This window comes from Thunnus thynnus, chromosome 7, assembly GCF_963924715.1.
Source record: "Thunnus thynnus chromosome 7, fThuThy2.1, whole genome shotgun sequence".
NCBI classification, from domain to species: Eukaryota; Metazoa; Chordata; class Actinopteri; order Scombriformes; family Scombridae; genus Thunnus; species Thunnus thynnus.
This window is the reverse complement of record NC_089523.1, coordinates 27,558,053-27,668,259: the sequence shown is the minus strand read 5'-3', so window position 1 is coordinate 27,668,259 and position 110,207 is coordinate 27,558,053. Positions and strand designations below refer to the sequence as shown.

At 38.7% G+C, this 110,207-nt stretch overlaps 4 protein-coding genes across 5 annotated transcripts; 2 read left to right on the top strand and 2 right to left on the bottom strand.

The window, feature by feature from the left end:
• Positions 1 to 18,702: 18,702 nt before the first annotated feature.
• Positions 18,703 to 80,112, top strand: LOC137186384 (rho GTPase-activating protein 42). Of its 2 annotated transcripts, XM_067595274.1 has the most exons (25): positions 18,703 to 19,146; positions 35,763 to 35,858; positions 38,801 to 38,862; positions 56,481 to 56,552; positions 64,112 to 64,213; positions 64,440 to 64,550; positions 65,925 to 66,029; positions 66,805 to 66,934; positions 67,307 to 67,407; positions 68,348 to 68,457; positions 69,233 to 69,289; positions 71,014 to 71,092; positions 71,442 to 71,481; positions 71,824 to 71,886; positions 72,064 to 72,138; positions 72,824 to 72,908; positions 73,104 to 73,162; positions 73,944 to 74,049; positions 74,301 to 74,460; positions 75,103 to 75,253; positions 75,565 to 75,954; positions 76,256 to 76,412; positions 77,632 to 77,694; positions 77,799 to 77,878; positions 78,688 to 80,112. In XM_067595274.1, the coding sequence occupies exons 1-25, from the start codon at positions 18,993 to 18,995 to the stop codon at positions 78,774 to 78,776; spliced, it is 2,697 nt and encodes an 898-aa protein (XP_067451375.1). In that variant the 5' UTR covers positions 18,703 to 18,992; the 3' UTR covers positions 78,777 to 80,112. The 2 variants fall into 2 exon arrangements, with proteins under 2 accessions (XP_067451375.1, XP_067451376.1); XM_067595275.1 differs by lacking the exon at positions 69,233 to 69,289 and having other exon boundaries at positions 18,704 to 19,146.
• Positions 79,120 to 86,945, bottom strand: pgr (progesterone receptor). The gene is made up of 8 exons (XM_067595277.1): positions 85,597 to 86,945; positions 84,781 to 84,890; positions 83,522 to 83,638; positions 82,932 to 83,237; positions 82,448 to 82,592; positions 82,144 to 82,274; positions 81,604 to 81,761; positions 79,120 to 81,492 (listed from the first exon to the last, which is right to left on the bottom strand). The coding sequence occupies exons 1-8, from the start codon at positions 86,493 to 86,495 to the stop codon at positions 81,337 to 81,339; spliced, it is 2,022 nt and encodes a 673-aa protein (XP_067451378.1). The 5' UTR covers positions 86,496 to 86,945; the 3' UTR covers positions 79,120 to 81,336.
• A 1,167-nt stretch (positions 86,946 to 88,112) lies between these two features.
• On the bottom strand, positions 88,113 to 97,092 carry trpc6b (transient receptor potential cation channel, subfamily C, member 6b). The gene is made up of 12 exons (XM_067595276.1): positions 96,889 to 97,092; positions 94,598 to 95,366; positions 94,227 to 94,412; positions 93,867 to 94,031; positions 92,475 to 92,691; positions 91,687 to 91,914; positions 91,149 to 91,413; positions 90,776 to 90,971; positions 90,114 to 90,320; positions 89,795 to 89,851; positions 89,382 to 89,457; positions 88,113 to 89,284 (listed from the first exon to the last, which is right to left on the bottom strand). Exons 2-12 carry the CDS (start codon positions 95,342 to 95,344, stop codon positions 89,145 to 89,147), a joined length of 2,484 nt encoding a protein of 827 aa, XP_067451377.1. The 5' UTR covers positions 95,345 to 95,366; positions 96,889 to 97,092; the 3' UTR covers positions 88,113 to 89,144.
• A 980-nt stretch (positions 97,093 to 98,072) lies between these two features.
• On the top strand, positions 98,073 to 107,837 carry cep126 (centrosomal protein 126). The gene is made up of 11 exons (XM_067595273.1): positions 98,073 to 98,456; positions 98,708 to 98,827; positions 100,262 to 100,407; positions 100,527 to 100,638; positions 100,890 to 101,058; positions 102,917 to 104,891; positions 105,874 to 105,992; positions 106,338 to 106,407; positions 106,749 to 106,955; positions 107,062 to 107,114; positions 107,213 to 107,837. Exons 1-11 carry the CDS (start codon positions 98,422 to 98,424, stop codon positions 107,294 to 107,296), a joined length of 3,090 nt encoding a protein of 1,029 aa, XP_067451374.1. The 5' UTR covers positions 98,073 to 98,421; the 3' UTR covers positions 107,297 to 107,837.
• The last annotated feature ends 2,370 nt before the right edge of the window (positions 107,838 to 110,207 follow it).

Here is a 110,207-nt window from a genome sequence, read left to right as displayed (position 1 = left end):
TAATTGTATAATTAAAAGCTTATGGGTGATGTGAAACCTTCTGTGGTAATGAAAGATTTACCAGATAAGATCATTTCTCAGCTGCTGTTATTTCCTGTCTCTGCTGCAGTATAAGACATTCTGTATTTCTATATAAATATGTTTTGTATAAATGTAAAACTATAACTGTTGGGACTTCAGATGCAACTAGCTAATTTGCGTTTGCTGTTGGAGGCTTGTGATGTTTGGATTTTTGGCCTTTTCGTCCCCCCTGGCAGTGGCACGGATGGCAGAGAATGAGAATTAGGGAAGTGTGCCATGTTCTGTAGAAGACTGTGAACAAAAGGATTAAAGGAGCAGCTTTGCACAGCGAGTCAACATCCAGCATTGTATCGCACCAGTCCAGTAATTATTGAAGTTATAATTGAAGTTGTCTTCTGACCTCTAAAACCAGCTGTACTAGAGAGGTACTGTGAGGAAACCACAGTGCTCAGTGTATTGTGCTGTTGAAGTTTGCGGGACATAAAAAAATCAGACTTTTTTTTTTTTCTTTTTTATGTTGTTTCATCAGACTGTTATTACTGTTAAGTTATCTTCCTTATTTCCCTGCAAGCTCTACATTTTTAGCTGAACTTGTGAGACTGTATATGCAGCAAATCTTTCAGTATATTACTTGTTACAACAAAACATTTGTGTTGTGGGTTCAGCATGATGGTTTGTTGTGGGACTAGTGTTGGTTTTATATTTCTATTGTTGTCTTTGCAGTAGAGATATTTGGAGGAAAAGAAAAAAAATACATTATTTAGACCCGATAATGCACTAAAATCTATTGTGAAAAAGTACATTTGCATGTAAGGAAGGTTTTATTAGAACCGGGAAGTCAAAACACTCCATCAAACAAACAGTATTTAAAGCTAAACCAAAGATCCACTATTTGCAGAACTGTGCTCTTGCCTTTGTGATGGCAGATGGTGTGCTATTAGAGCAAAACTTCTTGAAAAACACCAGCTAATTTGATATACTGTGAACCCTCCTTCATAAGAAATTAAAGCAAAAGTGCCCTGCTGAGAGGCCTCATTAGGGAAGCACATTTAAGAGTGAATCTGCAAAGGAAAAAAAAGACAAATCCTGTTGATTAAACTTTCCACCCCTTGTAGTTCAGTCTTTGTGTTTTTTCACTCACAAACTGAAACTGAATCAACTGTCCTTCAACATAGTTTCAACAAAAACTCAAGCCTCAGAAAGCTAACAGTTATTGCATTGCAATTATAGTATCATGCTATTAACGTGTTCCTGGAATTTGTCTCATATACCAAACTACCCGTTATACCAAAATGTTCATTCCTTGCTGAACCACATGATGTCTGATTGCAGATATTTCCAAAATGGTTTATGAAACTACTCAAAAGAAATCAACATCCCCAGGAATTACCCCTGAAGGTCTAAGTCCTTTCAGGAGGTAAAAGTCACCCGGGAATGGTGATTTGTTTATCACGGAATCTTGGAATTCAGCCAAATCCTTGCTGATTCAATTTGAGGATCCAAAGCTACTTTTCTCCAGACCCATTGTGTGAGGAAATATAATGGGATGGATTTGTAAATCTGTGGATAATCTGGGTGCAATGTATATGGGAGGAAGTGGGCTGCATAGGGAGATTTAAAGGTCAAGCAAGAAAGCAGTCAGCTGAGTGCAGACCTCTGCCAAGCCCTTCTAATCTCCCCAGTTAGCTGTTACTTTCACAGTCAATACTGTACCATGTAGATAACTTAATATGAAGATGGCCAAAGTTTGACCTGATGGTGGCACAAGAGAAAAAGGCAAGGCAGTCACTAAAATCTAAAGTTTTCCTCCTGATGAAAGCACAAATGTGCAAAGTACATTTTCTGTGTAAGTAAGGCCTCAGTAGATACAGTTTGAACCTGATGGTGGTGCTGGTCCATGAGGCAGTAATATACATGGCAACATTTATGCCAGTCTATATATTAGTTTTGAGATAAACAGACAGATGGTGTTTATTCTGGGCTCCTGTGTGAAGTTAAATTTAAAAGAAATGTGCAAAACAACAAATTCAACACCACTGTTTTTCTTATATTTGTCAAATCTGATTAATATTCTGCATAATTACAGGTGTAACAAAGTCAATACAAGACCAAAAGTCTAAAATGTACACAACAGAAAGATAAAATAAAGCTAAAAATGAAAGAACACACATTGCAGATGCTTACATCTAGTGGGACAAAACATTTGGCTTGAAGGTTTGTGTGTTAGCATGATAACATGCCTAATCATAGAGTTTAGCTTTTAGCTTGTTAGGTTACCAGCATCCACCAGTTCAAGTATTTTTTACAAATAAAAAAATACAAAAAAGAAAAAACATACTAATAAAACACTAATAACAGTCTAACACTGTGCATCCAGTAAGCATTAGGGGACATATTACTGCTCCTACCTCCCCTGGACCTCCAGTTAATCTGTTATTATGTGAGACATTTAGTCATCCAGTTAGCTTGACTATCAGTGGCAAAGTGCCAAAAGTCTTCACATCCTACAGACTTGAATATATGCAGTCAGGGCTCCCAGACTTTGGAACAACTCGCCTGAGGAGATCAGGGGCTGCAAACTCTGTCTCATCTTTTAAATCACTGTTAAAAACCCACTTGTTTAAAAATTGCTTTTCAGTGATTTCATTACATTTCATGGCATGTTATTTCATTTTACTCTATTTGTGTTTTTACAATGTGATTAGTTTTCATGGCTTGGTTTGTTTTATTCTCTTTGCATTTTAAATGTGTTCTGTTTTTATTATAAAGCACTTTGCAACTGCGTTTTGAGAGGTGCTGTATAAATAAAGTTATTATTATTAATTAAGTTAATATATCACCATGTCAACAACAAACCACTATCAAACAGGGAGATGTCCAGAACATCCATCACATGGAGCCGACTATAATGCAACTACTGGCTACATAAGGCATAACTAATCCAGAAATACAAATAATTTAACACAGCTGGTTAAATTAAAATGTGACAGTAAAATGTTTACTTCAGTCTCAGAGCACAGCTGAGGCTGACAGGAATTCAGTCAATCATTTTAGAGAACTCTTGTCTTGAACTGAAATACTGGAAATTGTGACCTGTTGGTGACCCGAGAGTAGGAAAAAAGTGTTGCACATTCTGGCTCCATATGCATTTCTCTTTTATTCAGCCCTGAGGCCGTCTTCAAGATCAACAATCATAGTAGGAAACAGGCATCAGTATGTTATATAGGCCACATCTGATGGTTATTAGACATTCCAATTTTTTTTAGTTAAGTATATACAAATATGTTAGAAATACATTTATTTTGAATAGATTTCTTATAGATATAAAGAGAAGAAAAATCAGATCTGGATGGACATCATAAACAACTTAATTTAAATATCCAATAAACAGAGACACATTACAGAAAACACTTCAAGTCATAATCTATATTTAATCCATGAGGTGTCAGAGTTCTCAGACGGTGGATCCGATAGCGGTCCGTCCTGGAAAGAAAACATCCAAGTTACCTCCTCTTGGAGGGAGTGATACTTTCTCAATACCAATATATCTTAGCGAGGAAAAGGGATGATTAAATTCTAACAAAATGTGCTGCTACTGGATAATTCATGTTTTTGCATATCATAGTGCTTTTATGTTCAGCGATATGAGTTCTCAGTGCTCTACTTGTCTTTCCAGCATATGACTTACCACAGGGGCAAGCGATAGGATAAATTATCAACTTAGTGTGACTTGAGATGACTCCTTTTACCTGTGTGAGGATGTTTAAAACTGTTATAATGGTAAGTATAATTACACTGACTACAACAACCACAGTGGCGGTCACCCTCAGGGATACTGTAGGTGTTAAAGTAGCTTGGGCTTGTGTTAATTGAAGAGGAGGTAAATATGAGTGTAACAGATGGTCTCTCCAGGTTTTTACCTCTTTTATATACCATGAGAGGTCATTCTTTGAATGTATCATTGAGTTGACAATGAGATTCAAGTATATTATTCTCTTTATCTGTTCTGCACTATTAGAATACTCTCTTGTAAATATTATACAGTCATTTGATTTCACTGTAGGTTAATTTTTTAAGAGATCTCTATATGTGGTATGAAACATAGAGAACTGACTGGCTGTAGTTCCTGTCATTGTTAAAAGTTTTGATTCGCCTCTCGATTGCTTTTTCTGACCCTTATAGTGGAACATGATTATCTAATCACCATTAGATGTGTTATGAGATTGTGGCCTATATAACATATCAGTGCCTGTTTACTACTATGATTGATGATCTTGAAGAAAGCCTGAGGGCCGAAACGTCATCCGAATCAAAGATAAATGCATATAGAGCCAATGTGCAACACTTTTTTCCTACTCTCAGGTCTACTTTCAGTGATCAGCACCTCACTACAACCCCTTGGTGTGCGTTACTTTTCTATTATCTACCTGTTGGTGACCTAACATGAAAAGTAATTAGGATTCATCCACTCGACCATCTTCTTGTAATGATGTTTACATTTTTCTACAAGAAGGGGTAACAATTATTTTGAAGTTTGGAGTTTGTTTTTCTGAAGAGCCCAAATCTTTTAATTCATTGCTCAGATATCATTAAAATTATTTCTTAAATGGGAAGGAAAGAGAAGCATAAACAGTTTTTTAACATGGAGAAAGTAAGGAAGTTCACCATCTGTAAAAAAAAAAAAAAAAAAAAAAACAAACAAACTGTAAAAACAGTAAATCACCAAAATGTCATACTGCATGCATGAGTTTTTGACAATTGTCATCAATCTGGATGGCAGGAAATGCAGGGTGCCTGCAGATGGTCACATACTGTATAATTGTGTCTAGGTTGCCTGGTGGATTTACCTGTCTCAAAACAGAAAAAGTAGCTGCTGTAGCCGTTCTCCTTTTTTTTTTTTTTTTTTAAGTTGACCGTTTTCCTCCTGAAAATAACACTTAGTACACCTGTGATCTGGATATGTGGTATGCTACAAGAATTTCTCAGAGGTTTCCTGTTGTCTCCTGGATCAGTCCACCTTCACCGTTCCTTTGTCTTTGATATATTCAGTTTTTTAAGACCTTAATAACAAGTGGATCTGAGAGTAATACCCAATGTTTTATTCATTGCTTTTAGATTCAGATGAATCAAAGTCTCATCAGTTCCTTTAATGCACTGACTTCTTCATGGATTGAACTGTCCTGACCTGTCACTAAGACCTTGCTGCAGCCCCCACCTTCCAATTTCCATGGAGGAGGGAGAGAAAGGTAAAAGCTGGGTTTATCCTTAGGTCTGGAGCCCGGCTGTGCAAGGGAGCATCCAGTTCATCGCTTGGCCTTTTACAGCTTCATTGCCTACTTTACAGTAAAGCCAGGTGCAGCGAACCTTTCATGGGGCTGACATATTGCCTGATTTAAAGATTCCCTGGGTGGCAGGCCACAGTAAAACCTGGATCAGTTGAGGCAATCTGAGGGTTCCTTCAAAGTGAAACTAAGTAATAAAACAGTAAAGAGGCCACACTCTCCTCGTCTACCAGCTCCTCTTTGCTGTTCCTCTCTAAGTTTAAATTGGCTGGATTATCAGAAAGCCCCATATTTGCCCATTTCAGACTCCGCAGTAGGAGAGATCTGAGAATTTCCATGGCTGATAGAATAAAGTTGAATCCCTTTCACACTGGCAAACTAATAGCTTTGCTCTTATTTTAGCTTGACTGAAATACGCCTGATTTTTCAAATCTAAAATGTGCAAAGTAACAACAGCTCATTTACCCACATAGCAACTGTCTAACTGTCATTCTGACGCTGAATACTTAAGTGTTTTTTGTAAGGATATTGCTAAAAGAGCATTTCATATAATTCAGTGAAGCACTCCTCTTTGTTTCATGAGGCATGAAATCAAAATATATTATCTGACAAACTGCATGGAATATATAGAGTATAAACCACTCATTAAATCTGATCACAGTTGAAAAAAAAACAGAAAGAACAACAACAGCGTCTATTAAATCTATTCACAGTGATTTCAATTAGCTCCTAAGATTCCTTGGAGCTAGGATGTATTGTAAAAAAGATGAATGAGCTTATTGTATTGTGTTATTCAAAAGGTCTTTAAATGATAAATTGGAGACTGTGGCCATGAGGATGAAAGAAAGGAGTATATGCATGTACATTAAGTTTTACGTACAGACCTTCAACAAGCAAAAGACAGATAAAAGTATTTCTTTTAGCAAGGCTACTCAATATTATGTAATAAACATGCTATTATGCAAGTTTGAAGTTTGTACCATAGAGCGGACTACGGTTAAAATACATATTGAAAAGTGTTATAAGATGTTTTTTTCACAGCTACAACATGAAATATCCAAGTTATGAACTGATTGTGTTGCTTGAGTGTGAACATTTGTTTTCTAAGGATGAATTCACACAAATTACAAAAACATGTTAACTGTTTGTTTATAATTAACAGACCCTCATTCTGCTAATGCAGTTGCATGTCTTCCCGGTTCCATGAATACTTACATGGATCACAAATCTGCACATTAACAGTTAAAAAAATGTTTTTTTGTAATTTGGGTGAACCAACTCTTGATAAGTCTATAATTCTGAATCCAAACTTCATTCTCTTTGGCCAGAAGAATACTTCACAGTATAAAATAGCTAGCTACAGCAGGTCATGTCGGTATACACCTCAATAGCCCTGCAGGCAACCAACATCTAAAGGGTGGATACAACAATGATACTTGTAGAATCAATGCCAGCATCGATACCGTACAGACTGCCAATACGCTCAAGGCTTAAATCATTCACCTCTGATGTCTTACACAAGGTGCTGTCAGTACGTTTTCCCTGTATGACAATTGCACAACATCAAAGCTCAACAGCGACCAGGGGTATAGTCCCAGTCGAGCTACAATGTCCTCCTAGACTCTTGAGTGAAAGCAGGTATACACCCGTGCTGCAGAATCAATATACAAGGAGATTGCAGCTGTAAGTAAGACCATGATGAATGAGACGGACTTGGAGGTGATTGAGCATGTCTGCTCTGACGGTGGCGCATTTAAATTGGGCTGTGCATGTAAATGTTTTCCCTTAATTGGTAGCCAGAAGAGGTTTATCACCCGAGGTGAATACAGATCTGCAACACAGGCAACTAAAAAGAAATTCAATTCAGATTTAATGAGCTGTAGGCTGGAAATCTAGGTTTACGCTCACAGGTTGAGCAAAGAGCCACTTCTCTTTGTACTGAGATGTAGAGATCTTCTCTTTTTTCTTAACTCCAGTGATTAATGTCCTATGTTTGACCTTATTGACTTAGAGCTCAAATGAGGAAATTGCTCTCGAGAGCAGTGCACTTTACCCTTCGTACAGACCAGTATGTCACATGTGCTGATTGTGTTTCCTTGGTTGGTAGATTAGTCAGATGGATTTTCCTGTACAGAGCAAAACAGAAGCCAAATTAATTTTGAAAATGCACTACAAACAGCTGGGATGGGCCACAGATGGCAGTACTGTCTGTTCAGGTGGACTGGACATCAAGGTCTTTACTGTTGAGAGGGCTTCTTGATTATCATTGTCTTTGAGACAAATCAGCGTGTCAGACAGCTTCTTTATGGTTGTGACAAAGCATAGGCAAAAATACACGACAGGGTAGAGCCACGGGGAGCTGGAAATTAAAGATCTGAAAACAAAGCAGATGCCCATACTGAGAGAATTACAATAAATCATCAAATAATGGTGGGAGCTGTCGAGCTATCCTCTTCACACATCACAGCGTGCAAACTCCTCACCGTAAATGAGATGCCTCTCATTTTAAAATGGCCATACGCACACGTTTGATGCTGCACATGAGGAGATAAGCGTATTGTTGAGACCATTTATCCATTTTAACAACAGAGAATTCTTATCAGGGTTAGAAAAAAACAATCCGAACAAAGAAAAATGATTTATGGATACCCTATTTACGTTAGTAAAATCTAAACGATCTGATACTCTGGTGAAATTGAAATTATTGTAAAGGCACTGCATGGAAGCACCAACATCAACCACAAGTACTGATAGATGACTGCAATAAAGTGCAGCTCCAACGTGACATTTCTCAACCTATGTTGAGGAGTCTGGAGGTTATGAATAAAATGGCGATTTTGCATGAACGTACTTGACATCAAGCCAGCCATTTATCCTACAGAACAGAACCACTGAAATCAATAGAGCCACTGATAAGTTTACTGTATTGTACACTGGCACAAAATCAATGTAATATGGGTCTCAGAATATTCTGCTGGATGTCTTAACTTGTGCAATTGGTGGATAATCTTCAGAGATTTCCTTTGGGTTTCTTTTGGAGCAGCTGTACAGTTTGTTTTAAGGGGTCCCCTTACAGGGCTTTCCACGCGGTCAGAGCAACTGTGTGATTACTGCGCAACTCTTCTGATGCTCCGTGTAGCCTGCGTGACTGCTGGAGCTAATCTCAGTTTAGCATTTCCACACAAAAGCTGTCTTTGTGGTTACTCAAACAATGGCAGACCACTAGAATCCTCAGATCAAGCCGTTTGTGAAAACAATGAGATGCAGCCCTCAGTTTCAATCTTTCTGAAATGCCAGTTTGTACATGTAAGCTGCAGCTCAATTGGTCTCCCACCAGACTGTCCCTGAGGCCTTGATCCTTTGGCATGAACACTGCCATGTTTATGAGCCATTTTGCACAGACAGCAGTGGCAGATAAATCTCTGCATATAGTTAGTTAAAAAGCTTTGTCAAACAGTTATGCTCTAGAAGTCAAAATATAAAAATAATTTGAAAAAAAGTGTAGCAGGAAGATGAGAGCAACATGGAGGTCATGATGAAACTTCAGGGAGCTGAGACTGAATGTAGCCTTGGACCTTTCTACATCATCCTCCTTGTTTCAGCTTTCATGTTGCTCACTACTGTCAGCTCTCTAATGAATGCAGAGGCAGGTGGATCCACCAAAAAAATGTGTCTCAAAATCAACATGGTAATGATTTAGCAATATCAAAATGCTACATACATATAACGGCTGTACCTCCTGAACCATAGTGACTATATGCAGAAAGTTTCAGAAACACTCGAGATGATACAGAAACAGAGCAGAAGTCAGTAAACTAAAGAAGAGAATTATTTTTGACATGGCATGTTTAGGCGTATGAGTGCTTTTAAATGGATGCTATTTTTGTAAACACAAGGTCTTCCTAATTACAGCAATACCAGCACATGTGTCCTTGTTTACGAAAGGGGTGGGATGTAGCGAGGCAAGAGAGGGAGAGTCGGCCAACATAGCAGACGCTGTCTTCCCAGTGGAATTAATGAGTTTCAATAAAAAGGTGTTATGGAAAATGTCAACCTTAAAATATGTAACGACTGTAGGCACACACACTGCATGTTTGCAATCAATATAGAAGTCTTGTAAGACTTGGACTTTTCAAGTCAATTATACTTACACTGTGATTTTTATGCTAAAAGCGTGATTTTTCCATCACTTGAGATCCACTGTCAGAGAAAATATGCAGCATCATGCATTTTCCTAGAATATATAAATGAAATATAACTTATTTATAATTTATTTATCAGCCTCCCAACCTAAATAAACAAATCCTTACCCAAAGCAAAACAGATGTTGGACAACATCCGTGGATATTAACCTGTATTATGATGTCCAGAAGAGGTGAGGAATAATTTAGAATCACATTTCTTGATTGTTTCGTATCATTCAGCCGCATCACATCCCTCACCGAGCAGCCTGTTTATAATCTGCAGCTGTTTTATGACACATTCGCAGAGGGATTTGTCACACCTGAGCATCAGAATATCAGGTGTCACTTCTCCTCTTCTCCTTCTTATAGTATCTCAGATTTAACAGTGAGAGATGTTTGGCAAAGCTGCACATCAAATCACATGACACGTGACAGCTAAGGGTAGAAAGTGCTTTCAAGTAAAGGATAAATCAGAACAAACATGAGTTGAAAGCGAGGTATACAGTTGTGTGGTTGCTGTGATACCTTGTTTGTACACAGTATTTCGTATATAAATAGAAAAAAAATGTTGAAGACAGATGTTATATTTTCCCAGTTATAATGAAGATACATCCAGTGAATTATCAGGAAGATTGTCTTAATTGTTTTGGGCATCTTTTCTCCTGACAGGCTCATAAAGTCCGATAATGTAACAACATCTGACTTGGCGAGCTCAACACAATGTTTTAGATTAGCATAAATCTTTAAAGTGGAAGCTGTCACTCATTTGGTTTGACTGGCATTACTGGTGATGTGAGGTAAAAGAAAAGTGTTTAGATAAGCCTTTTGTCTTTGTCTGTTAAATGCCCTGACCTTGGATTATTGAGCTTCTGTCAACTGCAGTCTCCACTCCCCGTTGCTTATTTACCAGCTTTGTGCTGGTGTAAGGACACTCCGGTGAGGAGATGGATGACAGTTTTGAAGCTGTCTTTACACACACTCAAGACAGTCATTAGTCCTGAACTCACCTGGCCGGGAAGGCTCGTTTTACAATGTTTAGTATTATGTTTGTGAGAGCGAATATGATAACTTGACATTTTGTGCACAACATCTGCTGCAGAATGAGGACTGTGATGAGAAATGTGGAATGCAGTCTGGTTGGTCCATTTTGTGAAAATATTATGAACAGCATTTAGAAATGGCTGGGCCCATATGTCTACTATGCCTAGTTTACTAAAGTTATGCCTGCTTGGATATCAAACTTGGATACTAAAGCTATGTGGTTATAAATTCAAGTTGTTGTAGATGTCTGTTTCTTTGTAGGGCTTTGAAGTCCTTAATCTCCAGATATTACAGTGGATTGTCTTCATGTTATTAATAGTCTCACATGATCTTACAGTATGTTATCAAATATAAGTAACCGACATGGGAATTTTATAACATCTTGGGATTGCTTTTTAAATGATCTCATATTTGGAATTGCAATCTTTTTTTTTTTTTACCTTTCGCCTTTTCCTTGTTGATTTCAGTCTGTTTCAGTCCAGACTGAAATATCTCAACAACTATTTAATGGACTGCCAATGGACTCATTTGTCATCTAGCAGCACACACAGAAATACAAAATTCCTATTTGTCCAGCACTTCGGTTTATAACCTCTGAAACTTTAGCTTCAGCTCTACTTTTATATTATTTTAATGTTTTGCCATCGTCTATATATATATAATCCATTTTAACAATTTTATTTTGAGGCCTTTAATGTGGCTATAGATATAGTCTTGTTTTGGTAAGTACACTTGAAAATGTGAAGAAAAATATGGTTATTTAATTTTGTATCTTTGACAATTGTTTTTTGTTACTATCAATAGTAGTCGTTGTTGTGGTTTTTATATTACAATTAGCCGCTTGGAAGGGGGCGACTACCTGCCATTAAATTCCTTCTTTCTGGGTCTAATTACAAAACAATCAAAGAAGCTTGATTGAAAGGCACAGCTGTGATGCAGTACGGCACAATGAATGTAGTCTGTGGGGCATCAGTCTATTGTTCCCATCCAGAATTATGTAACTGCTGATGAGGCTGGTAGTGTTATGGATTTATTGTTTCTCATCTGTGCCATATCAGGATTTTAGCCTTTCTTTCTAGTCTGCGGCTGTATTTAACCTGTCAGATGATATTCTATAAACCACATGGACAGACTGTTAAAATTTTAAGTTAATTTTAAATGCATTTTAAGCGTGGAATCATAGGCTATATTAATATCTGTGTAGAGCAGAAAAACAGCAGTGACTGGTGTTCCTTTCAGCCACATACTGCTTTTAGTTGTGTGGGCTTTTTTTTTTCAGGTATGACCCACACAAAGACTTTTTTTTTCTTTTCAATTACCTGGCTCAGAGCTGTGGGATCCCGGAGAGAGCAAACAAAGCTTCTATCAGTCAATCACCAGCAGTGGAGGCATGTACTTGTGTGTCTTCAGAATTGAAAGCTACGTAGTTATTAAGCCTTTCCTTCAAAGCACATTCCTCTGTAAGAAAAAACTGATCTCTTTTGAGGGAGCTTTGCTCAACTCTCTGATATTTTTTCAAACATGAAATAGACCCAATAACAGTTATTCAGCCTGAGCTCCAATGCACTTTTTGTTTCGTTGCCAATGGCTAAAGATTGCCTTTGTGTCAGTAACTGAAAGTGACATATACCTACAATATGCAGCTCACATCTATACAGAGAATGTCTGGAAACCTGAAAATCTCAAGTGTTGCTTATTTACAGTGGAAGTTTATTCTTTGCCTTTTCTCATAGTTTCAGCAGGTCACCAACACTCAGTCACTTACTGCATGTAGTTATAGGGCATCACTGAGAAACATAATAATACCTCTTCTTTGCCTCTGGGAACTTGCAGTATCACAGTGATGAAATTTTGAATTTGGGGAAAATTGTTTGCTTGATTTCTTCTTTAGCATGCTCTGTGGAAGTTAATCTCTTTGGTCCCTTTTTCTCTGTCTGCAGAAGAAATATATTGGATAGAGAAACTTCAGGTGACATAAAACTGATGGGCTTTAAATTTAACCATGAAAAGGGAGGATGATTGGAACACTTTTTGAAGAAAGAAAAATTATAATTCAGCCTCCGTGAGGAAGAGTCTGAAGCATCAGAGGACCTGTGTAATTCTTTCTCTGATAAAAACCCTTAATACTGATTTATCTGATCAAGAGCGTCTCAACAGCTTCCTCAGGTCTGTTTGAAGAATACTAATAAACCAGTCAACGAAGTCACATTCAGCAAAGAACCTAACAGGACACAGACCTCACAAACAACATAATTTGAAACTGTGACATTTGATCACCCATAACTTATAACTTGTGACCACTCTGTTGGATTTTTTTGTTTGTTTCTGCTAAAAATACACTAATTTCATGGTCACAGTCAGCCAACTCTGTTGTTTTTAATAAAAATGCACACTCTGCAAAAATTAAATAAAAACCTTTGTTGAAAAATGGTATCAGAAAAAACAGACAAATATGTTGCAGGAGGCTCTCGTCATGATGAAAGCAGTCTTAAAACATATTTGAAAAAGCAGCAAATGAAAGTGTAAGTACATATGGAAATAAAGAAGAACAGTTTACTGTATTGCTAACTCGTGCTCATATTTTCCATGTCTAAGTTAAAAATAAAGTTTATTCCTAAACTTTACCAGACTTCTCTCAGTATCAAATAATTCCACAAAAGCTACTAAAGCCCAGTATTTGATGAGGAAAAAAATAACAGCCATGGCATCATTTCCAACCAAAATGGCACTCAAAAAGGATGTCTGGTCAAAAGCATGCTGTCCAGATGGAATAAGCTACAAGAGAGAGAATGATCCAGTTACACAGTACGTGCAATCTGCTGTTTTCTGTTGGGATTAGGCTATCAACTGGATCCTGTGCTATCAAGTCCCAGATGGTTAAAATGAACTGTCTGATAAATTACTCCAGTTATTGCATGTTACTGGTTTTTTTAGCCATGGGTCTTTTTATAAACTAATAAAACATCATGTTTCGGGGTTGAACACCAACAGAAATGGCTCAGCAGGGATATGATGTGTTTTTCTAAGTGTGAAGAGGTAAGAAGAAAAAAAACCTCAGGAAATTAAAGAAAAAATCTCTTCTGACTATTAAGGAAAACTGGCAAAAAAAGAGTCACATTTTCTCATCATATTTTGTACACAAAGTCTAAAAATTCAGTCTCAGTTCAGTTTTGCTTTTCTCTTTCTTCCAAACCAAACTCGGTTATTTATGGTCAAAGGACAAGGTGGAAAGAATCTGTTTTCTGGGCCATAAAGAGAAGTGAATCATTCATTTTTCAATGATGTATTAGATGTGAAATATTCTACTTTGAGCTAAAATGGAATCAAAGTCTTCCCAGAGATTCAGAGGAAAACAAAAGCAGCTGCCAGCACTTGAAGTGGTAACCTGGATCCCAAATCTGGTTTTAAAAATAAGAACAAAGGCTTCTCTCTAGTGTAGTAACTCTAAAATCTCTTAAGCGCTGTTCTCTACTCCACTGTTCCAGATTTTCACATTCAGTTCAATGATTGGTGATGTACCAAAACATCCTCACAGTATGGAGCCAATAGATGAAGGTACCTAAGAGTAGTTTATTTGGCTTGACAGGGACGCAGAGTGTGTGAGTATTATTTCTGCAGCTCCAAATTAAAGCCAAAGTCCCAGTAAAGCACACAAACTGTTTGCTTACAAAGCCGGTGGAACAGCTCTTGTAATTTATCACCCAGACTTAAATTTGTGCCTGGGGTCTGCCTGGACAGGTATCACCTTATGAAGGTCAATGAGGCAAAAAATAAAACCGCTTTGCTCCCGAGGACAACCTTTCTTATGTGCACTGAGAAGATTTGTAAGTCAAAAGCTACAGATGCAGAGACATAGACGAAGCTTTCATGTGTGCTGGATTGCATTTACTCTCTAGCTCTAGCGTTTTCCAGAGGATGTGTCCTTTACCTGACTCCAGACTCTACTCATATGCAGCCGTGGCATTTCAAGCTAAAAAAAGCTTACCACCCCAATTTTCACTGTGCCGTGAAAAGCAATAAATGGAATCCCTGTGGACACTCACATGCTTTAGAGATGCCTCTTTGTGTAAAGAAGAGGTAATCACGCATAACAGCTCAAACGTCATCTGGACATGGGAGTCATAAACGAGAGCCCAGCACTTGCCACTTTGGCAGATTGCACTGTCAGGAGGTAAACAACGGAAAGAATGAGGAAGGACTCATCTGATAGGAAATGTCAGAGCATGATTGGATTTAAAAAAAAAAACCTTGTAAATTAGGGTCATTAATCATGAGCTGGAAAAACAGTGACAGGTCTTGTTCTCAAAAGCTCTCCTCTGGAACTAAGCTGAGTGCCACCCGGAAATTGTGCAATTACCTTAATACCTGATTTAAATCAAGAGCATGCATGGCAGTGTCAATTGCTAATTGGGGAAAACAGATCATATTATTTAGACGTAATTGCTATCACAAGAAGTCTAGTTATCTAATCCTGTCTTTTTTTATGAAACATCCGTTTAGTCTCAAATGCATAATTAACACAACAATATTGCCTTAAATTTGCTTATATATGCTGCTGCCCTGCACTGTGCAGCTATGGTTAACACTGAATGTGATATGAAATGTCTTCCTCTTAGAACTGTTAGCAGCATCCCAGCCAGTAATACATATGTCAAGTGTGACATCTTAAACTCTATCATCTCTGCACTTTCAGATGGAAAATTGAGAGCTGTGCATTGAGCAGAAACTTTTTTTTTTTTTCGTAGTCCATCTCACAGTCATCATATTTCACCCAATAACCCAGTTCACTGCTGCAGAGTGCACACAGCAATTAACTCGGAGCAACAGGGTTTCCACTAATGTATCACGTTTCTCTGCTCACTGTGTCGATGTAACAAACTGCGCCCCTGAGGACTGCTGCTGCAGAATGATGGCACGAGAGCTGGAATTGACTGGGGCATGTTAGGAACCAACAACCCCCCCCCCACCTCTACCGCCACAAGGAGACCAGACATCCTCTCACACACACACAGTGACTGCCCCAATGTGTGATGCAGCGATGTCAGAAGATATCGAATCAGAAGTTGCCTGAATTGCACATAACTCATCGCGGAGCTAATCAATGCTTATTGTGCATGGATTATTGATATCTGTGGTGATATACAAGCCTTTTTTTTCCATTTGAGCTGCTGATTCTCCATCAGGAAAGGCCACAGTGGCCCGGTTTAACTAAACCGAGGACATGGAAAGATGTGTGTCTCATATCTACTCCCCCTCCCCACTCCCCCCTCGCCCCCATGTACGATATGTGAAAGATGTCTCACCCACTTAGCGTGTGCAAAAAGCCTGTGTGGTTCTAGCAAGTGTGTGTTTTGTGTGTGCAGTGTGCGTGCATGCTCCCAAGCAGTCATGTTATGGTTCTTGGTTGGTCTCCATAGGTGCAGTCACAGAGAAAGACATGTGCACTGTTTCTCAGTAGACTCATGTTTGCATGACTAATATGAATGTGCGAATGCCTTTATGAGGGAGGAGTACAGGGACACAGTTTTCTATTGAGTATCATCTTAATTAAACCAAATTTCCCTCAAAGACTCTACAGGCAGCTATTTTAGATTGCAATTAGCCATGCTTCGTACAGCAAACCACTTGTCCACAAGTCTCTACCGGTGTGTTGTTAAGGCAATATTTTAGACTACTTTCAGCATAATTCTTCCAAAAGCAGCACATAGCTGGAATGCACTGCATATTTAGCTTTATTTTCAGAGAATTACCTGATCACTGAACCATAGCTTTTCCTATGGTCATATCCCACCAAATGGATAATGCTTGCAAGGACATTATTGCGGCAGCAATGAACACATATCCCCAGGCCAACTGGGCACCCCAGCCAGCTTTGTCACATGCAAGTTTAATATGATTTTAGCAGTGACCACGAGGAGTGTTACACATCTTCCAATGAATCACTCAAGGATTCTATTTGGTTTCATTGCCAGACTTGAAATTTCATCACTGCAAATGCATATGTGTAGGGAAAGAGATGCAGACACTGTTGCTTATTCCTCAGGTGCAGCCAGAGGCCAGTCTTCGTTCCAGATCCATGTCCTCACAGCTGTCTGACTGTAGCTCACTCTTGCCAGAGGCAATTTGAGTGCGTGTGTCGCAAGTCAGAAATAGGCTTAACACTGTGTCACACCTATAGCAAGCTACTGAAATCAGATCGTTTTGAAATCGTTTACCACTTCAGAGGTGATAGAAGATAATGATGAGTTCTTTCATCAGAGAATACAGATACAATTACCAAGAACCAGCATGACTTTATATTGGGAACATTATTCTGTTTCCATTTGTATTACCCATTATTTTTGTTATATATATATTGTTATTAGGGCATCATGATTGATGGCCCTGTCTCAAACAATAAATGTACCATTTCTTTAAGCTGAACATCAAAATGTTATACAACACAAAGGAAGCAACCTTTTAAGGCCCCCTGTTTTTGGCAGATTCATTATGTCAGTGTGGTCCTGAAGCAAGACATGCTTGTCAAAGCTTTGACAAAATATTCCTGGTATGCTGCTGAAATTATTTTTACTTGATCGGCTGAAGCATCCAGGCAAGACTTATATAGTTCATAAGTACAATATTATAGCCATACTGATAAAAAGAACATAATTTATTGTAATATTTTTTTAAGATGCAGTTTGACCAAGCGCCTACTGGCTGTTGCTGAAATATGACGTTAACACACACTAACAACTGCAGTGTAGCCACAAGACGCTGCCCAGGAAGGTTAACTGTCTCCGATGATTTATCTCTCTGCTACCTAAAGCCAAACCAGCTATCTTATTAGGAAAGGCTGCTAGTTAGTTATCAAGGAAGTAGGGAACAAGGCTGCCTTCCAAATGACACTGAGCAAAAGCCTCCCCTCACTGAGCTCATAGTCTGGCCTTGATTGCAAAGCATTCAATTATTAATGTATTTTCATTTGTCTGTGTTGGTTCCGGTCAATACTGCAACATCCGCCTCTCTGCGGAGATCGTTTTTACACTTTGTCTTAAAGATACAGCCTCTTCCTCGGCCCCCTGATGTTGTAAAGCACCATTAGTAGAAAGAGTCATCCAAAAGACCCAGTGCTACTGGTGACAAAACCTCTGCCTCATGCCTAGCAAAATACTGTGATCATCATTATTATCCTCCCCTGTTGCATGAGGAAAATGTGACAAATTCCTCTGACTCCAATTAGGCTCTGGTATAATTACTTCCATTTACCAAGGTATTAATTCAGATCCTTCTCCTAAAACCTTCACTAATTCCAGTATGATGTATTGTTAGCCATAATTTCTACAAAGTATACAGTTCGTGACTTTGCAAAGTAAGCCCCCTGGTATCCGTTAACTTAAAACTTCAGAATAATAAGATAAAAATCAAATTTTACCAAGTGTAACATTGCAAAAATGATTGTGAAAGTGTTTAACTGGAGCCCTCCCTGGGTAATGATTAGCAGAGTTAAATATTTGGTGAATTTCTGAAGAGGCCTACTACAGAATCCAGCTGTTTGTATTTTTGAGTTTCGCTATGAAGCAAAAGCAAAATTTACCACAAAATTAAGCCAAAAACATACAGTAAGTCTTAAAATATTTTTTTTTAAAAGCTTTGTCAAATTAGTGTATAAATAGAAACCTACATACTGATGCTAAGAAGCTAATTGTCTTGACTCAAAGCTGACCCAAGGCAAACAGTGTTTAAAGCCACGATTTAGTCATAAAGTTACCATTTGCTTATATTATCTCATGATTTTATAGTATTTTTGTATTTGCACAGAACCTACATTCATATTAAACTTCACCATGTTTATGCATTTTCTTTTTTTTTATGTGATTTGTGGTTAAAAGCCATGTGGAGTAGGGCTGGAGGCAAATTCTGCATTGGGACCCTAAAACTCTTCCACCGGCTCTTCTTTAACCCATCATGCTTTGAATTATGAAAATGTGTAACTAATGGGACTACATATATGCCTATACATTTTATTTATTATTCTGTTTTCATTCTAGGGTGCATTAAACAGTAATGAACGTGTAGAGACCCTATATTGTCATGTGTTTTGTGTGTAATGCATCTTTTAGTATTTTTCAACTTTGAACGAGGCAGGGCGACGTAAAAAAAAAAAAAAAAAAAAAAAAAACTAGTCCCTGAACAGACTGTTGGGAGTCACAGATGGGCAGGGTCCCTGTGTAGAAAAAACTATTGTAAAGTATCTGAAAGTTACCAGCAGGAGTCACACGACCACTGTTTTTTATGATAGGTAGAAGAAAAGAAAGCGGAGAAAGTCGAAGCGGAAGTGAGCGGCTACGCGGAGCGAGAATACTTTTTTTTTGGAGAAACTTGGAAACGAGGGGCATTAGATGGCACTGCGTGATGACGAGTAAAGACTTTTCTGTGCACAGTTACAAAGTTTGAAAGGCAACTTTTTTGTCGTTGAGGTACAATGGGACTCCCCACTTTGGAGTTCAGTGACTCTTTTCTGGACAGTCCGGATTTCAGAGAGCGTCTCAAATGCCATGAAATAGAGCTGGAGCGGACGAATAAATTCATCAAAGAGCTCATCAAGGATGGGAATATGCTAATCACTGCGCTGAAGAGTAAGTAGCCCAACATGGCCTTTTAACCCCTACGTGTCTAGAAATAATCTTCTATAACTGTTACTACCTGAAAGCCACAGGCGACATGTAATTAGACGATACATTCATTGAGGATTATTTAAGTCTCTCTCAGTCATTCTTTGAACTCAAGCCACCAGGAGCTGAATAAACCCGTGGTCTCCCATTGGGAAACATTTATATTGCTGGTGAAAAGCCTTAAATCTACACACAAAAAAAACCCCACACACACATAATTCATTATTCGAGGTTGTAATTCCAGGAGATTTTTTTTTGCTATTTTAGTGTGCGGCTGCGCTGCATGCATGCATAGGCTTGCTCAGCAGAGCTCAGACAGAAGTAAAGACCATGCAGAGTCTAAACAGCTCCTGCGATATGAATGAGTTCACTCTGCACACAGCCAGACATACGGAGATCATAAATGCAGAGCTCCACTCTATTAATGAACGATGCTTTCACTCTACAGGGCTTCATCAGAAGTGAGTGAAAAACATAGACTAGTCTATATAATGACTGCATGAATGAGGGCTGTGTGACTGTTTGGATGAGGATGCCAGCACTTTTGTCAGGAGTCATTGTCCTCTGAAATTCCAAGTCCAGTATCAAATTCCACTGCACTGATAAAGTGGACTTCCTGTTCTGCTAAATCCCAGTAGGGATGGTAGTTTGGTCTGTTAACGTCAGAAGTTTGTCTCTGAAATGGGGAAAGATTAGAAATATACCACCGGTCTAATAAAAATGAAAAATAGCTAGCCTGGAATAGGATGGGAAAGCTACAGTTCAACCTTGCATGGTCCTGTCAATGTTTACTGTGAGAAAGCCTCATTCTTCTCATACTTCCACTCTTTTCATCACCGTCTCTACACAGTACATGTACTGTACATGCTTTATGCTGCTCTTGTCAAGGCGGTCACTAAAAGTCGTTGTGCTGCAAGTTGGAATGTTAACATTCACAATAAAACAAACTTACACAAACATGTATTATTCTTAATACAAAATGTTACCTGTATGTGTTTATGACTGTATAATGCATGTCTTACTTGCTTTTGTGTTAAGAATGTTCTTGCATCATGGAGCTTACAGTAAGCTATGATTTGCCCATTTTTTGTTATATCGGCTATTGTGTGGTAAACAGAGCTGATTTGTAGCAAAACATAGTAAATTTGTAAAGAAGTTATAAAACAGCATTTAAGTGTGTGTAACGGCAACTGTCCATCAACGAATCAGAATCATTTAAAAATGACATTGATGGGTCTGTTATCCCGCTCGTCAAAATCCAGTCTGTCAAATCTCTGATTTTGAGCATAATGGAAGGATGGATGGTCAAATGAACACAAACCAAGCAATGGAATTTGAAATGAATGATTGATATTACAAGATCCATTCAAAAACACGAGTGGACTTTTTTTGTCGGTGTGCTTGTGCTTCTATTCTTTATCTACTCCTACAGTTTCTACCTCTGTTAGAGCCAATTTGGTTAAACAAAGTGACATTCTGGATATCTATAGCTTGTTATAATGAGATACAATATTTATGCTATGGGGGACATCTGATGTAAGGCTGGGCGATATGGACAAAATGAAATATCACGATATCGATATTGCGACAGTATTGTAGGGATGACTATTGGTGCTCTCACAAAACATTTACACAATTCACATCACTTAACTGTAATGTAGCCTTTAAATCCAGGAAAAGACACTTATGCCATATTATGACGTTATGATATCCAAAATCTAAGATAGCTAGTCTCATATCACAATATTGATATAATAATATACTGCCCAGCCCTAATTTGATATAAAGAAAAAACTGTGAGCAGCACTTAGCATTTCAATCATCATGTCTTCGAACTGAATGTACTATTTCTCAGAGCATCTAAAGGCCAGACCTGTTTCATACCAATTTTGCTGGAAACCGTTCTGTCAGTGAGTACCACAGGTGGACAGAAATACTCTGCTGAATGGTTTATTCATAGCAGTGAGGATACTCAGCAGCAGTATGTCAGAGGTCCATGCAAACGGTTTAATACTAAATCAGATCTGGAGTTTGGCTATGCATGTAAGACAGTGGCAAGAGAATAGAGAATTTGATTGCGTTATTGTTGCAGGAAAACTACATAGCTCTACTGGATCCCACCATTCATGTCCCTTCAGGGCTCTGCCTTGTGCAAAACCAAAGTTTAAAAAAAGAGGATTGGAAATATAGCCTACTGGTTAACCTAAACCATTAAAAAAACCCTGAAATCTGGTCCTAACACAAACAGCTGGTCGGTAGATCTTTCAGGTTGGATTTTTATCTTCATTATAATGATGAGTGGGAAAGTCCTAAAGGAAATTCCAGTTTCAGTCAGGGGTGGAGGGAGAGAGCTAGCGAGTAGACGGAAGTAAATAATTGATGGTCTTAACTTAGGATGCCACAGAGGTTTATGACCCTTTATGACCCACCATCAGTGGTGACATTACTGGAAGACCTTTAATGGACCTTTTTTTTTTAATAGTAATCATCTCATGTTTCAAAATTGGAATAGTATACTATAATTCATTTGCTTTTCACACATGCTGTCTGGATGAAGCCAGTTGAGCCAAGGTTGTCTTTCATGTCGATACATTACCTGTAAAATGGCTCTACACACTGCTGAAACTGTACTTGGTAGTTTTGAGTATGTGAGTAACTGCAAAATGCGTGTGTAGTACATGTGTGTGACTCATCCTGCAAATTTCCTCTGTGTTCTGGTACGGATGTATTCCTTTAGTCAACAATTTTGATAATGTGTTTTCAAAAAGTCCACTCCCATAGTTAACAAAAAATTAGGTGTGGTAGGAAATGTTAAATTGGTCCAAAAGACTAGACTGGCAGGGCTGACTCTTGGTTAATATGTGCCTAAATAGAGAATTTCAAAAAATGAGACCACATTTGAATGACCATGTAATAATCATAATGGAAATTATATTTTTGCCTCTTTACATTTAACATAAAAGACAAAATGTTGCACTCTAAGTAAACCAGCTTTCTATGCTTGTATTGCTATTATAATGCATGTACTAATGCTCATAATAAGGATTGTGGCCAAAACATTCTCAGATACCACTGCACCTTGAATGCAATTTATTGGCATGGATATGCATGGTTAGTTCCAGGTGCAAGTGAGATCTGTCTGCAGATGCTGTGACTAGCGTTTCCTTACTATCTGCTGGGTACTTAGTCTTCACACCTGGTGTAAATAACAACTGCTGACTTTTATTAATCCCCCCGCTTGACTGCAGTAATTGAATACACTAAAGGCACTAATTATCCCTCTGCGAGTAGGGTGGGAGAAACCGCAGATACGAGGCAAATAGTGATAGATTTTCGATGTGGACGGTAAGTTTGTCAGACATCAGTGGAGGCTGTATACTTGAAATCTATCTGGTAACATTAAAATGGTGTTAGTGATAACCATAAAGCCAGTTAGTTGGACATGTGTTCAGTAACACATTAGTGTACCCTGTTCAATACTGTGGCAGCAATATTGGCTAAATAAAGCCAATGTAAAAGTGCCCTAAGCTGCAGCTGAGACGTGGCTCCCAAAATTTAAAAAGTTCCCAACTTCTCTGTAGAAATTCACATTTTAAAATGTTCCTCTCAGTACATACTGCTCTAATACTGTTGTTCTTTTCTTCTCAATTTTAGTTTCATTACATTGTAGGACTGCAACTAATGATTATACTAGTGACTATAAAATTGTGAAAAATGCCTTACAATTTCCTGAGGGAAACATAATCACTTGTTTTGTCCAATGAACAAAATAAGATACTCAGTTTAGTACCACATTTGAAAAGTAGTTATTTCGAACCAAAGAATGGTTATTTGATTTTCAAAATAGTTAACATGTTAGCAAAGACTTATATTTATGTCATTGCTACAGAAAATGCTTGTTTCTGATTGGCTGGCAAAAGTCTCTTAAAATAGTGCAACAGGACACAATAATTAAAGCTACCCTCCAGATATGTATTAAGACATAAAAATACTCTGCTTTGAAACAATAAGGAGTGTCTGATATAGTTTACCACAAAAATTCCAAAATTTTTGATATGCAAATATTATATAACATTTCAGAAATTTAAATGCTGGAGACAGTATGTCCCCTACTTCACTGAAAAGTCCATTCTGAATGTAGGTATGTTCATTGGAGGCTTTAAGTTTCCACATCATACTTGTGTAAAATGATCCTTGGACCAGGATTGTCCTCCACACTAGCTGTGATGTCACAAATCCTGTTCATAGGCCTGCCCCTAAAAAATCAGATTTTCAATGAGCTTAGAGAAACTTTCCACTCTGAGCACATGAATGTGAGAACAACCTTCTAGTGTCAAAGTCTGCACATACATCATTCTGCTCAGTGAAGCTCAAACATCCAACTGTGGGAACAAGAAGAGATACATATTTTTGAGAGGAGGGGGGGACTTTAAGCTATGTGTTGGTGGTTTACTCCAAGTGGTGAGACGGACAATACATAAACATGGATTAAACTGTAAAGGTTTAAAAGATGATCATTTGAACACTCATTAGATTTTACTAGATATACAAAATAACATTGCAGACCTCCCCTGTACCGCATCCATAATTTTTGTACATCAGTAACACCTCATTATTGTTGCTTACATCAAACAGACTCAGAGAACTATGAGCACCCCATTTGCAGTCCTCTTTCTCACCACCTGTCATGTAAGTCCAATATTCATCAGCCTTTTAGCCGTGGATTGGCTGGCCAGCTCCCAAGAAAAATATTTGATATTGTTTGGCTCGGTAGATGTTTGCAGTTTTTTACCAACCACTTGTCACTGAGCCCGTAGCATACAGTTGGCCCGTGGATGAGCTTTTGTGCTGAGTGTGGCCTCTGTATTGTAATTATATGTCATTTGATTCAGTGGTTATGTTTACAGTGTCCTTTCAGAAGGCAAAGGGATATATTTTCTACAGACTATGGCTTAAACTGAGTTTCTGTATCACATTACTGTGACAGAACATTACACAATGTGGTTCACAATTAAACTGAAGAACATGTTAAAACACTGTGCACTGAAGGGCCAGAGCTGGTCCCAGCGCGGTAATCAGGAATCCTCAGAGAACCGCTCACATTTGGGTAGCCTTTGGATGATGGTTTGTGTCCTTCACACACAATTTGTAAAAATTGGTCACAACACTAAGCCAACTGCTTGTTCCTCACTCATTGTGGTAGCAGGTAGGACATGTGATTTAGCAAAATGTGCATCACTGATGTTCCTTCCTTCTCATGTTTAGAACCAGAGCTTAATTTTTCTGCCAAACTCACATTTAAGGTTTATTGTGTATTTTAAAGTTGTTTTTTTTCTCTTCACAGTTAATATTAAAAACCGTCTTTAAAAATTCATGTACCAGAGTAAGCATTTAATTTCCATAAGCTTTAATAAATGAAGCCAAATTATCTCAGTCTAAACTGGAAGTCAGCCCATTATTATGTTAGCTGACTGTATTTCTCTGCCACCACCCCATGCCCACGCCTGTTCACCAGCTAAAGAGCAAAGCATCCTCCCTGGGATACATGCAGTAATGACTGGTTGACACAGGGGTTGTTATTATAAAAACTACAGTATTTAGCAAGACTGTAAACAGCATCTTTTCTTGTTCCAACTGTGACGGCATAATTTTGAGGTATTTATGAAACTTAATATAGCTGTAATTGGTGACTGTTATTTTATTAAATGAAGGCATGACGTGTGTGCTTTTCGTCAAAAGTGATTTCACAATTGCTTTCAGCTTTGGGAACTCAGAGTGTTTGTTTGTCTGAGGATAGATGATGCTCCCAAGGCTCAGCCACAGGAAATGTCCTGTAAACATGCTTGTATAACCATCCCCCATCCTCCCTCAGATAGCATTTGGCCTGACATCATTCCGCTTCGGTGTGTGTGGGTGTGTGTATGTATTATCTGTGTGTGTGTCTACCGGACTGTGACTGTAAAGCAGGCTGTGTGTTTCAGGATTAATACCATTTATAATGTATTGCTGCCGCTTTGACGACTTTGATGAATTTGAACTCGTGTAATGGAAATAAAATACAGGAGTAGATTATGTGACTTGTTTAGCAATAAAGCCGAGTGAAGCTGTAAGCGTAGCTCGTGTAAGCACTGCAAGGGATTGGGGTGTTTTTTTGTGGGAAGATTTCGATAAAAGAATTAGACGTCGTATTCCCTAAAAAGCTGCTTCCCCTCAGACTGTGCAGGGAAATGTGTTAGACTCCAGATTGAGGTCTGTTCTGAAATACTCTATTGTTGCTCTGTCAGTCAAAGTGATTGTCACACCGAGCACACCATTCTTATGCTTACTGTCGCTTGGCACGGCACCCTGTTGCTTTTGAAGCTTCGTCAGACTGAAAAGGAGAAGGTGGCGAATTTGTGTTTCTCCCCCGCAACATTAAATATGAACTTATTCTCTTCAGCCGGACATGTTTATTGTTGTATTATTTACTGGATGTGCGTTTTTGTCTCTTTTTTTTCTCAATGTAAATGAAGTGCTGTGTTGTTCTGTCTATTGAAGTTGTTGGGTTGTACTCAAAAAGCAGGGCTTGTGTTTATGTATTTATAGTCGTTCCAAACGGCTACTCTCGGAGGCGGACTGAAAAGCTGACCATCATAGAGAGGGGAAGGATGCAATATCGGTTCAAATGGAGAGAATAACAGCATACATTTTCAGACAGTCTCTCCTGAAAGGCATTCATAGTGTTGCACTCTGTTATGCACATGAAAAATCACAGAAATAGTTGTGTCAAGAAGGGAAAAAAGACAGCTTGAGAGACAAGTTGAAGCCCTGGCTCCTTTCTCACCTTCGCATTCCTAGCCAATCATGGCTTGAATGTCAGATTGTTGGTTTCGGAAAATTACAGAAATTGTCAGACACGGCTACCTCAATTCAATATCGGAAAGGTGAGGGGGGGAGGGGGGGCATTTCCAGAGCTATTCAGTCATCCATCAAGCAGTTGTGACGGTGTATAAATCAGGCTGAAAGTCACCAGATGGTTTAATATTAAGGGTTGGTTGCTGTTCGATCAGAAAAGTTTGTATGACATGTGTTCAACTACATCAGAAGTATTGACCTGTTCCGGGGGAGGGGGTTTCCGAAGGTATTCAACCAATAGTGTCCCTTTCACTTGAGCTAAATGCTGTCATGCATTGGTTTCCTGTTAAAAACAACTGTAGCAGACTTATGATTATGCTTTACATTCTTGTGATGAACCAAAAGATTGTGTGGACATGAATTTGCATGTCGACTTCAGATATGCACATTAGATCGTCTCCGGCGCTTTGCCCCATGGGTCGCTGAGATTTATCATAAAGTGTTTAGACAATGGGGGTTTAAATTAGTTTTGCACACCTGTGTTTTTCAATGTCTTTAAATACTTAGTTCAGGCAGATTATACTTGCCTTGATAACAGCAGGAAGGCCTCTTACAAAATAGACGTTTTGTTAAGTCTTATTTATGAAAATCCCCATGCCAATTACTACAACTGTGAAATTATGCTTATTTTTTCTGAGTGCTTTTTTTCTTTCAGAGGCAAGTTCATCACGGTCAGAAGTTGTGTGAGATGTGTTGTCTGTGTGTCTTCTCAAAGAAAATCTCTCAACTCAGTCTAAAGGCTGTAGACTTTTTGATAAATGGTGGAGGCTGGCCTGCCTGACTTTTTTCATTCCAGCAGAATTGCAGGGCTAATAACTCTGATCTTTTCCTTTAGAGCTTAAGAATAGGCTGTAGCATTGCATCAGCCTCATATCAAAGACCTTGTGTCGGTCTCTTCCATCCCTTCAATTGTTCTCAACAATTTAGATTTAGATTGCGGAAAACAGCAGCAGTCCATCCTGCAGTGACAGGTGGCTATTACAGGTAAATTAGAAGTCGACCAAAATAAAACAAGGAGAAAGATTGGAAGTTAAAAAAAAAAAGTTTAGGTTTAATGAAATGAACAAAAGTAATGCAGATTGGATAAAGAAATCTCATTTATGTTTCCCTGTCATATTCTGTTCATTAGTAACCTGTGCATTGTTACAATGTATTGAGATTATGTGATTGACTTGCCCATATACAGACAGCAGATTGCTGTAAAAAGCTCATTATAGATTACTGTATGTTCATTCTCTCAAAATACCAGAGACACTGTTTGCTTGATGACTCTTAAGCAACCTCTAAAAAGTACAAGTCAGAATCCCTGACCACTCAAACGTCATGGAAATGTGTGGGAAACAAACGGAAAGCCGTGTGCAAAATCATTACAAGACATCACCAATAGGCATTATAATTGGAAAGTATGCTGTATATAGGCTGCATCACCAGAGACTATGTTGTGTAGTCTCTTCCTTTCATGATTTATTCAGCTCTATTAAGACGTTTCTGTCACTTAGTTATTAGTTTGCGGGTTGACCAAGTGCCGCTTAAAGTTACTGCCTGCTACCACAGCAGAGAGTATGAATTTTAGATTAGATAAGGCTTTCTTCCAGGCATCGCTTGGCGGTGGGAAAAGTTCGGTATGCTCCAAGAGTGCGAAGGCCCATCTGGTTGGCTCTCCTCACACTGCGATGCTCTCTCCCCTGCTGCGCGACTGACAGGCGAATGTAATAGTAAGCAGGTGGAAGAGGCCTTACCTGAACGGCCGCTCCCCCGTTACAATCCCTCCAAATGGAATCAAAGTGGCACAATGCACCCTACTGTTGCATCAAAGAGATCCCCCCCGTCTCTCGTTAAGCTGGGTGCATAGAAGCGTTCCCCTTTGAAGACCTTCTCATCTCAAATCAGCAGTGTCTCACTGACAAGATAAAGTAGCTATGGTGGGTTTTTTTACTACAGTGCTCATGTACAGGCAGACATTACACTGTCTCTACATAAGAGCTGCATTGTTACAAGATGCTTTTATTTTCGGTTGCCTTAATAAACGACATAGATGTGTAGTAAAATCTGCAAATGTGCCTTTTAAATGTTATTCATTGAGTGCATTCTGAGTCATTTCAGGGGATGTGTAAATGTTTACCTATTTAGCAAAAGCTGAAGATAAATTCTTTATTGTCGCTTTTTAATGGAACACATTAATGGCTGCGATTGGAGGTTTTAAAAGCTTTTGTGCACTAATTTGTGTTAACGCACTTCATTAAAAACCCCTAAGAATATTTGGAAGTGTGAAAGCACAACAAGGATGCTGCTTTGTAATTAGTGTTGTGATTAGTATGTCAGTCACACAACACAGAATGCTGGAAATGCAGTGCACTGATTTTCTAGCATGCCTCAACATGTGCAAGGACATTTTTAAAATACTTGCATTATATATTTTATGAGCTTGCAGCTAATAACTTTCTGTCTGCAGGGGGAAGACAAGATAACATGAAAGGTTTGCAAAAAAAGGACTTAAAGTTTGGAGCTACTGTTGCTGTTTACCACTATATTTGTCATGTTTATGGGTTAATTTTAAGCTTTATGCCTGTTATTTGTTTGTGCTGTTTGTCTCTCTTTGGCTGTGTGATTTTTGTGACTATTTGAATTATTTAATTTAGCAATTTAGCCTTTTGTTATGACCAATGCCTCGGTAATTTAGTCCAAACAGCTTTGGTATCCTTGAAACACGAAGCAATAAACACACAAATGCTGTTAATTAGAATTCAACTTAGTATAAGCCACCTTTGTATTTGGAGTGCATTTCTGAGATATTGAAATTGCTATATTTGATGTCGTACTGGGCCAAAACATGTATTTTCTCTCTGTAAATATTTAAACCTTCAAGGTGTCATTTTAAGCAGATGAATAAATATCACACAAGCATAAAATAACACACGGTATTATGAATGTGGTTCAGTCAGTTTAGGGCTGAGCAATGTTCCCTGATACAAGGTGATATAATGATATTTTGCAGCACCAAATTTAATAATATAGATGTATTCATTTATCATACGATTGCACATTCACAGAAGAATAAAGAAATAAAGACAAATACCAAGAATATTCATACAATGGTAGAAAAAAGGGGATTTTTTTTTGTATGATACATATATACACATTACACAAATGTTAGCTCAGAACCTCATTTTGATGGTTTATAGGAGTCATGGCTTCAAAACTGAAAACCTACATTGCTGTTGCAGAATTTATGCATGCTCTTAAATAATAATTTATGTCCTAATAGCTACTGAAGTAAGCATTACACTTAACACTTAAACACTCAAGCTGTTCACATGAAAACTGCAGACTTTCCTGCAGTGTTGTTTGTGTTTTGTCAGGGGTTGTAGGCAGATGGAATTCGGTAGTATGTGGTTGCCCTGGAGACGAGATAAAGGGTCTACCCAGGGGGCTCTGCACTGTGGTGACTGACAGTCATAGTCCTCTTTCACATCTCACACTCTGGGCACTAACTGGGCTAGCTGCTCCATCCAGTTATGTCTTGGCTGGGTGGTCAGAGCTCTACTCTTTGATTAAAACCTGCACAGAAGGATGGTACGCCATCACTATTGTTCTTTCTGTTACCCCTTCGTGCATGCCCGCTGTGTGAAGAATCATTTCAGCAGGTCGGATGATGTGCTAGGAAAAGTGCATACAGGGTGAGATGAAATGTTTGCTGAGTGTAATAATATGAGACGGCACTATTTTAAGGTGTTGGTATAAATAGTGTATTAATGATTCAAAATTTCAAAAATAGGTCATTTTCTTTTTTTCTTTTTTGTTTTTGTTTTGTTACCCGTGCTGCAATAGCTCTTCTGTGTTACACTTCATGTGGTAAATAACATCTAACATCTTCAGATTCAGAGTTTATCAAAGTTACATTTCTTTTCCTTTTATTACCCCCTTGAACAGCACAACTCTTTTTCACACACTCAAAGTGCAATGCACCAAATTCCTGCTTCTGTCAGAGGAGATATAGAAGAGTAAGATGAAATATCTAGGGAACCATGAAGTCTCTACTTCATATACACCCAATGAAGGGCCCTATTTCTTTCTTTTATTCCTTATTTCCTTCCTTTCTTCGAGAATTGAAGCCAATCCGGTCTCATCTGGTTACTGCTGTACATCCCTGTATCACGTCAGTATAATTTGTGAGGTATTTCCTCTTATCATTGTGATGTGGTGAGTAATGACATGACCACAGACTGTAAAAATTTGTCACCCACTTGTTTATGAACTCCCATTTTGAGTTTCAAGTTTGCATTTTGACCATCACCATCTTGAAGTTTTGAGGCCAGAAGTGACCATATTTGACAAGAGGGTGGATCTGACCTTAATGCTAGCTGCTAGCTTGGTCAGCATGGTGCATTTACAGTTTATGGTTTACTCTGATGGTTCCAAAGCTTATGCTAATTTTTGCCAGCGAAAAACAGGTTTAAAACCATTAAAACAAAATGTACTTACCAGAAAAAACTAAACATCCGAATCTTTTGAGGGTCTTTTAGTACAACCGAACACAAACAAGACTTTTTTAGGTGACCAAAATGTTACAATTAACTTTCATGTACTGAAAACACACTGATAATAGCAAAGGATTTGGCAATACTATACTCTGTGAATCGGGGGTTTCACCATTGTTACGTTACCTAACCAATGTTGTTGCTGTGGTAGGGACCCACCTGCCACTCAAGTTATATAAAAATCCCCCCATCCACATTTTTTGACAAGCCTGTACAGACTTGCCCTAGTACTTTGTCATTAGCTAAATCTCTAAAGCTCCTGGCCTGCTAAAAAATTAACTTTCAGCCTTGGAAGCGGCTAGACACAATTGCTTAGTTAATAAGCTGATAAACAAAAATCTAAATTATCAGTAGACTTAGATATTTGGATGCAGAATACCAACAGTAAGCATTGACTTATTAACTGATGAAACACCCTGAAAACAGTGGCTCTGTCCCTGCATTCTTTCCACTAAAACTTTTGAATCCACAACTTGGAATATGCTACACTGCTTGCCTAAGGTTAAAAAATTTTAAGCTGTTCATTTATCTTCCTTTATACTGATTCTCTTTCCATTTATCTTTGCTATTTGGTCTTGTGATCATTTTCAGTGACGTGGTTTCTTTGTATTCACTTGTGCAATACTTTATTCAGTATTGAGCAAAGGGCTAAAATAATTTGTGGTGATTCCCAAACTTAGTAAATAATGTATGTAAATAGAAAATAAACAAAAAAAAATGTTGTGCAAGGTCTTTCTTGAGCATTCTCTTAATTAAAATATGGTAAATATTTATACATGCATATGTTCACTTCAAGGTAGAGCAGCAACGGGATGTTGCTGATGAGCAAGCCATCATATAGGCAACCTATTTCCTTAAACCCTTCTATGATAGTGTAGGTGTTCAGAAAATAATTGCATTGAAAAGTACATTACCATTTAGAATAGTAAGTAATTCTGGAGGCAATTAGCTCCTTAATCTTTTCTGCTGGTGGTGAAGTAGCATTTAGCTACATGCAAGTTAACATAAAGTTATTAAACTGTTACTATAGCAAACATGTCTTCAAGTTTATTACAACTTATGCCAGAGTGTATATTTTTAACAAAATGCACAGGTTCAGGAGGTACATTACCTAGTTATTCCTCCCACTGATAAATACAAATAATTTTATGTTTTGAAATGAAACAATCCACCAGATTAATCATCAATAAAAACTGATATAAATAATCTGTCCCATCAGTCACATCACTTATGATTAGGATCTTATTGAAAATAAACATAAATGTAGACTTACAGACGGGTGACAAATTAAAAGAAAAACTGGTACAGGTCTGAATATTTGACCTCTACAGTGAGGGGATCAAGTGGCTCTGATATCCTGTGGGGGGGCATTTTGCTGGCATGTTTTGGGTCCACTTGTCCCCTTAGAGGGAAGGGTCACTGCACTTCATACATATTTAAGTCGGTACCTGAGGTTTGATACCCAGCCTTAGTTGGAATATTCTGGTGTATTGACGGCATGGGTGGAAGGCGTAGGTTTATTTTTTGAGGTTTAGGCCTGTCTGAATGTTAGAGCTAAAAGATCATCCATTATTGATGGCCCCGTGAGCCCATCCAGACAACTGCAACTAAGTATTGATCTCAAATCAGCAGCTTTAGAGTCAAAGCAAGAATGATAGGAGCGCATCACTGGCACAATACATCTTCTGGAAAAGTTCCACTCAGTAGTGCTGAGGGCAGCTTCAGCAACATTTACAAGTGGTCAGATGTACTCATTCACATAGTGTGCTGTATGCCTTTCAATCTGTGGTCTCATTGAGCAAAAAATCTTGCGCTTTTGTTCCTGTGATGACTATACTGAAATATGATATAACAGTGCTTGCTGTTAGGTATAGAAAAATATACTCACTGACAAATATCACATGATTCTTTTTTTTTTTTTATCAAGCTTTCCAACCAATTATGTTCCTGTGGAGATGAGAGCATTGATTTTTGTGGGCTTTTAAGGCTGGTGTGTACTTGCCTGTTAGATAAACTATTCTCACAGTAGGAGCTGTATAAGTTACAACACAACATCTATTATAGACTGTTAAACATTCCTCAAATGGACAATTTCTAGCAAACAGTGGAAAATCACAAGTTAGCAGTAGTCTCAGCAGCTTCTAACGTTCAGTTATTATCAATTATCGCCTTTTTTAATTATTAAAGAATGAGATGTATTGGATACCACCAATTAAATTACTGTATTCAGTTTGATAGTATGTCACATGTTATACTATCCATTCTGTTGTTGCTGTACAGTTAATGAGGTTATCTATGGGATCCTTCTTAAAGAGCTTAAGTGTAGGCACTTAAATGTATGATACCAGAATATGAATTACATACAGTATAAATAGCATGTGTAACTGTATATATCCAGACACAGTTACAAGCCTTTAAACTGAGTTACTGAAATTTTATGACTCAGACTTGCAAAGTATGATTTTAAAACAACCTTTATACAGTGTACGGCAACCACTGAGTCCTCTATCGCACCAACACATAAGTTCTACAGCATGTACTGTATATTATCTGGCTGTGTGCCTTTTTCTTTCTTCCGAGCAAGATTCTTTTAAGTTCAGATTTCTGAGAAGTAAAGGCATCACTGTCGATGAAAGAAGAAAGAAAGAGAGAAGCAATTAGTGAGTCATTGTCAACAATGGATATGAGAAAAATGTGTACATTTCAAACTGTGTGGGCTGAAAACTAAAATGTCAGAGTATTTAAGTATCTCCATCTTGTTTCGCCTTTAATTATAAATTCGGAGGGGAATTATGACATGCTAAAAGCTTCCATTATGTACTGAAGTTTCATTTCAGTATTTCTAAACATAGCTTACTTTCAATTCAGTAAGAATACACTCACACGGCAGACCCACACTCTAACCTTTGTGTAACTGAGGTATGAAACAAATTGAAATCAGTTACATAATAAAAAATAAAATTGAATTACGAGTTCTTCATGCACTCGGTCAACTATGCGCAGGTCAGCCTTGCAGTTACTTTGCCCTTTGCATTGAAAAGCTGCTTAATTGCTTTTCCACCCAACATATTTGATTTCCTTGTGAATTTGACTACAGTCAGATCCTCTTCCTACTCATGTGCCTGATCTTTAGCACGCAGTACTATCTATGTCTATGTTTTTATACATTTATGACTCATGATTAAGATACGTAGAGGTTTTATTTTACCCTCTAATCGAGTAGTATATGTTTTTGTCTTGTACATGTAGTTGTTAGAACTCATTTCCCAACCTTAAGTTAAGATCTATGTCATCACACAAATATGTTCGATAATTTAAAAAGGATTAGTCTTTTACTTCCTCAAAATACAAAGAGATTTTTTTGTCAAGTTTATACATGTTATCCAATCTGTTCTTGAGCAGTTCAGCAGACATGGGAGGTTTCCTAATTGGGGAGTTTAAGCTTTTGATACTATATTCTACTCCACACTATATATAAAAAGTAAAAGCACATTAATAAACTGGTTGGCCCTATTATTGCTCATGAAGTTGTTGGGTTTTTTTTTTATCACAATGATGGTTTTTCAGCTGCCAGAAAAGGTAAACTTGTAAGTACAGGTCATGGTGAGGTAGCTTATATTTCTGGGCCCATTCTGTTGTTTGGTGATGTGTTTGTCTTTTTTTCCATGGATTATAAAAAGAGTGGGAGGGTTTACATTGAGCAATAAAAGAGTTTTAGTATCAGATGAGAGGCTGTCGGAGCGCCTCTAATTCTTGAATGGACATGTAACGCTCTGATTGACTCATCACTACAAACATTGGCCAGTTGGTTCTTGGTGATTCTAGCACATTGCATAAGTAGAAAGTATAAGACTGTGTACATAAAAACTTTACGAGAGAATCAACTCCCAAGCTTTGTGCTACACAGAAAGCTACAGCTTGAAATTCCGCTGCCTGCGGCTCTAATAACAGGGTGAATGGAGAGGCTGTGCTTTGTAAAACTTGTTAAATACATTCAACCGCTTGAATAGATTTACTTTCAGATTATCGACCATTTTTGATTCAATTCGGCAGCTGTAGTGCAGTGATTTGTTCCTGATTGCCACGTCAAAGAGTTGAATATGCTTGGACTGATTTGAATCTTTATCTGTCTCCTTTAGCCTGCTACAAGAAATTAGTGCTGAGGCTCATGGGTACAGTAGCATAGTAGTATTTTGAGCCATTCAGCATATCAAACTGATGGGAAAAAAATCATTATCTCTCTCTCTCTCTCTCTCTCTCTCTCCATATATATATATATATATATATATATATATATATATATATGTGTGTGTGTGTGTGTGTGTGTGTGTGTGTCATTAACAGTGAATTGTCAAGTGTAAATTATTTTCACTTGGAAAAATACATCTGAGATCTGATACTATTTTTTTTTTTCCACGTCACCAGTCACCAATGAATATTTTGAATAAGATGCAGGACTCACTTTTTCTCAACTTGAAAGTTTACTGAGTATAAAAAAACTAAAGCCTGTTCTGGGGAGGTTGTCATTCTGAAAAAATTAGGACCGCACTTTATCACAACTGAACTCCTGGAATGCAGTAAACATCACAGATTTATATCTAACTGTGTGAGAGCGTCCAAAAGTGGAATTTTTCTATGGATTTTATCTTTAATAAATCATTGTCGACATGAAGGTTAGGCAACTGAGCTTGGCTTAATTTCTCTGGACAGATCTGGGTATTATGATCAATGGACAGGTGATAAAGTAAATATTAGAATCACTCACAGGATCGTTCCTGTATGAATGTCAGTGGGCATGGAATTGGACATTCAGCAGATCATAAAGGTGCATTATTTTGCTCTTCTGCTCCCGGATCGTTCAACTAGTTCCACTATTTTGTTGCTAGTTGTGACAATAGCAAAAAGTGAACTAAACTAGAAGTCCTGGAGTTACATGTATATACCAAAAAGTACCACAGAGTGAGAAAAATGCTCCAAGTCTGCAGGTATGCTGGCAAATGTGATTAATTACCTTGTGTTTTCTCTGTGGGCATAATGCTAGGAGAAGTTTGCTGTCTACTGTGTATGTGTACAATTTTATCCATGTTCCCTGTCTGATTCAGTTGTGCAGTGCTGTATTTCTGATGTTCAGACTCTCTTATTTTCCAGATCTTTCTGCAGCTGTCCAGAAGTTCTCCCAGTCCCTGCAGGAGTTCCAGTTTGAATGCATAGGTGATGCAGAGACAGATGATGAGGTGAACATTGGTAAGTTTAGTCTTGCCCTGGTTTGGAGGGCACAATCTTTCATGTCTTCCTCTGTGCTCTTCCCAATTAGTTGGATTGTCACCTCTATCGGGGCCTTCTCTGACATTTCCGTTAGAATTGTCTTGGGAGGTACTTGAACACAATTGGATGCACTCGTTGCACGCAACATAAGAGCAAGTGTTCTCTGGTTAAGGAGCGAGTGCTAAAATATGATATTATTATATTCGAGCAATTTTACATCAGTGAAAAGTAGGTAATAGAATAGTAAAAGGTTTTTTCAGACATATTGGGAACTGTTTTCAGACTAAATTAAGCACACTCCACAAATTCTCGGAATGGGATTTGGCTTTGAGTATAGATCTTAAAGTTGTCTGCGATGCATGTATAATTAATGCTATTGATTTGTTTATGATGCTTCCCCTCTATCTTTTCAAGCCTATAAGAGATCAAAGGGACTAATTGTGATCAGTGTCAGAGATTAATGGAGGTGCGAACCCCGGAGCTTCCAACAGGAATATGAAAGCAGCTGTGCAGAGGGCCTCTCTGGCTCTAATGGGCAGGACTACCAGTCTGGCCTCTTCTTCTTCTTCTTTTTTTTTTTTGGGCTGCTCATTATCCCCAGCTTGAGTCCTTCGCTCTGTAGAGCTGGAGACTGCAGAATTACTGTCCATCTGTGAGGGCTAGACTGGATATCGACCTCCTCTACATGAGGCTGTAATGTTCATCTGAATGCATAATGAATAGTCCTTTTTCCCATTTTTTCTCACAAAGCTGCAGCAGCTGTATGATAGGCAGGGGTTGAGGAAACCAATTATGCTTATTGGAAAAACCCACACCCAAATATATGCCTCATTAGAATCAAGCATTCTTTAATTTGAGACAGTGCACCTCTTTCTGGCTTTCAATCAAGACCGGTGTTTATCTTAGATTGAACAATGGATATTTTAGATGCCCACCTGTTATGTAGCTGTACCTGCCTTGTATTTACCACAGTGTACCACTGTGTAAACCACTGGCACAATAGAAACGGCTCAGATGACAAAACCATGGGCCTCTGTTGGGAAGCAGTTTATTGACTGTGTAATGTAGACAATGACAATTTCATTTGGGAGGTTTTTAATCAAGCGTGGATGCAACATTGGCATAAATAACATCATGAAATTGAAAATACTTTAATACTATGTAATACTCTGTGGGATTTTAAATTCTTTGCATACACAACACACAATTTCTGGGCTCCATAATTGAACCAAGTATGTTATTTTGTGTGTAAGTGTTGAGTTTAAATGCTCAATATCTTTTTAAAATGAAATGATTTCCTCACACTCTAAGCGATACAGCTATGTTCCCCTCACCATCTCAGAGAGAAAAGGCCATGATTACTATTTGAGGAAAAAAATGAAACAGCCCGGTGAAATCAATCAAGTCATCAATGAAACTGAGCTTTCTGACTGACATAGCTAGACCCTTGCGTGAATGCCAGCCATGATCTTGATGCAGTATTGGTATAGTTCACTTTGATGCTCCCAACTTCCCTGCATAACATCGGGATCCTGTATGTGCTGCCAGACGGGTTCACCTGACCTTTTATTGATTTCGCTCTATGACTTCCTGCAGTGACATTCACATTCCACGCCAGTTATCTAGGAATCAATGGGGCCAAAAGATTGATGTGGCTATAGAAATTTAAATTTTTAGAAAAGTTACATGCCCTTCTCTCAGAAGGTCAATCCTTTAGTCTCCAAGAACTGTTCAGAGCCTTCTGGGGTGGAACAAGTCAGGTGTGCTGTAAATCTAGATCTAAAATCTTAAATATCAAGCGGAAAGCCAACATTTAAACCCATAACATTGATCAAAAATATAAATGTCTTCATATAGCATGCAGGAAAAGTATATATATGGTACGTTTTTGTTTTTGTATATGCTAATCTTTCCGCATTTGTTTCTCTCATGATGTGAATTTTATGTCATGCAGTGATTCATCAGGTCTATTGTCTTTCCTCCATTTACCAGTAAATGATATGCAAGCTGTAACCTCACTTTGACTCCCATTTCCTTACTTTGGAGTCTAATCTTGTCCCATCAGTGGCTCCAGCTGTGCCCTTTACCCCCTGAGAGGTTTGCGCTGTTGATAAAGGAGCTAGTGGCATTAATAGGAGGCCAGCACGCCTGTAGGATCACTGGCACAAAATCATTGCTCCCTGGTCTTTAAAAGCTTTGGTGTTTAAATGGACCAAAGTGTCTGAGATGATGCATGGGTCCCCATGCCAGGCCGTCGCCGCAGATAATGATGTTACTGTGTTGGCAAGCAGAGCAGCTCGACCGCTGCTAAATGGCTGAACACGGGGTGACACAGGGGCTGACCAACAGAGGCCACACTGTATCTGGCCTTCTATTTAATGAAGCTGTGAAGCTATCAAGGCACAATCGCTGGCAGATAAGGTTCCATGTATTATATGCTGAATTCATCTGGCCCTGCAAAATGTAATATAAGCTACTGAGGTATAGCCCAGATGGCAGGAACATATCTCTACCACATCAGTCTCTCCTACATTGTGACAGTATATTGTAAAGCGTAGCAGGGGAAGAAAATAAAGCAAAGCAATCAGTAGGTTCCATTCAATTGAAGTATTGTTTTTTACTGCTAGTCTTGGTTTTAAATTGGACAGCTGCATGATTTTATTAGGTTCTAAAATATGCTGCAGTGAAAGCTCTGAAGCTCCACTGCAAATAAACATTTTAGCGCCATGCTACAGTGCTCGTGGGGTGCCAGGAACATCTGATGTTTAACGACAGAGCTACTGTGAATGTAACAGTGTACTTGCTCAATGGTGACCATAATGTGCATGATGTGCCATACATGTTGATGCATTTATTGACCAAACATACAGTATTTCACTTTTAACATGGTGTTGTATACATTATCTTTCTTTATTTTTCAGCCCAGTCATTCAAAGAGTTCTCCGAGCTGTTGAATACCGTTGAAGAGGAAAGAAGGCGCTTGGTAAGAATGCAGTTTTGAATATTTGTTGTTTGTTTTTTTTGTATTTCACAAATAGAAAAATGCAATAATAAAAAGGGGAAAACTATGTTTAACTGCTCACATATTGCGAAAGAAAGTGTTACTTGAGGTTAGTTCTATTGTGTCTCTCGAAGACACTATTTGTAACTTGATTTAAAAAAGACATTGAAATCACAATCCAAAACATCATGCATAGACTATTTGCTGTCTTTGCATGTCTATAGTTTACATATCTCCAATCTTTTTTAATGCTCTCATTAAATTAGATAACATTTGTTTGCTTTCAAATCCACTTTTGTCTTTGTATTTAATAGTAGCCAACCAAGAAAACAACCAATAACCATCACATAATGTGGGTGAGGGTGCAGTGGGGTGATGCTATGAATTAGAATGCTAATGATTATTCAGGTGTAATTAACAAAAATATGTAATTATAATTATAACCTGGTCTATAAACTGTTCCTGCTAGCAATCAAAGTGTCAGATGATTGGCAGTAAACAGAACATAATTTAATATACAATATCTAATAATATAAAAATGCTTAATGCTTCATCATTTTTTATGTGATGGATTATTGAGCTCAGATCATTTTTAGACCTTGAAACCTTTTTTTTTTCATGTTGCACAAAAAGTGGCAGCTATGGCTCTGTGTAAAGGTCGGCAAACAAGCCTCCAAATATGCTGAATGTCTGCAGACAAACCAGGCATGACGTAAAGGGCAAGGGCAATGGAGGTGGGGGGGTCGGGGTGAATGTCCCACCCAGTGTAAGAATGTTGCAGAATTGGAGCCTTCCCCCCATGCAATGACATGCAGAAAAAAAAGACCATTTTGTAAATTTCTAAAAACAAAAGTCAGTAAGAGCATCTGCTTAACTGGTTTTAACACTTTTCTAAGGATAACACATTTAATAAAAAATTGGTGCTGTCATATTTGTATTCATTTGTGCTGGTGCAAAGGATTAAATCTGTATGTTTCTAGCCTCACATAGCCTTAAGTCATAGGAGGAACTGAAAGAGAAAGACAAGTACAGAATATATATAGTGCAGAAAACCATGGAATGCCTTGTAATTTATTGATAAATTTTAAAAAAGAAAACTTTTGCATTTCTTTTTGACTATCTTAGAGTGCTGAAAAAAGTAAAACATCCTCAGCTTTATCACTATGTTGCTCTGTTTGTGCAGGAAAAAAAACTGAACTTTGGGATTGACTTGTAAAAGTAGACATTATAGAGGGGTGGTGGTGAAAGGTGCCTGAGGGTAGGAATTACCTCAGTTCACAGACTTCAGTTGTGCATCCGATTTAAGTCTGTTATGCAAATGAGATCAGCTGCAGGTTTGCATTGACAGGTGTGTAACTACCTGAGACATTTTTATTAGGACTCCGTTATCTGTGAAAGAGCAGATTACAAAGTTGTTGTTTTTTTCAGTCTACGAGTGTGTGTTACTGAAAAAGATTTTGTTTGGAATATCACCTTAAACTGGGAGTCCTGGTGGGATTTTTAGGACTACAACTCTGAAGTTAAAAGGTAATTCTACGATATGAGAATAACGTTATTAAGCCACTAAAGCAGCTATACTGGACCTCTGCTTGACTATACAGTGTGTAGACAAGACCTTACTGCAGTAGCTGCTAAAACACAGACTCGTCCTATAGAGATTGCATATAAAGGCTGAAATTTATGTGATGTCTCAATGTGAGCCTTTTTCCGACTGACATTCAAAGCGCGGCTAAATTTTATGATAGAAAGGTTTGCCCTTTGAAGATGTGGGTCACCTCTGTGCAGGCCATGTAGCTTTATGGAATATTGTGTCATCCTAATCAATTTGACAGGCATAAAGCTGCCGTTCATAAATTCATATAGCCTGTAGAGTGGTTATTTTTGGCTGGACTGCATCAGGTCAGCCCTATAATTGCAAAAGTCTATATCCGACTGACTGACTGAGTGATGAAGTTACACCACTGGTCTACAGAGTGTTACATCCTCAGGGGGTTTAAAGCAGTTCTACATACACGGTCCAGCCATATCTCTGATTCCTGTAAATGATTTAATTGCTGTAGATGATGCATTACCTGTAACACCCCCCGTCAGATATTAGCCACTCCTATCCTGCTAATATCTGGAAGAAAAAGACATTTGCTTTTAATTGAAGTAGTCATTTTATAATAATCTCATCTTTTTGTGATTCCTAATCAATCAATAATGCAGTGCAGCAAGTGCAGTCATCCTTTTCTGTATCTTACAGAATTCAGTTTGTCGGAATTCGTGAGCGCATACAGCTACATTCGCACTAACCTTTAGTCGATCCTGGTCTTTGTGTGCTTAGCCTGCAGCATGAAAATACAGCAAACACTGCAAGTTATCATATGGATACGAATCCCCAGTTTATTTTCTGTTAGCAAAAGGTCAGAGAGAGACAGTAGCAAAGGGACACACATTTCTATTAGAAAGTTGTGGATTACAACACATTTATCAGAATCCTTTTGGATGCAAAGACAGTGTGTGACATACTCACCAGTAAACTCAGTGTGACAGGGGGCTGGTCGGCTCTCACTGTCCCTGGTGTTTCAAATTAAGCTCTGGCATGTGGTTGTGACTCTGTCTTCCTGTTGTAGTGGTGGTCATTTGATGGCTGTCAAGGATGATCAAGGCATATTTTGGCATATTGAGTTACATGGCAGCTAAAACAGACATTTTTTTGGAGTGTATGTTGCAAAGAGAATGCATACAGTACATATTTTGAGGTCAGGCATCTGGATGGGAAGCACAAAGAGGGAACACTGTTTTACAGTTTGATGTGTTTACCGCATTTGTATGCAGAAATGATAGAAACGCTGAAAGAAGAGAAATACATATTAATGCAGGTGTTTGCAGGTTTATTTTTAAAAAAAGCATCAAATTTCAAAGGGCGAAAAGAAACAAAAACAAATCAAGATGACAAGCGGAGACGCGGCTGAACTGGATAACAGAAATTAAATGACACCGCAGCTCAGAAGTAGGACTTTGCAAAGTAATTGAAGTAAACTTAATAAATCAAAGCAGCTATGAGTAGTCACAGCGGCTATAAGATGGAGTACTTCATTCAGCTGTGATAGATTTAATAAGTAAAAAACTATTCATAGCACACACACACACACACACACACTCCCACTTTCATATGTGCCTCTCTACTTGCTTGAAAAGCATCCTCTTTGCATCATCTCTTTTCTATTCACCTTGCAGTCTTCAGTCTCACCACATCACAGGAATATGCGAGAATGTCTCTGATCTTTGCACTTTGAGCTGACTGTTCATTGTAATATTGGGGAAGTGAAGCTTATTCTCCATTTGCATGTATTCAAATCTCAGTATATGAGTGCCAGCAATGTAACTGATGTCATATGTAAACGTAGTATTTCTTTAATCCCCATAATATGGAAATTTACTTTGTTATATAGTTTTTCAAGAAGATCGTAAAGAGGTGGTGCTTACTTTGAACTGAACTTTATACCTTTGCTGCTCCAATAAATGAGCTGTAAACTTGTAATGAGTCACCTCACTTTGAGATATAAAATTGTGACATTAATAATAATACCTGCTGTATATACTGTCCTCATGTTGAAGCTGTTTTTTTCATGAAACAGGCTATGATTTATGCCAAGCACATTTGCATGTGCCAATTTCCAAAACTCTCTCTCCCATTTACTGTTTTTTTTTATTTTTACAATGCATCATTGACTTGCATGTAATTCAGTAACAGCAAACCATTTCCGCACTGTATTCATTAATTTGATAAAGATGCAGTCGAGCTCAACAAAGCCAAGACAAATGATAGAGAAACAACAAAGAAACTATTACAGAGAGACTCATATTGTTTCTTTACTGTCTGTCATAAGAACATATTTCATTTGAAAGTGAATAGTAGCGTCAGTTCTACAGTGACGTTCAGATTTTACCTGATTTTCTTATTGACAGTATATATATATCAGAATGAGCCACAATGATACAACATTGGGAAAGACAGAATACAAACTACAATGCAGAGATGAGACACATGACTGTCAGGGAGAGCAGTGCCAAACATGCATTCTCAGCTGTCCATCATTGATTCAAATATTGACCAGTGTCACTTTTCGAACGACAAAAATCTTATCTGTCAACGCACTTTGCACTGAGCACCCTGTTTTTTTTTTATCATAAACCATTCACTGTCACACGAGAGAGCACAGAGAGGAAATTCCTTAAATGTTTTCCAGATCAACGCTGTCATGGTGTGTGCATCTGGCTCGGTGGAAATGGCAGGAAAGTGCAAATGACTCGGAAGGTTTCGTTCTGATCTTTGTGTAATTTGAAAGCAGTTGATCTCCAGAACTCAATTAGCGCATTTCAACTACACATGTACACCAAATATATGAAATATCTCTTAACAAGAGAAATATATTATCCTCAAATCATAAAATATTGTGAAATTGAATACTTGAGACTCTGTGCTGTACTTTAACCACAATCACCGCCAGATGGTTTTTCTATTTGCAAGGTGTGTTACTGCTAATAGATAACAGCACACAGATGTGGCAGTCATACAGACATTCGTAAAAAGAAACTTGTCACACTCACACTGAGTGGGTGTAAACCCAATAGCAGTAGTTGCTGAAATTAAACCCAGATTTCCCCCCCATCCCCCCATCCCCCCTTTCTCCCATTTCACATCTGGACTGAATCTGGTGACTAAAAATAGAAGGACACAGACTGATAAGAGTCACTGAAACCCAGACATTTCAAAGCAGATGGAGAGGAAACCTGTGTGTCTTAAAACGAGCCCCCTGTCTTCTGTAGAATGTTAACTAGCATACTGTGTATCTAAGGTGCATCTGCTGCATGGGCTAGACTTTTACCAGTAGTCCAATTCCTGCAGGCCTTGTCAAGCATGAAGTGTTTTATTGTCTGTTGGCTTGGTGGGAGGCCAAGCTTGAAATTTTTTTGCTTGTGTACTTTGTGATTGGCTTACCAACAACCCAAAGTCTGTTATTCTAAGGGAAGACTTCCCAAATTCTATCTTTTTAAAAACATTTCTGCTATAATTCCCCTGCTGATAACCCTTTCAGCAGCATAAAAAGAGTGAAAGTGGTTCAAGTTCTGCATGGTTTGAGAAGGTTCAGCACTACTGAACATGGATGGCATTTAGGAGTGGAAGGGCAGTGCCCTCATGTTGTGGCTTTGGAGTGATGATCGTATCCCCCTGAGAGGAAGCCTTTTATGGCTGTGGTGGAAAACAGATTGTATTTTCCTGTTTTTGTTGTTGCTTTTTTTTTCTAATTGAAGAGGAACAAACAAATCAGGTGTAGCTTTTTATATTCAGTTGTAGGTTTATATATTCCAAATTGTAAATGTAATATATACTAGTGCAGTTCAAAACATGCCAGGCTATCAGTATACACTACAATTTCACAATTTTCCCTAAATGCCAGACTAGATCGGGAGACTACGATTTTGAGCTGAGCTGAAGTTAATCAGATGAAATGCAGTATCTGTTCAAAACGTGCCTGAGACATCCTGTACTGTGCCCTGAATGTACATAACAAGTTCCCGTGTGTGAGGAACAGGAACAATTCATTCTCTATGATAGTTCTTATCTATTGTAGGTCAATAGTAGACTTATTGTGTGTGTGTGTGTGTGTGTGTGTGTATATATATATATATATATATATATATATATATGTATAGGAAATTTATGAAGAAAAACCACCACCAAATTCTTATAGCAAGTTCAAAAGTGATTTTCAAACAAACATCTTAAAATTGCTGAAGGACCCTGATCATGTTTGACAGATTGAGAAAAAACTAAAGACATATTAAATGTTAAATGCACTCTCAGCTCATTAATGAATCTAATAAATATGAATGACATGAAACCCCTATTTAGGGTGCAGTTTTTCCTTATGTAGGTTTTGAATTAGAGTAAAAAGCTGAGAATGTATGACAGTCCCTCTGTTCTTTAGAGCTATTGCTCAAATCTTAGACAGTATGGCTGTATTCAACAAGCTGTAGCATCCTTATTTTGCTCTCAGTGTGAGATGCATGTTGTAATTCTGTTCTCCTTTTTCTGCTCTTCTATGAGATGAACAACAAAAATCCTCATGCTCCCTTAAGTGCTGATTTGCTGCACTGCGTTGCATTTATTTCCCATGTTGAGCATTTTCCTTTGGTTTACATTTTCTTCAACAGCCTTTAAACACATACAATTACACATAATTTGTCTATGCCACAGAACTGAAACCAAATGGTTTAAAGTGTGTCTCTGTGTGGAGTGAGGCATATGCTGCTGCTGTTTTCTTAGGATTTAACAGTACAGTAACTCAGCTCTGTGGGTACCTTGTGTGCTGGCCTGTGAACTGAGGAATGTCCCGTTGACCCTGAAACAACAGTGTAAAATAAAGGCAGTCATTGTTCTCAGCGATATCCATGGTGGCTTGTTTAATGAAAGACTGAAGAGTATTTGGAACAGACAGTATTAAACCTCTGTGCCATCCACCCCACAGCTAAAATGAGCCTCAGTTAACCTGAGCCAGGATATCACTGTGTGAATATCACTTTTCACCTCAGTAATGCATATACTGTATACTCAAAGTCCAAATATTAAAGTCTGTGTAAAGGAAAATCAGAGATTTTTTTTTAAACACATTAAACATGTTAGAGAATAATTGCTGAAAACATGTGAAAAGACTGTGAGCTACTGTATGTAGCACTGAATTGTGGAGTTAGAGCGTTAAACTGTTCTGTTTCTGTTTTTCACCATTTCTGTGTTCAACATTTTTTGGTCGGGTCTGAAACGGTGGCTTGATGACGTAGAGGGGTTACTAGCATGACCCCTCCCCCAATATATAAACACTAGAGCGCACGTACTCATAGTTACTATTTTTACAACAGAAAGTTGTATAAACATAAAAAGACAACTGGGATTCACTTCGGATAATCCGCTGTTACTGGTGAAGGGGGCCATTTTCGGTCAACGTTAGCGCCCGAGGAGTTATTTTAAACCCGACTGAAGAGTCTGTTGATGGGTGGAGTTGCCAGCAGCTTCGGCTTCAGCACCGGCTGTCCCCAGCCGGAGGGAGAGCATTTCACCAAAAAGCATGCCGTGAAAGGCAGTTGCTCCAAGGGTGATGGCCACAATGAAGCCACCAAGGACTCTCCAGAAGAGAAGTGAGTAACGTTAAGTGCACTGAGCTCCATTGAAAAAAAGGCGATTTAACGTAACGTAATGATTGGTGATGGATCGCTTGTTAACTAGTCATTTAAGTTATTTATTGGGACCATGTACAGTGTTTAACATAAATGTTACTATTTGATTTACTGTACCAAAGTTAGCTTATAGCTAACTTTCATCTGCAGTCACGATTAAAACATATAACAGAACAATAACAAACAGTACAAAGCAAAAAACACACAGGACAAATAATACAAAAATACGAAGCTACACACAATAGCACATCACATACACCCACAATGACACATTTACATACACAATATGTGCTGAATTAAACAGTGGCTCCTAACATCGTTTATTTTTAAAATATCACCCATGTTGCTTGCCTTACACCTACAGACAAGGCTCTATTTGAAATTGTGTATTTTTATATGGGAGTTTAGTACAAGCATTGTTGACTCATTTTTAAACTTAATTTATATATTTATAATTTATATACTTACTTTTTTAATCATTCGATTTTGGCTGGGTGGTTAATTACACATTTTTCTGTGTTGTGACAAACTCTGAACATATATTTATTATTGCTTTACCCAGACTTTAAACCACAGACTGCTCATGTAACAATAATATATATATAGCCATGATTACAGTACTATTTTTTCTGGGATGCAGAATCTAAACTGAAAGTCAGTGTAATGTGATCCATTTCTTAACTGTGCGGTTGTTGTGATTTTAGGCTAATGGTTTCTTACTGTAGCAGCTTATTGAAGGGTTGAGCAAAGTGGTTTTTATCTATTTATCCGATCTTTATGTTGATCTAATTTGTGTCTGAATCTCACTTTATTTTCACTCATCTATTAAAAAATGAAAATCCAAGCAAAGAATAAAAACACCTTCTATCTTACAGGTTTCCTGCCAAAGCATTATTTCAACAAAGCAAAGCAACATTGACCTGGTGTGTTCCAGGTGTGTCTCCAGATCATATGTGTTGGTTGAGATAAACCTGGAGCACAAATATCATAGAAGCTGATGAATGTCACCGTTTTAAAATCCTGTTCATGCTGCATTGCAGAGATTCCTTTCCTTCCCGCTGCTCTCGCTGTCTTTATACTTTGTGCTTGTTATGTGTCACTTCAGTATGGTAGGGTCACAGATTCCTCTGATGGAAAGCATTTTTACTTCTGATGCAAACAGTCAGTCTGGAGACAGCTGTTTCTTGGAAAGTGTGGAGAGCAAAGGAGGTATTTAGGCAGTCACCAGAAGAGCTGTTTGCTGACATAATGTCGCTCGTCTTCGGTAAAGAGGAACTGGATCCGACAGAGCCGGGCGTGCAGAAGTACCTCTCAGAGACAAGATTTTTTTTTATGTTCCAATATATCAGTCTGAAGGTTCCCTATAAATATATTAATTAATACATGAAATATAGCACTTGAATATTTATGTTACTTCAGCTGACAAATTATCATGCTCACTCTGGATCCTCGGTAAACTCCACCTGCCAGCTTTACTAACTTCCTGACAGCTACCCGCATTTTTGACACATGTTTGACAGTTGGGTCGGTGTTGTAAATGTTTAGTCTCAGTGCATTGGGACCGCAGTGTCGGGACAGCTGTACTTTTTGCACCGGCTCTTCCACATCATCTGTTCCGCTCACACACCTGAGTGACAGCAAAGTCTCCTGTTTTGACGCACCGGTATCATGAGTAAATAAATATTAACGCTATTTTTAAATTACTCCAGCTTGTCATTTCACCCTGCAGAGTTCATACTTAATGTGAGGTGTTTCAAACGTTAACCTTTTCTGTTCTAACCATCAGATAACATAAATGTATGTTAAAAATGGTTATGATTATGGTTATCTCTTTCTAAGAAGATAGGAGACTAGCCTAAGACATCAGCTAATTCTAATTGATAATTAATAAATAATGAAAACATGTTTCCTGATGCTCTTAAGGGAAAACCAGTCGACAAACACAAAATTATAATTTTTAATATTTAATCATCTTAACACTCAAAACACTCCAATTTTGTGTTGCGAAATAATACAGATCACACATTTTAATACCATGGCTCTTCATTTGGAGAGAGTAGTTTAATGCTTAAGGATAAACATACATAAACAACAACTCTACAGCAGCCTTCAAAGTCTGGATTCAACAAGCAAAACAGTATATCACAGGCAACCAAACTGTACTTAACACAAACAACAGAAAATCCTCATGGGACCCACAAACTAGCTATACTGTCTCCATTTTCCGTGCCTGCTTCATATCCCTGCTTAACAGCTTACTCTCCGATGAAATGTGTAGGGCAAATGTGTCACATCTGATCTCACACTGTTCTGTGACTCTGTCTGCAGAAGGTTTGTTTTTTATTTCATAGCTCATAAAAGTTAGGGGAGGATGACTTTTCAGCTTGTTGCAGGTGCCAGTGCTGCACCAGATAAAGATTTAGCCCTGCAATGAGATTGTTACTCCCTGCCACGCACACACACACACACACACACAATCACGCACGCACACCTCCCCTCCAAAACAATCCGCAGACAGAAGTGCCTGAAATGCACTGTTATTGCACTCCCTCTTTTAATAAAGGTCATATCACACCGTCAGCATGAAATGGAACATTTTATTCTGTCATGATGATGAGGGCAATAATGTTTATTATGCATTTAACACATTAATTAGGTTGTGGGGGCTTTGCTTACACCTACTGTAATGAGTTAGGCTAATTCCGTTTGGTTGCTACTGCTGTCATTGTGGTTATTGGTGCGAGTGTTGCTGATATTTTTATTTGATGCTGCTGGCTACCATTAACTGGAATACAACTCAAGACAAAGAAGTGCAGATGTTGGGCACTCAGACAGCCTTTTTTCACAGAAGGAAAAGCACACCCATGTTATCCCACTCAGAAGCTCTACCGGCAGCACTTATTAACATTCCTCGGCTACATGTGGTAACGTTTCAGTGCTGGAATTCACGCTTAATAAATTGACACAGTTGTACATTCGGATCAGCTGCATTTCAGTCTCAAAGGCTTAAGTCGATCATTCACACACAACAGCTTAACTAAGGTAAGGACCTAACGGGAAAATGTAATCCTTCCAAGAACGCAGGCCTCTTTCAGGATGCATAGTTGAATCAATAAATTAATATTTATCACCCAGAGACCTCCTCGTGGTCTCAAGGTGGAGAGACAACCTTTGGCGAGATTATCCATCATTCATTTTAAACAGATGGAAAGAATTACATGACAAGAACTTTTACCCTTAAATCAAACTGGAAACTTCTCTTCTACTGTGCTGAAATCAATATTTTGTTAAACATCAGACTTGTACTTTAAGAAATTCTAGATTTGTCTCTGCTGAAGCGAAATGTTGTTGTTTTGTCCCCTCTTGACTGCTCAACACTTCATTTAGTCAATTTGCTTGTGCCCAACAGACACTAAACAAATCAATACTGGCCAAAAGCCCGCCTGAAGACGGTTGTCAATAATAATGCATAACATGTCTGTGCTGTACATAGAAAATAATAGGATATATTGAAATTATCATGCCTCATGTAAATTACCATTAGGCAATTCTTAATGTTTTTCTCTTCAGATCTAAAAATGTCAGTGCCTTGTTTTTGTCAGAGGTTTTTATGAAATTGTCATAGTTAGCAGATTTTAATTGGCAAGCACAGCCTGATAAAACATCCTCTTGTCAAAGCCCAGTTGCCTTTCTCCTGAACTCTTTTCTCTGCCTGGAGCCATGTTTGTTTGAATATCGTATGTGAAAGTGAAATTGCTAAAACCAAACAAATGTATGCTTTTTCATTTGAATGATAGTGCAACATGGTGACCAAGCAAGCTTTTATTACGCCTCCTCATATGGCAAAAATGGCAGAACTGGTGTGAATATATGTTATGTGTGCGTTTGTGGGTATTCATGTACAGAGAGATTCTGTTGATTTACAACAAAGAAACAGGGCTTTAGGTGTATTAAGTTGCCTTTTCATTGTGAGGACATTGTCACAACAGAACAGGCAAAAAGCCTATAAATGTTATTTACGACGCAGTTATAGACTTACATACTGCAACCAGTGAGACAGAGCAATTCACAGTTAAATGCTACAATGATTATAACCTACAGGCATATAAGAACAGAAGTACACAAACAGATTCCCAGGAATGGATGTGACATAGTCAACCTACAGCATGTATTCAGTATCCATCCAATAGATCTGAAACACAGTACTCTGCATGAATGTTTGCAGAATGTAAATTTGTCAAGAAATGTGTTCCAGCAGGGTTTTGTGAGCTTGTGAAGTAAACCTGATGAGTGAGTGCTATACTAACAAGAGCTGACCTGGGGGATGGTTACCTATAGGGTCTTCTCTGATTTATGCTTGTGTATGCACACTGTGAAGAGATATTGTCAGAATGATAACACACGAGTGTATGTGTTGGAAAAGTTGTGAAAAAAGGTGTAATATCTTTCAGGGTGTTTTATGGGTGTATAAATGAATGAAGCAGAGATGACTAATCGTGTTTCCAAACTATTTAGTGTAGATATTCTCATTTATATAAATTGTAGAGATATTTTTTGACAGGTGTCGAAGACAAATTGCAATTTGTACACTTTGTACTATTTAATTTGGTCAGCCCTTGGTGGTATTCTGATCTGTCTCTGGGAATTAACCTCAGAGCAACACTTTTGATCCGCTTGATATTTGGACTGGTAAAAGCAGGAGCAAGTGAAATACAGCACATTGACATTCCTCCCCCTATCCGGTAATGAAATTGCTTAGTGCTATTGCATCCTTTCAAGCATCACACTGTGCTCGCTCATGTGGATTTAATCCTGTTGAGAGAGGCTGTTGCTGAGGGCATTCGGCACAATGCCAGTTTGAAAGTAATCCATTGAGTATTAAATAAGTTGGCCTCTTGCAAGTATAAACATCTGAATTAGCTTATTGGAAATTAATAATCAAAAATTGATTTGAAATTTGAGCATTAAAATCTTGATATGCTGATTATAATTTCTTTTGTCTGTATTCTGAATTGGTTTGCATTTAATATGTGCCAGTTGGCACTACTTGTGCTGCACTGTTATTTCTTTAGAAATGGACAATAGGAAACAATTAGATTTGTGCTTATTCTATGTGTAAATGTGTAAATCAAAGCTTAACTCTGTGCTAAAATATCCAAATGTTGTTCTCAGAAAATTATTTACATAATCTGTCTGCCTGGTATGTTCACAGTCAGGTTGCAGACTCCAGTGATGTGCAGAATAAATTCAACTCTATAGAAATCCACAAAAGGACAAGATTTTTTTTTTCTTGCTTTCATTAAATTCTGAACATTAGAACATAATCTCAAAAGCTTATAGTGCTGTATATTTAATTGTCCTGTCCATTTAACTGAAAATGAAAAAAAAGCTAATGATATTAGGGATCAACATCTAAAGCACAGCAATACTGCAAGCTCGATTAGACTGAAAGCATGGGAGATAAGACAGAGGAAATGACATTATCACACTGGCGGAGTAGTATAATTCTCAATGTTGATACAGTAGATAACACGATCATTGGAGGATTATAACAGCTAGATTTGATGACCGTCAAATGTCCTCTACACCCCTAATGGAGTGTCACTTGTAACCAGATTTCCTTGGTTTATCTTAAAGATGTACAGACTTCCGTATGCTTTCCCATGATTTTAAACCCCATCTAGTAATTGACCATATCACAGGTTTGGAAGGGTTATGTATGTGAAGTGATTTTTGTATACATTCACTTTGATACTATGCAATTGTAAATAAATACTAAAGCTAATGCTAAGTATTTGTGCACTTGATGGCTTCCCAATTTGAGCATAATCTTGAGTTATTCCAATTGTTCTTCTTAATCATCTTTTTAAAAAATTCATTAGTATGTACAATGTATACCGTGTACATGTAAGTGTGTTGATGAAAGATTATAATGTTTGAAGACACTATTAAATGAAACATCAGTCCTACACTTTGTTTACTGACACAGAGTGAGAGCAGAAAGGCAGAAAGTTAAAAAAAACTGACAGCTAGCCTGTTAGCTTAACAGCAGCAGTTTTTTCATGCTAACAAAGTACAGGAAAATGTCATGATGGCTAGCTACGAGGTAGCTTTATTAAAGTGCGCCTCACTAAAGTTGCTGGGATAATATTCCCAGAGAATTCAACAACGTCACTATGTCCAGAAAAACAGTTGCCCGATGAGACAAAGACCTGTTAGCTAACTTAAAACAGCCAGTGTCAGGCAAAGCTAGTGCATTTGATTTTTACTCGATTGCATGTGTGCATGTGACAAGAGCACAGATGCACAGCCCAGCAGTTAATTTTTTTGCAGGGAGTTGACTATAACTTTTGCATCACCGATGGGGCTGCCTGATCTTAGAACTCTGAAGGGCACCGCAAATGGGTAAGGACATTTTTGAAGCTGTATCTACTGCGATGGATGACATGAAACTGCTGTGGGACAAGCTGTGTGAAGTTACAACAGATCGGGCTCCAGCAATGACAGGCAAGCGGGATGGGATGGCGTCTGTGGTGTGAAGGAAGGTTCACGACAATGAAGTTGAGGCTATTAAAATGCACTGTATTATCCACCAAGAGGCACTCAGTGCCGAGGCAGTCCAGCTCAGTGATGTGATGAACGTTGTGGTGAAAACTATCAACTTAATTTGAGCACAAGCGCTCAATCACAGGGAATTCTAGGCTTTCCTATTTGAAGTTAATGCTGAATATAAAGACGTAATCCAGGACTCAGATGTGTGATGGCTCGGTCACAGCGGTGGTTTTATTTCCTGAGATGTGAAATTGACCAGTTTGTGAGGGAGAAAGACCTCCTCATGAACTGAGTGACCCTCTATGGTTGGCAGACCTGGCTTTTGTAGTTGATCTGACAAGCCAAGTAAACACACTGAACAAGAGCCCGCAAGGCAAAGATCAGCTCATGCCTCAACTTTACACACACCTGAAAGCTTTCCGTGTGAAGTTCCATCTCTTCGAGACACAACTACAAAACTTCAATGTGGAACACTTCCCCACACTGTTGGAACTTAAGGCTGTCTTCTCCAATGCCAGCCTTTCTACTAAAGAGGTGAAATATGTGTCAGTGATCACATCTCCTCTGACAGAATTCACTTAGCGCTTCCAAGACTTTGCTGACATTGAGAAAGACATCAAGCTCTTCACAACCCCCTCCTCCATTGATGCAGCAGAAGTCGATGAGAGTATGCAATTGGAGGTTACTGAGATCCAATTCGACGATTCTCTGAAGAGTCGACATCAGCCTCTCTCCCCCTACCAGAGTTCTGTCTGAGTTTGGAAAAGGCCAGGTTTCTTCTCATGAGGTGCCACACGAGCAAATCTTTTCTCTGATGACTGGACAAAAGCCAACTGAGAACCAAGTTGACCGACAGCCATCTGTGCGATGTTCTTTGCATCTCAACAACAAGGCTTGTTCCTGTACGTGCCAGCTATTCTTCAGTCCAAGGCGCAACATTACTGCTCCCATTGAGTGAACTGCTGTTCCCATCATTGGTGAGTTAAAAATGTATGACGCAGTTAGTATTTGATGTGTTGACAACCTCAGTTAATTAATAAATGTATTCAATAAAATGTAGTAAAACAATATCTAACAAACAGTTACCAATTTGATGTGCTAATAAGCCCATTTACTTTATTTACATAGGCTACATAACCAGCTTATCCTGTAATACAGTTTACTTACCCCTCCCTTTCTGTTTAAACATGGTTTTTCTACATTGTTTACAATTACATTACTGAACTCATGGACCACCTGCAATACCATCATGAAACATACACCCACACATACACACACTCTGTTTCTATCATTGTGAATATTAGAACTTCTGTAACGATATATATTCTGTCTTTTTTTTGCCCCTTCAGCATCCTAAAAGACTTATTCTCAAGAATTACCTGATGGACCAGTCTGAATACTTGCAAGAAAGAGACGCTCAGGGCTGCTGGAGAGTTGTGAAGGAATTTTGGAGACTGCCTTGTCCCTTCCTTGATCTTTTCTCCTGCTCTTATTTTTTACCCAGCCTTTTATTTTGCCCTGTTTTTTGAACACCTTTTATACTGAATTTTGGTGATATTATCACCGCTTTAACCTCTTGGCACAGAAACCAATAATTGACCATTTCTGCATGTTCTGACTCTTTTAACTTTAATAGCCTGTCTACAGATTTACACACTGCATTATAATCATTAAGGTGAACACTTGGGCCATGAACTGTATTCCCTGAGAGTTGTGGAGGAATGTTGGAGACTGCCTTGATCGTTTCTCCTGTTCTTATTTTGCACCTAGTTTTTTATTTTGCACTGCTTATTGAATGAGAGTTTTAAAGAGTTTTCTTGTATTCATTTAAATTAAATTTAAGATACAGAAATGCCTACTGTAATATGTGAGGACATCGGTAAACTACTGTAATGTCAACAGTTAAACTCTTCAGTAGTGTGGTACAGTTATTTTGATAGAAAATGAATTTTGAATGGCACAGGGGTTACTGTTCTGCTCTAAAAACACAGTTTTTCTTTAAGTGTAACCAGTTGAAAATAGCTGCGCTTAATATCGTTTGGTCCATGACTCCTTATGTTTTTCTCTATGTGACCCGCAACCAAAAAAGTCACACCTGCTGCAGAGAAAGAGTGTCAAACCAATGTGTCACTGAAGACCCACAGTCTTCAGATATTTCTTCCTGTTAACACTTTTACCTGTAGTGCTGTTACTAATGGGTGTTTATAGATTATTTTTTCCATCAGTCCAATGATTCTGTTAGATATATTTTTTGGGGGGGGGCATTTTTGCCTTTTGCAACAAGGGTAAGAGTTGAGTTGCAGTTATGTAGCAAGCACTGTAACCATTCAGCTACCGGGGTGCTCCAGTCCAGTGATTATTTTGATGTGAAACTAAGCAAGCCAGATAATTTTTTGCATCTGAGAAGCTTTACTCAGCTAATTTTTGGTATGTGTACCAGATTAATGACAATTATTAAAATTAAACTAATCAGTTAATCATTTCAGCATGATTTACTTGCTTTTGCAGTGTAAAATGTATGCAGTTTATACAGTGCAATGACAGAAAAATGTAGTGTCCATGGCATGTATAAAATCATGTATATAACCTTAAACTGTATAAGATCATAATTTCAAATGTGAAAAGCCTGTCTATAGTTCAAGGACTACAGTGTAACTGAATAACATTATTACAACAAAGCTACAAATTTACACTACAAGCTTGCAACATCCCACAGCAGTGCACATATAAAAAGAGAAGTAAAGATTGCGGGCTCAGAGAGATTGTGTTTCTTTTGAAGTCACTCGTTCTGGTTGGGTGATGGAGCTGACAGGGTTATTTTGGGACAATGAAAATGCGGCGTGATTAATGGTTCAAAACAAAAACTCTATCCCAAGACGATGTGTGTTCAGAGGACTGTGGCTGAGGAGCTGATAGTCCATCTCAGCCGACACCTCTAAATTAGTGCTGGTATCATAAATGTATTATAGAGCTCAGCCCTTAGTTTATCACATACACTCACCACACAGAATAACACCTTAAATCAACCTAAGAGCCATGTCATTTGTGACAGTGCCTCCCATAGTTTCGACCCCACCGGTCTGATGTCATCTGATCTCGGTGGATGAAAGCCCATCTACGGGAAATTCAGAAGCACCTTAATGGCACCTTTCCGAAACACTCACCTGCAAGGATTGAGCGTAGACTGTAATTGGCACGATATATCTCACCTTATCTGTTTCTGTCTGGAATGAGGAGGTAGAGGCTCCAGGTGAGACCTTTTACTGCGGCCATGACGCAGGAGAGGTCACTGATATGTGGAGACATACCTCAAAAAATTTAAATGCATTGCAGACTGTAGCTGTAAAGCTCCCTCATCTACCATGCTGTGTCATATTTCAGCAAGGTTTGACAATGCTGGTGCTTCACAGCTCACATAAAAAGGCTCCATTTTCTTCTATCTAGCAGGGCCATTGTTGAGTGCTCTATCTCTTATGTCTGCTGTAGTCATTTTGGGTATCTCATAGTAAAGCATTGTTCATTGTCACTGGCTTAAGAGATATTAATGAATATGATTGCTCTATCCTCCACTTGTGTTTGGACTCATTGTATCTGTATTTGACTTAAACTGGATAATTCTCAGTGCTATAATTTCCTGTGTGTCATACACTTTGAGGCACATTTGTAAAGCAAGAGCATTGTAATACAACTGAATGACTACTAAATTAAAGGTTTTTGTGACATTTTCCCTTCTAATAGTCATTATAAATTATTCAGAAGGTAACAGTCAGATCACATCGGTCATTTTGACATCTGTCTCTGTATTTTTCTTTATTTTTCCGTTTCAGATTCAGAATGCAGATGATGTTTTGATTACTCCCTTGGAAAAATTTCGGAAGGAGCAAATCGGTGCTGCGAAGGTAAGAGACCACCTACATGCACAATTAGCAACTGAACAATAGAGGATATCTCATGTGTACTGACACCCTTCGCCTCTTCTCCTCACCCCCTTCATCTCCGCTACAGTATGGAAATCACTAATTAAAGGTAAAAGGTGACACTGCTAAGAGAAGAAGCTCTCTCAGACTGATTGGAGGTATAAAAGAGGATGTCAGTTTTCAAGTTTGGTATTATAATATATTAAAACTTTGAGTTGAAAATATCAGTTCTAAAGTGGCTAGTTTAGTTTATATAGTTAAAGATGGCATATTGGACTAAACAAGTATATGTCTTTGTCAGACAAATAGAGATTGATGTTATTGTCAAAAATAATTGACAATATGTACAGATCACATATTAGGTGTGAAAAAAAAAGTGCAAAGACCTTGTCACAGGTTTCGGTCTCGCAGTCTGCATGCTGTTCTTCCTTCAAAGATATTTCTGCATGATCAAACAGCAAGGTGTTTTTTTTTAACGCATTTATTACCTGATTACTATAAATTTACAATATCCAATATATTGTATTCACCATTTTTGTAATCAGATTACTGTAGTCTTGTAACATGTAATGCATTCCTCTCCAACCTATTGGACGTAGAGGATTGATAACAGTGGGGGTTCTGCCGAGTGTTGCTTGAAGGCATCCTGGTTCCACAGTGATATGTTGTTGAAACTGAAGTTGACTGCAAAGACTAGTGTGGGTTTGTTGCTACAAGCCATACTTTCATTCCCAGCCAACGCAAAGGCATAAAATGAAAGTACTGCAGCTTGTTTGTGGTCATTCCCTTGGTGAGATCACACATGAACAAGCTGGTAGAACTTGAGCCTTCACACATATATCCCGCTGAGTTTCAGAGTCTATTTCTAACTCCTCACTGGACTCTTTGAATCATTTGCACATCTTTACATAGCTCTAACCCCTGTGAGGGACATTGCAGCCTCAAAGTCAGACTCTCATCTTGATATATTTTACATGACTTGAAAGCCACTGGTGTGAAAAAAGTTGTCATTTTACTGTATTTCATTGGCATGCTCACAAGCCAACCTGCAGTGTGAGGGAACTATTTCTCTTCGTAGTGCTGAAGTGTGACCATCAATCACTCTCCTCCTTTACTCGCCAGACTAAATAACCATTGTCGCTTCATGTCTTGGCCATCACATGTATCTACCGTAATGACATAGCACATTTTGCTTCCATCTCTTTCTCTCACTCTCCCCCTATCATAGTTCTCAGTGTTATTGCACCGACTCTCCATGTTTATAAAATGGTTTCTTAAAAGCCACAGCCCCCGTCACTCCCACTACCTCTTATTTCCTCCGACCACTTCCTCCTAATGGCTCTCTCCTACTATAGCCCTTCCCCCGCTAAACATTAGTCCAACTAGAGTGAGATAAAAGGCAGACATCACGAGTGGCTGAACAACTTTCCACTGTTCCGAGAATCTGGAGAGATCTGCGGGCTGTCTGACCCTTCCAGTTCCTGCGCTTCATGTCTGAGAACGTCAGATGGACAAACGGGGAGCTCTTGCCTTATTTGGGTATTCTGCGAGTAATCCCGCTGAGGTTACGTACCAGTGTATCAGCTTCTTAGGCACAAGCACAACACTTCCATGGCCATAACACACTAGCAGATTGACTGCAGCACTACAGGACATATTAGGCACAGTCTGCTTCACACAAGGCTAAACCAAATGTTTTGGAATAAAACCCATCAAACTTAACACGTCAAGAAAGCCATGAGGACTCAAACAATCGTGTATTTTGACTGGAACATGGAGCTACCATATGTACTGGCTGCCAAACCAAGATGTAGAACTGAAATTATGTTGCACTTCTTTTTTTCAGTTTCAGATACATTATTTTGAGCTAAAAGTTGTTTATCTCCCAGGCAAAGAGCAATAATTTCAGAAGTGAAATAATGACTGTTCTGGTTTCAGTGTTTATATGTATTGTGTTGTTGTGTCAACACAGTCAGCTCTTCTGTGCATCCACTAAATTGCTAACTGATCTCCTACAACGTGGACCTCAACCTTAGGTCTGAACCCTCACATAGACTTGCTGTTCTAAAGGTTACATGTATGATTTTTTTTCACCAGCTGAGATCTATTGGAGGTAATCTGCCTTAAGGTGGGTCTACACAATTTGTGTGTATGTGTGTGATTTTTTTAAAGCCTTGAAATTTAAACAGACCCCAGGGACACTTTTTCAAGACAACACCAGGGGGTGTCTAACTCGTGGGTGGCATTCCTGCTCTCTGAAATTTTGAAAATATCATATTCCCTTCAAGGGTCTTCAACATTAGGGGCACCGTAGGGGTCCCCCCACTAGCTGAGTGTGAAAAATTAGTGCAAACAGACCCAGATGGGAGTCAGATGGCCATCGATAATTTGAGCTGTCCTCATCCTACAGAGGGTGCGCAGACATCAGATGATTCTTGGCTAGCTAGGGTCTCCAGAGGCGGAAGTGACATTTGCATTCATGCTATGAAATCCCAAAATATGCTAACCAGGACGCTGTGGAGTGCAGAGATCCGGTTAAAAGTGGTTTGGGGATATGCTCGCCAGCTGTGGGCTGTCCTAAAACTTTTCAATCATACAAATATGTGTATTTTTATAGTCTTTTATAGTCTTATGCACATGACTATAAGCCTTTTGTTCTACATATCTGTCTTGAATTATATTGCAAAAAAAAAACACTGGGAAATTGGGGGTTGGGTAAAAGAAATTTTTAATCAGCTGTAGTGGAGGCAAATTATGATGATATGATCATATTGTGTTATCGTTATTGTGTGCTAGTGGTGTGCACTGATATCTTCCACAGAGTCAGTCTTAGTGGTACCAGCAGATTACGCCTGAAGGAAGAAATATTCAAATCCCACTCATAGTGGCTTTAGTCAAGTATTTTTAGTCGATCAACAAATTATTTGAGCACTAAACCAGTCACTGTTTATGCATCAGTGGCTCTGATCATGGTTGCCCACTGCACAACACAGCATACTTATTACAGCTTCACTGAAATCCGGCCACTTTAAACATCAGATGATCAAGGGTGGAAGCAATGTCCTGGATATGTGCAAATTGTGTTGGGTAAACAACTTTGCAGATTTTCAGTTACTATATTTTCGATTAATAAATAAGACCAAAAAAAAAAAAAAAAGGCAAAACATTTCACCTAATAACAGTGAGATGACAGCACTGCAGACACAACAAAATGCATAAATAATGTAATGCAAATTAAATATATTTCTTTCCATTATTTTCATGTCTGTCCCATCATTTTCCACTGTGCCCTACCCAGTAAAGCAGAAACACCATTAAAACAATCTTTCAGAAAGTAATTACATTTTCTCCTGATCACTAGAATTTCATGAGAGAGTCAAAGTAGACCTTAAGAGGTCAGTCTTCACCTGTTTGAAGGCAACACTGTATATATCAGCTTCTTGCTTTTTGCAGAAGCGATATGTATTAAATTACATTATATACAAACAATAACATCATATCATCCAGAAATGAATTAAAGGTAAAGGGCCTGAAAGTATGGCAGGTCAGACTTATTGTTATCATGTATTATTTTGAAATGAATGCATAATAATTAATGCAAAAGTGGTGTAAGTCAATACCTACTGTTATAGCTGTTAACATCTTTTCACATAATAGTCAAAACTAACAATTAGTTCTTAAAGACAACAAATCTCACTGTTAAGTAATTCAGGTATTCATGGCAGCTCTTAACCAGAGAATTCATAGTTTTTTGGGTTTTTTTATATTTGCATACATTTTGACAGCATCTGCTATACACTGGATGAACTGACACGATGGCTTGTTGTCTTACTGTATCCAGTGTTCACTGTTCTCTGGAGCTGAAAGTGACACTGAACACAGGACTCATAGCATGTCATTCCCTTTCTGTGATGACCTCCTGTCAGACTTCACCGTCTTGGGGTTTAATAAAGCAGAATTGTCTTAATAATAATCTTTAACAATAAACAGAGGACTGGCCAGCAAAGTTCACAAACTAATCCTTGCAAAGTTGGATGCAGTAACCATATAATAACCATATAAAAGTGCTGACACTGAATAACTTCCTGCTACCTTGACCCTAATTAAGGTGGTCTGAGGGAGCCTTTATTATCAGCTACACTGACAGATGACACAGTCCAAAACAAATAATAATCAGATACATCTTGACAAGGAGTTCCTAACTTTCAGACGATTCAAGTTCACTTTTCTCACTCATTATCTCTCAGGTTAGGAAGTTACAGCGAGGTTTAAGTTGATCCTGACAGGGAAATGCCTAAGGGATCCCTACAGGATATGGTATAGACCTGTATTTATGCTGGGCTTGTCAAAAGACTTTTTCCAGACCATAATAATAAAGAACCTTTTGAAGATTAATCTTATGAAGATACCAGCTTTCTTCCTTGCAGCTTTGCTCACATCTCAAGTATTAGTATGAGATCAGATACGAAGGAAATATCCCTGTTGTGCAGACATGAGAGAATGTACACTACACCGAACTTGTTCTCTGTTCGCTAGAAAAGTGTGTATATGTGGTGCATTTATACTTTCATTTTTATTACTTTAAATTTAATACATCAGTGTCAGATGCACTAACTAATACTGATATTTTTTAAACTAAATCTCTGTAGTCTGCCTCACCCACACTAAATACAGCCTATTTAGAAGTTTCATATCTTCAGAAGCAGATGTTTGTAATTACTTAGTGTTAATTGGCCAACTTCTTGCAGTCAGTAATGTCTCCCCAGGAAGTGGGATTTCAGGTAAAGAGGGAGACATTTTCGGCTTTGCTGCAAAGTAACTGAACTCAAGCTGAAGCCTGGTGTTCTGTCTGCCTCCCTTGTGGGAGAGAGACCAGCTCATGTGTGGTGGGGCATCAGAATAACCCAGCCATTGCTATTTAATCGCCATTCTGGACCTCTGCTCCAATTAGCTGTCTCTAATGAGCTCATAGCGATAGGTTGCAGAGTTCTCCCTTTCATGTCACTGCTCAGAGAATCCATTTAAAATGAACGTGTGGTGAAACATGCTGTATGTGATGCCTTGCAAGCCATTGATGTTTGTATTATTCCAGGGTGTCGGACAGAAGTGTAGTGTGATAGTGTGTGATATCTGGGGTTCTTTCCTCTATATACACACACAGACACATTCGACCTCCTTTGCCACTTACATCTGTTACCATGGTGATGAGAGGTTCAGAAATGATGGCCCTGAGGCTCGTTAGGGCCAGTGTCAAAACTGGCAATGTAGGGCTAGCGTCCAAATATTACTCCTGCCGTCTTCGTGCCTGCTCTCGACGTCCTTTCAATAGCAAACTGACAACACCTGATGACCAGGTGAAAAGCTGCCAGCAGTTTTTCCTCTGCACTTTCCTCCCTATGACATTATAATAGCAATCAGCATACTCACCCATATTACAGCTGGCATCAAAGCGCTCTTAACGGCAACGTGAGACTTGCCAGTTCAAAAATTCCACTACACAATCTGAATCAGAATATTCTCTTCCTGCATCTGATTTATTCATGAGGGCGAACAAAGCAATCAGATGAGGAAATCTCCCAAGTGGTATGTTCATGTGTGTTTTGTGTACCACAGAGTGTTGGGAAGTGCTTTGGCGTTATCCATTCCCAGCCAGCTGATTACTCTGGGGCGCTGGCATTAATGTGTGTCAGAAACTTCCAACTTATGTGAGCTTTAGGCAATATATCTATCCACATCTATGTCCTCTGCCACCATGTGTTGGGCTTCAAAGCCTTTTGCCTGCACTGCTCCCCCGTTCTGTAGGAGAGTCTTTGCAATTTAAATCGCTCATATTCCACTCTGATTGCACAAACATATCCAGAGGGGGAGAAGTGTGCGCTTAGCACATGGACAAACCAACACCTGGTGTTCTGCTAGGGTATCATTACAGCAGCACCAGTTTATACACGTCCTGTCTGGATCAAAACAAAGCAGGACACTTTGGGTGACTTAATCAGGCTGGCTCTGCCTCACAGATTCACTGCGGCTGTGAGTCACTCCCCACTCTTTGTAAGTGTGAAAGAGTTAGTCCAGACGTACGGAGGAGTGTTTTCTTTTTTTTTTTGTGAGGAGTTTTCTGGCACGCTCACACCAGTCAGCAGTGCTGGGAGATTCCTGCTGTGACTGCGGGGCTCATATAAACCTAAAGCTCTTAATTTGATGTGATCCCCAGTGTGTGTGTATGTGTACATGTGTCTGCACAGTGTGAGTAGTTATTTTCCCCAGTTGTATGCTTCAGTTGTGTGTGTGTGTGCTCACCAACTAATGTCATGTCAATAGCACTCACAATGGCAGACAGTCAGCTCCCTTTTTATTCTCTAATAAAAAAACACTTGATCCTTAAGGGAAATTTATTTCCTGTCTATGTGATATCATATTTAATCATATGTTTATTTTGCTTTCCACCTGTTTATTTTCTCTTTATTTCTGAATAGCAGGCATATAAGCAATTGATTTCTCTCCCCCTCTTGAAAAGATCATTCCTGGGCCAGACATGACAAGAAAGATGGAAATAAGATGCCACTACATGAAATTATCTATTGATTTTTGTGCTCTACTTGTAATAGTTATGTAGGAGGGTTACAGTGTCTTGTGGTGAATTTCTCCAGTGTTTAACTGCTATGGGGGTTGCTGAGGCAGAACACTGTTCTAGGTCATATCAGTAGCTAGTAGATTAGACTTGCTGAATTTCAGGGCCATGGGAATGAAAACAAACAAGCTGGATCTGGTTACAGTGGCCATTTCCTCACACTTTCCCCGTCCCCTCTATTCTGTTCTTGACTAGCCCCTTTATGAATGTTTGCTTAGCAAGATGGGCAGTAAGTGGGCAAAGCTTGGTTTAGAGGTCAGACTTGCAGATGAGACACTTGAATTCCCTCACACAGACAGGTTCTCTCTGCTTGGGCAAGGATTGATTAAAGCCAATGAAGTGGATCTTTTTTTTTTTGGGGAGGGGGGTGTTGAAATGTAGTAGTAGTCCATATGCTATGTAGATGGGCATCTGGCATGAAGAGCCCATTTCCTGTTACTTTCTCAGAGTCTTGTGGGACGCGCTGTCTGAGTCTCGGGACTGGTAACTATAGAGCTTGACTTGTCTTTGCAGGTGGATAACAAGGAAGGAAAATGCAAACAGCATCCAGCCGGTCCTGTCTGTGACAGTGCCAAATCCATTACGCTATTGATGATTTGCAGTGTTATGAACTTGTGTCCCCAGCTCACCATGAGAATAATAACGTATATTTCTTAGAAGCCCTTTTGATATTGCACAGCCCGTTATTGACCATGTCCACATTGTCTTCTCATCATTACGCAGTCATATGCCACTTTTATGACCTGTAATAATCTATTGACAGGAATTTTAAATGGCATGTGGAAAGTGGCATGTGAAAATGTAGTTAGACTTCCACCTAGTGGCAGTCACACCACACACCCCGAGATACGGGAACACATCTCACATTTTTAGTAATGTTAAAGCCTTTTATGTGTCTTGTGAACCATTTTAGGAAGGGAAGAAGAAATTCGATAAGGAAACAGAGAAATACTATTCCACGCTTGAGAGACACCTCAACTTGTCATCCAAAAAGAAGGAAGCATATCTGCAGGAGGTAAAACCAAAACAAATTTTCTGAACTCCAACAGGTTTTTGAATAATGCTGTTCTATGGTCAGCTTTGTTTCGCCCTAAAAATAAACTTTGTTTGTTCATTACCTATCTAAGCACACACTGTTTCCAGGTGGTGATGTAAGCATTAACTCTCTGTCCACACAGCGCTCTCTCGGGTTGACCCTTCTTTGTTATGGCACTAACCCTGGTTTGTTTGTTCATTCCTAGGCTGACACGCAGATTGATAAGGAGAGACAACTCTTTTATGATGCATCCCTTGAGTATGTTTTCAAGATACAAGAAGTGCAAGAAAAGAAGAAATTTGAGTTTGTTGAGCCGGTAAGAGAAAGTATCAGTTTTACGTATTTTTTTGTGTTCAGTTTGTGCTGAATACATTAGACAAAGGATTAGTTGAGTGGCATATAATCAAAATAGTAGGGAATATTTGTAGTTTAATGGAAGTGCTGATGGAAGTGGCTTTTTAAATGTCTGTCATATCGTCCCCTGAGTGAAGACAGACGCAATTATACATCTCTCACAGGTATATACAGTATTTTCTCGTGTATATTCCAAACATTTGTCATCTTCATCACAAATTCTCTGTAATACAGTCGATCCATTTGGGCAAGCTAGTGGGTAAAATTAGATCAAGTGGTTGCTGTCAAACAAAACAAGACAAAGTGCAAGTGTAAATCAAAGGCTCTATAAAAGCCCCTACCTTACAGATTTGTGGAGTCAATTCTAACACCTTTAGTGAAAAAGTTACCAGGAAACATTAACTTCTCTGGGTGTTAAATGTCTGGGAATGTGAAATGGGAGCAAAGTGGCTGTTTTAAAAGCCCCCACTCCCATTTGTTTACATCTACTGGCAGTTCATCCAGAAACCAGGCCAGAAATGTAAATCTCTCCAGGCCCCAGGTAGTGCTGGGGAAAATGACAAGGCTCAACCTTGCCTGTGATGAATCTGGGCACAGATAAGATGGTTCATCCTTGAACATTTGATATACCAAGCTCTCATCCTAGAAATCAAATCAGTGGTTGTGTCTGAGGATTTGACTGAGAGCAGCTCTATGTTTGCAGGATCCACTATGCTACAGATGAGATCTTTTTTTTTTTCTTCCAGCAGTACTGCCAGTGCTTTTTCCACACTGGTCAAGGATATTTCTGTGTTATACAAAAAACAAGATCAATATCTGTCAACAAAAAAGAACCACAAACTTTTCGTCCATCATTGTTTGTGCAATATTCGATGCATCAGTTTGAAAATAATTAATTTCATCAGATTTGCTAATTAATTTTTCTGCAATACAGTCCTGTTTAATAAGAAGTTAATTAGTTTTAACTGACAATGCAATATGTACATTGTAATTATAGATTTACTCCAAAAGTGGATATCCACAGAGTTTGACATTTACACTGATAATATGATTGATAGCACAGAATTAAAGTAAATTATGTACTTTTCAGATGGCAGCAATATAATTAAATCCATAGTTTAAAAAAACACTCAATAGACTAGATTCCCCATGTTTTAGAGATATCAAAGGGTTATTATGTGATTATAATAATGATTATTGTTTCTCTTGTACAAAATGGCCATTTCATGTTGCAATGTGTTTTTAAAATGTGCTCTCCAATGTGAATTAGTAACACACTGTAGCTCTATAGTGTTTATTAAGCCTGTAATCACTCTTAAACGATGTTCTTCTCCAGCTCCTGGCCTTTCTTCAGGGTTTGTTTACATTCTACCATGAAGGATACGAGCTGGCTCATGAATTTGAGCCGTACAAACAGCAGCTCCAGTTCAACCTACAGAACGTAAGTCTCAACACCTTAGGGGTTGTACACAAAGCCAACCAGCCACGTAATCAGATTCTGCAGCTTATCACACCCTAATATAACAAGCAGAGTTTTCACAAATGGATAGCGATGTGATAAAAAGAGATTCTTTGCTGCGCAGAGGATCGATATTTTCAGAGTGTTGTGTTTCAGACAAGTTACTGCAGGATGTTTAAGGGCACCGTGTCAAAAAAAAAAAAGAGTTAGAGTTGGAAGTAAAACTACAGCTGCAGCCATGCGCCCTCCTTCCATCACTATGACCTCACCAATTGCAGTCTGAGGGCCCAAATTTCTTTCTGGTCCAACATGTCAGCACCATTGACCTGTCAATTTCCACTCTGTAACCCTCTCTCCACGTCCTCAGATGCAGAGAGCTCTAATAGATGGAGAAGGTGAGGCTGTCTCACCATCTCTCTAGTTGGGGATATAAGACAGCCTCATTCTGACCTTTTTGACTGGGGAAAAGAGGATTCCTGGGATGTATTAACAGCTGAGTCTCTGTTGTAATTTGGGATTTCTTGAAGAAAAAGTTTCCAATATAAATTTAATGTATTTGAATTAGATGCTCTGTCTGCATTTCCAAATGGTTTGCCAGTGTGCTAGTCATTCTCTCCCCCAAGTGGTCTCATGTAGCTGCACAAATATGATTTATTTGTCAGTTTTGTGATGTTTTTCCTTTATTTTTTTAAACGTCTCAATCTGCTCCCTGATGCAGGCAATGCAGTTATACTCAAATCCTGCATTTTTCACACAGACACGAAACAACTTTGTGAGCACCAAGCAGGAAGTGGAGAAGCTGATGAAGAGGATAAGGTCTGCAGATCAGGACTATAAACCCCCAGGCCAGTGGACGATGGAAGGCTTCCTGTACGTCCAGGAGAAACGTGAGTATTTCTAGCTGGGCTCCCAGCCAGCCAGGCCCTCACATGCCATCTCCCCTCCCCCTGCCTCACTTATAAGTGCATGGTTTTACATCCATCACCATAAACATGTCTTGAGTTCTCCCAGAACTCTGCAGAGGAGATCCTCTCGCATAGAGCTCATACTTCATCCTGTTTACCAATTCACTTTGATGTGCTCTCAAACAAGGAAGGGGGATACCACAAATTGTAGATTTTTATCAGCAGCAATAAACAACTTTTGATTTATCACACTTTAATTGCAAATTGATTTTCAGAAGTCTTTCCAAGAGCCTGTGGTACAGAGAAAAATATTTTGGCTCAACTACCATTTTCTTCTTTATTTATCTGTCCTAGGTCCTCTGGGATGCACATGGACACGGCACTACTGCACATACGAGAAAGGCAGCAAGACCTTTACCATGAGCAACACTGAAACTAAGTCGGCTGGGAAACAGGTAGTTTCATATGTTTTAGTGTATTTTAGTTTAGTTTAGTCTGTGTGTGTGTGTGTGTGTGTGTGTGTGTGTGTGTGTGTGTGTGAAACAAAGAAACCCTTTGAGACTCATAACAATGTCTCAACCCAGAGGGGGAAAAAGTCAAAATGATAGAAGTGTAAATTTGGTAAACCAAACAAAAGACTTGTTAACTCAAGGCAGAAAAAAACTGTTCAAAGATGAAAAAATCCACCAGTAAGAAGAAACTGGAAGACAAGGAATGAAATAACCTTTAAACAGGAAGTTATGGTGTCTTGTTTTTTACATGATTAACTGAACAGTTTTACCTCATTTATAAGCTTTGACACTAACAAATGAGAGGAAACCACATGAGATTATCAACATATTATTTCATACTTTATGTACTTGTCTAATATATTTAGTATGTTATTTTGTGTTTATATTTTATTACATTATAGTGTATGCTAAGGTTTTTTTTCTCATTTTCTCGTATTGAGCTATTTTATTTTATTTTGTTATTTGTTGTGTTGATTTTTCTATAGATATAAATTTCTCTCTTCTAGTGTTAATATGTATATTTACTGTGTATTTACTGTTCCTTTGCAATACCTGGATAACCTGCTGCTATAACACTAGAATTTCCCAATTTGTGATCAATAAAGGACATCCATCTATGTATCTACATGTATCTATTATCTATCTGTCTATCTATCTGTCTATCTACCTATTTTTTCATCCATCCATCCATCCATCCATCCGTCCATCCTACCACCACCGACTGCCACCATCCCATAAGTTATTGCATGTACTAATTAGATGATCATATTACTGTTTTTAGATATTTAAAAAAACATTTGCAAGGACAGAATTTAAATGAGTGCATTTCTTTCTTTTTTCATTTCAATTTATATTTATTCATGCATCGTGTGTTTATTTTTAGAATGGTCTTGTCCTGAACCAGCCAGAGATGTTCAAGCTCAAATCCTGCATTCGGAGGAAAACAGACTCCATCGACAAGCGTTTCTGCTTTGATATCGAAGTGGTGGAGAGGTCTGTGACTGTCTCAATCATCTATATGTTCCCGAACATGTGTTACTGTAACACTTACATGGACTGAAAACATATACAAAACATAATATTTATTACTATTACCACCCTCTCTAGAATGTGGTTCGATGTCACATTTGTTTTCATGAGAACTATCGTAATGTGTTGTTTTGTATATTTATTTAGACATTTATCAGCTATTTTGTTATTTCATAAGTAGTTAGGATAGTATATTTGAAGAATACACTGTCCTAATTAGGAAAAATGTTACACATCACAAAATACAACATCCACAAATCAGCATGCTGCAATTTGTTCTACTTGATCTTGATATATGCAAATAATAATAGATACTATGGAATTACCTTAGAAATTTTACATTTTGAAGATTATGTGGCATTTTAACATATAACTGTAGTACTTCCAGGTTTAACAGAATATTTAAACGACTAACATATTTAAAGACAGATGAATTGCATGTGGGATGTTTTGTTCTCATGCATTTTGTGTTTTATCGAACCCAATTGATCCTGACAATTAACCCAGATTGTCATGGGAGTACACAGCACTTGAACATGCAAGAGTTGTTCAGGTTTGATTAACATCTTCAAAGACACCCTGTTTACCAGTGTTAGATGTTTTCAGCTCTGTTTGTGTCCTGCATGTTCCTCAAGTCCTCTCCCTCCCAACCTCTTGTTTGTTGTATGTCCACAACATCGATATTTTCTCTATTTTTTTGAACCCATTCCGTCTTTTCTCTGTGTTCATGTCAATGTAGAAATGACATCTATCGTGGAACTCTTTTCAGACCACTTCAGTTTTTCTGTAAAGTCCGGTATGTGAACTGACCAGTCCTGCCCTTTCAGAGCAGTTGCATGTGCTGCATGTGTGCTGCTAATTATAACATTCACTCAATCTCAAATTCAGACCTTCTAATGAAATACTTTTGCCTTCTTACCACTTCACAAAATCAGACATCACTTGGTCAATATGGGCTAAAGGATACAGACATATTACTTTTTCCTACTTGTCTGCAATTACTCAAACAATACAATGATTCATATCATTCTGAGAATCAATTGATCACTTTGCCTCTTTTTAGAAGTTGAAAATCCACTAGCTGTATGGGAACATTCATAATGGATTTGTATTCAATGTTTCACTGGGGAACAGAATGAGGGATTGGCCAAAGATCAAACACCGTCAACTTGACTGCCCACTGATTAACATTGGCTCAATTGATCAAGTTGTAAGTTATGAGAGCTTGATATCAACTCATTATTGCATGTGTATTTCATTATATAGAGTTAGCTCATCACTGTGCATTATTGTTGCACAGCACCAGCAGGGCCAGCACTGTTCACCCTCTGTGAGTGTTGCTGAGCATGGACAATAACTGCAGTTTATTTGCAGGACAACTCATTTATCATAAACGACGATGCCCCAAGGTGCTTGTTCCAACCACAAGGACAATGTGGGCCAAGCCCCAGTCAGCTTCAAGCTCATCCATTCATCCTCATTATAATAAACATGCTGTTACACCTATAGCCCAGCCAGAATCAGGCCAACCATCTCAAAACCGCATTTCTAGGGTTGGTTCATCCAAATCATAAGAGGGGTATCTTGCCAAGCAAATAGTTTTATTTTGATCGCCCAGATCTCGAGATATCTCTCTCCACCGCAGTGTGGATATAAATTAATAGATTTTCATTTGTGGTGCTCAAAGCAACGATAAAATGCCATTTTAAAAATTCAACAGCTACAATATCTTTCTAGGAAGTGTGTACCAATTTCTCTGGATAATCTACAGACCCACTATTGACAGTTTTCATTGGTACTTTGGTAGGAAGTACTTTGTTACCAATGAAAACTATGTGTTCTGTGGATTAGAGTAACATTGTCATGTTGTAAGCATCCCAAACAAAAATTCAATTCACCTACATTGTTTTAAGTTGGAGGCATGAATAACAGAGACAGATATCTCAAAACCTGGACAAATGAATGCAAAACTATATGCATGGCTGGGTACCACCTGAAGTACAGTTTTGTACAGTAACATGGTTGAAACAACCCCTTCATTGCAAGACATGCAACTCTACATGGCTCTGCGCTAGTACTAACCATCACTACTGGATGGGGTTTAGTTTTCATTTGCCAGTATTATCATATAATGTGTCATCAGATCACTACCAACTAAAGCAGCGCTGCGTATCAAGTGCAGATAATACACCATTTTCAAGCTATTTAGCACAGAGTGGGGCGAGACATGAGACACAAGAAATGCTGTGCTGTAGAACACAGAGGAGACAAAGGTGTTTGCATGTTGGGTGCAATAAATGAATCACTCTAATATTAAGCACATGTAGCATTTAATTGGGAGTGGAATGTGAAGCACAGAGCCAACCCAGGGCACAGTTTGAAGTCAAGCATTTGCACATGAGCTATTTTAGTCACACTAGTCCTTTTATAGTGGTCTCAGCCAGTGTAAACATGGTCTGTCCAGGGGCCCCTAGACAATGAGATCAGACTAAGACCAGCTTTTCTCTGAAATCTTTCCAGGCATGGCGTTATGACACTGCAGGCACTGTCAGAGTCCAACAGAAGATTGTGGCTAGAGGCCATGGATGGCAAGGAGCCGGTGAGAACCTCTTCCTGTTTGTCTTTGAAATATTCATTTTACACTGGCTCCTGTTCGGCTAGGATGTTTTTTGGATTTTTTTTGTTGTTGGTTTGACAAGAAAACAATACCAAAACTGAACTATTTGTCACTGGCACCCTCTTCTGGTAGGTTCAGGTTAGGTCCAGCAACATCTTTTTAAGAAACCATGACCTCACCATCCACTTGTTCTAATAATAGACTGCCCACTTCAACCATAGAAGCACTGGTGGGAAAAACTGGGACATGACTCTCTTCTTTCAGGGATTTTGTTTAATTTTGAAGCAGAGGGTTTTATAACTTAGTAATGCTTTTTGTTATCTCTCTCTAGATTTACAACCTACCTGCCATTTTGAGCAAAAAGGAAGAGAGTAAGTGTGGTTTTTTTTCAAATCTCTCCAAACCCCTTTCATCATAGTAAAGTATAAATTCAGCTTTCAAAGACTTAAAAAAAAAACTCCATACACACACCCCCACACCCCCACACACACACATACACATACATCAAACACATAATTTGTTACTTACAACTACAGTATCTCTGTTCATTAACACAATTATTTGACATGCACCCACTCAACTGACATAGCGCAGCTTTACAGCAAAGGGGTTGCATCTTATTAGTTGGAGCACATGCATAGGGGGAGAGCTTGATGCGTGGTTAAGCCAGACGGTAATTGACATGTCAATCCTATTCTTGTGTTTTATTGCAGCGTTTCTTAATGAGGCGGGCTTTAACTTTGTGAGGAAATGCATTGACCTGGTGGAGGTGAGAGGTGAGGCATTTAAATCTCTCAACTTTCAAATGACTTGAACGGGTCCTGGTGGTGATTATGAATAACGATGTGCTTCGTTCATTAGTGGACATGACAACATACTGCACTGTCTTAACAGAGCAGAAAGTCTTTGTTCCTTGTTCCGGTTCTTTATTTTCCTTTTTCATTGCAATGCAGGTATAAATACGATGGGACTATACCGGATCGGAGGGGTCAACTCCAAAGTACAGAAGCTGATGACCACAGTCTTTTGTAAGTGACCTTAATATCAGAAAAAAATTAGCATTTCCCACTCACAGCATAGTAGTATAGAAACTACAAATAGGATCTCTGTTCAAAGGGACTGGAGTCAAATTTAAAGTATCATTATTCATCAAGCTTGGAATTACAGCTTTTTTTCTATTGTTAAGACTATTTCTTTGTACTATATGTACTGTATTTCAATGTATTTTTCAATTTCTTAATGCCTGAATTATTATTTTCAGCAAATTAACCTCTCCTTTTAAAGCTCTGGTTAATGAACAGCTCTGGACATGATCTCAGGTTGAAGTTAAAGCTTCAGCAAACATTATGTGACCCTGCAGAGTGAGGAAAGGTGTCCTCCTTGTGGTGTGACAGTGTAACAGCCATTATGCTTCATGTTACTTTTCCATTACCTTGTTAGTTACCGAAGGCAATCCTGTTTGCATGTGTTTCATACGTTTGAACAGGAAATGTCTCAATGATTTTTTTAAAATTCTCACTCAAGCTGGATCTCCATCTCTCTCAGACACTCATTGCACACTTAAATTTATCTCACATTCTTGGGTTGAGTCATTTTACACAAGAAGAACGTCAGTGTTTTTTATGCTCATTTAACCAGCTTGTCGGTTTGTTGCTTCAGACAGTTTACAGCTTAATTGATAATGAATAATTGGATTAAGTGTGTTTCCAATAGCATCCAAGGCACCTGTGGATATGGACCTGGATGCAGAGACGTGGGACAACAAAACTATCACCAGCGGTCTGAAGAATTACCTCAGGTCAGCTCGCCCCACCAGCTATGTGTCCTCAGCTGTCAGGAATCATTGCTGCCTCCATAATGCCTCTTTGAAGCCTCCCTGGTGTTAGTCATGCATTCAGTGCTGCCTCTGACTCACAAATGGAGATGGCTGCATTTATTAAAAAGACCCATGCCACTCAGGAAATCAATGATAACTGTTCTCTCTATTCACCAGGTGTCTCTCTGAGCCTCTAATGACCTTCAAGCTCCACAAAGATTTTATCATGGCTGTCAGTAAGTTATGAAAAGTTATTAACATTATAATAGATATTTTAGCAAAGGCTTTATTTGCTGTTCATAACATACAGTGTTAATGGGCAGATTACATTTGTGGCAGAAGATTAGCACATTTGAATATGGTAAATCTTAATTAGTATTTGATCATTGGAGAACACAATATTTCGAAATTTGTTTTGATCAAATTGAATTTGCTCTAACCATTTGAAAGTGAATTGAGTTTGAACTAAATTGCATTTCAAATTAAGTCCTTTATGAGATAGCTTTGTGGGCACTACATTCATGTCCTTAAAGCTGGAAAATCAAACAAGCATAGACTGAACCAATTAAACCGTTTCCATCTCAGGCTACCAAAAAAACAAAAAACAAAAGTCTACATGCCGTATGCATCAAATTGCTCTCATGTCATGTCAAACTGGTAAGTTAAATTGGTTTAATCTGGGTGAGTTTGCTTCTTTCTACACTTCTGGATATAGTGTCTCAGACAGTTGAATATAAATTTGAAGAACTGAATTTGAAATGTGTTCTGCCACTTCAGTTTGAAGTAGTATTTCTCATATTTATATGCAGTACATGGAATCTAAATTTTAACATTAGCATGCCAGTATAGTCATTACAATAGAATATTCTGTTACCCTGATCACAAGAGTCACTGTGTTATTGGTAGTATTACCATTCTTTCTGCAATTCAAACCACAGTTAACAATTGTCAACTTGGCATATCTTGTGTTAGTATATCACCCTCTTGATCATGTTATTCCTGTTTGACTTCCCTCAGAGTCAGATGACCAGAACTACAGGGTGTGTGCTGTCCATGCCTTGGTTCATAAGCTGCCCGAGAGGAACAAGGAAATGCTGGAGCTACTAATAAAACACCTTGTCATGTACGTGTTCCTGTAATGAATCAGTTACTCTGCAGCCCTAAGAAAGAAGAGCAACCGTATGACAGACAATAAAGATTGCTGAAACTGATTAAATTGTCTTCACAGTTTGGGGACACCTTAATGCATTTACAGGCCTCTCTAAAACTGACAGTGCTGTGTAAAGAACAAAGCTGTCACCACATGGGAAAGAGTTTGCCTTTGATATAGCATAGAATAGCATCTTATGTAATGCCCATGTCCTCTACCTGCAGAGTTTCCACCCAGAGCCAGTTCAACCTGATGACAGTGTCCAACCTGGGTGTCATCTTTGGGCCCACCTTGATGCGGTCTCAAGAGGAGACTGTGGCAGCAATGATGAACATCAAGTTCCAGAACATCGTTGTGGAAATACTTATTGAGAACTTCAACAAAGTGAGTCATAGTTGACGTACAATATGCTTTTAGTTTTGTCTGCACCATTTAACTAATTCCTTCTTTATGTAATTCTTACTTTAAAGGTCTTTTATTACAAGGTTCACTCTACCTTTGCTCCTATAGACGTTTTTCCATCTGCCAATAACAGAATTAAGGGGAAAAACCCTGCTGATGTGAAGTTTTTTAAAATGTTTGACAAAAAGACACTGAACATGGCACCACATGAGGGTGGGTGATATGGATAGTATATTCTATCATGGTATGAGCAAATTTATATTGCAATATTTATATATATCTTAAAATATGTTTTGTAAATTCAAATTAGAAACTGTTAATAGATCAAATAACCCAATTTGAAAGTAGATACTTCTGGTTGTATTATACCTGGTATAATCTAACTGGTTTATAGCAAGAAGAGACTACCTCAGTATAAACAGTTTTGCAACATATCTGATGGCTGACGAAATACTTCAGTCTCACAGTATAGATTGTTGTAACATCCATCCCTATACTGGGTAGCAAGATTCTTAAAATATTGGTGGCAAACTCCAAAACACAGTTGTACCCACTTATATTGATTAGGAATAAAGATATTGTGTAGTTGTGTTGAGTAATTAGTGCTTCTGCCTGGACGTTCAGATCTTCCACCAGCCTCCAGACCCCAATGTGCCCCTGCCCCAACCCCAGAGCCGGACTGGCTCTCGTAGGAGCAGAGCCATCTGTCTGTCCAGCGGGCCCAGGAAACCCCGCAGCATCTACACCCCAACACTGTGCCTGGCAGATGCAGAAAGTGAGTACCAAAGCAGTGAATATCACCACAGGTCATCAAACCACATTTTTGCCAAAAGCCCATCAGTGGCATATAATAACTGTCAGACATCTGCTGAAACTGTCTCACCAATTTTCTAAAAGATTCACCTCATATTGGCTTTTCAGTATTTTTAAAATGGGAAGCCATTAGTTTTCCATTTAGGCTTCCAAATGAGAATGATATCTTCAGAGAAAAGCATTTCCTTTAAGCCATAGAGTAGCCACAATCATTTCCTCAATCATCAGGTTTTAATGAGGGCCTTGTATGCCTTTTCTCTGGTCCCTGCATAGGTGACACTTTCAGTAGCAGTCCAAGCAGCACTCCCATGGGCAGCATGGAGTCTCTGTCCTCCCACTCCTCTGAGCAGAACACCTCCTCCAAAACAGCCTCCTCTGCTCAGGTCAAGGACAAGTCACTCCTGGACCTCCGTCGGACACCATCACAGCTCTCAAATGGCCCCAGGAGCACCGTGTGTGTCAGCAGCCCAGAGTCCAGCTCCAAGGAGGATGCAGGGCGCACAGATGGAGAGTCAGAGGATGCTCTCAGCCTGTCCTCAGTCAGCACCACTCCCAGGCTGTCTCCCGCACCCAAAAAAGCACCACACTGCCACATTGACCTCAGGCCAGCACTGCTGAACCGTTCCGCTGGTCCCTCTCTGAAATCACTGCATATATCTGAAGGTAGGATAATCATCAAATAATGCCGGTTCAGGTTTGCCTGTCATTAGTTCATTGATATGAATGTCATTTTAGGACAGAATTCATAGGTCAGTAGTTTTATTGTCATAATGTGTTCTTCCAGGACTGGATGCTTTCAAAGACTGATAGCAACCCTTTGATTTAAGCATAATTTAAACAGTTTTGAAATATCATTTACATGACACATCTGATTTACTTGGAACGGTGTATGTGGGAGTGTAAAACTTTAGTGTCTTTGTGTTTACCAGGAGACAGGAGTTATTCTTTGTATGTTTTTCTCAAGGCCACAGGAGCTGCTCTGGATCTGTCCAAAGTCTGTCAACACTGGAGCCCAAAGAGAGTTTAAAGCCTGCTGAGCACCCAGACCTTCCACCAAAACAAGTGATCCGCCGCAGGATGGACACATCGGCCAGCAACGGATATCAAAGACCTGGCTCAGTGTAATGAACTGAAATAAGGCTCATCATTTTGTTCAGTATAAACTACTGCTTCTATAGTAATACTATTGATGATATCAATTGCAGTGTAATGCCATTTATGAATTCTTATCTTAAGGGCACATTATCACTCACCTTAAAACCAGTGCTGAAATGATTAGTTGAATACTTCATTAAGCAATTGGCAGAAAATTACCAACAATTCTGATTAATGATTGATTGGTACTGTTTACTGCATCAAGCAAAAATGCCAAACATTCACTGGTTCGTACCACTCAAGTGTCAGGATCTGCATTTTTCACTATTTATTGATTAATCAAATGAAAAAATTGTATTAGATGATGAAAATAATTATTGTTTGCAGCCCTGATACCCATAATATTTTTTAGATTTCTATAAAGGTAATGGGTATGTGTGTGGCAGAAAAATAGCTACAAGTCAATAAGGCTTAAGGTCAATAGTTCAGCAACATTTCTCTCTTACTTCCTCCCTCTGTCTGTCTCTCTCCTCTGCGTCGTCAGCTTCCTCCTTCGTCTGTTTATGAGCATTGGGTATTGGGAGGGATGAGATGAGTATGTGCTAGGAGATTTATGTCTTTTCCTCTCTGGTGGGAGAGCTGGCTTTAATTATGCTCTGCCTGCTCTTGGGTTGATGTGACCCAGCAGCAGGCTACACTCCTTCTCTTGGGACAAACAGATTGTTTGACTTGTCATGTCTGAGAAGCCAGTCACACAATCTCTCAAGTGGTTTCCTTGTATAGCACCCACCAGCCTGCCCTAGGCTCTGTTGTCCCCTTGACTCTGAGGTTGTTGTGCGCAGGGTCAAGTGCAGCCTTGTTATATAGTTGAACTCAGTTCAGCATCGTGCTGAAGCTGAGTCCGCCCGGGGGAAGGAAACCTCCCATATTGTGTCGTTACGCCTTTCACCTCATTCTAAACAATGAAGAATGCTGGCAGGGCCAAGAGAAAGTGGACATATTTGTTGTGGTCCAAAAAGGTCAGAAAGGCTTGACTTTCTCTTTCAGGCTGCACTGCAGATTTTATAGACGATAAAAATATATTTCACAAATTTACTGACTCTACATCATTTGATCTCAGCACATATTTTGCCTTTGGTGATGTTATCTTTCAAACATTTGTTTTTCAGCTGTTAATGATATCCTTGATATAATCAGGTGGAGTGAACAGTATTTCTTTTCCATTTTCGTTTTCATTTTTTTCAGGGTTGCTGCCAGAGCACTGCTTTTTGAAAATGCCTCTTCCCCACAGTCTGCTCCAGTCGGAAGGTACTGTAAAAACATGACACCAGCTACAACAGTTTGACCTAATTAATCCGTTTCATCTCTTCAGACCTGCCATGACATTGTCTGTTTTTTTGTTGTCTTTATAGAGATGCTAAGGCGATGTATTCTTGTGAGGCAGAGCACAGCCATGAGCTCAGCTTCCCCCAGGGGGCGCACTTCTCAAACGGTGAGCAGAGCCAAAACAAGGCAAAAAAATTAGACCAACTTTGCTGCAGAAGTTCTCACAAAAACACACATGCCTCCGTCTCCTTGTGTAGGTTGATTGGACATTTGAACAGTGTACACAGACATTCTGTTGTATACTGGCAGCGCAAAGCAAGGACTTGGCTAATTCCCAGTGTTATCTAGAGGCATAAAATGATTTTGCTCTTAGCGTGACGCCCCCATATGCATAGCTAAAATCCAAACAGTGCCAGGATTTTTTATTGCCTCTTGCCTTTTCCATGAAGAGATGACTTGGCCCACAACCAGTGCAGGCAGGTCACTGTAACCTAGTGATGGAAGGCACTGGTGCCTGTTCCCTGTTAACACAGACAGCAGAGCCAGCAGCCAAATGCAAAAACATCAACAAATGCTCCCTACCATTTACCAGCAGGCAAAGCACTTTTATTGCTCTCTACATTAATAGACCATTTTCCTCTATATCCTTATTCAGCAGATCTCTGCTAGATTGTTCAAGCTGATCATTTTTAAAGATGTTCCTCTTTTTGGTGCATCTCAACACTAATTAACCATGTCATTTTTATGGTTTATACTGTATGTGTTTGATTAAGCAATCTTTCAAGCCTGCTGAAATACTCTGTAGGGGCTGAATTTAAAGAGCTGTCTGACCTAGAGTCTTCCTCAATCTGCTATAAATGTTGTAATTGTAGGAAATAATTTAATCAAATATGGACAGGTTACACTGGATTAAGAATTGTTCTGTTTCTCTCTTTTCTCTCACTAAATTATTTTTTCTCTCCTTTTGTCTGGTAGTCTACCGTTCTGTTGAACCAGGCTGGCTCCAAGCAACATATGAGGGAAAAACAGGTTTAATCCCTGAGAATTATGTCATCTTCCTCTAGAAACCTGGTAAACATTGCAAATTTTTCATGGTATCCATGGAAAAAAATAATGTTGATTGTTTTTTTTGTTCCTATTATTATAACATTTCTGTATTGTATGCATTTCTAGCAGATACCAAACAGAGCAGTAACTGCTTTAACAGTGCTAGAAGTTCAAAATCTTTTTTTTTTTTTTTTGTAATGATGTCATTCTCAAATGTTTGGGGATTCTGCAGCTTGTCAGAAGTTAAGAGGAAGTAGGTATGGCATGATTGCTGTTTCCCCACATGTAAATATATTACCCATGGACTGCACTGATGTTTTTAGTCCCAGTATTAACCTACAGAATCACAAAACAATCACATCCCATTTCACAAATTTTATTCTCAGAAATATATTATCTTTTGACTTCCCACTATGTCAGCATAACACTCAAGTTGATAATGGAAATCTGTAGTTTCATAAACATTTTGTAATAACTGTAACTGAACAAACTGTGATTTAAAATAAAGATACTTATCTAATCAAATAGAAAGAGCATAATGGATTTGCACCTTAACTTTTATGTTTTTGGCCTGTGATCATTGTTCATCCACTGAACCTGCTCACTGCTGCAGTGCACTTTCTGGTTAGCTTTACAGTACTGTACTGTACATCAATGCTCTTGAGTTTTTTTCTGTAAATGCTAATCAAAAATATTTACTTCTTGTAACAGTTTATTATTATAAATTATCACATCAAATATATTTCATATGTAAAAATGTGTTTTTATAATGTCATGAATGCTATTTTTATGAGGGCAAGCCTTCACCTTTAATACCTGTTGTGGTACTGTACTCACTGGTACACTGGTGTACAAGCAATGACAACTAGACATGTATTCTCTATAACTGTCACAACATTTCAAAATACAAAGTTCATTATTATTGAAAAAGTTAACTGAAGTGATACAATTTCAGAAAAAAAAAAAAAAAGATTAAAGAAAAAAAAATAATCAACAAGCTTTTTGCCCTTCAGTTATTACAAACTGAAAAATTAAATCTTACTCTGGGGGATGAAAAATGTATTTGGGAAGGTATTTGAGAATGTGCGCTTGCCAAGATCAGGATGTTCTTTTCCATTTACATCTACGAGAATGTGAGGTGGCCTTGAACAGTGATGCTGGAATAATACTCCCTTACAGTCTGAATTTGCAGGGGCATGCCACGGAAATCATATCCACATCCTGAATATGTAACATTTGGCATTCTGTTTTGTTGTTTTTTTTTTTATATGGCAAGCTTGTTTCCATGCAATCAGCCACTGTGTCTTGACGGTGTATTAGCATGTCGATATAAATAAACAGCGTGATTTATTAGACCTGTGGTCCAAATTCTTTGTCACAGTTAGAAACTTTAACTTGTGCTCACTGCCAACGAGGAACTCTAAATTCAACATGTAAATCATTTTCAGGAGTCAGAATGTACTATAAGTGATTTGGATGTTAGAAGTTTTAAAACAGTTGTCTCTTGCATCCCTAGTTTTAGATCCTCTGCTGTGTTTTTGGTTGAAAGCTAGGATTAGTCTGACAGATAATTTAGTTGTCTTCCAGTTTGATGAATGTTCCTTCCCATCTTTAGTTACATCAACTTTTTTTGTTTTGCACATTTTTATTACCTTCACAGGGGAACTATTATTTTAGATTAATTTCTTTGTCTCTGTCAGCTGGACAACTCACTGACTTCAATGAAAATTGGTTTAAAGTAAGACCACAGTACAAGTAAGACTATGATTCATTGTTTGCACAGATCTGAATGCTGATCCAGCTTTTTGTAAGAGTTTCTAAATATTGCTATTTTTTCATGAACTAGGCCTACTGCACTTGCATGAGTAAGATCAAATCTTTTAAATATGCTTTATTATAAAATAACACATTTATAGCATTGTGCAGCCTTGGTAGAGATGTGCGCTGAGTTCTTTGTAATTCATTTAAGTGTACAGACGGGATTTTACAAATATTTTAAGGTAATCCTCCCAGTTTCTCCTCCCTAGAATAAATGCGGTGTCTCACTCTGACTCAGTGCTAACTCAGTGCTAACAGAATTTCATTAATTTAAGTGGCAAGTTTTAGTGTCTCCTGCATTTCTACCTTACAAACAAGAAAAGTTTGGTCAGAAATATTTCATGTTTTTTATTTTATGATATATATATTTTTTTGTTTGGTTTTTGCTTGTCTTTTTCTGTTTTGCAGCTTCAGTATGAAAATATCACTATCACCTATATCGTCTAGTACCATCTGTACACAATATGTAGATGGGGAAAGGGTGGCTAGACCAGATTTGAGGTTTATTTATACAGAGGAGCTTTATTGATTGATTCCTCTGATTTTATGATGTTAAAGATATCTCTACTAAAAACATTTGAAGGAATTTGATTTTGTTTAACCACATAAAGTGAAATAGCTAAAGAGCATTAGAGGCAGTTTGGCAAAGTATAGATAACTGGCTACATTAGTGAAGGCTATGAAGAATCCAGTAATTGTGGGGTGAATAATCCAGTCACAAGATGTCTCCACAGAGGCGTGATGTCTGTGCTGGCATTATCACTTGGTGTGGAACAAGAGGGGCTTCACCATTCCTGCCAGGACTTTGGGAAGCTGGGAGGCAATGACCTCTGTCATCATCTCTGGAAACTCCACTCTCATGGCGTCTGCCTGGATGAAGGTGCTCAGACAGAACAGGTTGACCTTCTTCACTATCTGTACAAAAAAAGAGACATTCATGTTTGTGTTAGTACTCATTAAAGTAGCCATTAGCTTAAGACACATATGAATCAATACCGCTGTACTCAGTTCTACCAGGGAACATACATCATGCATGGCGTCCATCAGTTTGGTGAGGTGGTAGAATCGCTGGGAGCTGGCCACCACTCCTTTCTCCTTTATGTGGATGGCCCTGGTCAGCTCCCGAATGTAGTTTTGTCTCATCTCTTCAAATGCTGCCTGACTTTTGACTCCCTCAAGAGGCACTGAGAACAGACAGAACGCTTATAGATTCAAGATTTCAAGATTTCTCCAAACATTATGCACTTTTAAAATGTAGAAAACTATCAAAGAAAGCCATACAAGCACTCATGAGATGCCAGTTAATGATTGTTTTGGAATTAATGCTGCTTATGAAAAACAATGTTTTTTTTAGTGTGTTCTTTTAAGTGTAAAACTGGGAAGTGATAACAGCTGCTACATAAATCATGTCAAGGTCCAGTCACCCAGTACAACATTCACATCTCTGTTTGCAACACTGTATACAGAGTACAGTTCTTTTCAACTGGAAGGTCAACACAAGGTAAAAAAAAAAAAAAAGATTCATCTTGAGTCTGCCACCAATTCAAGGTATTTTCTGTCTCTTACCTGTGTTGAGTAATATTATGGCTTTCATGCAAAGAAACTCCTCCCGTGTAACTTGAAGATTTGCAAACTCCTGAGGGATGAACTGTATCGCCAGGCAAAGGTCGTAAATTGGAGATCTCCTCATTTGCTCCCTGACAGAAAAAAATATCAGACGGTTTATGTTTTTGAACAATTCAGAGTCTCTTTCTCATCGAAAATCATTGCTTTATGAATAAATGCATCAGTGTTATGTTCATACAATTCTTAATCATAAATTGTGATTCAAAGGGCAACTCAAATTGCCTGTGTGATGGAAGTTACTTACTGACTAAGAACCAAGTCTGGTGCAAAGTATAAATATTCACTGGTGACATTCTGAAAGGAACGCCACCCGAGAGAAAACACCATCAGGTTCATCCATGAATACTGGATGAGGGTCATTTGATCATTGATGTGAAGGTTCCGAAATCCTTAGAAAAAAAAAAGAACATCTTGTATTAGATCAACATTTCAGAACATTTTGTCTGCACCAATATATTATCAAGTGGTGCAATTGATTTCTAGTTATATTCTGGCTCAGCTTAAAACTTCATTGCCATCAATTTTATAAAATCGCTTTCTATTTTAACATTTCCGGTGACAATCAAATGGTTTTATACCACTTGGAGACACTGCTGTCATATCCAGTATTAATGGCTTTACAAAACCCTCTATCTCATTCAGTGTTAAGGCTGAGACCTTGGGTGAGGCCTGCCAGTTGGTCCCCATGGCTACAAATGCTGTGACCCTGAGCTGCACAGAGCCGTTACCTGGCAGAGACTTGGACCACTTGACAATCCACAGCAGCTGTTTCTCACAGAGTCTGTTGAGACTGTTGAGCAGAATATGGGGAACATCAGACTGGGAGCTGTCATAACCGGAGTACACGGTCTCTGGTTCAATGTTTTCCAGGATATTGATGATATGTTGGGAGATCTGCACCTCACGGATGCCTGGTATGCAAGACATGGAGGTCAGGGCTTGATTGTCACTGGACATGGCCAAGTGAGACTGGAACATCAGGGACGGGGCCAACCCCAAGGCTTTCAAGGCCCCAAAACGCTTCAGTTTCCTGCCTGTGAAATAAATACAAGGTCTGGTTAGATCTGATGAAGAAGAGTATTTGTGCCTTCAACATATCACAAAGCTTCACTGTTTTGCTTCCTATACAAGTAAATTGACTATGTAAATGGTAAAATGGCTTAAACCTGCATCTAAAAAAGGAGTTTATTACCTCTGCTCACAAAAGGATCCTGTTTAACATTAATTCATTATTGTTTTATCATGATTTCAAAGTGTGACTTGGTGTTACATAACCAGTCACTTTCATTTTTGTGATATGGGTGCATTAGCTCTGTACCTCCAAGCATCATTCCTGCTTGATAGCACTTTCGGAGGCGACACGCAGGGCAATTTTTCCTTCGGATTTTGTCCACAATGCAGTCATTTCGGCCAGCACAGAGATAGCTATGATGGCCTGTTGAGTGAAAGGGTACAGACAATGCACACAATTTTAACTTTGCTTGACTTCCAAACATGTAGGGAGGAGGAGATGCACATAATCAGGAGAGGAAAAAAAGAGTTGAAGGGCTCTTGACTATTAGCATTGCTACTCCACTCTACACTCAGTGTTCTGAGGAGAGATCTAAAGAAGAAAATTAGATAGAGGCAAGGCTGTGAGGACAGAGTGACACGGCCATGGTGAGACATAGTGGCTCTTATATATCTCACATTTCAAGATAACAAGAAAAACAAGTCCAAGACGAAGAACATGGTGAACACTGGTCAATGTGTTACTGTTGCTAATGACCTTTAGCAACTCCCATAGAAGGTCAGTCAAATCTTACGTGGTAACTCCCCTTTAATGTACCACAGCATTCAGTGTAGACTTATGATATTAATATTTGGTTACAGTCTGTAACATCTCATTCAGTGTTTTTTTTTTCTTTTTTTTTATGTTTTTTTGTCAGGAACAATGCCCACTTATCAACAGCAACAACCTGTAACTAGGTTACCTTAGAAGACACATTTCCATCCACAGGAACTCTAAAAAGAAAATATTAAATGGCAGTTGTTACAAATTAACATGTATAAAGGGAACAACTGTGGGTATGAAAGTACACAACAGAGAGAGCACCAATAGACCACAGGCAGCAGAAAAAGATTAATTGTAGTCTCAGTGTAGATTGAAAGAGAAAGATGAAAAGATAAAAGGCATCTTGAAATAGAATAACATATGAAAGTACTTGAACTGTCTGCAGTAGCTAAGGATTTTTAGATCTCCTCTTTCATGACAGTCTCAGTACACTATATGAGTAAACTGGACAATATAGGCCTTTTTCACAGCAGACAGTTTGACCTGTCATATTAGGAAAAGCAGAGGTGTTACTGATAACACCAGCAACGGCTTCTTTCTATTCAAGTGTCCCAGTAAATCGTGACAACATGAGTCAATGTGCACAATACCAGGAGCTTGAAACTGAAGCAGCTACACAGAATTCAGCCATCATTCATTTCATTATTTACACCTATACTTTAGCGACTGTGACAAGTCAAAAGGCTTTCTGTGACAAAGGCTTATATTGACAGAAAAGTACGTAGGATGTTTTCTTTCCTCACCTTCGACTGCTCTTTTGAAAAACACTTTACAGCTCCCACAGGTTAAGACTCCATAGTGGCAACCAGAAGCCTCATCACCACAGATCACACACAGTCTCTGAGGTGGCATACTGAAAAAAAGAAGAAAAGACTGCATTGATAAACATATCTATGAATCAAAATGTGTGTACAAACTACAAATATAACTTTTAACATGCAAGTGGAACACCTTAATTTTAAAACTTAATCATCCTTTTAACTTTTTTACATTTAGATTAAGATGAAATGTTAAGACAAGACCCAGGGACCCAAGGGCCCTCAATATAAGTTTATATAAAGGTGTATGGGTGTAGAGTAGGAGATAGTTAGGCTACTTTATTTTTATTCAGACAGGTATATATGGTATTTCTGTGAGGAAGACCAAATGGAATAAAATGTTCTCATTCACTCCCACTTGTTTTCAATATACATGCACTTGTTTCATAACGTGTCCATGAGAGACAGATGACTAGATACTGTCTAGATAGTGAATTGAACGGAAATGAAGAAGCAAACAAGCTGTTTGTCTTGTTTCTCAGAGACAGACTGAATCAGAAATGGACTGTGTAGGCCTACTCGTTGTGCACTAGGAAGTGATCTGTCCTCACACTGTGATGATTAGTCTATTTAATCATCAATATACAGGCCTATCTATAAATTGATCTATTTTTTTTACTTTTAAAGTCACACAAACATATAGTAGGCGTTAATTCGTCATGAATACGTGCAGTGATTCAGTTTTGATTAAAGATGTCAGTCTCGCTAATGACTTAAATCAGTGTCAAAATTTGTACGTACCCGGGGAATGCTGCGAAAGGTGAGATGTTCCGCTGAGACAAAGCCTGGTTCTGGATCCCATTATAGCCGCTGTGTGTAAAAGGGTCCTCCGTCATCCCTGCGGACTGGCACCAGTACTGAAGCTCAGCCGGAGACGTCTGCGTCTGCCAACGGGGAACCTCATTCTTGTACACTGTCAGTTGCGTTGCTGTGTGCGCGTTGGCATCAAAGTCGATCACAGTCTTCCCGGACAAACCGCACCTGGAGTCAGTCCTCTGCAGGCTCAGCGGAGTAAGTTGCTCTGACTGGTTCAGGTCGATCAGAAAGCTTGGAGATCCCTCCAGTCCTGGTCTAGGACCCGCCGCGGCTGGCGTAAAGCCTGCCGACTCCCCTTCACCACCAAGCCCCAGCTGCTGCTTCCCGTTGGTGTCACAGCAGGTGTCAAGAGCAGGTATCTGCGATGATGGATCAAAATTGGGACACGGGGTGTCCATAATCACAGAGGGCTCTTTTTCATCTTTAATGAATTTACACGCTCCGGTTGTAGAGGAGAGGCTTGAACTTGCGCCTGACAAACTTTCGGATGTGGCCACATTGGTCCTCTGAACTTTTACAAAATCTTCCCACTGCACACTGTCACACTTCAGATATTCAGTGCTACGGTCAAAAAAATGTTTTCCAGCAAGTGAACCATCGAGCATGTTACAATCTTTGAAAACTGCTCCGTCGCCGCTTGAATTGCCCTGGATCAGTGCGCCAGTGTTGCCATAATTACGCACGGAGGAGGAAGACATGCAAGTCAGAGACGGTGCCTCGTTGGTATTGTACCCAGCTTCAATGAAGTCACTTACTCTTGTATCGGTGGAATCAGCAATCGAAGTACTGACAGTGATCATCCTCCCGTTTACTTTATTTTCCATCTTCTGAACCACAACGCGCACAGCAGAGACTTGAGTGCGCCGGAGCCTGGTGTGTGTGATAGGTTGTGGCTCAGAGACCTTCCTGTAATCCTCCTCCCCGTCGAGAAAGGCTGTGACTTCGCTTTTCTTTCACATAGGAGTCAAATCTGTGCAATTTAACAGCTGGTCATAAAATAAAATAAGCCAACTATCAGCCTGTGTTGATGATATACAAATAATATAAACAACTATATAACTATAAATCTATACTATAAAACTATATAAAAACTAACCTGGCAACATATTTAAGGAAATCCTTGTGCTGGTTGTGAGTGTCATGTTTCAAAGCTGAATAGATGCTCTTTTCCTTTTTCACAGATTTTCAGTAGCTTTCCCTACTGAGACTAACTAGCCAATACTCCAAAGGATGTCACACTGGAGAGATGTATGGAGGTACACTTTACAGCAGACCTACAGTAAAATAGCCAGCCACTGAGGAGAATCAAGGATGATTAGTCTCCACCCTACTGTTCATGAATGAAGTTTAACATGGCGACATTTTTGGCCAAATGAGGAAGTATTAGGTTCCTTTGAAAGATGAGTAATACTGCAATACTTTAGTAATTTATTTCGTTATTTACCCCCAAACTGAATTATAGTCATCCTGCTGAGTTCAACTGAAGGTTTAAAGATTATGTTGTCATATATATGTATTCATTTTGGATGGATCCATGGAATTACAATATAGAATACGTGGTGTTTGCGATCAGGACAGACGTGAGAGAGTCGGAGGTAAAAATCAGTGCAGTTCATTTGTGCTTTGAAGTTTTATCTACCACTTTGAGGCATCATTAATCTCTATGGCAGTGAATTGTTGAAGAAATTTAATGGAGTGTTAATGCTCTGTAACAATGTCAAAGAATGACTTTGTTTTATTTTGTTTCCTGCAAAAGATAGTTCTAAGTTTCTCTCTTAGTTTCATTTACAGATCTTTTTCCATTTTGCAGATTTCTATCTATCTGCTGCTGCTTGAAACCAAAGTCCTCATTTCAAACATTACGTTCCAGCTGTATATTTTGCCAAATGCAACTAACAGCCTTTGATAAAGTGATTTACCTGTTTACCTATCATTTTCTGTATGGTGGTCTTCTATATTTCTTAAGGACATTGTGTCATAACAGCACCTTCACCTACTTTGTACTCATCTAACTTACATCACAGAACATTTCTGTAATGGTAGATAACAGAAGGGGTTTTACTATTCAAGTTAATCAGTGGAGTATGGATGCTGCTGATGCATGTAGTTATGATGCACACACAGACCTTGGCCCTATCTCCTGCGTCATTTGTTTGATGTTATCATTGGGGATTCTCATACTGTGGCCTACATAATTCTTGGATAACAGCTTCACATTCATATCTACATGATGTGTTCTTCAAATGCTGTAATAGCCTAGTTTTCAAATAGGATCTAATCTGTAAATGTGACGCCCATGGCTCACGGTGCCTTTGATTCTTGTGTAACACCATCTCCTGGTAATTTTTTCATTTACTTGGCAAGTTTCTCATATATGAGACACTTTAGGTCTAGTAAATGATTATGGGTTCATGATGTTCATCTTATACAAACAAAACTGGACGATACAAATACATTATGTTATTTTATCAATGTTTCTGTTTTAACAGCGGTTATGTCTCTCCCTCAGTTTACAGTAGAAATGCTTCAGGGACTTGAGAGCTTAAGTCTGGCGGTAGCTTTTACTCCCCTGGCCCGACTGTAGAGGAAAGTGAGCTGTTTTTCCACCTGACAGGTCAGACTGTTCTCAGACATTTGTCTTGCTTCTGTCACACAGCGTGAGAGAGCCCAATAGCATCTGCTGTATTGATTTTAAAAAACCATAAACCCTCTGTATCCCATGAGGCGAAGATAATTAGCACTGATTTTTGTTCATATTCATTAGACGCTATGCTTAATTGATCAGCAGTTTAATAAAACACAACATAAAAAATATAACAAAAGTGAATGTATGAAAATTGAAACTAGAGTCCTGTTGAGTGATTTTATGGTTGCATTACATGAAAACAATGGTTATCTTATAACTTTAGAATCACAGAAAGCTCTGAGGGCAGATATTACCAACAGGTTTTCATTTATCTTTATGGCATGTCTGAATGAACCTGTCACTGACACATACAAACATATGCTTCTTTTCCACTTATCTTAACTGCGTTTCTGCTCCAGATGGAAAAAAAAATCACCTCTAAATCAAAGCATATCAACAGCTGTTGACAGGCAGCACCATCATGTTATCAGTCAGTAGTGAATGTTAGTGTAACAGAGCCTGTGCAACAAGAAGAAAGTTTCATTAGTGCCACCATGTGGTAAACCGTACAGAAACAGGGGCGGCAACAGAGACTTTGATGAGTTCTGCTATAAATTGGTATATTAATGCTAAGGAAAAACTCAAGGATGTTAACCATTTATAATATTTAAAACACAGAATATCCAGTGTTATCAGATTAGATTCATCCATAAAAGTGGATTAAGTCTGTGCCTAGGGCCTTTTGATCCTGACTGAGTGCCCCGGAGTGCAGTATAACCAGTAAAAACATCTCTAATACTTAATTTTTTTTTAAAGAAAATATAGCGAGCTCATTCTTTTTCTCTTCTCAGCTCTGTTTCTTCTGAGCACGCATGACTTCATCCAGCTGCCTGATGAGCTCTGCCAGGGTCTCCATCTCGTGGTTCCCCATTTCCAGCAGCTCGTAGCGGAGACTGGAGATGTCCTGTTTGATGTCTTTCAGTTCACCTGTGAAACAGTGAGTGAAACAGCTTCCAATAATGTTTCATGATGTGACGATGCAGACTTGAAGAGCACCGTTATCCGGAAAACCTGCTCAACTCACCTTCATTCACTTCATCATTGTCTTTATCTCTCTGTGCTTTTAAGATGTATCTTTTGATGAGGCGATTCATTATCTTCTGAAATGAAGAACAGATGGTTTGAATCCTAAACTGAGAGGCTAATTATTCCTAAAAATTCTGAGGTAGATAAGGAAAAAAAGAAGTGAAGAACAGCTGCTGCTTTATTAAGTCAGCGTGTTTGATTATACAGTCTACTGTATGCTTGTGAGTCATACATGACAGTATATTTGTGTTTATATACAATATGTCCTCAATGTGCCCTCTAGAAATGAGGTATTGAAATAAGTTGCCAACATTTCATATGTGCACGTCTATTGGTATGAAACTTTACTCAGGAAAAACTAGTCGCTGTCAACCCAACAGCTTAGTTATGTATCAGAATATGAAAACTTACTTTGTGACGGGTGGGACAAAGCGATGCTTCCACACTCAGATCTTCCTGTTGCCTCAACTAATAATAAAAACAGCAAAAAGAGAAAAAGAGAGGAATCACTGTTAATGCACATTTTACAGCATAGTTTTAAAGGACACACTTACAATTGCAACTTTTAAATGTGACACAAGAGGGCCCTGTAGACCTGTATCAAAGAATATAGGTAAACTTCACCAGAAGGGCTACAACCGTCTAACAGAGCCTTTAATTTACATTCAAAAAATGAATTTGCTAATTTCCTTGCTTTAAATTTCAGTTGTGTCAACAGCTGATTCCTTACCTTGTTAAGTTCCATCTCATTCTTTGAATTTTCTTTGATTTTGCCTCGAGTTACATCCCAGAGAAATTCCCTTGTTCCCCGCAGGAAGGAAATGACAGACTTAGGGCTGGGTACAAGGTTGAAGGGCACAGGCAGCGTGCCGCCATTCTCAAAGTACGAGAACCAGAGTTTCGCTCTAGCAAACTTCCACTCAACATCAGCATCATCCTGCAAGAACCAGGTAAGAACCAGGGAAAACATTTGCTCAGCTTTGTATTTGACATTTAAGTTTAACACTGATAATATCACAAAAGCTGATCTAAACATACCACCATTCAAATATTTAGGTGATTATGTTTAAATCAATATAAGAGTCATTTTAATTTAATATATGAAGTAATAAAAATGCAACAGTTAGGTGCAACTGATTTGCTGACAGAGAATAAAAATTACATTTTGTCTCTGTGGCATCAAAAATGTGATTATTCAGAAATTTCATCCAATTTCCATCCACCTATCTGTTTCTTTATTTAAGCTGCAGTATTATTGTGTCTGCACTGAAAATTGACAACTTAGGCATCAGCAGTGAATCATGACCTCTAATGAAATTTTGTAACATTCAGTTATTGCCAAACAATAATGATCTTACACAAAACTAGTCATTATCATCAAAAAAGACGTACCTCAATTTCTTGAAAGGAGCTGTTAAACATGGCAATGAGCATATTCAGCAAGACGATCACCATGATGATATTGTACACCCCGTACAAAACATAGCCAATATTCTCAATGAACTTGTGGTCGATGTTAAGGACCACAGATTTCACTTCTGACAAGCCAAAGATGGCCCAAAATAATGTTTTAAAACTTTCTTCGATCCTGGGGAAATGGAGAAATGAGAATTAAATCAGTGTAGTGCAACTAATGTGCTAGTCTTACATGATATTAATTCAACACAGAGTGTGTCTAAAGGCACTACTGGAAAATAAATTAGCCATTTTCCAAAGCTTTTTCAAGTAAACTGCGTTATTGTAGCAGTCTGTAGTCGAGACTCACGTTGTGAAGGCATCGTTGTGCTTGGCTCCGAGGTAGTATGAATACAGATTGAACATTCCCACCATGAACGCCACAAAAACCGTTATGAAAATCACCATGAACTTAAAGATATCTTTCACTGTCCTTCCCAGGGAAATCTGCAAAGGGCCAAAGCTCTCATTGGCAGGCAGGATGTATGCAATGCGAGAGAAACTCAGCACAACTGCAACTGCATAGAGGCCTTCAGAAATAAGTTGCGGATCTGAGGGAATCCAGTCTATTCGAGCTAAAAATGAACAAATTCTGAATGTGAGAACAGTTTCCATGCAATAATCATACACTCTATTTAAATCAATATCTGTGTAAGTTTTGTTAAGGAATTAGCTAGAAAATCTAGCAGTCAGATCATATATCAGATCAATATATTTAAAAAATAAATATCCAGTGCAACGCAGATGGACTTTAAAATTTAAGCCTGAACCTGAAAATATTTAACATTTATAAGACACAAAATATTCTATCAATACTATAATACTTGAATTCTAAGGTTCGTACTTACCCAGCTGGAAATACTGTATCTCAAAGGGCAAGGTCATGTTGGACAGGTCAGTATAGTGCTTGTCAACATAACACTGGGCAGAGTATGCATGCCAGAAAGCCATTAATCTGGCCATGAAGGAGGTCATAAAAATGGCCAAAATACTAAAGTCGAGAAGGTTCCAGGGTTCTGAGATGTATTCCCGGATGTCCTGTGACCAAATGTCTCTACATTCTTCACAAATTTTCCCTGTAGGGAAAAAAAATATCACACATTTGGTTGACAGTCACAATAGTTTCTCACTCCAAAGAAATAATGGCACATATGATTTGAACGTGTAAACATGATGAATAAGACTTGATCAAATGTCAAAACACACAGGATTTACTGATGTATACTGGCAAAGCATGTGTGATATGGCTCTAAAGTCTCACCTGTCAAGAAAAGTAAAAGGGTCACTTTGCCTTTTACTGTTTTGGCAAGTCATTACCAGTCTGATTTATTATGGTATATGTGGTAGGAATACATAATTATCTATGTGGGTAATATACCTGCGTGATAGCCTATATGTTTGGGGATTTATAACTCCTCAGTGACTCGTAATACCCTTGACCATTCATACACAGCAGAGTGATGTAATTGCAACAGTGCAGAAGCTTGACTTAAATCATGAGAGGCAGACAAGACTGCGTGATGAGAGAGGAATAAATCAACATAATGAAAAAAATATACTGATTTACAGTGATAAAGAAAGATACGACAGCTAGTTGTGATAGTTCACAAGATTGGAAAGAGTTTGCACTCATGACCTATGACCCAGGATATGATGAGAATCTCCATCCAGGTGAAGGGGGTGGTCTTCATACGAAACAGTTGTGAAGGGTGGTCATGGGTGGTCATGTTTGGCAGCAGCGACGGTCCCTCAAAACGGTCTGCTGCGTTCAGGACCAGTAGGCAAAGAAATATCATAAAGGAAGCTGCATGGGCCACAAACTTCAGGAAAGGTCCACACATGAGTTTCCCTAACTGACAGAAGTCAGAAAATAGAAAATAGAACAAAGTTTGACATTATTTTAAGCTGCACCAGGATATTTGTACCAAATCAAAGGATAGGTTCAGGTGCCCATATGAACACTGAAACAGGTTTTGCTTGCTGTAATGGTTCCACCTGTTCATACTGACCATTAGAAGATCCCTTCATAATGTGCTTACAGTGTAAGTGATGGGGAACAAAATCCACAGCGCTTGCAAAAATATATTTAAAAGTTTATCTGAAGATAATATGAGGCTTCAGTGTTCAGTTGTTGGATGAATCTCTTCCGCAGTTAGTCATATTAGTAAATAAAATTCCATCTTTGTGTCTCAACGGACTGTGTTTTCCTGTTCAGCTGCAGTGGAAAGATTGCTACACGAAGAGGAAATGTGGCAATAAAAAGACAGTAACTTTGAAAAATATTGATTTGATTTGATTATTTTGGACAGCTGAAGCCTCATATTAGATTCAAATAAACCTATAAATACATTTGGCACAGAAGGAGGGCTGTGAATTTTGTCCCCCATCACTTGAAAGCGTATTATGAAGGGTCTCTTTACAGCCAGTATGAACAGGAGGAATGATTAAAGCAAGAACAACATGTATCAAAGTTCATTTGGGCACCTGACTAATTTTTTTTTTTTTAGCACAGACTTGAAAAATTGTTAACCGATCCTTTAATTTCACGTTTCATCTTTTTTACACACAGTGAGAAGTGCATCAAAAATTTAGACCAAAATATTTAACTGTCTTCTAGACAGCAGTAGGCATCTGCATGCAAAACACAGAGTAACCAACAATGTTTGCACCAGTGATCCAAACCAGGAGAAGAAACACAGTTCTGAGAGACATTACTGGTTAATTAAGTCCTTTGAAGCTGCATTAATCTTTTTTTGGCCACTTAATGCCAAAAGAACTCGACCACAAGCTGACAAACCAGCCCTGGCATATTGTCACTTAATAATGTGTTAGCAACATTGGCTTTTTAAATGTCCAGCAGACATGGGGCATTCCTTTGGAGTTTCTGGACACATGATAAATGTACTGTAAATCCAATATACACTCTCCTTTGAGCTCTGTTTAAACTGCCTGCAATGTTAATTCAAGACAATTAATGAGTCATTGGGTTAATTAAGCTATAGCAATGTATGACATTTCTGTAACTAACCTTACTTGATGGTGCTATCCAGTACAAAAAGGCCAGGACAGGCAACCCGACAGCTACGCCAAGGACAAGAAGGATTTTAACTGCTGTGGTTTGCTGACGTAGTCCAGACAAGTTCTCGTACCAGATGGAGAGGAGTTGCTGCTGACAGTTTGGATGTGCCACAAACTGCCTCATTGGCAGTAAGGGCGTTCGAGTGTGTGTATGTGATAGAGAGAGTGAGCGAGAGAGACAGAGAGAGAGAGAGAGAGAGAGAGAGAGAGACAGGGATTACATATTATATATTCAAACACAAGGTTGACAATGAAAACAAGTGCATCAATTCTAATCCAAAAAATGAAAGTGCTTTGCTCACATGCTTACCTTTTTAACTTCATATTTTATTGCAAGTTTCAACCTGATAAGGTTTTGTCTGCCAAAGGTTTCAGAGCTTTTACATGATTCAGTGTCCCCATTTAAGATGGCTTCCACTTCCTCTGTGTTTTGACACAAATCCAGGAGCCCCACCACAAAGTCTTTACACTGCATTGACAGTTTCTTGTAATCATTCTGTAACAGAGAAAGGCCACATCTATAATACCGACTTATACTTTTGTGAATCACTAATAGCACAATAACCGTCAAGAACTCGAACTTTGTCATAAGTGTAGACTTTAATATTTGAATCAACAGTTATTGTATGTGAATTTTTGCGGAAAATCAGGAACATTTGAATATACTATATTATACTATACCTTGAACTCCTTTTCGATGTTGGCCAAAACCGCAAGCTCATTGCTCAGCTCCAGAGCTGCCATCACAGGGTCTTCATTGGAGAGGGAAAGATACGCTGGACTGGCCAGACCTTTATATGCATTGATGCGAGATTGTGAATGGCTAAAAGAGTCATGCCTCTGCTGCTCACTGCAGTTCCTGCACTGGCAGAAGTAGTCATGGGGACGCTCTATACGGGCCCCCTTCATAAGAAGTATATGCACTATTTCATACTCGTGGCACTGGGAAGCCAGAATAATGGGAGTGATGTCGTGAGAGAAAAGTGTGCCATCCTCGTCATAAGCGAAGAAGTCATCATGTGTGTCCACCTGGCTGGGACTGTTAATCAGCCTCTGTCCGTCTGCGAAGGCCTGATGGTTCAGTATGGCCTCCACTATACGGACGTAGCCTTTACTGATAGCTAACAGCAAAGCATCTCCTATTCTAGCGAGGTCTTTCTTTCTAAGTAGGAGCTTAGTAACCTCCAAATGTTCGTTGGAAACTGCCAGCTGCAATGCATTCTGGCCCATATAGTTCACACAGTTGATGTTGAGGTCTGGCAGCTCCTCCAGCATCCGCCTCACTTCAGGAACATTGCCATATTCTGCGGCATCTAAAAAACGTTCCTCTGTCATGGATAGAGTAGAGCAGGATTGGGCATGAAATAGGTAACCAGCTCCCCGTAAAGCTTGTCTCCGGGGTTTGACCACGACCCGCTGCAGCATCATGGCTCCACCTTCATTGCTCCATCTAAACACAGGTAAACATATTTTAGATAATATAATATCATTATCATATGGCTGGATACCTTATTGGTGTAAAAATATTAACATGAGCCAAAATACTCCAATTTCATTCTCAAATCAAAATCCAATATCATGATAAGTGAGACCTACTATTAATATCTTACTGAGCAGACACATTCCTTTAATTCATCTACATGTTTAGGTAAATGAACATAAGCTCCATATTTCCAAAGATGACCTAGGAAATTGGAGAGCAGTGTCTCAAGCAGTGAATGGACAACAATGTACAATGGACAGCTGGTCTAGACTGGATTATGACTCTCACTACATGTGTGACACCACCCACAGACTCATCATCTGCGCTCTGCCATATCATGGTCCTGGCACCGTCCATCCACTCAGTCTCTGCCCAATATTTGGCCAAATCTGTTTTGGATTTCTGGAATTTTACACAACAATCCCATCTAGTGTTTGGTGGTTTGTGCAGTGGTCAACTTTTATTTTGCTAATTCAAGTATGATGTTAACTCCATTCATTAATCTGTGACAGTACTATAAGACAGTGACTATTTTTAAAACTAATTATATTTGATGTCATTGTCAAACCAGTAAATCTACATTGTGTTCAATAATTACATTTGAATAACCTGGTTATCTTCAGAGCTAATTGATTCAGCGCAGATGATGACAACGTCCCTTCATTCAATCATCATTAGAGTTAAAAATATTTTATATAACTGAGCGATGATGAATGCATGTAGTATACAGAATTTGTTCTAATACAGATTGACAAAATATTAATCTTTGGCATCTAGTTTTAATGAGCTTAGACAAAATAAAATGAATATGGTGCCATGCTGTTCAGTCAGGGAAGGTGAGCATATCCAAAATAAAATTGAACTGTATGGACATGAATATAAATTTTAAAAAAAACAATGTGCTGTAGTTTTCTGCCTTTAAAATGCTGTAGGTAGCTGCTCCATGTAAATTCACCTGCCTGGATTTCTGAGAAGGCCTGGTTGTTTTTTTTTTTTTTCTGTTGCTCTCCTTCATCATGAAACACACCTGTGATATAACTCAAGAATCAGGTGATTCAGTGAAGGATCAGTGATATTAGGTGTCTAAACAGAAAAAAAAATATTGCTGTGACATGCTAGATAATTGGTAGTGTATCACCAGTTTAATCACTGTATGACAGATTTTTATGCAGTTAAGATCATTATGTGGGCTGGTGTGCATGCTGTATGCTATTGACATCTGCAGAAAGTGAGTAAATGTTCTACTACGGCATTATGTTTTAGAAGTACATAATGGTATGGAGAGATATGGGAGATTTTTTTTTTAAATAGATGCTGCAGGAAGATCAGTTTAACAGCATTATCACTGAGTTATCTACTGTCGTTTTAGGTGTCTCATAGGCCTGAACCCTTTTGTTTAGAAGCCTTACCAAACATAGACATTTCTCAACTGCTTTCTGGAAATGAGGCATGTTTTAAAGAAATATTCAAAACAGGAGGGAACACTCACCTCAGAGAAGACTGATCCGCCAAATGACCTCACTTTCACTTCATTAAGTCGTCACGAGCCAAAACTACGTCCAGAAGCGAAGAGCTGTGCCGACTCATATCAGACTCTTGTCCACCTGTCAGATATTCTCAACCTGCGTCCCACCTCGGGTCTTGATGCCGACGGTGCAGCCTCTGCGCGCCCGGTGGGAGGTTTTCTAGCAGCTTTTGGGGTGTGTTTTATAACATAGGATATTAGCATTTGATGAATAAATTGCTGAATTCATAACTATTTATATTTCAGTTTAATATTCCTGATTTTCCATAATTGTTACCTGCAAGCAACCACTTCAAACTACCAGAGCATAAACTAAAACCTAATTTGTTCCATATATTAAGGCAGAAGGCTGAAGGATTAATTTCTTAAGAAATTAACTATTTTGTCAGCCTGAAGGCTGAAGGCAATAGGACCACTACTATGTGTCCGAAAATAGATGATTTGATGCACTAACCGCTTTCTATAGATGTGCATAAACAATCTCGAAAAAGCAGATTTTCCTAAATCCTCTTAACTCACGGTGCCATCAAATGTTAACAGGAAATACCAACACATCTTCATATTTTATGAGAGCCATTATCCCTGAGCAGACATAAGCTATGCAAAAACAATTAGAGTAACTGCTTAAAAAAGGGGGGTGCATATATAAATATATCTCTTATTATTATAAATGAGCACTAGATAGCCTAAGTCATGACTGGAAATAGTGTTTGTGTGTAAGATTTCATTTTATATAGATAGACTATAAGATTTATAGGCCTATACTTATTTGCTAGAACCTACATTATTGTTTTATACCTTAATGATTTACATATAAGAAAGGTGATCTTATAATATCGTCAACTATGTCTTTTATATATCTCACCAAACAAAATAAAATGATAGTTTTTCATACAAGGAAGTTAAGGCACTTTCACACACCTTTTTCTTAATCTTTACCTTAACCCTAGAATCAAATTCATACATCGTCTGAACCTATTAACATTCATCTTTGCATCGATCCTCTTAATTCTTCCACTTACACCCTTAATTTTTGTTTTCGTTGTGTTCGTTTTCTGTGGTTATGTACTGTATATTATGACACTTCCAGGTGTACCTGAAGGCAACATGGATGTGTTGAAGCTCGCGCTCTCTGCTGGACATGACGTGTATAACCGACAGTCGCCGTTGTCAAGGAACTGCGTCCTCGGTTGCTATCATGGAGGGATTGTACACAGACTCAGGTGAGGCAGCTTGGAAAACGTCAACTTAGCCTAAATATTTATTAACTTTTTAAAGAGGATGTAATTCTTCCGGAGACGTTGTTGCAATGTTGATTCGAGGATTTCCTTTGCGAGTTTTTCTGCGCCCTGAAAATGGTTGAATAAATTAGCACGGAGCACCGCTGACGTTAGCTTAAAAAAAGGACCCAACAAGCCAAGTTAGCAGCTAGCAGCACTGCTGGAAGCTGAACCTGTATGTCTGCCCGGTGTCAGCAAGGATCAGCAGCCCCGGAGGATGCAAGTTCCTCGGGACAACTTCTTCTACCACTCGTATCCTGCATGTTTGTCATTTATCCTGTAGAGTTGTTATAGAAATACATATTACATGTTTAAGTTACACCTGTGTTACAAAGCAAATAGGCCATACAGAAGCTGTTCAATTAATCATTGACGCTGGGAATCTATATGACTGGCCTGTATAATTCATTAGAACTTTTATTCACTCAAGTCAAAGGTTACATTGAGATGACACTGTAATTAAAAAAACAAAAACACTGCTCTCCTTAGCTATTCACATACAGAAATTCGAGGTTTGGAGCTGATGAAGACCCCCATGATGACAGACAACTTTTGGTTGAAGAGCAGAAGTTGTGCAGAGCCCGAGCTCGCAAGTTTTCCGTGGAAACCAACCGACGCAGGAAGTCAGTTTTTAGTCTTTGCATTGTTATTGTTTTTATTTTATGAACAATAGGTCTGTGGCTTCTTTCATGTAAATACTGCCTACATACTGCAGCCCAAACCTGCACAGACATTCAGTCATTTGTCACTTAAAAGCAGCATTCGTCATTTCTCTCAGAGATCATGCTGCTTTGCGTGTTTACAGTATGCACGTCTTGGACAGCTTATGGCTGTGTCCTTGGCTTAGCACCTTGGAGGGATGGACAGTATTGACAGGATTTTGCTGTCTAGACCTGGAAATAGATCTGTAGGTTAACTAAGGGCCAGAGCAGTGACTGAAGTGTCACCTCTCTGAAGACTGACACAGCAAAGTTCATCACTGTATGAGGCTTAAATCCCTCACAGATATTAATAACTTTCTAAAAGTGTGCTTCCATGGTTATTAACAGAGGTTAAAGGTGAGTGTTTCTTAACTCAGGGCTTTAAAGAGTAGGTTGGGATAAGGATAGCTATATGTGGAGGTCAGCTTTATTGTATAATACAGTAAAGGCATTTTGGTTTTAAAGAAACATGATTTTAAATATAATCTAGGTTGATATAGTAATTGAAGAGGTGGGTTAAAAGCTTATCTATACAATAAAAAACCTATAATTTACATTTATTCTTTTAAAGGAGGGACAAATTAATGAAGGTGACAAGACAACTGTATCATGAATGAAAACTTAAACAGACTATCGGAGTTTATAAAGCAATTTTAAATGCTATAGATAATTTGTATACATTAACACATGCTGGCAAGCATAATACAATGTACAGTACCAGTCAAAAAATTGGGACACACTTTCACATTCAAGTAAATGGGAAGTTGTGTCTTGTGTATTGCATTTATACAATTTTAAAGTAATATTTAATTGTATCAGTCAAGTAGAAATGCAAGATTTGAACTTTAAATTACCAAGACTGAGAGTCTACAGCCATGCTAGCAGCTCAGTGAGGATCTACTTAAGCTAAATGCTCACAACAACATCCTCATTAAAAAAACACTTTGCAGTTCCAGACTTTTCAGCTCCAATAAGAAGTAGCTATTTGTAAATAAATATATTTAAGATGTGTTTCATTTTTAAGAGAGATGTCTCAGTTAAAAGCATGAGATACTTTTTGCTCTGATTCTCAACACTGTTTAAAAATCCCACTGCTTTTGTTGACACTGATACCTTTTTTGTCTTAAAAAAAACATTGCTGTTGCTCTTGACTGACCCTGCTGACATTATTATTACATTATTATTGCTTTCTTCTGTGAGCCCAGTAGTGAGTGGTTGCTGTAATTTATTAATGACTGTGTTGAAAACATATCTGTAGGAATGGACTCAGGTTTCTGTATCTCAAACATGGCCAGTCAAGATTTAATGAGTTAAAATGTGCCTCGGGTTCATGCTCGGCTCTTTTTCATGGATTAGGGTTCTGGAGGACAAACGGAAACAGTGGGACGTGCAGGAGCAACGACTGAGGGAAAACATCCTGAAGCAACGCAGACAGCTAGTAGTAGAGGCAACCGAGCGCTTCCAAAGAGCTCATCTACCTCCTTCTCAGAGACGAAGGCAATGTTAGTGACGTTTTCTTACATTTGCCTCTTAGCACTGAGAAGTGACGCGCAACAGTCTTGACACATTTCCATTTGTTAACTGTAGGTGGTGACTGTTTTCCTTTTTCATGGTGTTTTAGCTTTCAGAAGGCACGCCCCAAATATTGAAGATGCACTCAATCAAATTCAAGGCAACCTGAGTTCGTACACCCGGCAGTCCTCTTTCTTGTCCAGCAACTCTAACATTAGCAGGTAAAAAAGTCAGTTTAACCATTATTCACTCTCATGTGCCCTACGTACCAAAAATAACCATATAGCCTCCAAAATGTCAAGTAAATTAATTGGTTTTTTTAAATTTACCTAGGAGTTGTATAACCCTAACTCTAACCCTAACCCTAATGCAACAAAAATGCTCATTTTGATTTGTAATATATTTTATGTGTAGGCTTCTATCAGCTAGATGAGTCACACATTTTATCTATCTGTATATTTTTCTCTCATAGAAGCTGCACTCCCTCTCCAAGGCCTCCCACAGTATCTAAATCTTCCCACCGCCAAGCCCTCTGCACTGTGGAGGCCTACACAAGACAGCTTCAGGAGCAGAGCGCTTGTGTCAAGAGCAGTCAAGAAACTCAAAAGACTCAAGAGAGGCAACAAGATCACAGTCCACAGGTATGCTGGTTGTTTCGTTTGGTTGTGCAGTAGAACAGAATGAAGCCTGGTTTAACGCAGTCTCCATCAGTCTGACCGTGTGTAGCATGAAGACACACACAGTCTTGTTTCTGCTTTTGAATATACATTCTGTCATCAGAAAATTAACTCTCACTTTAATCAACTAATTAAAAACATTTTTCAGTACTGCATAATCAAAAATCTGCTAATATTTGATCACCTATTTTGAAAACTTTACTTGAAAAGGTTTTTAACACATATTCTTACCTCTACTTGTGTTAAAGTCAACTAACAGTACTTTTGCAGGGATAAAACATCTTAAACATCCATCTATCTATCCAGCTGCTTTCCACACTTATCCTGTTATTCTCCTATTGAGATAGAAACTGAATAATTGCACCACAGGTTCCCAGAGAAGGGCTCTGGGGTTCAAATATTAATGCCTCCAATGTAGCATTGTGAGAAAAAGTATGTTGATAGAAACCTCAAGTGAACCTCAAGGAGGCAGCAATGCAGCATGAACCCTCTCCTGTACAAGGAACACCCCTTCCTGACTGCTACAAGCTTCAGCATCCTTTTGTGAAATCTGTGTGAACAGTTGTTTCAAAAATGTTAATATTTGTAACAAAGATTCTTGATTTGCTTTTGAGAAAGAAAAAAAAAATCTGCCTCAATCAATGACAGAGACAGCGCAGGACAACTGCTTGTTAATGTGGGGTTTGATGTGATATGCTTGAATGAGTATGTCTCTTCTCTCATTTGAAATTCATAATAACTTGGATGTAAGGACTAGACCAACCACAACACTTCAGAAACACTGGTATCTGCATGAAATTTGCACATACTTTACATCATATTTCTCATTGGAACATCTGTATAACACCCCTCTCACACCTGCCCTGTGCATATTGAAGACCTACTTATCCAGAACCAATCCAAAGAGGACTTAATTCACACCTAACTTTGCTCCCAGAATTTATTCAAGTGTTCTTAATTATGATTCTCTGTGGGCTGTTTCATTACGTTAGCAAAAGCAGATATGTTTACACTCAGTGTTCAACATGGCAGACAAGGTGTCATTTCAAATATGTGGTGATGCTACTCTCTTGTAAATGCTATACAATTTCAGCATTGTCAAAACTTTGGTATATAGTTCGCTTTTTATGTAACAAACCTGATAAAAAAAATTACCCAGGAAAGTGAAGTCTGACCTTATGGCCAGAGTTTGAACCCTGATTTTGCCCTGGGTGGTTTGCCAGGTCAGTTTACCTAGGTTGACTGTTTTACAACTACAGTTTGTTTATACGTGAAGTAAATTACAGAGAAGAACTACATAATCACTTTTGTGATTCTGGTAATCATGAGCTTAAGTGATATTGCACAGTGCAGTGTAGGTGTACTCACTATTAGTGCAAATATTTTTTGCACAGCAATGGGGGGAGTATAAAAGGCAAAAATTAAAGATTTTATAGGGTTCTTATCACCTTTTTTAAACAGTTTCTAAAAAAATATACATGCCAAACTCTTTTATTCTGTCAGATTTATTTGTTGGTGGTGAAAACTGAAAACAGTGAGATAGAGATAAAGTGTCATCTTAGCTTTGAATTAGTCAAATAAGACATACCCGAGCATCACCAGATCAGACAAGGCCACTTAAAGAGAGACAGTTAGTTCATCAACTCTGTGGTCCTCAATTTTTCTTTGTCATTTTCTTTGTTTTTCATTTCCACTCTCCACTCTCAATCTCAAACACAAACAACTCTTATTTTAGATCTGTGTGCCACCCCTTTATATATGGAAAATGTAAATCATGTTATTATTTACTACTCATCAACTTGCTTTTGCTTCCATATTTCAGGACAACCACTCGTCCTATGGCTGTAATGCTGACAGCCTTTCAAGTAAGGACAGTTTGGAGAATGAGGAACCCAACCACAGCAAAAAAAATCTACAGTGTTCCTATTCATCCCTCTTGCTTGACTCGGAGAAACCCCATCTAGACCTGAGAAAGCAAAATGATTTGTGTCCATCATCAGACCTAGCTTCTCTCTCAGCCATGATGCATCTTGGTAATAACGTACCCCTATCGAGAAAACTACATGAACCTAAGCAGAAAAAACAAGAGGAGACTGAAGGGTTTAACAATAAGATGCATGTTTCCAAAGCTCCATGGGGGTTCACATCTATTGAGCAAACACCAAAAACAGAGGCCCAGCCTGCTCTGCACAACTGCAGCTTGTTAACTCTTGAAATTATTAGTGGAGAGCCAGAGCACTGTGAGGTAAACTACCCACAAAACAGTCCTGGTGACAACATCATGGTTACAAGTCATATTGCTCCTGGAAACACAGTACTTGAGTCTTCATGTCTTAAACAAGTTGGACAACTGTTGGATCTCAGACAGCAGAGGGTCCATGATGACAGACAAATAAAACATCCATCAGCTTCAGAAATTCTTTTGCCTGCCAAAAATGGCAACAGCAAAGACATTTTGTTTGGGGCTCCCCCTCCGCCAAATATTTTCTTGAACAATAGTACAACAGATAATGCCTCACAAGAAGGAATTCCTCAGCAAACAGGAAAAGAACACTACTATCTGTCATCCCAGAAAGAGCCTAGTGCTTCTATAAACAACCTCAACAAGGTTTCAAACTCAGAGCCCAAAACTGAGAAGCCCATTAATACTGCATCGCTGCAACATGTATGCATGTCTAACATTCAATCAGATACTCCTAAGTGCCTTAAGTATCCTGAGGAGGAAGTACAAAAATTGCCTGTTTCAATTGGGACATCTCATTCAGTATGTGAAGTCAGATTCATCAAAGGAATCCTCAAAAAGCCGTCTAAATATATGTCAGGAGATACCGCTTGTGTGTATGGCTCAGGACATTTGATTTTTGCAAAACAAGTAGCTTTAGCAATCAGAGATAGTGTTGAATTAACAAGAGCAAAAACAAAGGAGGAGAGCAACAACACTGTAAAGAAGAAGCTGCGTTGGTTTGATGAGGTACATGTGGAAAAAGAGGACAAAGAACAGGCCATAATAAAACAGATGAAAGGCAAATCATCCAATCTATCTCCGACAAAGAACAACTCAGAGGACCACCAGCTAAGCCTCACTACAGTCTCAGGGGCTTCCAAGCCTGGACCCAGCATGACCCTCTCAGCCTCCACTGGTTATCACTTTACAAAGCAAGCGTGGGCAGATGTTGGGGTTCAAGTCAGCTTGCCCCAGGAACGTGTAGACGAGGTCAAGGTGCTGCGGTGCAGCACCAGGACTGGTGGCCCCAAGGTCCCTCGGAGAGAACGTTCTGCCAGAGTCGGAGCGTGTCCTGTTTCCTTGAAGACTAGAAAGGGCATTGTCATACGACCTCAATCTGCCACCGAGGTGAATCAGATTGCCAAGACCCAAGGGAAGATCATGGTGCCCCGCCCACCTCCTAGGATGGAATCTGTGGAAGAAAAAACAGCGTACACCACTAAGACTCCATATGGCATGGATCATGCTAGTGTCAACTGTAAACAAGCTCTGGCTGCAGAGCAGGCTCTGCACAAGGACAACTCAGAAGGCTTTTTCTCACCTTACACACATCATGTAATCAGAACAGATAGTAGTGTTATGTACACAGCGCTGCCACCCTCGTATACCTACCCTGTCGCAGAGGGCAACACGAAAGGCAGGCCAAGCTCAGGTCATCAAGAAACTCTGAGTTGCGGTAGAAGAAGAGGGATGGTGTACGATGAAAAAGGTCTCTGTTTAGATTGCACTCCCACAGATGAGGAGATCTCACAGCTCTGGCAGGGTGTCTGCAGTGCCTTAGTCACCAAGGATGGTAATGTATGCTTTGGCTTAAAGCCCCTCACACAGCTTAGGCTCGGTTGGTTTGTCTCTTCACACATAATTAAGATTCACATTCAGTTTTTCTCCAGCATATTGGTTTCTTACCATTAGCTCTCCAACTTCAAATTTCAAGTCATCGATACATTTATTGACTAAAGTTCTGTATATTGTTCCCTTTATCCTTAACACACAATTACAGTTTGATAGACCCTATTGATTTTTCATAAATCACATCAGTGTGCTGTGTCTTCTTTAGCACACTGTTTACACACTGTTAAAGTGTTACTAATTTATTGAAACTGATCTATATAATAAGTCAAATATTGGTCTTTTCGCATCATCTCATGTTTTGATATTGAAAAGTCAGTGAGGTTGAAGTCTTGATAACCTATCTTGACAAAAGAAGCCAGTAATGTCTGGAGAAGTGGATTTAGTTGACTCTAGAAATTTCCCTCCTACCATTGGCCTTTTGTCGACCTCGCCTGAAGCCTGTAATAAGACTATCAGCCAGGTCAAAACAGTCATAGGAGTGAGTGACTTCTTCCTTACCCCTTCTACTGGTGAGATCAAAGTTGGATCTAAACCACATTTTCCATTACACCAACAAGGGCTATTAAGAATGTGCTTTTAATGTAATTAACCTGAGCTTCTGCACATATTTTTTTTCTCTTCCGTTTAAAATAGCACAGCTCAACAGATTTAAGTTAAGCTGCTCAATATAGACGCAATATTCAGTTTTGCTCACAATATGACTTTTAGCAGGTAAAACAGAAGGCTCCTAACAAAAGGGACAACAATCACAGTACAAGGTGATATCTTTTTCCAGATATTGCATTTTAGGTCACAAATTGATCTCCTGTAATGAATCCTCTTAAATGGACCACAAGGCTTGCTCCGTACTAAATATTGTTTTTTGTGTTGCTGTAGTTTTTTTATGTTTTATGCATGATTTCAGTGAATTCATCTTCTTTCAGGGAAAAACATGCTTAGAAGACAGGCCCCGGAGAGTGGGCGAGTTGGGAGGAAACTCTATGTGGAGCAGAGCAGACACCCTCCTGTCTCAAAGAACAGAAGGCCTCCTCAGCCCACTCAGGTACATGCATGCAGTTGCCCTGTGGGGAGGAAGAGTGAGAATAATTGCTAAAGATCAGTAAATGGGTGTGTTTGAACTTGTTGAATCGGTTTTGCAGTCCCTTTCATGCTTAGAGTGTTGGTAAAATTACTAGACGCCACGATTTGTGCTTCTCAAGACGAGATTTTCTGGATGGACTTGAGTTGTCAGTGTTGGCTTTTGTATACAACTTGTTGTGTGTTTACCTGTCATCGTGCTTTATGGATATCGCCTAGAACTTCTGGAGTGTACTATAGACTTCATGAATATTGTTAAAGGTTAATCTAAGACTTAAATGACTTAATGTGTTTATTTTGTTTTATGTAGCCACCAAAACAGGCCACAAACCCACCAAGACCGTATTCCAAAACTTATGACATGGCCTTTCCAGATGAAGGTACTGTGTTTACTGTGTGTTGTTGGTTTCTATCATAGTTACAGTAAGTGCACTATCTCATAAGACTTCTCTCCTGCATGCATATTATCTAATGCAAAACCTAAAAGAGCCTATCAACTGTTCTTTCAAGTAATGTAAAAGCAAAGTTATTATTCTGAGCCAATACCAAGCTCAATAATTTTATCAGTACAACAGGACATCTGAAATGTAGAAAGCGTTCATGAGACATTTGCTAGATTTTTTGTACAGCTTTATTTTACTTATAAAGGCACAAAAACACAATGGCAGAAGTAAAGTGATAACAGGTGCAAATGAATGTGTGACTTTGTTTCTGCTCTCAGGTTTGGAGAGTGCAGCCCAGTTTCACCTCGCTGAAGTACACGCTGAAGGCCTTCTGGAAGAAAGGGATATTGTGGCTGCCACGGAAACAGCCCAAACACAGAGGCCTGGAACAGTGCAGCAGCGCCAACAGCCGGGACTTACCGCCATTTCCTTGGAAGAGCAAAAGATCCTCCTCTCTTTAGACAGACTCAACCAACAACTGCAAAGTGAGCACTTAGTGAAGCATTGGGCCAGATCTGACCAACTACACTGTTGTAATGCAGTGATTAATATGTCTTACCTAGTAGTCTGACCACTATTCACTATTTGTAGGTGTGCGGGAACACACTGGCACGCGTGGCCTCCTACTTATTGATGCACCCTCTGTAAGTATGAATTTCTGTTGGAAACGTTGCTTGCCTCAACATATGAAGTGACTTTGTTGAATATGTTTTTTTTTCTTTATCTTCTTCCTTTGTTTCAGACAAGGGAAATGAAGGCCACAAGCCATCACAAGCACCGTGCATCCTCAGCCAACAACCGCACTCGACACCAGAAGAAATCCTGACTTCAGGCTGCATGGTTGATAGTGGTCTTCACTCCTATCAGTGTATTGAACTTGTCCTGTGGCCCTCTGTATAACCAAGCACTTGAATTCCTCTAAAATGGGTTCAGTTGCCTTTGAAGCTGAATGTGCATAATGGAGTAGCTTTAAGATCTAAGAGATCAGCAGCAATAGTCTGTAGAGATTTAAAAAAAAAAAAAGAAAAAAAAAGCATTTTAGCAAAATTAGACCAAATATAATTTTTTTTTACATAAACTAGTTAAAGTTAGTTTTTTATTTTTCCCCATCTGCATGGGAAAGAACACATTGTCACGAAAAAACATGTCAGCCCTCGTAGTGCCACTTAAGTAACCGAATTTTAAGTGCACATGAAAATTACAGTGACTGAGATTCTATGTGCTGCAACAACTGTTGATTTGTATAAGATGTGTATTTATTTTCAAGTCTGCTTCATTCTGTATTTATTTTATATAGTAAAACTATAATTTGATATAAACTGTTTTGGGGATGAACTGAATAAAGCTTTTTGTAACACACTGATAAATTAACTGGGTGCTGCGTGTTTGACAGTGTTAGTATTTCCTCAACCATGCGTAGTAAAGTCAGTAAATGGACCGAAGACCAGAAATGGTTCATAGAGAGAACTGTTGCAACGTTGAAGGTGTGTTTGTCTTTCTTTGATGACCATAGAAAGGACACGTGTGTCTTATGCACTAGACTCAACCTACTGGCTCAACGATGTGAGCCTCTACCAGAGGGCTTCCAGCCTTCTGTTGCAATTGCATCTACCCTGAACTTTACTCCTGTTTCAGTTAAACATGCCCTTAACTTATAGGTACAGTAGATTTAACCATTTTTATTTCATTTTAGTCGTAGGCTACTGCAGTTTTTACTTTGTAAAATGAAATAGGTATTAATTAGATGTTTTTCTATCTTCCTTGCCAAAAATAGGTGCCTGGGGCAAACAAGCTGCAGGGATTATTGATGTGAGTTCTGTTGCCCCTCCTTCCCCGGCGTGTCTGGTTTTGCCCATCAGTCAGCCTGCTGGAACTTGCTCCAAGAGGGGGAGGAAGCTCAAACTTATTTGAAGACTCAGGCTCCCAACGGTGATGAAATCTTTTTTGGTTTAACTACAGGTTTCTGGTTCTGTGCATGCATACATTCTTGTGTGTTTCAACAAGGATTCGTAAACAATTATGTGACTGTGGGTGGTGGTGGTGGTGGTGTTGTGCATCACCAACTTATTGTTATCTTACACCAAAGCTGAGAATATATGATGCATGCAGATAAGAGGATTCTCTAGTAAAAAGGATAAAAGTTGTCCAATGAGGTCACTTAAGACAACAAGCATAATGTCATTAGAGTGGGAAAACACTTTATCTGGATAAATCAATGCTGATATTTCACTTTTTTTAAGTGTTACTGAATCAAAAATGTGTCCAGAAGAAACCAAAACAAATGGGCTTCAACACCACCTTTCTTTTCATCTACTGAATTTCAGTGCAATGTATTGCATTTGTATAAAAGACCAATATTAAAGTAAAAAGAAAACATCCTGTTCATTAATTCCACTGCCTTCACTTGCAGTGAATGATTAAATGTGAATGCACATAAAAAATAGACAAAATGATAAAATAATGTACAATCTGTGGTCATCTCTGCACAGCATTTATTGAACTTTTACTGAGACTACTCAAATCCATGTTTTCTCTGAAATCTGTTCCCCTCAGTCCACTACTTTTAATGTTCAGAGTCATTATCCCATACAATGGTGAGCTTAATGACGTTTAAGCCTCAACCAGCACAACACCCAGAAACTCAACAAGAAAGAGTGCGGAAAATAAGGGAAGACGTTTCCACAGATGCAAGTTAGAGCTTGCGCTTTGGTCTGTTGTGAAGCTTAATCTCAAGTATTTTGTCATGTTTTGTCACAGTCCATTTAACATGCAATGAATGGGTGTCTGGTCTAGTGCAATTTCTGTAAAACTGAAAAGTTAGTTGGATGTATAAGATAAAACTACCTGGGTAGCAGGTTACAACTATTTTGCATACAAAGACATAATATTTAAATGAATTAAATTAAAGACTGGTTGGAGAGTTTCACTGTGTCAAAACAAAGAACACTGGTTCAGCATAGTTGGGGAGAAATACACTTAAAAGATGCATGATAGATGTTTTGCATAAAAGTGATAAAAACAGTACAATCTAACATAAGTAATATCAGATGTGGTCCTGACTATACATAATAATTGATTGGTTCATTTTAAAAGAAGACAGACAGAAAGACGTGTGTGTGTGTGTGAGAGAGAGTGAGAGAGAGAGAGAGAGAGAGAGAGAGAGAGAGAGAGAGAGAGAGAGAGGGTTGCCAGTGTTTATATTTATTATGACCAAGAGGCTGTATATACCTATGAATGACTGTAGGGGGCACTAAAGCTCCCATCTGCCCATCTGTCTGTAGCAACACCGTGCGTCACTATTTCTGATAATAACACTGGACCAAAGCGCCTGGAACAGGGAGGACCGATATAGCCGCCCTGGATTTCAGGACTTTCAGAATGAATCACAATAATAAAACTTAAGAAATCGTTCATAAACCTTCTGCTGACATCCGGCAACATCCACTCCCAACCCAAGTGAGACGGAGTTGCCTCATAAAAATGAAGAGATGTTGACCAAAAGTGACCAATCTGCTAAGTGGGTGGTCCCCTCAGGGCTGCCGGGACACTGCAGCCCATCTCTTTAATGTGTCTGAGTGCGTTACAATGATGTGAAAATGACCACTTTAACCCAAACAATGGACATCTCTTGACTGGCAGCATGTGTGCACAAAACGTTTCATTCATACATCAAAAAATATTGGGGGCCTGTTGCACGAGCATCAATTATTGCACAGATATTAGAAAGTTCAAAACAA

What these genes read in the sequence shown, in the direction of transcription:
- LOC137186384 (XM_067595274.1), top strand. Translation starts at nt 18,993, where the DNA reads ATGGGACTCCCCACTTTGGAGTTCAGTGACTCTTTTCTGGACAGTCCG. An exon ending in GCTAATCACTGCGCTGAAGA is followed by an intron (nt 19,147 to 35,762) that starts GTAAGTAGCCCA and finishes CTTATTTTCCAG; the next exon opens with ATCTTTCTGCAGCTGTCCAG. An exon ending in CAGTTTTTCTGTAAAGTCCG is followed by an intron (nt 69,290 to 71,013) that starts GTATGTGAACTG and finishes AAATCTTTCCAG; the next exon opens with GCATGGCGTTATGACACTGC.
- pgr (XM_067595277.1), bottom strand. Translation starts at nt 86,495, where the DNA reads ATGGAAAATAAAGTAAACGGGAGGATGATCACTGTCAGTACTTCGATT. An exon ending in AGCAGGAATGATGCTTGGAG is followed by an intron (nt 83,238 to 83,521) that starts GTACAGAGCTAA and finishes TTTATTTCACAG; the next exon opens with GCAGGAAACTGAAGCGTTTT. An exon ending in CATAATATTACTCAACACAG is followed by an intron (nt 81,762 to 82,143) that starts GTAAGAGACAGA and finishes GTCTGTTCTCAG; the next exon opens with TGCCTCTTGAGGGAGTCAAA.
- trpc6b (XM_067595276.1), bottom strand. Translation starts at nt 95,344, where the DNA reads ATGATGCTGCAGCGGGTCGTGGTCAAACCCCGGAGACAAGCTTTACGG. An exon ending in GGATAGCACCATCAAGTAAG is followed by an intron (nt 92,692 to 93,866) that starts GTTAGTTACAGA and finishes GACTTCTGTCAG; the next exon opens with TTAGGGAAACTCATGTGTGG. An exon ending in CAATGATGAAGTGAATGAAG is followed by an intron (nt 89,285 to 89,381) that starts GTGAGTTGAGCA and finishes ACTGTTTCACAG; the next exon opens with GTGAACTGAAAGACATCAAA.
- cep126 (XM_067595273.1), top strand. Translation starts at nt 98,422, where the DNA reads ATGCAAGTTCCTCGGGACAACTTCTTCTACCACTC. An exon ending in GAAACCAACCGACGCAGGAA is followed by an intron (nt 98,828 to 100,261) that starts GTCAGTTTTTAG and finishes TTCATGGATTAG; the next exon opens with GGTTCTGGAGGACAAACGGA. An exon ending in TGCCTTAGTCACCAAGGATG is followed by an intron (nt 104,892 to 105,873) that starts GTAATGTATGCT and finishes ATCTTCTTTCAG; the next exon opens with GGAAAAACATGCTTAGAAGA.